The 109,441-nt window shown below is 44.4% G+C and overlaps 1 long non-coding RNA gene across 5 annotated transcripts; it reads right to left on the bottom strand.

Annotated features, from left to right (window-relative positions):
- Positions 1-35,248: 35,248 nt before the first annotated feature.
- On the bottom strand, positions 35,249-92,955 carry LOC119704593. Of its 5 annotated transcripts, none has more exons than XR_005258009.1 (9): positions 92,767-92,955; positions 87,706-87,930; positions 76,984-77,146; positions 76,767-76,822; positions 48,187-48,342; positions 42,791-42,849; positions 42,374-42,578; positions 41,193-41,351; positions 35,249-35,304 (listed from the first exon to the last, which is right to left on the bottom strand). It is a non-coding gene; the product is annotated as an uncharacterized LOC119704593 (long non-coding RNA). The 5 variants fall into 5 exon arrangements; XR_005258008.1 differs by having other exon boundaries at positions 42,791-43,423; XR_005258011.1 differs by lacking the exon at positions 42,791-42,849.
- Positions 92,956-109,441: the final 16,486 nt, after the last annotated feature.

Here is a 109,441-nt window from a genome sequence, read left to right on the forward strand (position 1 = left end):
AGAGGAGCTGGCTCTGCAACATGCTTCTTTGGTAATAATATCTTCCACATTCTGTAACTTCTGAAATATAGGTATGACATAAACCCTATGGGGGCTCATATCACGGAGATCCCGCTAACCCGAGCCCTGCAGCCCTTCTCATTGGGTGCAGGGGGCAGACACTGCAGCCAACCACCCTCCCAGGGTAAGCAAAGATGCTTGGATACTGTGCTCTGCAGTCGTGCCCTGCCTTCAGTGGTAACCTTAGAAAGACTATCTTTTCATTTTGGTCATTAGATAATTTACAAAAATATCCCATGCTGTGATCTCAGCACAAAGGGCACACAAGAGCACAGGTGGAGGGAGATCTGCCTTGCCTCAGGAAGATGCTAAATGGAAACCAAAGTGAAAGTTGATGATGCCAATGACCCTTCAACAGTTTTTCTGAATTTGTCCTGCTCCTTGGAGAATGTTTTTTGCCACTCTGGGAGTTCTGAGCTCAGCTGCCTGCTTGGAGACATGCTTCTTTTCAACCAGGAGTATGTACACTGGTTTTGGGCTGGAGTGAAATTTTGAGTAAAAATACCTTCAAGATAGATTTGCAGCTACCATGATGACACAACCACGCAAGGATGTCAGGAAATTGGATGGTCTACTTCCCGTCCTCCTCCCACACTGGTCAGGATGTGAGGATCTGATGTGTGATGAAGTTGCTATTGCCTAATGAGCTATTGCACATCCTCTGACATGGTGCAAGAGATCATTATGTCCTGGGCTTTGCCTGCAGCAAATGAAGCTCGGCTCTCTTTCCTCACGTTAAATGCAATTCACTGCAAAGTAGGTGTCTGTGCGTGTGCACTGTTATCATATGACAATGGATATTGTTGGGCTGCTGTAAAGGGAACAGTGCTTGTGTCCTTTCCTAGGGAGCTGCATTTGACACAGCAGGCAGGAACTCAACCTCTTAAATGAAAGCTCTGTAAAATGGCATGGCTTGTAAAAACAGGATTAATTTGGGCAAAAAGAAGTTAGGAAAGGAAAGATCCTGAAAATCTGAACACCAATCAGAGAGAGATCTCCTGTCAACTGCTTCTATATTGACACTCTTTTTGAGTAAGAAACCTCTGTCTCTCTGCAACTCCAGCAGGGAGTTGTGTGCCTAAAACTCAGCAATGGGAGCTAGACTCATGGATCCTTCTTAATTCCAGCTGAGCCAATCCTTCATGATTTTGGTCAAAGAAATGCAATCCTGCAAAGCATTGGTAAGAAAACCGGATGCATAAAGCAAGACAGAAGTTGAGCTGCAATTCCCCAGAGGCATTAAACTCCCAAATTCTTAGCTTTCTTTTTGTAAGAAACTTTACCTACAGAGAAAAATATGGACTAAGCAGTGTCTCAGTATTGGGCTGTCTTCCAGACTCTCTCTCACCTCTCCTGAGAGTGTCTGAAAAAATCCTGGCATTGCAGAACAAGGGATGTTTGAAAGTTGGCGCCTCTGGGTGCTTCTACGAAGCCTCAGGTGCTTAATACCTGCATCTATGATCTTGAATAAATACTAGATTTCATGGAACACTTTTGATCCAAGTGCATTCACTTCATGTACAATGGAGAGCATTTTTCCTTAAAAAAGAAAAAGGAGGGTCCTTTCCTTCGGCAAGGTCCTTGGAGAAAGACAAGGAAGGTTCACAAACACTCTTCACTGAGGCACATTCACCCTGAAAGTGCTTGTGTGGGCACCATGAAAATATTGTGGGCTTCAGCTCACTGAGGAGTGAGAGCTGTGCTCATGGAGCAGGTGACTGATGAGACACCCCAGGGAGCAGGGGAGCAGCTGCTGACTGGTGCACCATCAGAACAATCCCTGCACTGGAGAACATCTCAATAACCAGCAAGGTGGATACACAGCCAGCAGACTTGGGGTGAATAACTCTGCACAAAAAACATTGTAAATCTGTCTGTTTGCACAACATGAGCTCAGACTTCAGGAGAAAATTTGGTAATAAGATTAAATTTTTACTCTTGTTAGGTGAGAAATGATGGTTGCACTGGATTTTGGAGACAAAAGTAGACATTTTGTAAGAGTCAGTTTTCTATTTGAGGGCCCCCTTTTCCTCTGCCAGGTCCTGACATACCTCAACCTCAGCTATGCTCTGACACTTGTTGGGATAGGAAAGGCCATGGTCTGCCAAGTAAGAGCCATATTCCAGGATCACATCCAGGAGGCAGAACACTAAGAAAAAAACAAGAAAGATTCTGCCACTCAATGGCAGCGAGATGTGCAGCATTGGGCACTGCGGACCGGGGTCATCAGCTCAAGGAAAGGGCAGGTCACTAAAAGCTAAAACGAGTGGAAGAGGTGACCAAACACATCCATGGAATTTGCAGCTATTAAGTATCATGAAAGTATCAGGATGGTCTGGGAAAGCACCTGGTTGCAAGCACCAGGACGTGTCCTGTTTTCAGACTTATTCCGAGCCATAAATGGGTACAGCCAGAGGCAGCGCTTGGGTTACTCCAGTCCTTAGCCTGTAGCAGATCTCTGGGCTCCTGGAGTTATCCTCTTGGAACTAATTCCCTTCCATATAAATGCTTAGATCTCCATCATATTACAGTACACGCAGTGTACTTCACTGGCCAGTGCTGGCAGATGGTATGGAAAGCTCAAACACAAGTTCCCTAATTCTCTCCTGGGTTTCAGCATGTGAAAGCTCCAGCTGTCATTGCAGCGAGAGACAAAATGACACCATCTTGAGACTCCCCAAAAGCTGACTCCCCTTTCAGCAGCTACAATTCTATGAAATGCTGAATTAGCAAAAGGTGCTACAATATTATAAGCTAATGAAAACACCCAAGACACTGGTAAATGGCTCAAAGGTCCCAAGCCCTATTTGCTGGTAACCATGGCACTGCAAATTCTGTTTGCTAAATACTGGCCCTGAAGGGAAGGCAAAGGTGAGAGGCTTGCAGAAGGCAGGGTACAGTGCATGTTGCTAAGCCACTGAGCAATAACATGTTATGTGTTCCATGGGTGTGATGGCATCAGTCAGAGCAGGCATGTGACTCAGCCCCACCAACACTGAATAGACCCTTGTAAAGCACATGGCTAAATTCTTTTCTTTTCTCCAGGGGATACCAGAGGAAGAAAATAAAAACCGGTCAAGAAAATCCTTTCAATTTACTTAACATTCATAGAAGTATCAAAAGATTAAACTGCTAAGCAGGGTAATTTTTCAAATGCTTGATACTTCCTTGATGTAGGATAACCAGGCCTTTTTGAGTTCATCCATCAATATTCAGCCAGTAGGAGCAAAATTAAATTCCCAGTCACCAGAAATAATCACTTTCAGCCATCCCAAGCTTTCAAGATGAGGCTGGTTTTGGACAGGAGAGCAAGTAGTAAACTGATCCCTGAACCCTTGGGGCCTTAGGAGCCCAGCTTCCATTAATGTCCCACTGACAAGCAAAGAACTTTGATGCTATGTGATAAAACTAAGCACAGAGATCTTGGCATTCATGAAATAACCAGTAGGAATTGGCTGGCCAGAATCTGGCAGTGCTGCAACCAGAGCCCAACAACATGGTAATGAGTTCAGCCTCCCTAAAACTCTGCGCTGCTTCATGAGCAATGATCTCTGGCCAAAACCCCCTTACATCCCCATTGGGACAGTGTGACTTTGAAAATACTACCTTGCCTGTCCTACAGCCTAAATGTCAGCCAGGAAAAGAGAAGGAAGGAAAGTAAGGAGCCACCAAGTGTTGCAGAGTATGTGCTCTCAGCTGCCACTCTGCTGAGCCATTCCTGCTCTCTCCAGCACTCTTGGGTTTTTGGGCAGGATAAGGCTCTTTCCACTCATCTTTCCTAGTCACCCCACATAGGTGTTTCTTGCAAGTATGAGTGTTGAAGAGCCTCAAGTGCTTCTACAGACACTAAACTGCATGTGGTTAGTCAAAATCATAATTTACTGATACCAGCTGACTCCTGGGATGAGCAGAAACATGCTGGGGTCAAGCTTTGCAAATTAACCCTATTAAATTATTCTTCAGTGGCTGCCTGTGCTCGTGAATGCAGTGTGCACATAACTCATGAAAGGAGCTGTGGTGAGAGCAGGTGAAGGAGAGGATGAAGCTCCTGCTCCCCGTGACTACAGTGTGGTAAGTCTGGGAGGCACCATGGCAAGACCTTTGTTGAGGAGCAGCTCCCTCACTGATGCTCAGAGTGCAGGAGAAAACTCACATCAGGAGTTTCACTTCTGCCTTACAGCCACTCAGAAACACGAGGTCAGCAATCAGTGAGTGGATTGGGATGGAATAAAAGAAAATTGTTTTGATCCCTTCTCCCAGTTTCCTGCAGCACATGAAACTGTCCTTTGGAAAAGCCTAAATTCACACTCTCTAAATTTCTTGATTCCTACATGCATCAACTCTTCATTCTCAGCGCTGCAGCGTAACCTCCAGAGACCTAGCTGCGTTTTTGGTTTTGGGTTGTTCTGTGTTTTGGTTTTTTTCAGAAACTCTATCCAAACAGCATTTTCAACTCAATTTAGGGCACCAACACAACTGGCTCCTCATCTTGCACCCAAAACGATTAACCAACAACCTTCTACCCCAACTTTGTGACAGTTTCTGGGACAGGTCAGCACCAAACCTCTCATTTGGAAATTGGCCTATTTTCATAACATACCGCTCAGACTCAAATGCCTGCATACAGGATCAAAGTGAAATTTGGCCCCATGATGTCAGTGGCAGTATTCTCATGCTTTGTAAAGGTTCCCTGAGACCTGAGCCTTCAAATGCACATGTACCACCCTCGGCAGAAAACCTGTCCCAAAGCTCAATACCCTGTTACACATCCTGTGTCCAAGGTGCACTCACTGCATCTTCCATTGGGAAATGCAAGTTATGTATGACATGTACTGCTGCTCATATGGGTGCTACCCAAAGCTTCCTAACTCCACTTCTTCATTTCTGTCTCGGGAGAGGTCTTTAGCATCAATGAGTAATGCCCACAGATCTCTGTTCCTTATAGATAATGCAAGTACTAAGCACTACCTGGATGCCTTAAAGTAATGATGAACTAGAAATGCATTTTTAGAAGATGCTGCATTAAAATTTAGATAGAGCAAGAGCATGCCATGGACATTAAAAAGATGACAGGTAATTCTTCAAAATGTCTGAGAGAGAGACCCTTGGATGTTTCACCTTGTCATCACACCAGCAGCATTTTCTGTGACCACTGCTTGGTCACCTTCTTGCAAAGATCCACCTGGTGAATTGAGCGTATACAGAGGTAAAGGTGGTGCAAAAGGAAAGTCCATACTCTTCCCTCCTCATTTTTTTTAAGGATCCAGTTCAACCATAATGCATATTACTTTAGACTTTAGGGAGGGAATTGTACTTGGCACAAATTCAGCATATTTTTCAGTCTTCAGATCTTCTCCACTCTTCATCAGATTGCACCCAGCATCTGGATCTGTGCACTCTTTGGAGCAGGGACTCATTGTTCACGTACAGATGAGAACTAGCAGACACCACCTCTGTAGTACTGCACTATCAGTGACAAAATCTGGCAATGATTTTAAAAGAAGACCCATTACAAACCTGCTTAGTTTTCCTGCGAGGTTTTCACCTGATTGGGACTGCAGGATCCAGTGTATCTTTCATTAACCACATTAAGCTCTTTAAAAGACCAGTTTCTATGTGACAAAAAGCCCTAAGTGGGCACGCAGCAGCCGAGGCGAGCTCGTTGTGTTACCTTGGAGGGACACTCAGTTAATCCTTGCGGAAAGTCCCCTCAGTCCCCTGAAGTCATTGTAACATACACACGAGCGTGCGTGCATGGGTATAAATAAAAAAATGCATCATGGACCTTGGTCCCCAAATCTGGCCTTATTTGTAAGTGCTCCCTTTGCCACAGCCTTTTCTAGCCTTGACAGGATGGGGAGGAGGAAGGTGTCACCTGTTGGTGTCCTTGACAGATGTAAGTGTGGGCATGCAAGGGGAGACATTTTAGAAAGAGGCAAGGAGGGAAAACCACTCTCAGCAGCAACCAAGGGTCCAGCAGAGCCCCTGATGAACAGTTCAGCCCTGAACAGAAACAAAAGGTACTCAGAGTGAAGGGGAATGAGGGACTGGAGGAAACACAGAGCTCTGGGAGCAATGGAGGGTGGTGCTAAGGGCAAAGCATGTTCACCCTCAAGCCCACCTCCATATAACCTGCTCTGTCTAGTGATGATCAGAGTTTGTTAAAAGGTTTCTAAGAAAGCATAAGGGAAATAGGGTTTTTGGACCACATTCATCACACAGTCACCCTTGTGATTGTGAAATCAATTCCATGTACCTTCCATGTAAGTGGCAAGATATGAGTTATCTTCTGGTGAAATTTGAAGATTTTATGGCAGTTTTGTACTTTGTTTATAATTGTTTGTGCTTTCCAAAAACAAAACAAAAAACCAACCAAAAATCAAAATGCCAACAGTTTGGATGTCACACTTTCTCTGAAAATTTGAAAACAGACAGAAGAATTTTTTTCCTTGCTATGCATCTTTACATGAAATTATTGAGGAGAACTTTTTCACATCATTTCACAGATTCTGGTCTCATCCTTCACCCATTTCATCATCTTATGTTCTCAGGCTTACATGCATGTGTAAACTTCACTGTGCACAGGGGTGAGCACAGAGCATCCGGGGCTCTGGACACTGCTGTAATGCAGCCACTAACAGGACTAGGCACAGTTCAGCATCTGGTGTTATGACATTAGAGCAAAGGAGTGGTTCCATGAGTTAATTCCATGAGATATTAGTTGCTTATCTTTGGCTTTGGCTGCTTTAACCAGAAGTAATTGTACCCTGGAAGCATGGTACAAGCACATTGATTTAAAGAGTGCCTTTTTGCAGTCACACGAGTGCCTGCGTACAGAGCCTTAAACAGACCAGCACTGAGGGTGCACACAAAACCCACTCTCCCATGTGTTAGCAGTGCCAGAAAGCCACAGGGAATGAAAAGCATCCCCTCCTTAGCTGAGCACTGGGAACCTGTATTTCAAGTAATTTCTGTTTGCAGAACTAAACTGAACTCCTCTGCAGCCCAGGTGGGAGGCAGAGCAGCCCTGGCTCCTGGCAGGAGCATGAGCTGCAGAGCTCCCAGAGCCCCAGACCCAAAAGGAAAACCTCCACAGCAGGAGAGGGCAGAGCAAGTGCCACTTCCCCAAAGACCTGACCCTCAAAACATCAGAGACAGCCGCTCTGCTAACCCTCCATGAGCTGAAGGTCAGGGAAACAGGAGTTTGGGAAGCTGCCTCCTAGGTTCTGGGGAGCAGGGGCGGGTCCTTCACCCTCTAATGCCCAGAGGGCAAAAAGTGCCAAATACCTCGTTATTTGAGCAGTATTTGGGCAGCCCAGGATGTTCCAGCGTGGTGCAAGTTTTGACACAAGATTGCAAGTGCTCCCAACATGAGGGATGCCCCATTTTCTACACAAGCACACAGCTGCCCTACCAGAACTAGAAAATTATACCATATATTAATGTGGCATGTGAGAGGGTTATGGTTTACCTTTTGTTCTTATTTAATGAGAGAGTGGGAGAGGAGGGGGTTAAGGGAGGGGTGAGATTATGATAGATGAAGAGAACTGGCTTGGCTAACTCTCCATAGCCTGTAGCTACTGCAATATTTATGAAAGGGAAGGTGCACCTTGGCAAGCTAACCTGCCTGAAATTGGAAGGTTTCAGATGAAAGGGAAACCCTGTAAAGTAAAACTGAGTGGTGCTTGAGAGGAGCACGATGGCAGGGAAAGAAAATATATCCCATCCCTTCACCAGGGTTTCCATTTGCTTTGCTTTGCCCAAAAAAAAAAAAAAAAACCAAAAAAAACCCAAAACCAAACCAAAACCAAGCCAAAAAAAAAAAAAAAAAGAACCAAAAGAAAAACCCAACCACAAAGGAAAGCAACTTGGCCAGGCCTGCCCGCTCCCAGAGCACAGGAACTGAAGTGCCAACAAACATAAACTCCCTTTTCTCAACTGGCAGAAGTCCTCTGGTATGTGCTAACACTGCACATTGCCCTGCCTGTGAGGCTGGAAGGGTCCCATCTCCAGAGTGGCTGATTTCTACTGCATTTTCCTGAGTTTTGAGGTTATTTGCACAGACAGGGCAGGGCCCTTGGGTGTCCATTACAGGTCTGCTTTTTCAAGAGGAAAACCTTGAAGATGCTATCATGAATGGCATTTCCTGCTTCTCCTGCAGTTTTTATTGACATAGAAAAAAAGAAGAATTTTCTGTCAATGTTACCAAGATCTCTTATTTACCAAACTCTGTATCAGCACAGGGCTTGGACTATTTTAGGACAAAAAAAGGATGTTGATATAAATATGAATGTCAGGATCCTGCAAAATATTCCCTCAATTACTTTTTAGCACAAGAAATGGAAACAACTTTGAAAAATTTCAGGAAAATATTTGATATAATACAGATAATTTTTAATTAAGATCTTGCCTGTGGGCAGACCCACAGCCCTGGCATCTCTTATCTGCCAGCACAAGGCACTCCCAGTATCCTGTATTCCTATGGAAGGAGCAAGCTCTGTGCATGCAGGGGTGGGTTTCTTTTAGTTGCTTAACTGTTTCCTCCACAAAGAAAATATAGATCTCATTCTCTCCTCCCACCAAAAAGAAAGGTTTCAACCAGACTGGATGAGTGGCTGTGCTTTCTATTGCTTTCATTTTGTAAATGATAATTTCCCTAATTTTGATCTCAATCTATCACTAAATACAAAAGAGCGGTCTGAAAGCTTCAAAAGAGAATGGTGTGATTTTTCCACCAGTTTTTCTTATTGTCCCTGCCTTCCCACGCCAGCCCTGGCGCACAGGGGCAGGGGAGGAGAGTGCTTGGCACTCTGGAGGTTCTCACACCCCTCTCCTGTCTAGACCAGGGCTATGTCTGATTTTCTATCACCCCAAGGCTACAATTTCCAGTGAAGAAAGTATTAAATTCAAAACCATCTGCCCATCTCGGCTCCTTCCGAAAAGTCAAAACCCATCAGAGGCCAAATTCCCACGACTGGCATCAGAAAGGCTCCTCTCCCATTTGCAGCTCTAACATCATCATCGCCCAACCCATGACGTTAAAGGCTCTCACAGCGTGTTTGGGGCAGGGACAGGCACTCATGGAAAGCCAGGATTTCACAGGGGCACAGAGAAAAGAATGGGTACCGCACGGAGCATAGGTGCTGGGAGCTGGGCAGGATTTGACCCATTTAAATGTACTCCTTGTCAGACTCGTTCTGTTGTCCTTTTCCCTGCAGAGACCTTTGGCTGAAGCTTGCCTGCTGCTGACTGGGGCAGAATCTCATTTGCAGCATTAATCATGGGCAGCTCTCCCCGGGGCTCGGTGGCAAGCCGGGGTCAGCGCTGGGGTGCTGGGAGGGGAGGAGGAACAAGGCGAGTCACTCAATCTGCTGCCTGGTGTCACAAGTGATTTATGGCCCGCTTCAAACACAGCCATTGATCTGTTCTGCTTTCCCCAGCACGCTTGTCAGTGTGTAATAAAGCCAATGGGAATTCCTGGGTGTTGAGTCAAAGTTAAGTATGCTCAGGTTTACTTATTTAAAAAAACACACCTGAAGTCTCCCCATTTGGGAAACAGCTCAAGATTTACAATCCTGGAGAAATTTGCAAGGGTAAGAACAAGAAATACAACCCCAACCAGCCCTTCGGGCAGCTGGCCAATTAATCTTCCCTTTGCTGTCTGCTGCTTGTTCTCCTTTCTGCCTTCAGCAGTTTTGGAAGATCTAAGCCAGGCAGCAGTGACTTCCTCGCGCCTGGCCCGCAGTGAACCCCCGAGATCCGTCCCGGAGGTGAACCCAGCCATCCCTGGGCTGCATCTCCCAGAAAGGCTGCTCTGGAAATCACCTGCTGCTCTCAGTGCAGGTGAGCCCCAAGGCCAGGCCAAGAACCGTGTGAGCCCAGCAAGGCAAGGGCTCTGTAGCCACATGAGCTTAAATATCTGCTCAGCTCCGTGTTGGCTCGAGCTCAGAGGAGCACTGAGCTCAGCAGCTCTGGGTCTTGGAGGCCTTTCTAAGAATGGTTCTCTCCTCACCTGGGATTGCTGCAAGGAGGGAGGAGGTGCAGGGGCAGGCCAGGTCAGGCAAAACGTGACTGTGCCATTGGCACTGCAGGATGGTGCATGGAGAGGGACAGCGCAAGGCACTGAGCTCTCCCCCCACTGCTCCCAGGTCACCTGAGCCACAGCCCACGTGTGGGTTTGCATCCGCGCCATGCAGGATGAAGGAGAGCGTGGACTGAATGACAAGAGAGGCACCTTGCCCAGAAGGCAGCCCAGATGCCATCAGGCAGTTCATACTGTTCTGCCCTTGCAGGATCTGTCCTTGATTATAACATCTGTGGCTTCTCACTTCCATCAAGAAGGAAACATTGCTCTACGGCATAACATGGGTTACACATTTAAAATACTGAAAGAATAACACTTTTGCCCAGTAAAATGATGTAAGGCATCATTATTCTCTTGTTTTGCTCTTGATTAAAAAGCAAGTAATAAAAATCCCCAATAAAACAAATCCACATTTTCTCATGCAACCTTTTAAAACAAAAAATTTGCATCTTGCATCAGAAATATGTCAGCAAACTCAAAATTCTATTTCTCAGGAGTAGTTTTCCTAAAAGCAGCATTTCCAATACATTCCTCTTTTTCTAATCAGAAAACATTGACTGAGGAACCTAATAAGAAAGTAGTTGATAAGCTCCAGCAGTTTTTATCCTTACGATATATTCACTTTCTGGGCAAAGAGAATTCTCATTAACAATTACTAGGCAGTAGAGTAATGGGATTGCAGGAGCTGCTCCACAGATCTCATTAAAACTGCCAACCTGGGAGCATGTCATGCTCTATTTCAGAGCACTCACAAATGCTCAGCTCCTCTGGAAAGGCAGGGGTGAACCATGGTATCTGAAGGTATCTAAACCACAGGTATCTAAAAACAAAATAAAAATCACAGAATTCCCAATCAGTGGCCATTGAGAAGATGTTGGCTCCAGTTTAATGGATTTTCAATTTCAGCTACTGTACATGTCATAACAATCAAACTGTGTGAAATAGAGAGCAGCAGGTTCCTAAGAAATATTAACACTAAGTCTGATTGAGTAATGAAGGAAAATGCTCACCTATGGGACTTTCCACAATTCTTATCTGTTCTCAAAAAACCCCAAGGGACACATATCTTCCAGTCACTTTCTTTTTCTGGGATGAACTTCCAAGCACTCTGGGGAGGAGGGAGAGAAGTTGGAGGAATAAAAAAAAAATCCCTTTTGAATGAAACATTGAATTAAATGCCAATGAAATGTTGCTATTTAAAACTCCCACTAATATATGGGCAGTCTGGGAAGGTCAGCCCACAGTGGTGCTAGATTCCCAGCTTAGTGCATAGAACAGCTTCAAATTTTCCCTATCTGAGCATTATTTTCAAAAAACTCGGTCCTTGTTATTGCATCTTCCCATTTGAAGATTGTCTGAAGGGAGAATTTGGAAGAGGTGATCTCCTAGGAAAGGAGGCCATTTTGTGGCCAAAACCAAAACCCCTAGGACAGAAAGAGGGAATTCTTGCTTTCTGTACTTCAGTTTTTATTTGCCTCCCAAGTGACAGCAAGGCTGTCCCTACAAGTGCAGCAGAGACATCAAATGCCCCTGCACTGGCAGTGTCAGCATCTTTTGTATGGATTAACACCACTACCTCCCTTGCCTTTCTAAAGCACATTTGGGGGCTTTTCTTGTCCAGAAGGCAGGTCCCAAGGTGATAAAAGCAGCCAGCTTGTCCTGCTAGCAACACAGACACTGCCTCATCTCTGTAGCAGAGGGAAGCTTTCTCCCAACAGCCCCTGCCTGGCTAAATCCTACTGTAGCAACCAGCTGGAGTCTGCATGTAAATAGCACACACATCCAAAAGCAGCTGGGCAGCTTGAGAAAATGCTGGCATTCACAGCCGAGCCCTTGGAGCCCTGCTCAAGCACAAAAATTGTCTGCACAACAGTCCTTGCAGTATGGAGCTCTCAGCTTTGTGAATGAGCCCAGGAGTGGTTCCCCTGAAGAATGCCAGGTTAAACTGGTTGCCAAGAAAATATTCTGCTGGGACACATCAACCCCTGACTTCAGTGTCAGCATTCTCCCAGCTGAGCAGAATTAGGTCTAGAAGTGTATGGCATCACCTCAGCAGGAAAACGATTTGTGGGGATCTGAGGACGTTGTTTTATACTGGCTGAGAATCTGGCCCTAAATGCTTTACAAAATTTGGTAGCAAACTGCACAGACTTCTGCCTAGAGGGTCATTTTGGGGCTTTAGAGGAAAGATAGAGGCAGATTTGACCCTGTGACTTCCCCAGAGTCACACAGCGGAGACCCAGCGAGAGAAGTGCTGCATTTGAAACAGGCTCGTACAGTGCCAAACACTCCCTCACACTCTCCCAGATAAAGTGAGAGGAGTTGCTCTTCCACCTCCCAGATCAAGCCTTGAACAAGGCAATTAATTTGAAAAGGGCAATTTGATTAGACTCAATTTTGCCTGGAGTAAAAAAACATCCATTAAATAACACCAGCAAGTGAAAAGGTGCTCAGTTTCCCCTGGGCTTTCTGGCTGTGTCAGTTGGGAGTGTACATGGTAATGGATTCATCAGAGCTAAAGGCGACAAGCTGGGGTTTAACACAAGATGCTGTAAACCTGGTATTTTGTATTTTTCAAACTTCACATAGGAAAAAACCCCAAGATGCTCAGGTCTTGACAAGATTGACAGTAAGAAGGGGTACATGGAGAAGTGACAGACACCTGCCTGGGTTCCTGCCACCCTGAACACTGTCTTCGTGCAGGAGCTGCCACACCAACAAAACCAGTGTTAAATTCATCTCCAACAAACTGGGATAAAGCCATTAGTGGAAGCTGGGAGATACTGTCCTTGTGGGAGACACTCCCATGATCAGGCCACAACCAGATGGTCTCACCGCTTCAAATATCTAGAAATCTCACATCTCTACACTCAGGAATGACCTTGCAGCCACAACTTCCTTTTACCAGTTAAATGTGGTTTGTTAAATTTATCTGAGCAGCAGATGAGAGCCCTTCCTGGAGGACCACAGAGGCAGAGCTACAGAAACGGTGGGTGAGGTGCAGGGCCATCACTGCTCTGTGCTGTGTGTTCTCTCCATTCAGGGTGCTGGAAAGTGCTCTCTACATTCTCACTCAGTGCATATGGCTGTGCATATCCACCCATCACACAGGCTCATTCACTGCTCTGCAGTATTTTCTAGGCACAATCTGGTGATGAGCAGCCTACATTGACACAGCCCGAGGTACACTGCCACCAGGAACACGCTTGCACATTTGATCTGGCAGCAGAAGCAGCAGTGCCTCTTTGGACACCCAATTCAGACCACGGAGGGGAAAACCAGTACCCCAGTCACACGGATGCCTTTGGGAGCATCTGTCAGTATTGCCATAACATGGTATCTGCTGGACTCATTTAGCACTAAATGGGTAACATTTTGACTAACTCTAGCTGTTTGAGCCAAGGTTGCAGAGGACACCATTAGCCACGGTACACAGCACTACTGCATGCCCCTATGGGGCTCGAGTTCATGGCAACACCCTTGAAAAAACTTGGAATATCTGCTTATTGTGCAAATTGTAACAATAGCCTTTGTGCCCTGACTGTATGGTAATGGAGCATGTTTAAGCCACTGACAATGCTGAGTTCCTTGAAGTTGCTAATGGGTTAAAGCTGGGACATCTGGTGAAACACTAGCCTCAGCTGTTCCTCAAGTGACATCTTCTTGGGTCAAATTTATCTCTTCTTGCCAGTCCATCTGCTCACAGCCTGTCAGTGATAAACACTTGAGAGCCACAGAGCAAGCGAGGGAGCAGACAGCAGTGAAGGACAGCATCTTGGAGTCTAACTAGATAGTGATATGGGAGCAAAAATAGCCCCAGTTCTCTCCCCCTCCCAGTCATCTTCCTCCCGTTGCTCTCCAGGGTCAGGGTCAGGCCAGGGGAGCAGTGTGTGCCATGCTGAGTACAGAGCCCAGACCAGGCCACCCGAGGGCTAAGGAGAGATTTGTTTGTTGCCTAAGGTAACAAGGAAAAAGCCAACACACAGAGCTCAACACACTACTGTACTTGCTCGTCCTTCCAATGTCCCAGGGGAAAGGCTCACACCTGTGCTTCCAGCTGGTGAATGTTCATTTCCTTCTGCAAGGCACTTCAGAGCTTCCCAGACTTTGCTGGCCACCCCTGGGCAGCCCTGCCCACATACCAGCCCCGAGAATGCAGCAAGAGGCATAGGGGAGCTGGAGGCTACCAGGGAAGGCACAGGGGAAATGTGCTGCTCAGTTTCCGAGGAGCTGGTACATCCAAGGTCCATTGCCTCCTTGCCCATGTCTCTAGGAAAGACACCTTTCTTCCAGAAGGCAATGACCCTCACTGTAGACATGACTGTAACACACACACACACACAGTGTGCTCTCCAAAGCACAAACTCAAGAGCCCCAGGCCACCCCGCAGCCTGTAAAACAACAAGGTGGGGGTTGAACATGACTTCCCCCACTGCTCCAAGGGCATTATGTATCTGAGACCAGAATGGTATAAACCCATCCAAAAGGAGAAATACTGCAAGGATTCTTGCAGGTTAACTGGTGTGTGTGTCTGTGTGAGTGGGCAAGGATGCACTTCTTATTAAGGGTACTCTGGGAAAAACATTAAATTTTCCTTGGTGTCAGTTGACCAGCAATGACCTCTGAAGATGCATTAACCTGATGGGTCTCAATCTGGTAAATAAATATTTTGGTTTAAAATGGGCAGACCCAGCACAAATACCACAGTTTTGCCCCAGGAGTTACAAGAGTATATTCACAGTTAAACAAGCACTCTGTGCTCTTATGTCTTGCTACCATAGTGGTGATGTCCTGCAGCTAGTGAGGATCAGTTTCAAATTGGCCCTTTTCTACGCAATGAGAAACTTCTACCTTGAGTCACTGGGATTCTTTCACAGCAGTGTCATAACTCTGCACTGTGCTATTGCAATGCACCTGCTCGTGGCCTGATGCTGCCCCAAAGACTGCGAGGAAATATCATCATGACCCCCATGAAGCAACAAGGCTTCTTGACATGCTACGAATACCCTTGAAGAGAAAAAGCTCTTCCACACTGCCAGTGCTATGCAATTGCTCTAATGAGCCACACGACTATAAGGAAAGCATTTGCCTTCTCCATCCCCCAATTAACTCCATTACCACCGTAACTGCCCCCCTGCGCCTGGCGCGTGCTGGCAGCTGGCAGAGCCCACCGTTCAAGACATGCTTGATGCATTGCTACACAGCAGATCAGGGCACAGACATTTTAGTGTGCGTCAGACACCACATTTCTCCATCCTTGAAACTGATCCTGCCAGAGTGTGCTCTCTGCAGAGCCAGGACTTTAACCCGAGAGCGCAGCTGCATTTTTAAGTATCATGTTAATGCAGTGTTGTGGTGGGGATTTTGTTCAAGGGAGGATGGCTCCACTCCGACCTTTGGATCCACAGGCACGCTTTAAAATTAAAACCTTTCTTCTTCTGTGACCCACCACCAATTTATCTCCATTCATACAATAGTGCAATTCTAAAAACTGTTTGCATTTTTATCAGGTAGTGTGCGTGGCACTTTGTACATGCCAGCAAAGGCCAAGAGAAGAACAATACGTACTCTTTATTTTTAACCCAAGAAATCTTTTATAGATATGTTAACTCACAAAAGGGAGAAAGACCTTGGTATTGGCCATCTGGCATGGTGGTATCCCAGCTCTGAGCTTGGAGTCAGAGCCACAGACCAAGAAATTACATTAAGCCAACAGTGGAGCCAAGCCAAAAGGCTCCTTTGGGAGCCTGGACTCTGGTGAAGAGGGAGCAATGAATATGGTGGCCAGGAAGAGGAGCAGCAGCACTGGGTGCCCTGCTCTGCTTCTGCTGCCATGTGCTCCTGATCCATTGTGGCAAGTCCTCTCCTCGCCATGAGTTTGCTTCTGGTCCTGCACTGCCCCATGCAGCGGGCAGCCTGGAGGCACTGTGTGCCCACGGGGCGTGCAGAGCTCTGACCATCCCTGCTCTGCATCCTCGGCACAGCCCGATCCACTCCGAGAAGGAGACTTCCTTATGCTTTTAATTGTGCTACCCTCTAGTGGCCAATGCCCTCCCCTTGGAGCTCGGATCTCCACTCCTGGCAGAGGAGACCTTGGACTGCAAGCCCTCAAGACCAGAAGTGAGCTTGGAGCAGTGCAGAAATGACTTGCACATTTGAAAGGAAACAGAGCCCTGGCAAGGTCAAATGCCATCCCAGGCTCCACCACCCCAGCTCTGCTTTGGTCTTAGAAGGGCAAGATCTCCCTGCCCAGGCTGAGAGGTCTTGGCTAGAGCAGGGTGAAGCCAGCTCAATATCAGGTGCTTGCAGCACGAAAAGCATCACCAAATTACCACTCTTGCAGGCTCTCCCAGAGAACACGCTTAGTTCCTTCTCTGCTGTCTCACACCAGGCGCTCCAGCAGCTTGGATGGCAGCAGAAACACTCAACACGTCAATAAAAACGGGTTAGAATTCAAGGAACATCCTTGCAATTACCAAGATAATTGCTACATTTCAGAACCAAACATTACTTAATGGCGCTCAATTATCTTGTGGCAGGGCCTGCAATGGCAGCAACTAATTGCTTAACTAAAGACTTTCTTCTTTCCACCCTGTGTCAACACTCATGCATTCAATTAGGCCATTGGTGCAGGGAGGAGAGGAGATACCTGAAAAGAGGGGTTAAGTGGCAGCTTTAGCCACGTTCCAAAGCTCAGAGGACAAGTGTCTTGCCTCAGACTTTATAAGGATGTGAAGCAGAACCTCAAAAGCCCAGGAGGGAGCAAGGATACAGGCTTTTTCTTCCTGTCTCTGAACAAAGACCTCAAATGATTACACAATGCGACTAGTGACCCTCTTACAAGCCTATAGGCTCCTGAGGCTCAGATGCATGTCAGTAGCCTTTTCATAGTTTATCAGTCTGCAGAGCTCGTAGATACTAACAAAAAGAAAAAAAAGATCAATTTCCTAAAAGCTAACAGAAGACTTTGATTACTTTCAAGCTGTTGAAAACCTGCTTGTTGTTAACCTCTTCACTGAGCATCTCTCTCATGTGAAAGAGAAGCAATGGGAAAATAGGTGCACTTTCCTTGTTATTTGCCATTTCATCACTTCTTCACAATTCTCTACTATCTCAAGAACTCTCAAGCAGAGCCTTTCACTTTGCTTTGACACAGAACTACTCCTTGTCTCTCGAGTTCCTGTTCCTTCTCCCTGGCTTTTTCAGCCTCTCCTCTACTTGAGGTGGAAACACAAGACCCCAGATCAGGCCACGACCCCTGAAAGCATCAGGTCCTGGTTTCTACTCCTCACTGGTCATGTTTGGTTTGTTCCTCTGACCAGACAGGGTTCACCACAGAGCCAGCCCCAGGCCTTGTGTGCTGAACATTAGCTACCCTGCCAAGGTCTGTTCCTGTTCTGCTCTGCTCATCCTTTCCAGACTCACATTTCTCAGACAGGAGCTCCCTAGGCCGTTTTGCTGGTCAGTTACCAGCTCAGCTCCCTGCCTTTGAAGCCCCTCCTTGCTACTCCTAAGGACAGTTTTTTTCTACCATTCATTAGTTTCCACAGAAGCAGTAAACAAGCCAGGGTTGACTGTCCTGCTCAGAGCCCCTCCTTGGGAGCCTTCAGTTTGATGTTAAACTGTCTGTTCTCACCCTGGTTTTGTATGTTTGTCTGTTTAACCTATAGTTACAGTATACTCTCATCCTCTAAGTTACTGAACAGTCTTGTGAAAATTTGAGACAAAGGCTTCAGGGTCCCAAATTTTATCTTTCAAATCTCCATTTTCCTCTTTGCTACATTAAGAGCTTTCACAAGCCAAAGGACATGGTCTCCTCTCCAGAACATCACACCAGTTTGTCCTCATTTCTCCCCATCGTTTATGTCCTGTGCATGCTCTTTGCACTTGTATTCCAGTTACAAGCTGAGAAAAGGGACAGGAGCCAGTTGGGTACTAAGACCTTATGGATTCAAACTGGTCACTTAAAAGAATCATAACCCAGCAAGGGAATAGTTAACCCTCCCTAAAACTGAGGCAGTTTCATAGCACACAGTTCATCTTGCTAGCAACGCGCCCTCTCCATTTTCACACGCATGCACATGGGCTAATTGTTTCACAGGAATAACCTCACCTGCAATTAGACACTGTTTTAAGTCTTTGATGTCTATAACTCTCCAGAGGACAGCAAGATTCCCACATGAAAGTGTTTTATTATTTTATTCCACATTTGGGAGTGACCCTATGTTCCTGGATTTATTAAAAAAAAACTCCTTACCTGATCTCAGCGATTCCCATTGAGTTGAGCAAGGCTGGAGCAAGTGGAAAAGCTCCCTTTGGAGGATGGTTCTTCCAGGTGTTAAGGATAAGTGAGTACAGCCCCCACCTGATGGCCTTCACCTGCTCTCTGAGCAGACTGCTGCTCTGCCAGCATCAAACCCATCCAGAGATGGACTTCTTGGGGGCATGTCTTGTCTTGCTGATTCACTTCCTAGGGTAAATTTATTTCTTTGAGCTATTGTCCAATTCACAGTTAAGGATCAGCACATGTTGTTCCTTTCCAGGGAGCTTACCTTAGCCATAGGATAGGAGACATCTGCATCTGATCCTGTAGCACCAGCTCAGGCCAGAGGGTGCACGCAGCTCCTGAAGAGCAGGTTGCCAGATTTTGCCCGGCTGTTTTTCTAAGAAAAGGGATGGGGCAGAGCAGGTAGCTCAGAGGCTCAAGCCATAGGTCTGGTCCCAAAGAAAACAAAACGTCAGGGCCTCAAGGCTCTTAATTAACTCTATTAGAGTGATAATCATGGCCTGCCCAACCCCACGGGAATGGAAAAAACCCAGTGTGAAATGCACATAAAGGTATTGGACTGAAACATGAATATTTTCACTCACTGTCAGCGGTTAGAAAGCAGTGGGGGGTGGGAGGACGGTGAAAAGATCCTCAGCTGAAGGAGTTTCTGGTTTAGCACCAACACGTAGGAAACAACCTAGAAGTCAAAGAGATTTCTGTGAAGTGTATTTGCTTTTTGCAGAGCTGCTTTCGAAACATCTGAAAATTTTAGACTATATCCTTTACAGTTCATTAGTGCAGTAAAATATGCCCCTAACCACTTCCTTTTTCTTTTTAATTAAATATGGCTTAAAAATAAATCTCTCACATTTCCTTGCAAAAGAACAGATAGGACAGTGCTTTAAGAGAGCCAGCATTTCTTCCATGCCCATGTACAAGAGCTGGGCTCCAGTGATAAGGCTCTTTTCATCTCACAGGGATGTGCTTCCAGAAACTGGTTCAAGGGAGATGGAGAGGTGCCTGGCTCCCACAGCTACCAGAGTCCATTCAGTGGCTGGTACTGCACTCATAGAATCATTACATACTCATATACATGTATACTCATGTTCATACTCATAGAATCATTGAGTATCCTGATGTGGAAAGAGCTCAGAAGGATCATGAAAGTCCATTTTTTGGCCCTGCACAGGATGGCCCCAAGTTCTGGCACTTGGGAGCTTCCTTCTCTCTCTTTGGACATAAGGAGATGTTACAGAAGTCAGGGCAAAGCCACCCCTCCTGAGTACCACTCCAGGGCTGGTGTGAAAGGACACAACATCTGGCAGGTAGCAAGAGGCAGGAGCTACTCTTGTCACTCAAACTGTGTGGGTTTGGAGTTTCAGACATAGCACCAGAAAGATGCATAATTAGAGCACCCCAGAAGCTGCTTTAAATTATGAAATCAGCTTAATTTGCCTGCTGCCTTTGGAAGGAAAACTTCACATCAGATTTCTTCCTCATAGCCTGCAAGCAGGAGATTCTGGCCCCAGCCAGTCAGTGAGATCAGCACAGCTTTTTCCCCTGCCTTATGCAGTTGTGGACCCACAGCACATGCTGATGAAGGAGGTTTTAGAAGACAGCCCAAAAATGCAGTGCTGTCAGGGTGGAGACCTAGCAGGCTCCCCAGCTCTGCTTTTGGTTGCAGCTTCTCCTGCCAGCTGCCCAGCAGTGCAGTGTTCTTGTGTTTAAGCACATGGCACATGAGTGGCACCAAATTCAAAAATCCTTCCCTCACTAGGCACCAGCTCAACCCACGGTCTCAGCTCTGAAATGTCTCTTTCATCTTCTTTGCTTGTCAAACCTACAGTGTCAGCTCATCACTTACAAAAGCCTCATGTCACAAAGTCTCTCTGAAGTGTGGTTTGCCCCAGTCACAAAAAACCCCCCACAATCACAAATAATGTGTACTCAAAACGATCACTTAAAGGGTGGCTTTGCTTTCTTGCTTCTTCACTTTCAGGCAATACACATTTCACCCTTTCAAACTTTTCTTTGCTAATCTGGGAACTGAAATTTCACTTTGATGTTAGCGAGTACTGAGATGAGGGCAGAGAAGTGCAAGTGGGTGACTGGCCCTGGCTTAACGCACAGCCATTCCCCAGCTGAACCCCAGGCTCATCACCCTCCCACCCTGACCCGACAGCTCAGCTCAGCTGATGCTGCAGCCACTCTGCACCAGGAAAAGCATGTTACTGTCACAGCCTGGACCCTCTGTCACAGCTCCAGAGCTGGCATGTTAAAGGGGAAAGGAAGGAGAGCGTAAGTAACATGAATTTCCCCATTAAAAATCATTGAGTTGTGACTCTCAAATTCAGACTTTATTTTCATCTTTAAGCCCAAAAAGCCTCTGGGATATGAGGCCTTCTGCATTGGTGTTACTGCATCTCACTGAGGGCAGACCTTGTCAGCTGTTTCATTATCTCCTTTCGTCTCAAAGGTCCCTGACCCCCCCACGTGACTGGAAGAAGTCAGAAAATCACCGTCTGTGCTGCCCTGGTACCTGCAGGTAGCATTCAATAACAGGTGCTGCAAGCACAGGGCTGCTCCTGCCCTGACCCTCCTGCCAGAAGACTGTCAGGCAGCCACCCTGTCTAAACTGTACCCTACTTAACAGAGGACAGTGCTTGTCTTTCCTCCCCCTGCCCCCTCCTCCTCCACTTGAAGCTCTTATTTCTCACCTCCCACTGCAACACTTATCAGAGAGTATATCCTTCACCTCCAGCTCAGCGTCCCTTCCCTCAGACTGGAAAGTCACTGATGATGGGGGTGGAGGTGGCATCTTGTTCTCAGCTCATTAATCTATCACAAACCTCTGCAGCAGGCTAGCTGCCTCCAGCCCTGATTCATTTTCAAGCACAAAGGATGTTTGTGTTTGATTGGGTATGCTGGATAAATTATTCCAAGCTGTGAATTTCATTTCATCACTAATCACAGACTCGGGTTGAAATCCTGGGCATGAAGTTGACAAGTGAACTTCCATTGACCTCCAAGGCAAGGTGGGACACTGGTCACCCTGAAATAAGTAATAATGTAAATTAGATCAAAGGGGTCCACAGGAAGGGGATATACAAAAAGAGATCATTCATATCATCCTTATCTTTACTCCTGGTCTGTGGAATACATATGAAGGGGATACTTGCTTTCCTGTATCTCTAGTAGCTGTGAAACAGAAACACATCATTAAGGTTCCTCACAGTCCCAGCTCAGATAAACCCCAGAGGTTTTTAACCCAGCCCCAAGATGCTCTCATAACACCAGTCAGACCTTTCAGCTTTGCTGGTAGCTCTGCTATCCCTATGGATAAGGGATGCTTCTCCTCTGGGCTCAGAGAAATCTCTGCCTACCTCCAGCAGAAAGCTTTCCCATGGGCCTCCCACCATCCCTGGAAGTGTCACTGCTGGGCTTATGGCTGGTTGCACAGCTTCAGCACTGCTCACTTTCCAGCAGAGGAGATGACTCAGACTCCCTTTCCAAGGACATTTACCCCCCAAACTGGTAAATCTGTCAAGTGCTCAACATGGAGCTCCTCCCAGGAATCAGGAGAAGGAAAAAAAACTGTTTAATTTCTTATTCTTTTTTTCTTAAATGCCAGTGGTTGTGCAGTAGGGTCTAGATATGCGTGCCTGGTTCTTTTTTCACAGACTCCAAACTCCAAAGTCAGACCAGGGAAATCAGTCACAGATTTCAGAAAGTTTCTCTCAGCACCTCTACTGTGCCCAGGCAGACTGCGGTGAGAGTTGTTCAGTCCTGCATGAAATCAGCTGTCAGTTCTCAGCCCAGCCCTGTAGTGCAGCATCCTCTTTGAACAAAGCCCCTGTATCACATATATCATCACACAGGAGAGACAGGGGGAGAAACAAAAGGGGGGTAAACAGGTGACAGGAGGAATAAAGAAGAGAGCAGCACACACAATCATGACCTGTGCTTGTTACTAGTGCAGCAATGCACATCTGCACTTCGCAGCTTGTGGCCTGTGCTCTGGAGCTGCTGAAGGTCTAATGGCTTCTTCCACTGCTGTGCCATGATGTGCCATGTCCTTGTCTGGGCATTACGGGCCCAGGAGGAAACTTTTAGGGAAGAGCTGCTCAGCATTAACTGTGCTCGGCAGGGCAGCATGGGCACCCCCTCCCTGGCAGAATGATGGATGGCCTCAGCACTGCACCCTCCACAAAAATGCACTTGCCTGAATCTCTCCATGGCACCTCACTGGCCTCCAGAGCCTAATTCCTGAAATTAGGTACTAGGGCAGAGGTTTTTGGTTTCCAAACCAGACAATGTGCTGGAGAGTGGCCAGAGGCTGTGGGTACACTGAGCGAGGGTGGGGTAATTTGGGGGGAAGCTTTCTGCCTACAGGGAGAGCAGGATGCGTGAGAGCAGGTCTACAGCTCTCAGCTGGAGCAAAAATTACCAGCAGATTATCATCTTGATAGCAAGATTTAGTGCAAGGAGGGCCAGGCCAGGTGAGTCACCCTGCTGCTGCTGCCAGTTGTTGGGGCTGCTGATGGCTGTGATAACCCAATGAGCACCCAGTGGGGACCAGCAGGGAGATTGCCAGGTTAGTCATGGAGCTGGGCGCTCTGGAATGTCAGCAGCTGCTGCCTGTGCCCCTTTGCAGCACCACATACTGGAGAGGACAGAGCCCAGGGCCTGAGACATGCCAGCTTTTGCCACTTGTTCCTTGGGTGGACTGCACCCTGAGCACAGTGCAGCCAATCCTATCCAGGAATTGGGTGTGGAGGCAGATTTTGCTCCACCACAAGCTCCTCCTCTGGAGTGCACATGAGGAGCTGAACAGCTCCCAACCCCAACATGGCAACAGCTGAACCTGGCTCACTGAGCCATGGTCGAGCACCAGGCACTAAAACCTCTGGCAAGCTCAGACCAAAGATCTTAAAGAACTAAAGCAGAAGGGAATAAATTCCTCAAAACAAGAAACAGCCTCTCTGGTTGTTTTCAAGAACACCAGGCCCTGGTGAGACAGGAAAGTCTGGGCTCTGCTGTCCTCAGTTCAGTCATTTGCCACAGCAGATGGATGAGCTCAGACACCTGTGCTTTGCTTCAGAGTTTGCATACCCAGCACCTCACCCATCCCAGCAGATAGTGTCACATCAGGTATAGTTTTGACACCGTGGTCTCTTACCCTCAGTGTGGGTCTAAATAGAACTGGGATGGGCTCCCAAACAGTCCTGCTCAGTCTGTGAGCCAGGGATCACATCGCACCAGAGGGTGTGGAGAGGCCCTTGACACCAAAATGTTTTGACAATCAAACATCCCCAAGCAACTCTAGGCATTGAGCACAGCTGATGCATGGGTGGCCAAAGCAGCTTTGAGCTGTCCAGAGCTACACAGACACATAACAGAGAGCTCAGCAAATCCTCCCTGAGAAGTGGTGTGAACTCTTGGGTTACTGCTGCACACAGACCAGTCGTCCTCTCTGCACGCCCCGTGCCACCTATGCTGGTGAGTGTGATGGGAGCCCCAGGCTGTGCAAGCTGAGATTCTGGTGCACTCTGGTGCTGCTGACTGCTTGGTTTTCAGGGGCCACACACACCCTACAGAGCACAGGAAAGCCATCACCCTCCACAAGCCCTTCCACATGGCCAGCACTGCAGCCACCAGCCCATCTCACAGCAGAAAGAAACAGAGATTGCAGGTGCTGCTGAACAGTCCCTGCAGGCATGAGGCTGCACAGACTCACCACTGTAACCAGCAAAGGATGGAGAGCTCACACTCCCTGGCTGACACCATTGCAACTCCTGCTAAAGAGCAGAGGTAGTGGCTGGCCCTGCTTTGCACTGGGGGTCTCTCTCCCAAGGATGCACTCTAAGCCCAAACACATCATCCTCTTGCTGGGGCTCCCACATTCCCTTTGCTCCAGGTGGAAGCAGTGGCTGGATGTGATGAGGTGCTACTTGGCTTGAAAAATCTTTAGATGTTGCAATTTGTTGCTCAGGGGCTGCAGCTGGACTAGATTAGATTACGCTGAGCTAACCAGAGAGATTTTTCTCTGGGTTTCTCCAGCTAGAAACTAACCACAAGTCATGAAGCAGCAAGAAGACCTAAAAAAATGTTCACATCTGAAATGCTTTCTCACAGAGCAAGTCAAATTAACAAAAGGTCAAAAGAGAAATTAAAAGTAATTATTGGGGTCAGAGGTTGTACAGTGCACTGAGTATTGAAATTACTCACCCTGCTTCAGTCCAGCTACAAGATTTCCTGTTTGCTTTGCCCTAATTTTGGGGTGTTTTACAGTGATTGGAATGATAAATTAAACTCCTACACTAGAAAATAGCTGGTGGCAATGGAGGTGGGGTAATTTAATGAGTTAAATGTGACAGAACAATGTGAGAGGCATTATGGTCTTATTTTGGTTTAAATTTGGAGGCAAAAGTGCATCTCAGTCCTTATTTTATTGAAGTGGATTATTCAGCTCAAGAACATATTTTGCATCCCTATTTCCCCTTCTGCACAGTGGAATATGATGCCGTGCACTCTGCTTGTCATAGCTCAGATCCTGTCTTACATTTCTGTGATGCCTTGCATGCTGGACAGTCTTGGCATGCTTGACAAACTGCCGTGTACATGGCCAGAATCAGACATGCAGCCACTTCTGGGGCGGAAGGCAGCGAGAGCTGAGTGCACTGCACTGGGGGAACAAGATTCTGTCCTGGAAGAGATGCTTTTGCATAGCAGGTCATTAACATCAATCTCTGAACAGCCAGCAGGCTCCTGGCTACGAGTTTAGCTGCATCTCAAGGACTGGAAATTTTACTGCTGGGATGTGAACCTGTAGTTCCAGGCAATCTATTTCTGCCTAACCTGCTAGGCTGTCAGTAGCTGTTCTCATCACTTACCGACACCATAGAACAATAATAGGTAAATATCAATGTAGATCTCAGCCTCCTGCACCTTTTGGAAGGGGTTATGTCTTCTCAAAGGATGCTTTTGAGAAAGGAACCAACACCACGTGGAAAAGGACTGAATTTGTCAGAAAAGAGTCATCTTCTCTCTCCCACCTCTCATCATCTGCATGTCTCTCTCCTCACTGCCCCACAATTCAAGAAGGAGGCACATCCTGGTTGTCAGGAGGGAAGAGGTGGGGAAGGAAGAAAGACACGCCTTGGGCTGTGGTTCTCAATGAGCTGCATTAGCTGCAGATATTGAAGAGTGCATGGCAGTAAAGTTGTGACACAGGTTCTGTTCTCCCAGTGCCTTCTGCAGTCCTCAGGGTCCTGCTCATCCCTCCCTGGTAGAAGAGAGAGCAGTGTGACAACACAATTGACTATCACAGTGAGAGTTTGATGCCTGGAGCTGGCATATCCCCAGTGAACACACCCCTTAATACAGGCTCCCAATCCTACTCCCATATTCCGAGATTCCCAACATCCTGCAGCTTCTGTGATACCTACCTTGTGTCATTTGCCATTGCCCATCTCTGTCCCCTTTCCCAAAAACCTGAATGCCAAAAGTGTGTCCTGGTGGGCAGAGAGAGGTTCCAGCAAGGTTCTTGTTGGAGTACCTGCTCGTTGCCTTTCAGAACTTGGTAAGGTACCAGTGAAAAGGCAGGTGATGCTTAGCAGGTTGGAAGCTGACCAAGGGCACCTGTGACCTGGCCACAGTGCTGCTACCAGCTTCTTCCTTAGCTGGGCATTAGTTTACTCCTTTTGATTTTAAACAGGCCTAAAAACCAGCTATTCTTATCGAAGGAGAAAGACAGGAAGATAATTCCTTTTTCCATGCCAGCCTTTTTTAACATCATCCTGATGCTACATGGGGAGAATGATGCCTCCTCTTCCTGCACACTGAGGAGGTGCAGAGGAAAGTGCAGTGCCTGTGGCCCTGAGCACTGCCTGAGGCACTGGCTGGCAGCTGAAGAAGACCTGGTTTGCAGCCACACACCCAAGTGCTGTGGTGTGTGTCCTACCTCAGCCTGAATCACAGCTGCCAGCGGGAGAGAACACCTGGGTTTGCAGGGAATGCTGCCTTTGGCTGCACCCAGCTCCTCACGCTCAGGAAACCACAGCCCTGGGTATGGTGTAGCTGGAACTCAGGTGAGTGTCTTTAAGCAGTGGGCAGACTACAGTTATTCTTTAGAAGGCATTTCCATTTTGCTGGGGTAGAGGTTGCAAAGTGGTTGGCTATACAACGGTATCTAACATCCTGAAAAAATCCATTGCTGCTGTTACACAATAACCCTGAGCCAGTTGATCCATCCCTGGTTCCCAGCAGCCATGAGGACCCAACAGCCTCCCAAAGCAACCAGCTGAATATTCTGCATGCAGGGCTGCAGGGTTGTTGGGTACCCTGCTAGCTGGAATTTGCTGGAATGTTAACTTGCTTTCCTAAGCCCTTGTGTAGGAGTGAGAGGCCGCTGACGAGCCCATGTACCAGCCTGTCTTTATAAGGTGCTGTGGCTGAACAGGGCTGAGGCTTCACCTCCAAAGCCAGTGTCTGAGTAACGAGCTTTAAATCAGCAAACAGAAGAAAATCAAACTCATCCCAGGCTCTGCCTTTCCTTGCCACCATGCACCATCCCAGATGCTTCCTGTTCCTCAACCACATCTTCCACCTTGAGACATTTGAGAGACTGTTTCCCTGCTTCTCAAAAAGCAGCATATGGGGCAGAGAGAAAACAAAGCACTGATATCTCAGAGCCACATCTCTGCCTTGTGCATTTCTGTACGGTGCCCAAAACCATTGGGGTGGGCAGCCCTGGGATAGCCACTATCTCCAGCCCAGGCTCTTCCCCCTGACCACAGGCAAATGCAGCTCTGGGTTGGGCCAGGATCTTGTACCAGCCTCCAACGTCATTTGTTCCGTCACCTGGACCTGTTGTTTTCAAATGTGCAGGGGGCCAAGGGATACATTTGTTGATAGTATGTATGTTGGTTACTACCAGGACTGCTGTTTTAAGGATTTTCCACATATCATGTGTCCTGTGTCCGTCCACATTGCAGTGCAGTGATCCAGACACAACACTGACAGCTGCAGGGTAAATAAATAAAAACAGAGTATTTTGATCTTGGAAGGGGAGGTGGTTTGGAGGGAAAGGGGGGGCCAGGGTGTCAGCAGCCAGAACAGGGTGGCCACAGCTGTGATGGGAACAGATGCGGCACAGGGAGCGGGAGCAGGGAATAAAGTTCTGCCAATGCAAGCAATGCTGGAGAGTCTTGGAGAATGGCATGCATATTTGGGACAGGTGGGAAGTGTTTACATTGAAATAAGAAGGATGATGGCCTGACAGAATGCTGGTCATGTTACCTGTGACCCAAACTGACCAGCCACAGCTCTCATGGGCCCAGAACATCTGAGACCACCATTTCTTTGTCACAGCAGAAGCCACTGAATTCATGTAGGGTCCTATGCAGTGGTAGGACTGCTGCTGCTTGGAAGTGTTTTGTCCCTTTCACAAGCAAGCTGATGTTGCCTCTAAGCCAGCCTTTATCCCAGTCTAGCTTGTGGTGGTCTCCGTAAGATTCCTGTGCAAGCCTTGAACCAGGCAGCTACAAGGCAGTATCAAGACCTGAGCCAGAAAACCTGCCAGTGGGGTCTCCAGCACAGCTGGAGCACAGCTGGCAGTGCCCAAGGACACTGACTCACCCCAAACAGCAGCTCTAAGCTGATTACATTGGTTTATTGGCTTTGGTGCTTGGTTTTTGTTTTGGTTGTTTTGTTTGTGGTTTTGTTTTGGTTGGTTGTTTTTTTTGGTTTTTTTTTTTGTAAGTCTAGCAGAAGTTTCTCAACCGATGTTTAAATGGTGAAACAACTAGAGTTGTACACCTTTCAGATTCTCAGAAGCAGCCCAGCTGCCAGGAGGAGCTCAGTGAGGCTCTTGCAAAGCAGGTAAGCTGCTGCCTGTCTGAAGTGGTGTTTGGGTGCAAAGCAGTTGTGCTGTGTGCTCTCTGCTCATGGTCATTAAAGACTGGAGGTTGTGTCCCTTGTTGCAGAGGATCTTTGCAATGCTTCACTGAATTTTCTCAATCCAAAGGACTCATCACAACTAATGATGGGAACAAAATCCTGCTTCTGGCCCTTTATACCCTTTTCATAAAACATTAAGAGCTGGGTTTTTCAAGAACCCTAGAGGCACATGTGTCCCCACTTGAAATTAGTGGAGGGCTGGGAATCCATCTCCCTGAGGTTCTCTTGAAACCCCAGCAAAAGGGGTTTAGCTGAGCCCAGCAAAGGCAGACAGCATGGCTCTGTCACACCTGCATTACCCAAGGGTGGCAAGGAGACATGTCCAAGGTCATTTTATGTAGTGCACTGAAGAGTAGAGACCAGAGGATCCAGGTCCTAAGCCTCCAGTCTGCCTCCAAGCTTCCCTTTTGCTCCTGGCTGCTTGCTGTCTTGCATGACCCATGGCAGAAGAAATCCTTCTGACTGCAGCTGTGTCACAGGAGGATGCTTAAATGCAGCTTGCAAGAAAGTTTGAGCATTTCTAATCAAGTTGGAGAAAGGTTCACTAACACAAAGTCATGTTGAGAGACATTCCCTGCATTTATTCACACCCTAGCCCCTAGATAAAAATGGCTTTGTATGTTAAGTTTAGGACCACAGAAAGCCCAGTGGATAGCAAGGGATTATCACAAAAGGGCAGCAAAGCAGTCAAAAAGAGCCTGAGGGACATTTTGTACGAATTCCATGAAGAGAATAATTAATTCAAACTGTACACAGACAGCTCTGGGAGTGTCCACTCTGGAGATGTTCAAAGAGTCCTTTCCTGCCTTGGGCTCACTTTAAATCGAGTGTCCTAAAAACCCACTTCAGCCATGCACTTCTTTTCAGTTATACAGAATGCCTGAATGCCAAGGGATCAGGGAAAACTTTGTTATTAAAGAGCTGCAAGACTTTAACAAGGTACATAGTCATTAGAAAGTTGTTGAGTCATGAAAATACTCTCAATAATTTGAAATTAATGTTTAGTGTGTGCTGTACCATAAAAATGCTTAGATGTCGTGGCCATGGATACTAAAGCAAAGCCTTAAGGCCATGACTACACGAGCAAGTTACCGCAAGGTGAGCGAGGGTGGAATTTTAGAGCACACCACTTAGAATAAGGTAACTTCCCTTTTTCCAGCTCTTGTCCTGGGACCAGGGAAGGAGGTTAAGTCCTTGCTGAACATGGCACAGGCTGTCTTTTGAAGGCTGCTGGCTGAGGACATGCATGTGGCTGGGTGCAGCAGAACAGATAAGGTGCAGTAAATCTGTGCAATAACTGATCTCATCTGTTAGTAACTTTGCTCTCCAGCACAGATGGAAGGATGGATGGACTATGTGCAACAGCCAATGCCATAGAAATGGACACAATCAGATAATTAAGAGGGTGAATAGAAAGAGCTGGATCTTAATGTGAAGATTTTGTTTCATAAGAACAAATATATATATATATATATATATATATATATATATATATATATATATATGCTTGCAAATAACAAACAGGAGTCTAGTTTCCCTATACCAGTGGCTCTATTGACAAGGCAATGCTTCACTTCACAATGACAAACTAACAAGTGTTTCCTTCTCTCCTTTCTTTTCCAGAAAAACACAATTATCTGAATTCATACTGCTTCTGGCAATCTGTCCTTTCTTTTCCATCTTTGGATTGTGCCAGACAAAGTTCATCGAGTTTCATTTATGATTTGTGAAACTTATTTGTGGAGTTTGTTCCTGGTAAAACAGGGCTTCTATCCCAAATGAAGGATTCATCCTAGAGCCTGGCCTGAGCCTGTCTAATGCTAGGTGAAGAAACACTGTCTTTCTAACTCAGGTCCAGGATATCCTGGAGATTTTTATTTTCAACACAGTAATGATCATTGTGCTTCCTTTCCTTTCCTTTCCTTTCCTTTCCTTTCCTTTCCTTTCCTTTCCTTTCCTTTCCTTTCCTTTCCTTTCCTTTCCTTTCCTTTCCTTTCCTTTCCTTTTCCTTTTCCTTTTCCTTTTCCTTTTCCTTTCCCTTTTATTCCACTAGTTATTTTAAAGAAGGGAGAGCTGTAAGTGTATTTTCTATCCAGATTTTGGAAACTGCTTATACCTCCTCTTGTAAAAACAGGAATGTAGCTTCACCAAGAGAGCCCTGCTACTGCTTAGGTGAGCAGGAGGAAGATCAGTTCTTCAGGGCAGGTGAGTAATTCTGATATTCAGACTATCCCTACAGTCTCTCCTTCCATCCAGATTGATGTTATCAACATTTGGGGAGTGAAAGAGACTCCAAAGGAAGCCACGAGCCTGATGAGTACAGCAATCAGCTTTCATTGCCTCTCACAATGTAAAGACTTCATTAGACAAGAGTGCAGCTTCCTTAGGAAGGGTGTATTATACTCAGCAATAACACCCCTGCACAGCCCTCCTCCTGCAGGTTAAGAACTCCCAATCCCATATTCCAGCTTGCCTCCTTCCCTTGTGGGCTGGCCTGTAGGTCAGGGCTGTAGGATCTCACTGGTAATGCCACCTTACCCAAAGCAAAGTTATAAACATAAGATTATTTCCCTAAATCCCTGTTTATATCCCCCAAACCAAGACAGAACTAAAGTACTTTTTCAAGGCCTGGCCTATACTATGTAAGCTTTGCAGGCATTGCACAACACTTTGTGTTTCCTGGGTGTGAAAAGGGGGAGATGATGAATGGGAAGAGTGGGAGGACTGTGAATGCCCTTTCTGACCAAGGGCACAGGGTGTATTTTGGGGCTGTCATCCCTTATGTTGAAGAGAAACAAGCTGTGGTGGTGCTGCTCAGTGTTCCTCATACTCCTTGTGGAAGCAGGGACAGAATGCAGATCCCAGCCACAGCACAGTGCCTGAAATTACACAGGAACTGGGCAGAAATGATGGTTCCCCTGCTAGGAAAGGGCAACTCACATTTCTACTCTTGCCCAGCTCTACACTAAAGAAATATTGTTCTGATGGTGGGTGTCTGTTGGCATCTGTTTTCCTCAGGTGCTCATTATATCAGTGTCTCAAGAGTTAACCTACCTGGAAGAAGGGGATTTTAGTAGAAGATCCGGAGTGGTGAACATTATCAGCAGTGTTAATCTGTCACATCTTTCCTGGACTGTACATACCACACTCCACCACTCTGGCATGTCATGGCCTGCCTGGTTACAAGATGTGCTGGAGCTGTAGCCAGCCACAGTTTGGCATCTCAGTGAACCTTCTGATCCAAGAAAATACGGGAAGGAGACAATAATAGTGCCATTTTCAAAAAGAAAAAACCCTACACAGACCAACCCACCTCATAAAAATCAACCAAAACTAACTCCTAGACTTCTAAGCAAGCACTAAAATACAATTTTTCAAATACAACTTTAGAACAAACCTGTTTGAACTAAGGGTGAGCTAGACCCTTGATTGCACATCACTAAGGGATGCCAGATGGCAAAAAATCTAGAGTTTTTCTCAGTCATTTTTCTCTCATATCCAGACACATACAAACTAAAATAAAAAGTATTTGTTTCCTGGTTCCCACTTCCCAATTCTGGCAAGAACCCAGCCAGCAGCCAGGCTAGCCTGGAAACATCCCATGTTATCTGAGCTTGGAAAGGCAGCAGACTCAAGCTGAAGTAGTCCTTGGAGTTGACTTGGAGAGCCCACACCCCAGTGCAGACACTGGACTGCAGACACCAGAGGAGAGGGAAGGCCCTTGGCCCTATTGTTGTTGTTGAGCTCCTGGAAAGGAGCTAGTGAGAGGAAAAATATTCTGGATAGGTTAAAAAAAACTCTCACAGGAATGGATGATCTCACTTGTCCATACACACACACCCAGATGCACAAATATATATAATTAACTGGAAAATACTGTGTGGTACAAAGGTTTCTTCAGCTTGGGATCATCACAGTTGGGCTAGTTAAGGTTGGTACAGCCATAACAAAGATTACTTCCCACACATCTCCTGCTAAGAGCCCTTCTACCACATCACAGCCTTTTAGTAGGCATTTATATCTGCTGATAGGTACCTCTGTGCTTTTCACACAGAGAAAACTAGGCATGTGATACAATTATTAAATGTACATGTAATAGCCCATCTAGTCATCAGTGCATGGGCTCTATGTGCACGCATGCTTTTATATGGACAGTCTGTGGACCCCTTTAAATGGTCACTAGGGTGTATAAGGGACAGGAGACAAAAAGACTGTGCTGTTTGAATACCATAGAGAATAAAAACAAAAGGAAGAATAAAACCAAAAGCCACAGAAGGCAGATCCTGGCTTTGCCTCTGTGCAGGACATCTGTGGTGGAACAAAGGGAGGATCACTGGGGGTACTGTGGGATTTTGGGGTTTCTTAAGCAGCCCCAGGACAACCTGGACACAGTTCCAAAAAGCAGCTCAACTTACAGACAAAATTTATCAGTTTCAAAGGTACAATAAAACATCTTCTGCACCTCTTTCCCTGTTTCCTAAACAGTGCTTGCTAAGGGACTCAGCAGAGTGCTCCTCAGAGCATGGCTGAGAATTGACCAGCTCACCAAAGCAGCAAAGTCACTGCCAGGCACTGATGGGCTGCCATATCACATGACAAACAAGTCCTTGCTCTATCCTGGCCCAAAAATTATATATATACATATATATGTATGTATATATACATATGCTTCTATTTGTTTTGTTGTTTGGTTGGTTTTTTTTTTTTTTTTTTGCTGGATTGTTGCTTGAGATTTTGTTTTGTTTTGTTTTTTTTTTAAGGGGGGCAATTTGTTTAGGTTATTGTTTTGTTCTAGGAAAAGCTATTAAGCATTCCCACATACTTTCCACTCGTGCTGAAAATGAAGTTGCGCCCTTGAATAGAGCTAGTGGTACCCATTGTTTCCACCTCAGAGGTGCACATGGGCATCCAGCCTTTTCCTTGCAAAAGGCCCACAGAACATCTCTTGGAATTTTGCAAGAGCCAAAGCTATCTTAATAAAACCAAGGAGAGTAAGAAAGGAGGCGTGTTACCTCTGCTTTGATAACTCTAGAAGCCACTCCATGCTCGTAGCATTAACTGGAAACAGTTTACTGCTTCCACTGTCCTGCTAGAGCAGGAGCTGTTCTGTTGTTTGTCTTGCACTGGAGAAGTAGGACAGTGTTTCTCAACAGGAAGGCTTGTCTGGATCCCAGACAAAGAGGGCTCAGGAACACCAGCCCTCAAATAACCCAACCACTCACTCATCCCGACCCTGTACACATTGAAGAAAACTCACCACCACAGCTGCAGATTTCCATCCAGCTTCCCCACAAAACAGTTAACGTAATCCCTAAGCAGAGATATTAATGTGAGAAGCCAAGAATGGTTATTTTTTAGGTAACAAGAATGCCCCAAATTTTACTGGTGTTACATAACTTTTAGATTCTTGTTCCAAGCCTCAAGCTACTGAAAAGCTTCTCTGTTTTTTAGGACTACAGGTCATTCCTTTCTCTGTGTCCAAGCTGCTTTTCCAATATATTTTTAAACTGTATGCTTGTTTCCAGAGAGTGGACTCCAAGTGACAGGAAAAACTCTGTAAGAGAGATTGTCTTCTTGCATATAAATCTTACTTTGAAAGGAGACAGTATTTTTGGAATTCAAGAGCTAGGGTTTTTTATTTTCCTCTGCAATATTTTTCTTCTGCCACTTAAAGAAATACTTTCTCTGTAGAAGGAAGTTGCTTGATCAACTCTAAACTGAAGCAGGAAGCACAGGGCAAAAGTCTCCGTTCTAACCCACATTTTTTGGATGGAGGAGGTATTTTGTTTTAGACTGTTCAGGACTTTGTTCATTTGTCTACATCCAGGTGTGCAGGATTTCTGTTAGGGAAAACTACATCCCTCTAAATACAATAGAGCACAAATTTTTGCTTGTTTGGTCTCACTCTAAAATGTCAGTGCTTCACCTAATTCTAAATCAGGAGGAATGGCTCTCATGGTACAGACAACTCAGAGACGCTTTGAGGTTCACTGACCCATTTTAAGAGTCTTGACCAAAACATTATTTATTACTGGTTACTCAACAACAACAACAACAACAACAACAAATATAAACTTGCAAGAATGAGTTGGGAGTGTCAAAGGCAGAAAAGTTCTACCCCAAAGGCTTGTTCTTTATGCAAACTCGATGGAAAGGAAGAACACAACACAATGATGTGAGGCTCAGAAAATGGCTTGACATCTCAGACAGTGGACAGGTTTCAGATGGGTGCAAACATGCTCCTAAAGCCAGCTCCTCACCCTTGATGACTCCTTGCATCCATCTCCTGATTTATACACTGCTGCTCTAATGGATTGGCTGCTAGAGCTCCTGCTGAATGCCGTGCCTATCACCAGGATCTGGAAGCAGCCCAGAACTGGAGAACAGCTAGCAGAACCCCAGCCACACACTTGAAAGTCACTTAGAATCTCTGCTCTTTTTTGAAGCCTGGTGCTGTGGGCTTTTCTTCACTAAAGGACCCAACTTACTCCCACACAACAGGTAATGATCTCATGCTTGGGCAAAGGAGACACCAAGAATCTGGGGACTTTGTGTGTAACTGGTGGTAGCTCTCGGTAGAGTCTGATTTCCTAGAGAAAGGAGATACAATCTTTGCTCAGCACTTTGCCCAGCTGATTGCACTGACCACACTGAGGCACACCTCCAGGTGTACAGTTCATTAGAAGATGAAGAGGGATATATAAAAATTCAAGATGGGGCACTGACTTGATAGCCGGATGTTCCTTTTGCAACCCCAGAAACAGCAGAAGACCTGCAAGACACAGAGACCAGTACAGAACAAAATCAGCTTTCTCATCTGTTGATGCTTTACATGGCCACAGCCAACACAAAACCAGGGAGAGGGATTCAGCTTGCCTTACAGTGCAGGATCTCCATCCAACCTGAGCACTCTGGGCTTGTGTTGCAGCTGCTGGAAAAAAACAGGCATCTTTTTAGGGCAGATTAGCCAAGCTTGTTTGGGCTGTCAAGTTAAAATGACTCAGCCCCTAGCCACACCTCTTGCTTTTTGCTTGTTAGAAGGGGTGTCTAGACAGCTCAGGTGTAGGTGTTGCACGTCCACATTCAGTGGGATTCATCCCTGTTGGGGGACCACATGCTGTGCCAAGGCAGCTCTCTGACACCACCCTGGTAAGCAGGGCAGAGGGCTGCAAACAGGCAGAAGAGGCTTAGACCCCTGTGAGGATTTAGTGGCCTCACTCCTGGATGACTTGGATGACTTGCACAGCCACACGTGGCTGCAAGCAAACAAACAGTGCCCAAAGGCCAGCTCTCCTCTGCTCCCAGGGTGTTTTGGTAACTGTGTTGGTCCCCTCTAGGAGCTCTGCAAGGGCAGCAAGAAGCCACATGGCAAGGAGGGCCAGTGCTGATGAAGCCTCCTGAATTAACCTCCCTGATGGATGAGCTTCTCCAAGCAACTCCCAGCATCTGGATGAAAACAGGAACACTGCCCTTGCTGCCGCATGGTCTCCAGGGCAACATCCTTGGTGTGTACACAACAGGACCATCAGGTAGCTGTTTCTGTGTCACTGATCATCACAACCTTTTATTCCTGGCATAGGATGCAGAGAGATGAATGAGGCTGATATGAGAAATGGCACCACCCTGCTGCAATGGAGATAATTCTTCAGTGTCATTCTCCAAAGCTGACTATGTGTCTACATACACACAAACACTCCTCACTGCCCTTGTCTCAGTATCTCTCAGTTGTACCAGCACTGCTTACCATAAAAGGTATCTTTTACTTTTAAAAATTCATTTTCACTACTCGAGGTCTAATATTAGTGATGTCCACTTGCAGCAGAGGACAATAGTCATCATGTTTATGTTTAGGAGTGGACTCAAATGGTTTGACTGGATAGTAGTAAGTGAATAGTTTTCATAAAAAATGTCTAAATGCAAACAAAATTTGGAGTTCAGCCCTGCTTCCATTTGCAATCAATTCCTTCAACAGCCAGATCCCAAGAGTAACTCAAGATATTTCAGTGAGAGGATAAGCAAGGTATGGAAGATCCTGCAGACACATTGCCTTTCCTAAACACAAAAAGGACTCCAAAGAGAGGATTTAACAAATGAGAATTAGTGCCTTACACAGTCAGCATTCATGTGAAGAACTTTACACACTATGAACCAGGTACAGAGATTTCAGTGAGCACCCTGGTGCTCTTGCCTGATGCCCAGTAGGTTTCCAGTTGTTCAGACCTTGGGAAGCACTGTTAAACAGCTCATTTTATGTCTTGCCACATGTATCAAAGTTCAACTATCTGGACCTCTGTTGGTACCTGAGCCTCTGATGATGACCATGACCTTAATCAATCAAAGGACTTTTCAACCACTTCCCATATGCATGAAGAAAGAGCAGCCCTGGAAGCCAAGGAACAAGGAATGCACTGACACGTAGGTATAGAGGGACTTTTGCAGAAATATCTGCATGTGCATGTGTGAGGGGAAAAGACAAGATGAACTAATCCCTTTCCTCAGGGCTATGTCTTTACTCTTTCAGACTGGCACGTGTCTCCTTTGTTTTCGATAATAAGAGGTAATTATATCTGAAATGTTAAACTGTAAATCCATCACATAATTAAGGGAATTCAAACTGCACAGAACTATGGGAACATTTAAGGATGGATTAGGGACAGGGAGTCTGATAATCACGCTCTGTGTTTTCCATTCCTTGACTCAAAGACTCAGGCAGTTTACTGCTTTCCCCAGGGACTGTCTATCTCCCCACCACAAGATAAGGGAACCACATGCTGATTCCAGGGACAATCACTAGTGTACTGTGGTGGAACCAAACAGCCTTCAGAGAGGGGTTTATAGCTTGTGTTTCCTTTAATTTTTTTTGACCCTTCTTATCACTAAACAAAAGCTTGTGGTCTTCCCTAGATAATCACATTTAAGCTCTAATAAAACCACATGCCTGGATAAAGCAAGTCTTATGCAACTCAGCTGAAGCTGTTTTTCCCCAGTGTAATTATTATTGAAGAAATCTATAATATTTTACAGCAAAGCCTAAAATGCAAAGCGCTTAATTAAAAATACAGACGAAGCAATGTATTTCCAAATCCTCCCACCCTTCTACCACTTGTATTTGCAAACACAAGAAGGAAGAAAGGAGGAGCACGAATAAAGGAGACATTCTTTCCTCGTAGGATCACCAGTGACACTCACCTCCCGTGGGCAGTGAAGGAGGGAGCATCTGGGCTTATCCCACAGTGCTGCGTGAAAGCCTCTCCAGGACAATGCTGGAGTGATGGCACTGGTGAAAGCAGGGATTCAAGCCATGGAGGCCTTAAATGTGTGGTCTGATGTCCTTCATATCTCTCCCTATTGGTGGCTGCTGGCCAAGCTCAGGCCCAAGGCATCAGTCCTGGCTTGGCCTTGGTGCTGCTGGGAAGGTGCACATCTGTGCACAGCTGGCCTGGGCTGCCATGCCCATAGAGAGGAAGGCACCATGTACTTCCTTATAGAAAAGGGAGGAGAGGGTGGTTTGAGCACAGCCCCAGACATGGGCTTCACTGGAAAAACAGGGGCAGACATGAGGAACTAGAGATTGCTTGGGTCCTGCTGCGTCTGTCTTGTTCTTGGTGTCCAGGTGATCTGTATCTGACATTACGAGCAGAGGCAAGAGTCATTTGCACCTTCCTCCACAACAGTTCTTTCCAAACATGAACAGAGAGTGATTTTTGGGGGCTGATCTTTGGGCAAGGAATGCCATTACTTACACCACAGTCACTTGGGATAATATTTATTACCGATAGGCTTTTGTGGGGCAAGCTCAGGCAAGGGAGATCAAATCACTGCTTCAGGGCAGCCCTTGACTTATAACAGCAGAAATGCCAACACCACAAAAAGTTAAATGTAAAATGGAATATGAGTGTACAGGGCTTGACTCAGAAACTGTAAGATTTGCTGAGGTGTTTTTATTTTACTTTGGGGTGTACATGGGTCATATTCTGCATAAGTGTAAGGGCTACAAACACATTATGGAATGGTTGGGGGGGTGTTTGGTTGGTTGCTTTTTATGATAACTCAACTTCTTAGATATTTAAAAAATAATTAAAAAAAATACTATCACAGTGAAAAATTCAGAATAAAATAATGAGAACTGGCTACATAGTAACTACTGCTCCCACTTCTGCATCCAATATTGCAAAAATGTTGATTAAAAGCTAGACAACTTTCTTCCACTCACCACATTTGGATCATTAAACAACCCAAATAGCTTCATATATCAAGTATCATCCAATATTAGTTGAAACCTTTTGACTGGCCTGGATTTGTTTCTTTGCTGGAAGAAGAGGGACAAGTACTCCACCCTTTATTTTAAATAGACTTTAGATGTATCATTGAAGTTACTTGGAACAGGGGTCAGGGACAATCAGGAAAGAATTAACTGTAACAAAATCTTTGTGAGGTTAAAAACTGGGCAAGCTGGTAACTTAAACTCTGTGATGGGTCATTTGCCAGTAGCAAACCAACCTTTCCAAAAACCAGCCTAATAGGTGTGTCTACCCTAAAGGTGTTGCCTGAGGGTTTCTGCTGTTACTGGAAGATGCCCCACTGGAAATGCCTCCATTAAGCTTTTAAGGAGCCACCAACTCGGACAGGGCGGGCGGGTGGACTGCAGACTGGGATTTATTTAGTGAGAGGCGTGAAAATCCAGCAATCCAGCCCAGCATTCCCTGGATTTCGTCTCTGGCACAGGAAGGGTTTGCATGTTTCCCGCTTGTGGCTTCTATTTTAGCCTGTGTTCATTGCTGGGATGCTTGGACACAGCTGTGCTGGTTCATTAACTGCCCAGCATGTCACTCAGCCCAAGCAAATGGCTTCGGGGTAGTGTTTTCCAATGACTCAAGGGGAGGGTAGACCATTCTGTGAGGAAAGGAAGGTGTTGGTCTAGGAGATATTTGATAATCTCCTGAGATACATTCAAAATGAGGAATAAAGAAGAAGACTCAAGCAGGACCAACAAGGCTGGGACTCAAATGGACATTTCAGGAATAATCCTCAGCCATTGAGAAACTCTAATGAGACATGACCCAAGACCATGAGGTGATCAATGAACCAATATCTCACTTTGTGTTACAGCCAATAGCTGTAATAGAGAGCTCACTGCTCCAGTGGCTTTCCCTGTAGGCTCAGAAGTTAACTGTTTTAGGGTACTAACTGCACACCAAGAATGAGGGAAATGGATCTACAATATCCCCACCCTTTTCTGGTCATTACATCCTGCTCTCGGGTGAGAGCCATTCACAAAATTAGAGCATGCTCAAGCCTTGCCCGCCAGTGCTTTGGTTTGAAAGGTGCCCTGCCCTGTTCCAGAAGCTGTGTCAGGGACGTGCTGAGCTGTGCAGCTGCTTCCAAAGAAACAGGGTCCACATCCTGCTGCAAGTGACTCATGCTGAGATCATCCCACTCAGGAAGACACAGAAGGAGCTGTCCCTCTTCCTCCTTCTTCCTCCAGGGAGAACTTGTGGCATGGAGGAGCAAAGCAGGTGCTGTGAGCAGGGAGGTTTGGGGCTTTTTTGTGCAGAAGAAAAGAGACAGCCCGTAAGGAAGATGTTGTCTGCCAGCCCATGCCATGGCATCTGCCACAGTGACAGCCCTTGGCCAGGAGCAGTCTGGGAGAAGCATCCCTGGCACGCTGGCACGCCTCTGCTCCTTTCCTGAGCCTGACTGTAACCCCTGCACTGCCCTGCCACAGTGCAGCCTCCCTGCTCGGGTAGAGTTAGAGGCTGTGGAGACTTGGCTTTAAAGGCAGGAAATCCACATGACACCATGACAAGCACAAAGTCCCCAGGACTATTCCGTGCTGGTACCAGCCCTATCTCAGTAAACGAATGTGGAACCCACCCATCCTAAATATTTCCCAAGGCATCTAAAACTAGTTCTAGTTTAAAAATCAGATTCAGGCTTAGACACACCAGCAAGAAGTGAGCCCAGCAGTCCTAAAGCTGTCAGTCCAGCCCCCTGCTGTGGTACAGCATTGCTCAGCATGAGCCATTGAGAGGTCTATCATTTATACACTCATGTCTACATCTCTAGAAACATGTATGCTTTAGAAAATAAGGACTCTGGAGGGTTACTTCCCAACCCATCCTGATCTGCTTGTCACTGGGTTGTTCCAGCCTTTGCTCTGCACCGTTGCAGTTCTTCCTAAATGGGATCCTCTGTAGTCACTTCCAGGCACAGGCACTCACACATGCCTGCACCACACAGGTTGCTGACTCCTGCTCCTCCAGGCAGTCAGTGCTGTTCCAATTGCCCACTGGAAACCCAGCTTGGCCCCAAAACTAAAGAGATCGACAAAAACACATTTCGCTGCTCTTCCTGCAAAACTCTTGAACTCGTGAAAGTTGAACACATGAAAGCAATCTGAGGTTAGTGTGTAATACAAAAACCACATGAAAGAGATAATTTAGCACTAGACACATGTTACTAGGAGCAGGTTGAAACTAATACAGGTTTTGCATTCAGGTCATAAAATACAGCCCTTACATTGCCTTGTGAGGTGTCCCTACTTAGCGTGCCTTGATGGGAGAACAGCCACAAGTGCTTCAGTGCTGATACGAGTTGAACACACAAAACACCCCTTTCCTTCACTCTTTTCACCCAGTCTGTGAAAGGGATACTCACACCTGCAGGACAGACTCTGAATGGTGACAGACAATCCAGGAGGAACATGGGTCAAAACCATTTTCTCTTCCCGTTCCAGATCTACTGAAAGGCCAGACCAACAAGCTGAATCCAAGCACCCCAGCAATCTTAAAACTGTTGTTTATCTTTGCCATAACATACCTTTAAAACCTGGTGCCAGTGATCCAGTTGGAGCATCAGAAGGGAGAGTAAGTGGTCCCCAGCACTGCCCACTGACTGTGGCTCTGGAATGGAGGGATGAGGGCAGGGATCAGCCTCCAAGCAGCAGTAAGGAGCCTTTGTGGGATCTCTGTTCTGATCCTGGAGGAAATCACACACAACCTGGTGTTAGAAATGCCTGTCCATGGTTGACTTCTGCAGGATTCCACCATGTTACCACTATTTTTACCCAAACCCAAAAAGAACCCAAAGCACTCACTCTCCCTTTAGGCCAGAAAAACCCAACAAATTCAACAAATTTCAAACAAGATGAAGTTCTGAAAATAGAGCTGTGTTACCCCTTTAAAGAGAGTGTTGGCAGAGGAACTGGATTTACTTTGAAAGTTAGTTTGGTATGAAAGAGCTACACAGCAAAATTCTAAATCCCTTCAGAGAACAGAATGAAATAAAAGCAGATATTTCATCTCTTAACACCTTGTCAGCAAAATTCTCCTTCTTGGGGAAGACTTCTTTTCTTTTGCAAAATTATTGTGCTTGTTTGCCAATGAAGCTTTTCTAAGAACAACATAGCTGCTTTCTCACCCTGCCTCTCCCAACACCTCACCACTCCCTTCTGTAGGCCAAGCAGAAAATTCTTTCCCTTGGGGCCTGCAATGAAGCTCATACAAGTTTGTGGGAGAAAATCCTGCACTGATGTAGAACCCACATCCCTCTTTCCTCTCTCCCCTCCCTTTTAAGCTCCTGACCCTGACTTTCAACTACTGTTCTAGCTGGAGTCCCAGAAATGGATTTAATTTGAGATATTTCTATTGATGTGCTTTAAAGAAAAATAAACCTATCAAAGGGCACTAAAATATTAAGATCAATCAACTCAGAGTTAGGTTGAAAAAAGCTCCTGTGTGACCGATGGCCTGACTTGCCAGCGATGTACTGGCAAACACAATTTAATTGATCTTGTGGTCTGCATTCAACTTGGGCTTTTAAAGAAAAATCTGGATGGAAATGTGAATATTAATCAAAACACACTATCACTGAGAAAGGTTCTATAAACATGCTGGGCTAGCAGTAAAGACCACAGAAGAGGACAGTCTGTGTCCTATTTTTAACTCTTTATTCACCAGCTGAGAATAGCCAGAAGAATAGCAGAGGCATCACATACTGACCTTAATTAAGACAGTGATTCACTCTTTCTTTCTGCACACAAATGGAGCAGCTTGGAGCTGGAAGGCTGACATGCCATTAGAGTTTTCTGGGTGAAGAGGTAATATTTACCATGCAGGGCATATTTGAAGGGAGAATATAGGGTTCCTGATAGACACATCATCCCAGAGAACACACACAGTCATTCATCATCTGTTTTTCTGGAAACTTAGAGAAATATAAATGTGAAAGGTATTGATTTTTGAAAAACTGGAAATCACAAGTTAATTTATCACTTTATTCTGATCACATTAATTTATCACTTTATCCTCACACAAACAGGGCTTTCATCAATCTAATAATACAATATATTTACTTTTTTTTACAAAAAGCCCAGAACTCGTGACATCCAAAAAATTATTTTTTTTATTCTTCCTCACCTGACTTTCTTGTTCCAGGTGAAATGTCCTTCCAGAATAGCTCCAGAAAGAATGTTTGTCTGGTAAGAATCAACACAATGTATTTCAATGTTATTTTTGCTTTGACTGGATCTCCACAAAGTTAATTTCAAAAGCAATCCTTTTTTGACCATGGAGACCCAATATTGACTGTATATTGAAAAAAGGAAAATTTCTTTCCAGTTTTATTAATGTTGTTCCAGAAGTTTCCAACTAATCCAAACCAAACTCACTTTTTTATAAAACAGAATATATTTTAAAAGATATTTTTCATGATACATCTACCATTGCTCTGCAAAGGCATCAAATGTAATCATCCCACAACCTATCTTGAATGCCTATCAACTGCTGATAACTGAAATATTTATATCACTTTGCAGTCATGATACCAAATCCCTTCAGATGAAACAGGGAACTACATCTCTATCTACCATATTGATATAGAGCTCCTGGGGGATGGGATTTCAAAAGCCCAGCATTACACAAGCAATTGAATAACCACACCTGTCCTGATGCCCAAAGGAAGCCAAGGGCCCTGGGTAGGTGTCAGCATGGAGAGCCTGGTGCAGGAGCACAACCAGCTGTGGGTCGTTGTGCTGGGCTCTCTTCCACAGTCTGGGTAGGGACAGAAAAGGAGATGTTTCTCCAATAAAAATGGGGAAAACTAGGAGTATAGAATCAACTTCAATCATAGCAGAGTCTGGGTTTTGCAAAAGTGCTCCTGGAGGAAGCTATATATAGACATGAAAGTAAGCAAAAAAACCTCCCTTGAAAAAAACATTTCAAATCAAGGCTTCAGCAAAATTTCCTTGCTTCACATCATCCTGGTGACAATACTTTTCTGTAGGAGGAAGCAAAGTGCCCTCTATTTGTTAAACTCAGAGCTCAGAAATCAAAGCAGCCCAGTAGGGAAGTGGAGAAAACCACAGAAGAGCTTTGAATGGTCCTAGAGAAACAGACCAGAAAGTAGTATTTCTAAAATGTCAATAACCCAAATTCAAGGCTCATACTTCCTCCAAACTTGAGGTTTGATCAAAGAATATTAGAATTCAATCCCAATTCAATGAACACTGAGATGTGCCATGCCCATTTCTGTTTTTAAGGACTGGGGAATATTTCAGGCAGACTTCTTTCTCACAGTGTGGGCAGCAGAAAGGCAGAATTTCTCACTGTGCCATAGCCAGTGTGCTTTTTTCTTTGCTGCCCAAGAAAAATTCTCCCCTCAGAGAGGAAGGCAGAGTAACACCAAGGCCACAGGGCACCACACAGACTGACTGGTAGTCAAAACTGCAAGGTGAGGCTCTGTTACAGGGAACATCAGGGGTAGGGCCTGGCACCAGAGAGATGATTGTTCTCTTCCTTGCTCTCCTGTGTCCATTTCACAAATATTGGTGGATCCTTTTGCCAGACCATGACTTCAAGCCTTTGAGGAAAGGAGACTGAGTCTGACTGTTCATTCAAAACCTCCTGCCCTGCCCAAGGCTGTATGCTGATATGGGAATTGTAAAGATGGAAAAATGGTTTTAAAATTAACATTAGTCCCAAAGCTTTTCACATGGTCAAACAAAATCTCACATACAAATTCTTGCACAAATTCTTGCTTTTTCTGTCCAATCCTACAGTGAAACTGAAGAACAGGGTTTAGCATCAGACAGCAGAATTAGTATGTTGAAGGATTTTGTGTCTCTAGATCACAGTTTGGAGTGAGAACTCTGATCTGTAAATTAACAGAGCCAGAGGGCAGCCATGGTCTGCCTTCTGAAAGGATGCCAGCAACAAGACTGCTCTGAATGAATATCTGCATGAACCTGGGTGAAGCTGATGGGAAAAGCAGCCAATCTCTACTGCAAATGATGGAATAAATCATAGCCCTGACTTTTGCTCCAAGAATGGTTTCCCCTGTTAAATGTTGAAGACTTATACACAGTATGAACTTGTCCAACTCCTAACTACTAATTCTTATTACACTATTGCCCAAAGGAGCTTCTGTTTCTGAATTTCTCTTCCTTATATAGCATACTTGAGAACCAGACTTCTCTTGAGTTCTCATTTGGTAAGCTAAGGGGATGGACTGCACTGAAAGGTGTTTGCCAATCCTGCAGTCATTCTTGTGGCTCCTCTCTGAAAGATCGCCAGGTTTTCAACATCCTTCTTTAATTGTGGGTACCACAGCTGGATGGAGTGCTCCCAAAGCAGCTGCACCAGTGCCAAACACAGCAGTAAAGCAATCTCTGAGTAGAGAGACAGGGAATATCAAGCAGGCATTAGGAAGGCTCCAAGGGTTGCTTTAGACCCTTTGGCCACAGCACTGAAGTGAGAGATGACACTCAGCCAATTATGCACTCAAGTCCTCAGTCATTTTCCAGATTGCTGTTTCTCAGCCCAGTCTATTCCATCTGGTACATAGATCTCAGATTTTTCATTTCCTTTACCTGTAGGATCCTGAAAAGAGAAATTATTTGCTGTTTCCATTCTACCAAAGGATCCAAACCATGTTAAACTGCTCCTTCTGTCCTCTGCTAACACCAGCAGAGTGGAATTCACCCCTTCTTGCAGTCACTGCCACACTCTTAAGCAACACTTATTGCAACAAATAGGTCCCACTAGGAACACAACTATTTTATATATTTATACTTTAAACCTCTTTATAAATCCCACTCTGAAGTTTATAACTGAAACAGTTGGAATCCATCTGTTACTTCTTATTTGGTACTGTACCATTTGAGTTTATGAAAGAATATGCATGGGAACAAGTTTAAGTCATACAGGAAGTTCTTTCATCAACATTAGTGTAATAATCAACCAGATAGATTTCTTTTTTTTAAATCCAACTGAAGCTGACCATAATTAATTTCCAAAAAACAGTACTAGATGTCCCTTCATGTGATACACTGCTTCAGTATGTTATTCCTTATGTATTCCTTGCATATCCTTGAATATCCTTGAATTAATATTAATGTTAATTATTAATGATCATAGCAATCTATTTAGAATATTGATCTAAATTTAGATTTCTTTAGCCTCTAGAACTTCCCCAGTGTTTCTTTTCAGAAATCAAAATAAAGACCTAGGGAGCTCTTTGGCTTTGTACCTCTAGGATTTGGAGTTAGAAAACCCCAGTGAGATTTGCATATGTAACTTTAAAACCTGATTAATATACTCCCAAGTACCAATGAAGTGAAAATTGTTCCATTATCCAGAGAAAACATTCATCTTCTGTTTATTCATAAGATACAAAGAAGGTTCTTTTTGTGCCACTATTACCAATTTTATCACAACCAGTCAGCCAATTGAACTCCTGTGGATTATTTAGTTTTAAACTGTATTATCATCTTTATTTATCTGATTCTCCAAGTAAGAATGTCCTAATCAGACCTTCCTTGAGGCACCAGCATTGAAGTCTAATTGGGCATTGGTGTGCAAAGTAGCAGAAGCAGTTTTCATACTTACGAAAACAAGGAATCCAAGTGTCCTAAAAAGATGTGGTGCACAGCATTTTTCAGGCCACAAATTTACTATGATAGATACTTACTCTTGAAAAAGCTCTAGGTTGCCTTCTGCCTCCCTGGTGGCAGCCCTGCTCTGCACTGGTTTGGCTGCTGCCTCCCTGAAAACATAGACTTCATATTCCCAGCAGTCAGCTGCTGAGGGAGATGCTGATCCAGAGTTAAGTTTGTGATTCTACTGAAGGTCATTTTCTCCCGTGTGCAGGCGAGAACAGCCCAACTGGTGCATTAGAATAAACAGATGCTATCAGCACCAGCAACAAATTATCTTCCTAGGCTTTGTAATTTCTGGAGAGTGGCAGGTTGCAGCAAGTCAATTTACATTGAGGATGGAGAGGGAGGGAAGCAGAGGTTATATTGGCATTAGCAAGGAATTCAGCGCAAGGGAAAAAGAACAGTGAATTGGAGCTGGACAACTACTTTGTGAAAGAAGCCATTATCTGTGCCCCCATATTGCTCCTGGTGAGGTTCACAGCAAACCAGAGGTGGGGATGTGGAGGTTTCACACCTGAAGGGGATTTGTGTTTTATGCTCAAGTGCAAAAAACACAGAGAGAGCACGTGCATATGCACATAGATGTTTGCGGAGATGTAGCTCCTTGCACCAGGACTTGGGGATACGCTGCAGCAGGAGGGGACAACCCACTCTTTGTTTGCTGTTTCCAGGAGAGCACTTTTCTGTAGCTGAGATTCCAGTCCCAGAACAAGAGTGGTGACATAACTGCACTCAGGGGTCTTTTCACTGCTTCTCTGCAACAGTGGGAGAACACATCCCTCTATGTATTTTTAGATGCACAAATATTTTAGCTTACAGTACTGTGCATAAGTACCTGCCCATAAATTGGTAGAACTGGAAGGAAGACATGGGAAAACTTTATAACAAAATGAGAAATGGATCTCCACACTCCTAAAATCCCAATGTGGGGTGCCAGAGAACAAAACTTGTTCTATTTTTGTGACCTAGGCTGGTCTCTGCTATGTTCAGACAGAGCACACACACCTATTTGTGCACAGACCTGCAAGATAAGCCCAGAAGTTTATGTAATTTCTCCAGATAAGGTACCCATTAAAGGCAAGGCTTACACCTCTGCTTTTAGCCATGATATCTCTACACCCATTTCACACTGGCACACAAAGCCTGCACTGCTTTTTCATAGTATTTTCCTCAGTGTTTTAAGCAGAATTCATATGTCTGATTGGGACTGGGGAGCAATGAAACCATCTGCTGCAATCTTATTTGCAGAAGACAGCAGACACTCATTTCAAAACTAGTCTGGCTTTATCAAGAAAGACAGACACTATATTTCAGCATTCCTCTGCTGGGATGGAAAGAAAAAGCTGCCACACATCTCTGTGCAGGTGACTCTTTCTACCTCTAGACTCAAGGAAATTGTACTTCCTATACGTGCTAGCAAAAATTATTTATTCCAGCACCCTGCAGCTCCAGCCCTGCAGTTTTCTACTGCTGTCAAGAAAATATCTGCAGAAATTGATGAGTTTTGGTGATTCATTCATATCAATCCACAGCTGCCTACACAATCTAGTATTAGTTTGCATTTGGCCAGCCAAAAAAAGGAGACTAATCTTACCAGTCCTGAAAGACTTCAGTACAAATGTGAGGAGGTAAGCTGCTCAAAAACTCAGAGATATAGAAATTCCTTTCATTTTTCTATAAGAACACATTTATATTTTTAGTCTAGAAGAACACATAAAATTAAATCATTAGTAACCTTTGTGGGCTGTATTCAGACAAAAAAAAAATTAAATCCCCAGCCGCTCACAAAGCATTACAAATCTTACTCTATGTTCCCTACATCATCCTTTAGGTACTTATGGGTTTCCACCTGTTGTCCTGATCCCTCATTTTGCTTACCTGACAGAGTGCAATGGAAATTCTAATGCCATTCTTTGTCTGATGTTCACTAAAGGTCTCCTAGGGGACATCTGTAGGCCAAGGGTTTCAGTGGAGTGGGACCAATCTTTTCTTCAAATGATTCAAGGGATTCCTCATGCCTTCTCCTTTCCCCTACTAAATAATCGATTCAGAACAAAGAAATACATTCAATTAAATAACTCAAAAGTAAGAGCTCTCAACAATTTCAAGTCAGTAGCATTCTAGATTCTAGGACAGCTATTCTCACAGAGCTGAAAGCAGTTGGTATAAATCTAGATTATTTTATGAAGAGTCTGATGTCTCCATTTCAAACTGCAGGGTAACTGTAATACAAACAAAATCAGGCTGCTGATTCTCTGATTTAGGAGCTTGCAACATTAGAAATTAAAGAATCCAGTCTCCTGACTCATTTCCATGCCTTTGGACTGCTATCAAACCTGGGTGGGTGCAGCATCTCATCCTTCTAGCATAATATTTACAATATTCTGCTATTTCTCTCTCAAGCACTGTTGAGGTTTCTTTTTCAATTCAGTTCAAAATAGGAGCAGTACTTTTTCTCTCCTAGTATCTGTTCACATTTTAGGCAAATCCAGTTGAAATGGCTCGTGATTATCTTTCAAGGGCCAGATTGTTATGTTATGTTATGCTATGGACAAATCCCTACATTGCTCAACATTTTAAATGATGCTGAAAAATAAATCTTAGCACACGGAGAAGTCCAAATATTCTCCTAAGAAAATTGGGCTAGCATATTTAAAGCACAAAAGTTTCCATAGCCAAAACATTCACATCTGGATGCTTTTAACTTAGTCAGCTCGGCCAGACACCCACTTGTATCTGGGTGTTGTGCAATTCCAGCATGAAACTCAAACTCATACCATGAATCCAGAAGCAGCAGCCTAACACTCTGCCCTCACACCCCTTCTTGTAAATCTTCGGTCCTAGAGAACTTCTTCCAGCTCTAGGGTTTGGAATAACTTGTTTTCAGACCAAAGCTGTCTTCTCCAAACCAAGTCCTGTATCCTGGCTGAGTTAGCTGGAGATAAATCAGCATAAAACTAAAATAGCACAATGGAAAGTCAGGCTTACTGTTAAATCATGCTTCTATTTTTACCTGGCAAAGCACTTAAGCATGTGGCTGAGATGCACAGAACTTAAGCATATGCTTAAAGTTAGTCCTCTGTTTACATGTATTTTTAACTCAGGGCTTATAAATCAACTGAAGTTGTGAATCTGGCTGAAATATTGTGATTTTTAAAAGAAAACACACAGTGCTGATCTCCAAAAATAAAAAGGGATCCATAGGGTGAGGATGCAGAAACTTGTACATCAAGCAGGATAAGCTGAGTATTGGCAGCCGGGCCAAAAGCTCACACAAACCTACAGAAAGGAAAAGGAATATTTCCAAGTGAACTGTGAGACAACACAAAGCAGGAAACAAATTTTGGGGTTAAGCATGTTCAACCATGGTAGAATAGGGATACAAACATGGTGGTGCAGGTCAAGCCAAGCCTTACCTGGCCCAGCAGTTTACCTGCAGCTCTGTCCAAAAGCAGATGCTTAACAGACACACAACACAGGCCGTGCACAGAATGGTCACAGTCCTCCAGCTTCTGGCCACTGGCAATTTAGGCACTTGAAGCAACCTCCAAGCCCACACAGGCCCTTGTGCTTAGGAGTCCCTGGTGAATGGATCCTACAGAATTTTGATTTATCCTCTCCTAAATTCATTTCATTTTGCAATTTCCAGTATCTGTCATCACTTGCACAATAAAATAATGAAAAAGTACTCCTTTTATTCAATGCCACTGCCCATCTAGTTTCTTTAGCAGCCTTAGTTCTTATGTTGCAGGGAGAAAGGAAAGGAAAGGTTAGTTCCCATTCACCTCCTCCATATCACTCACGATTTTACAAGCCTCTGTCAAATGCTTCTTCAGTTTTTAAGGCTGAGAAGCATCACTTTATTTAGACTGCTCCATTAAAAAAAAAAAAAGAGACATTTCATACTACTAGGTACTCTTACTGCTTTTTTCTATGCTTTCTACTTCTAATACATATTTTTTGAAATTGAGTGACTAGTCCTTCATGCAGCACCCAAGGTGTAGGAACACTACAGGAAGATCCACATCTGCCTCTCTCCTCTATGTACTGCAGTGGCATAAGTTGTTATATATTGCAGTGGCACAAGTTTTTTATTTTGCTGTCAATTATTCAAAAAAAACTCAAAAAAAACATTTATAGGACTTCTAGTACTTGTCTGACATTTCAGGAAAATGAGCAACTATGACTTTATTAATCATTTTCCTGAGTACAGAAACTGCAGAAAACATAGCAACCTAGAGGCAAGAATGGTAAGGATTATTTTCTCCAGTGTTATTTATGTATACTAACATTGACTTTTGTCTGCCATAGTATTGCTCAGTCTTTCAAGATTCTTGAGAAAAGGACCAAAAAGGTTTAGTTATTGCTGTGATAATGATTTTTTTGGCCTGAATAACTTTCCTGCTCTCCCTACTAATTCTTTTTTCAAGTAGGGCTGATGAAAGACATGGTTTCCCCTGCCCCAGAAACTCTACAAGGACTGCCCTCCCCTCCTCACCCCCAAAGGATCACTAAAAAGAACATGAACATTTTCTAGTGTGAAAATTGGCTGGTTACAGCTATCTTTTTCTTCATACGTTGCTGAGACTTTTTCAAAATCCATTCAAAACCCCAAGCACACTATATTAAGTGTCACATGCTTTTCCAGATGCTTATTGATTCCTTTGAAGTTCTCCAGGGTTTGCAATGCATGCCTTTAATTTCCAAAGGTTGTGTTAGCACATCCACAATATATTGTATTTAGGTATGCTGCCACTAAATCTCTTGTAATTTCCTTTCAATTTTCCTGGTAGGCAAGCCAGACTGGAGTCACCTGCAGGCTTCTTTGTCCCTGCTGGAACACTTTTTAGGATTGGTGTCCCATTAGTTACCTCTGCTGGGTAAGGTAACTGAGGCTGACTGAACCCAAGAGTTTCACACCAGAGCAATTAGAACATTTGAGTGAATATCATTTGTTCTGGTGATTTGTCCTACTGCTCATTTCATTCCTGGCTGTTTTAAAAGCTTTTCTGGTAACAATTAAATTCAGGACCATCCCTTGGGCTCAACCCTTGGAGGAGGTTCCTGTTTGCTGTCCAGGCAGTGCCTCTGCTCTCAGTGGGTTTGCTGATCTCCACTGCTCCTTTCACAGCTGGAGCATTTGCTGGACCCACCAGACTGTCAGTTCCTGTCGTATTTGAGGAAATATTTTATGATTTTCTATGGGTTTTATGAGTCACCCCTCAAGCCATTTTAGTTTGTGATGCAATGGGTTTACATTTAACTTGTAAGAAATTATATTCCTCTCTGATTTCTTTGTTTCGGCATAATTTCCGCTTTTTAGAGGACACCATTGTATTGTCCCCTTCCTGCACTGTTTTACTGTAGTAAATTTTTGGGGGTTAGGTGAATTTTGGGAACTGGTATGTTTTCTCCACTATACAGGCATGGTACTTGAATTCTTAATTAATTTAAGTATTCATTAATGTTATTAAAATTAAATTTCTTAATGTTAAAATGCTTTTGAAATAAGAACAGTCTTGGTCTTTGGCTTTTTCCTTATGTTATTATTCCTACTAAAGTAATGAAATTGACCATGAATGGTCACTATTGCCAAGCCATTCTTATAATTTAAACAAAGTCTTAGTCAAAAATTACTTTTCTCTTTTATTTGTCTGTTCAGAAATGTAAATTAAAATTTGCCCTTTATATCCTAAGTAGGATAAATATTCTCCAGTCTATTTTCTTGCATACTCTCCATTGCCTCTGATCTTTTTTAAGTATTTCATAGATATTTTCACTGCCATGGCCAGCTGTTTAAAAGGATAGCTTTATTATAATGTTTTTCTTGATTTGGTGTGGCAACATCCAATTCATAGAGAGTGTGTGGCTAATGGTGATACAGATAATTGATTTATCTTATTGGATTCTGGTTTCCAACCGACTGTGAGTCACTTCTCCAACAGCAAAATCTATTCCTGTTATTTCCACATCATGAGCATCCTGGCAGTGCAGTGTTGGTACTGACCAGCTTCATTCAGCATGATTTCTTTGAGGCCAGTACAGTGAAATTCACCCACCCTCACCTTATATGCATTTAATATTTCTAGGAAAGCACAGACACTCTTAGTCTTGTTCTGTGTGTGCCTGGTTTAACTGGGCATTTGCTTAGACTGCTGGATTATCTGAACATTATTGGTGGCTATTCTGTCCTGCCATGAAGGCACAGAAGGAAATTTGCCATCAGGATGAATGCTTTCTTCTCCAGGACCTCCTCTCAAATAATTTGGAAGACTCGCCCAGTGTTTGTTTTCATCCATAGTGCCACCAACCTGGGTGGCCCCATTTCAGAAGACATCATCCATTTTTGAGCATCTCTCCTGTTTCTAAGATGTCTCTCCTCTTTCTCCCCACACCACTTCCTTAGACACACAATGGGTCTCTCAATTGCCTGGGGTGTTTTTGAATGCTGTAACAGAGCTGCTGTTCTTTACCATCCTCTCCTATCAAAATGTTTTGTTTTGCCTTCATTCTGGACCTCTCCCTTGTACATCTTGGTGCTCACACAGCCAGGACCAGACATGATGCACAAGGATGGTCACCAGCTCCTCTCCAGTACCCTCTCAAAGGCTGCTCAGACACCACAAGATACAAAGGCCCCAGAGCTCAGGCAAACCACTGTGTGTTCCCTCCTGGCCTTGTATTCCCAGTTATCCATCCCACACAGCACCACAGCCTGCCTGCTCCTCCTCAGCAGGGCTGTGGTTCTTCCAGCGTGCGTCTGGCTTAAGTGGATACACGAAGCTGCTTTCTGGCAAGAGAGAGAGGGGGTCACATGGACAGTATCTTTTGCACACATGTTTACTCATTCAGCCTGAAACACGATTTTATGATTTGCCTCATTGTCTCCTAATTCAAGCACAAAGCAAGTCAAGCCAATTGTCCCAACCAAATCCCTTCTAAATGTTCACTGTACATTCAGCACCCAAAAAACAAAGGTTTTTTTACCACACACCTAAAACTAGCACAAAAACAGGTGAACATGTGTTTTACAGAGAGAAACCTTGGTGCTTATACTTCCTATCACCACAGTCCTCACTTTCCTGTGCTTAGGGAAGTTTTCTTCTATTTAGAAGCCAACCTTCTGGAAAACACTATTGTGGTTTTTGCAATATTTTTATTTTCTAAAGACTGACCCTGTGTTTAATTTGCAGAAAGCACATGGTACAGAACAAATCAGGGAGTTTGGCACAGAGGTAGAAGGTACCTTCAACCCTTGGTCAATTAAACAAGAAATGTAAAACCTGGCAAGCATTGCATTTAATCCTCTTTGCACCCCTTAGCCTCCTGCCAAGGATGAAAAGTACTTCTCTTCTTAAAAAGAATAAAAGATTTCAGAACACATCATCAACTCCTCCCTTCAGCCCTCAATACTGACAGTGTTATCTCCATACACAAAGCTTCTCCCCCTTCCTCCAGCTTGGCAACAAAACCCAAGCTCAATGAATATTTTATATGTGTGTGGTTAATGGAGCATTCTGGCTCCAGTCCATTAGGAACTTTACACAACGGTGTATTAACTGCTTCTCAATGTAACATTTTGAGTCTGTCCAAAGGGGATGTGTGTTTGCCAGTTGAGCCAACACACTATTATTGTCCTGTCAGCCTAGTTCCTGTCTTTGGTTGAAGAGCAGGGTCCCCCTGCCACAGCAATTTGCCACCATTGTGCTCCCACAGCAACCTGAGAAGATTAGCTTGGCTCCAAGCTCTATTTTCCCCTCTATATTTTAAGGTCTGTGTCTCATGTAGGGTGGGGTGGGGAATGCCTGCAGTCTTTCCCCTACAAAGATATACACAGGGATAAGCAATCACATCACAGGTTAGCATAAGGGTAAATATAAAGCAGTTGAGATCTTTAGTTTTAATGGAAACCAGACCCCCATAATTTTTAATCAGCTCTGAAATTGGTAGCCTTAAAATCCACCTGATTGATTGCAAAAAATTGATAGCAGAATGACAATATTTGACCAAGTAGTTGTTACCTTCTCACTTTAAAAACCTCCTCTCTTCCTCTGGGCCACCACAGACAGAGCACCATCTCCATTGCAAACTAAAATCAGCACAAAGACATCTCAACAAATCACTCCCCTTAAAACAAGTCACTGAAATTATACCCTGCACATAGACAATATTCATGGTAAATGGTAAAAAGAAGCAGGTGCTGGATTTCTCAGACGAAGAGCCCTGTGAGAGTTAGGAGTCCAGATCTGAATGTTCCCCTAAGCCTCCCAGAGAGTTGATGAAGCACATGGGAGCTTCCAAAGTGTGAATCATCCCAACCTAAGGCAGATGTTCTAGAGGGAATGGTAAGGTGAATGGCATGGGCTGTTTATCACTCCTCACTGAGCAAAGAGGGAGTCTAGATGACAATCTTAAACTTTATGTCTAAGTTTTAGATAACTAAAATCAGGTGAGATGATTCCCAGCCCCCAGGTCTGCAGACTCATTACCAGGTGAGCCACAGACCCTGACAGACTTAGGGCAGAAAACAACAAGATAAAGAAAAGTGCTGATGCAGAAGGGTTGATCTCATTCCTTCCTGCCTAAAAGCAGAAAGAGTTGTTGTTTCAGAAGGCAAAGCCCATTCTTTGCTCTCACATCATTGCTGAAACACAGTGGAAGAAAGGGAACACCATTGCTGGACTTGCCAGGATGCTGCAGTGCCTTCTATAACATCTGGATGAGGCACTCACCAGCCATGAGGGGCTTGGGAATTGCAGGCCAGGAAGGAAGGCTCAGAGGAGCCAGGGATGGACAGCTGGCCAAAATATAGATGAGGGGAAGGCTTTCAATAGGTAGGGATCACCTCTAGATAAATGGTTCCTCCTCACCCAGCAGTGCCTGCACACACATGACTTACCCAAAATGGGTACTGGTGGAAGAGTCTGGAGCTGAAAGTTGTGGGGAGGTGTCACCAAGACACACAGTTAAGGGAAGCTCCATGCAAACTTGGAAGGAATTTCTCACTGCAGGGATTTGGAAGAAAAAGCAAGAGTTTCCCTGAGCACACTGAGAGGATCACCATGTCTCATGTCACTCTTGAGAAAGGACAGGCACTGCAAAAATACAATCAAAAGCCATAAATCTGACTGACCAGAAGCTCAGTTGCTCTGAACACAGCTCTGAAGTCAGGTTGTTTCTCTCTCCCAGAGGCACAGGCAGCAAATCAGTCATCCTACCAGTAGATAATCCAGTTACCAGCCCTCCCTCTTCTCCCTCCCAGATCCCTCAGCTCCCCCCACGCCCCTTAGCGCTATCATCAATGGAAAGTTTTAGAGAATTAGCTGAAAACAACCAAAGTGCCTAATTGACTGAAGAAGGGAAATGGCAACTTCCATCATCTCAAAAAGCTGCACCTTTCTCCTACTCATCTCAAAGCTGAATAAAGGAATTAAAAACACAGCCTGGGGCAGCCAGCAGAGATTTACAAGAAGCAGACATTAGTTCTACCTCTAAAGGCTGGGCGTGTGCATGAGCCAGGAGGAGCAAACAGAGAAAGGGAGCTGAAACATACAGCCTTTGCATTTAAAGAGGAGGAAGGAGAAGAAAAAAAAAAAAAAAAGAAAAAAAATCAACAACCTTTAAGCCCTTCCTAATAAAACAAAGATGATCCTGGCAACATGAAATGCTACCCTACTTTGTTTATTTATCGACACAAAGAAAGAAGCAAGTTGGCACCTCGGAGGGTATTAAATCCTGTTTTTTTGCTGACTGAATGACCTCAGCTGAAATATTTTCCATGACAAGAGCCCAGAAGACGCTGGCAGAGTGTCAGACAATAAGATTTTCAGAGTGTATTTACATTCTATCCATGGCCCCAGGCTGTTCCAAACCCATAGGCAGGTGCTGCCTTTATCTGTTCTTTGCTCACCTGGCTCCCTAGCAAAATGTTCTGAGACCTGTGGCTCAGCTGCCTTAACTGTTTGTTGCCTGGTGTTCAGAAAGCTTCAGAGACATCTGGAATCCTGGCAAATAGAGATGGAGACACTGTTTGCCCCTCAAAGCTGACCACTGAGTGGTGCGTAAGGCACTCTTGCCAAAAAGCAGAGGGAAAACAGTGGTGATGCAGTGGTAAAAGACAGCTGAAAAACAGATGAATTCATCTGAGAAAAGTGATGCTTTTTGAAAAAGGAAGGGAGAAGGTGGGTCTTTCAAGAATGCATTGCATTTTCCATGACTTGGGATCTTTAAACTAGGTCTGGGTAGCTCTCTAAGAAGCAACAGTCAAGATCCTGAAAAGGATCAGAGGCGAGGATCAGAATTTTACGGCTTCTTGCCTTGAAGTCTGTGCAGGACAGTATTCCACTGTCAAGCAGAGGACAGTCAGCAAGCCACATCTGTAAAGCAGTGGACAAAAGGGAGAGAGGCAGGCTAAGCCACAAAAACCCAGTGTTCTGCCTTTCAACTCTGTGGCACCAGCTCATCACACTGCAGGCTTCCAGCTACATTCTCCCCTAGACCAGCTCCTGACCTGGTCTTCAGCAAAACAATCTGTTCCATCCCTGCATTGGAAACAGCCTCCTCTTTGCTCAGTTTAATTTGGCTTCTCGTGCACAGCTCCTCTCTCTTGAGTAATAAGCCTCCAGGAGATGCTGAGAGAGGCTACGCCCTTCATACCGCCCAACCAGGAAGAATGATAATTGCACTTCTAACAGCACCATGTAAAAGGCAGCCACCAAAGCAGAGGAAACATGAATTAAAGCAGTATAAAAAGGAGGGGCTTTACCCTCTACCTAATAAGGTGTTATTCATGCTTTTGGGAAAGCTTCCTTGAAGGGAGATAAAAACAGACATAATGGGTATTCATAAGCAACTGCCTCTGGAAAAGGAAAGGCCTGCCTGCCATCTCACCCCATTGTCATGCTGGACTCACCTTCTACATTCTCAGCCTTCAGCTCCCTCTCCCTTTCCTACCTCCTTGCCATATGTCCTTGTTTAACCTGTTCTGTACCCAAGTCAGCTCCCCCTTGCCCTCATGCATGGCTCAGGCCTAACCCACTCACACACATCTTCACAGCAGTTCCTCCTCCAACAGTCTCATCACCTTCACCCAACCAAGGTAATTTCTTTTTCCCTTTCTTCTTCCCTTTCTCTCATTCCTGTCCTCCCTGCAAAGTTCTTCAGCTCAAATTCACTCCAGGCCTACTGTGTAAATCATTTCCCTTTTCATACCCCTCCTCCAGCCCACACCCACCAGGTCACTCACGCCACCCCATACCTGAAAGGATCCAGACATCTGCAAACTGTGCTTGTAACTCTATTTCTGTATTTGTCCGGCCTCACTTGTCACCCAGGAAACAAAAATGTGACCTTACCCTCCAACAAATTTATCATAATAAACTTCCAAATGAGCCCAAAACAATGGTGAGTTTTAAACATCTTCACAACATAAATTACCCACTGCTCACTTGCAAAACTTGTCACTGTCCTTTTCAATCCTGTCCAACTGGTCATCACAGTGTTTGAGCACCTTGCAGCCTTTGCCATTTCTGAAGCTGTTCTATGCAAGCTGGGCAGGGCTTGCAGTGGTGTGAAGTGCAGCTCCAGGCACAAAACCTGTCAAACAAAAAATGAACCCTGATCGTCTTCGCAAGGATTTTGGGTGCATGGCAAATGGACTCCTAGAGGAATTTTCAAAGGATCCTAATAAAGTTAGATATATCAATCCCATCAAAGCCATAGCAATTTGGGTATCCAATGAGCTAAGGCCCTTTGGAAGCTCTGTAGGCATCTTCAGGCACTAAGATGCCTTTGGAAACTGCACAGAAGGCATGGAAACTGCAGCTGGGTGTTAAATGTTTAACCAGGTCTGTGGGCAGCCCTTTGGTGCCTAGCCGGGGGTAAGATCATACACACACACATGTACTAAGACCACCACACAGGTAGATGTACAGAGAACTTTTCAAAGCTGTCCCTTCCCTGTCTCTACACTCCCAACCATCATTACAGGCTGGTTTAAAAAAACAAACCACAACAATCAAACAAATGAACAAAAATCTCCCACATCCAATGAACCTGCAGACCTCCTGGGATGAAATAAATAAGCTATGAAGAGCTTCTCTCAGCTGGAACAAGAAGGATAAAAATGAAGGAACACAGAAGACTAACCAGGTACTGCATGTGTAGGTACCTGCCACCTTCCATTCTCAGCAGAAGCTCTGAGTAACGCTTGTATTCAGTGTTGCTGCCACTGTCCAACCCAAGGACATCTTTTAAACAATGCCTCACTGATAATCCTGTAAGGATTTTCAGCTCTGTCCTGCACAGCATTTTAATTACTCACACTGTTTCATGAGCTCAATCATTTACAGAAGGTATTTTCATTCCACTAATTGTAGGTTTCCCAGAGGACTCAACACAGTATTCCATGGCCTCAGTACTATTAAATTTATTAGGAAAGTATCCAGACTTCCAGAAGTCAAATTTTTTCAAGCATGCCTATGTTTCAGGAGAGAAAGAGGGAAAACCAGGTAAATGAAAACTTTCAGGCATTAAACAAAAAAGAAGTTTCAGCTGACAACTTTCAAGGAAAAAATCCAACAGACAATATTTCAAATAATGTTACAATAGACTAATTGAAGTCAGCAGCAGGTCTGGAACCTGAAATCTCTAATGCTAATAGCATGCAGGCATACCCCTGCACTGGGAAAAGCAATTTCACTAGTTACTAGGTAAAGGTTATATCTGTATCTGTCACCCTGAACAGACAAACCATGAGAGTCAGAGACCCACAGCTTCCAAATGCAGCAACTAGAGACATGTATTTTTAAGGACATGTACTTTAAGGAAGGAAAGAATGGAGGTTTCCAAGCATATCTATATAGCAAATCTGAAAGGTAATAATTGTGTGCTCCTGCATTCCCTGGAGTGATGGTAGCGTCAGCCCTTACCTCCATGCCAAGGAAATTTAGACACAGCTTAAGGTGGAAACTGCAATTCTAGTGGAAAAAGAGCTGAGATCTGCCAAGTGCCTGGAGCTCACCACACTGGGAGGGGTATGGAGATACAGCAGGTGGGGGATCTATAGCCCAAAGGAGAATCCCTTTTCCAGCCCCTTCTTATCCACTTTGGTACAAAGTGCTCTAAAGTGAAGATAACATTCAGCTTTGTGTTCCATGATCCTGTAATGGTGGAAAAGGCTCATGAGTGCTGCCCCAGAGATGAAGGCACTTGTACATGAGCTGGGTAGTGGCAACCCTTAGTGTAGGTGCTCTTAGTTATGTGAAAGGCAGGTTTGGCACTGTGGCTCATAACAGGAGCTGTGAGCTGATCAGCTATAAATTATTGGACTGTTGTATTTCAACTGTAACCTTGAGTCTTCATCAAAAGAAGTCTCCACAATGGTGATCTCTGGACTGTTGTGGTGTGCAGATCCTGGGAGGCAAGTCTGGTTTACCCTGGCTCTCAGCAAACGAGAATCTGTGTCACAAAACACATTATCACAGTTGGTATTAACCAGTAAGCATCTTACCAGCTATCTCTGCAAAAATACCCAGGTGAAATAGTCCAAACAAGCCAGAAGACCCCTACCTGCATAAGAAGTGTCCATGCTGATGAGAATTGGCTGCTCATGACATGAGAACATGCAGCAGTTCTTCCAGTGCTGAAGAAGAGACATCCTCCAGCAGCTCCTTTTGTTGCTCCTTATAAGTGTTTTTTGATGACAATTAAAGGTGATGGATCTTAGCATTAGGTGGGAATTAAACTCAATGGAGTTCCACCAACCAGAAACAAAAATAAGGATGAGGCAATGCATTGGGAATTTCTTTTGACTTCAAGTGTGTTTCCACTCAAAAAGGTGACATGGATTGCAAGGACAGGACCACCTCAGCCAATTACCTCAAGTACTGACCTGTGGGTCCTGTCCTGACAGCAACTGTATCCTGAGAGAATTCACTTTCACTACCCACAATCCTGCATCTTGGAACTCTCACCTGGCACATGTGACTGGGGTGGACCTCGGAATATTCCAAAAATGGAGCTTTTCCATCCCCCGCAGGGGTACAAAGCACAGTGCAAACGGTGTGACTCAGATACTGCCTGGAACATGTAATGAGGATATTAAACTAGATCATCGTTTTATAGGTTACCTTATTTTTAATTGAAAAAAAAAATAAAACACAGAAGCCAACCAACCTACATATTTGGCCTTCAGATGAATTTTTTTCTTTTACGTGACAGTTTTTTCCTCTATTTAAAAATTTGCATAAATACTGTCAAGACAGGACACGCATGATAAAGAATATGCAAAATCCTGAGCTAAGCCCAGCTGCCTCTCCCACTGTGCTGTGCCAGGACAGAGCAGTGGGGCTAATACTGGGAGCACCCCTCCTTCTGCATGTCACTAGGTCAGGGACATGGTCCTGCTGGCACACAGCCCTTCAAGGGAGTCTTTCTTGACAGACCTCACACAGAGAGCCTAGTTTTGGTTCACTCTGCCCTTTTCCTGGTGGTGAAGGGGGATTTGCTTATTTTCCTGTGGAAATTGAGCATGAGATGCTTCAATGTGACCTCCCCTGCCAAGAGGGGAGAGCAGGCAGGGAAAGCACGGCAGGGAAAGCCAAGGATGCTGGAAGGAACATGAGGTTGTGTTTACCCACACAAGGGCACCCCTGCATGATTTCATGCAGAATTAATTCAGCTCGTGCAAACTCCCGTGCAGACACTCACTTGTGGTTCAGGGAGATTTATCTCTGCTAACAGGATTAGGAAAGGTTTAAGCTAAACCAAAAGAGAAGAATGCACACAAGCACATTCACAGCTTAGAAAACAAACAAATACTGAGCAAATCTGCCTTTAGACATGGCCAAAGTAACCAGAACTCCCTTCCCAGCAGCCCTCAGCACACAGAGCATGTTATCTAATGCCATCCTCTTTAGTGCTTTTCCTGCTGCAACCCTACCTTACCACCCACTCAGAACAGAAAATTGCAGCACTTTACACCTACATGCTGCTAAATAACTTACCTCACTCTAGAATTTGGCCCAAGTAGCCACACTGGAATATTAAGAGGTGTGCAAAATAGCTAAGAATTTTTTTTTTCCCTTTAAGAGGGCAGTGGGCAGCAGAGTGTGCCTGTGCTGTGAGAGCCTGGCACTGTGCTGCAGTAGGAAGAGACAAAGGCAAAATAGAGAGAGGCACCAGCTGCTGCATTCAGCACAAGGAGGCCATTGCTCAAGCCAGGTATCCCCAAGGCTTCCAAAATCCCTACTGGTGGGAAAACACTTCCCATTTAAACAGTCCCTTCACAGTGAGGACACTTACACAGGTTAATTGAGGGGGCATTTGCTGCCTGCCCTAGAAGTACTGCTGCCATCTCTCCCAAGCTCTGCAGCAGTTCAGCTGGAGGTACCATGCAACCCAGCAGGGAAAGCAAAGTTTACTGCATCCTCCTGGAACGGCAGGGTGGATCTCCATCTGCAGGGTGTGGTTGCTTTGAGATGGAATTTGTTTGGGACTTTGGGGTTAGAGCAGGAGTCCTATGATGTTCATTCTGGAAAGGTGAGGATGTTGGGTTTACATTTTTTCCAGAAGGTTAGGAGTTGTGGTGAGCCTAATCATTCTGGCATGTCAGCCTGAGCTACCTAGGGGGAAGAGCACCACCTTCTGAATTACCAAGTCAAATTGACTGTAGCAATCAACTTCTCCTTCTAAGTCCCCATCCAAAAACAAACAGGCCCAACCCTGCTTAACTTATGAGATCATAGCCCAAGGCAGTGTAGCTCCCTGAGACATCTCTGCCTCACCCATCATCTACAAACATCAGTTGTGCAGGGATGGTATGGGTCTCTCCCTGATTTTACATACACAGAGATCTCTGACCAATGACATAAGCCCACTAGAAAGTGCCTGCAGCACCTCTCCGAGGTGGTAGGCAACCAGCAGAGCCATGGAATTAAGGACAGAGCAGTGGAGTCATCAGGAACGTGTCCTGTGTGGATCTCTAATCTCTCCTGGCTGACTCAAATTGGAAACCTCTTGCCCAAACTAATGTTTGCCATTCAAAGCTGCCTTTTGTGAACCTTGCCACACCAATACTTTGCTGCTGCTTAGTTCTACTCTGGCTAACATATTTATCTCCTCATCATCACCTTTGAACCTATTTGCATTGTTAAATTGCTAGGAGAAATTGGTTTTCCCGTGATACCTCCAAATCAAAGCTGCTGGAGCTGGAGATCTTTCTTCTGTTAAGGCATGTTACTAACCCTTAATGGGTTTCTCAAATGCATAATCCATACCTTTCACTTCATAAATCATATTTGTGCCTGGCCCATCACTGAAGCAAAAAGTTCTTGTTGACATTTTTTGAATCTGGCCTTTTCATAGCATTGGTTTTTCGCCATCAGTGCAGGAACTTCACCACTGCTAACAGAACTAACTTTATTGATCCACACCTTACCTGTGACAAAACAGAGGTGTGACAAGCTGCAGAGGGTTGTGACAGGTCAGGCTGGGACCCTGCCTGTACAGGATATCAGAAGGTCTGAGCTGATGTCAGATGGTCTGAACTCTGGACCCAAGACAGCTCTTTAACCACTTGCTACCAGCTTTTTTTCTTTCCCCATGAGATGTTTTTGTGAAACAGAAAGAATAGGAAAAAAATAACTATTAATCTCCTAAACAGAGCAAAAATGTTGTAGCTGGTACACCTGATAAGCATTTCATAAATTGCACCATCTTGGGTGTTCTGCTTGACAGCCTTAAACCCGGAAATTATTCCCTTATTCAATGGTTTCATAAAGAAAATCACATTAATTAATTGACAATATGTATGCCACTTCTGCAGGCACCAAAAAAAAAAAAAAAAAAAGGTAAGATGAGCTAACAGAAGAGCAGATCAAAAGTCAAAATCATTTGATAATTTGTGAAAATTGGTGGTGGGGAGGTTTAATTTAGTAAAAATCAGTGAAAGATGCCATGCTTGTAAAGGCATCCTTCCTGCCTGCTCAGTACAGGTAAGCTCTCAACTGGTGGATTGCCTGTAGTCCCAATCACCCTTCAAAAAAATGTGGACAGATTACAGAGTCCAGGGAAAAGAAATTTGAGAAACACCATTTCCAGCAAACATATGAGCTGGGGTGTTTAGGCAAGGAGAGAACTGGTTACAGGGAGCAAGAGGGAATTCTTCAACTGTGTGAAAGGCCATGCAAAAAAGGGCTTCCAATCAGCCCTCCTTCAGTGGCTGTGTGAAAAATTCACTTTTGATCTCTGGACCCATGTCTGTCATAATCTCATGCTTTATGGTTGAGAAAGAAGCTTGAAATATAATTTAAGAGTAATCTAAAGGTTAAAAAAACAAAACAAAACACCAAACTGGAAAAAGTTTGTCTTATGTCATGATTTGGCTCGTACTGGATGGGAAGATGCAGAATTTTTGATCACCATTTGGCAATGCTTACTTGCTTCCCTAAAGGGTTTTAAAATGGCACCAACATTTTATCAACCATGTTACCTCCTCCCATTGTCTGTATTTCCATTGACATGGCTTTCTCGAGCCTTCAGCAGCTTTCCAAAGCACCCAGGCTGCACAGGGGCATGGAGCCCCTCTCCCTATTTTATTGCAACTCAGCATCAAATTCCTCTTTATCTCCTTGCAGCACTTTCTAAAACTCAATCTTATTTGCTCTGCAGTGACCTATGTAGGTCTTGCAGTAAGTGCTCTTCACCTCCCAGATTGCACTCTCTGTGCCCCAAGCATCAGCATCCAGAGTAAATTTTCCCTCCAGCTAGGAGCTTGGCTTTCTCTCTGAGCAGTCTCATTTTCCTACCTTCATGCACACTTGCATTTCCTTAATCAAGAGCATGAACTTCCATTAAACAGGAGAGTTTAAATGACAAGTGTTAAAGTAATTTTTTTAACCTCTTCTCATTCTGTAGGTGCCCCATTTCCCTGCAGACCAGGCACTGCCTCCAGCCTACTCACAAAGCTGTGCCCTTACTGACACCAGCATCTCATTTTTATCCTGATTTTCAGCTCCTTGTAGACAAAAGAAAAAAAAAACCAACTTGTGTAAATCACATCTAAAACCACGTGCATAAGTTCAAAGATAATTAGCCTTTTAGTTGCTTAATGCTGTGCAAAGCACACATTTAACAGCTAAAACTGATTTTAATCTTTGCTTAATTCTTTTGCCAGAGAGTCCCATTCACAGTGAGGCAGCTGTCTAAATATCTCAGCCCCTTGGGGTGAGGAGACAGGGGAGCCTCTTGCAGTGCTCGTGGGTGACCTCAGCTGGCTTCTCCCACTGAGAGCTGCTTCCAACTCATTTGGGGCAGAGGATGCCAGTGGGGCTAGGCCCCCAAGGAAATGGTTTATCAGTGAAGGGCAAAACTTCTCTCTTTCCTAGGCTTGGGTAGCCTGTAATAAAGTTGTAACAGAAATCTGGGTAGTGAGAGTGGCCAGATTAATGCAAAGTGATGCTATATTAGTAAGGAAGTATTCGGATTTACACCCCATTGCCTTCACACTGGCCAGGCACAAAACCATCAGTCACTGCATCCTTCACCCTCTATGACAGTAAAAAGAGTCTCCTCTTGAGTCAGAAAGTCTCTGAACAGCCAGAGAACAATGGCAAAACAGCCACATGACTACTCCCAAAATTCTGGGGTTTGACTGAAATTTTTTCTTTCATAACACCCTGTCTAAGCTTTGCCATGCTAGAAGGGCCTGCTTGCAAGTACACTCCTTAAAAATTAGTAAATAGAACACTTTCTAAAATCATCTCAAATTGCCTTCTGTGAAATGTGATGAAACATCAGCATTTTCTACGTCCAGGAGTGCACACACATACACACAAAGGGATGACACCAGGACCCAACAACAAAAAATTAACAAATCTTCCCTCTGCAACAGGCAGTACCCTACCCCAAGGCTCCTTTACCTCAGTGTCTTAATATTCTCCAATATTTAGGGAAGCAAAGCATTACTGTGTAATCAGAGGATACTCCTGCGTATGGGATATATAAGGCACTGAGATGGGGAGGAGCAAAAAAAAAAGAATACGTCTGTGTCTGTGGTGTGATGAGAAAATGGGCTTTGCTCCAGCTCAAGAAAGCTGGTGCACTCCTCAGCTCCAAAGCTTATTATCATTTAAGGATTAAAATGCTCAGTATGTTTTGTTCTTTTTATTTTTGCTTGACCAATTTCTCTCTTACTGGCCCTGGGGTTCTAAAATATAGGAAGTGGCATAAAAATTGCATTATTTTCAATAAGTTCCTGACATTTAATCAGGCAAGGGTTTCCATTACAATTGCTGGCTAGTTCTTTTCTCCCCCAGAGCCCGGGAAACCATGGTCTTGTGCAAGGAAAGGAGATGAGAACCATGAAACTGAGCTGGGAGAGGACAGAAACTGCAAGAGACGTTTGGAAAGCAAACAGTCACAACAGAAGATTTTCCTTTCAGGCCTGTGTTCAGACAGTCTAAATTGTCAGTCAGTCCCTCTGCCAAATATTTCCCAATGAGTGTCCCTCCATGGCTCCCTGCTCAACACCACACTCAGAGACTTACAAAAAATTCAAAAGTCATACCAATGGCAGGGAGTTTTATTTACCTCCCTGTGCAGTTAGCTGATAGACTGCACAGCACTTTGAAGTGAGAAAGCTCTAGACAGAGGCGTATTAGAGCTAGTAATGACAATTAACATGAAGAAAAGGCTTTTTAAATTTTCTGTCAGGTTCCCTATAAACGCAGTATCTCCAGGTATAAAAGAATGTTAGCTCACACAAGAATTATAAAAGACAGATCTTGAATAAACAGCTAACAGGACTCAGAAATCACACCTATGAAATAATATAAAGGCTTGTATAGAAACAGAGATATAAAAAATAACAAATCCATTTGGGATGCTTCAGGCCTGCCTGCAAGCCTTACAGTCACCCTCCTAAGAGCTCACACCCACAATTCAATTAGATAAGCCCTCTGCTCTTGCAAAATCAAACAAAACCCACTGTCTATCACAAGACTGCATGACAGGTTTGTCCTCAACCTTGTTACTTTTCCCAATTTGATATACATTCTTAGAATTTCCTGGATGAGCAAATTGGACCTTTTCCTTCTGGAGTAAAGCTGGTGGTTGCTGAAGGCCTCCTACAGCTCACCAATGGTCTCAGCATTTCACGATACAGTTTCAGATCAATGTTCTCAGCTGGAAGGATAAAAATACAAATAAATCAAACCACAACCAAAAAAAACCCCACCAACTCCTGGCACCACAGAAGAAAGCTTATAGTCATATTCATCAGCAGGATGTGAACTTTCCATGTGCTTACTGATTTCTCTTATTAAGCAATCATCAAACACTGATAGGATTTTTTTTTGCAGGAAATGGAAGTACAATGTGTTCATTAAAAAAAAAAACCAAAACAACACCAATAGAGGAGGCAGCCAGTTTAAACCACTTGACATTTCAGGAAATTAAGTTATACTGTGGTCCTAGCTTATAAATTCAGTAAGACCCATGAGAGAACTCCTTGGAGACCTGCTGTGCTTTCATTTCAACAGTGATGGCCACACAGGCTAATTGAGGGCAGGAGCCACGTGCTCTGTCACAGCCCTCCTGCTGCCCTTCCTCTCTCCCAGCAGCTCCCACACTGCTCACAGTCTGCATGCTCCAGCCAGCTTTCTCCTTTAGCTGCTGAGTATACTCTTCTGGGGGAGAGGAGAAAAAAAATAGCATTTGGAAGGTCAAAAAAATCCAGTGAAAATAATAATAAAGTTTCAGATAAAACCTCAAACCACTGTCAAACAGCTGAATGTATTTTGGGGGTGCAAAGTTCAAAGCCCAAAGCATCTCATCCCTGGATGGCAGATCACGTTGGAGTTGCAGGTATTACAAGTACAGACTGGAGATCCAGGGTCAGGCACTGAAGCTCACAATCTGAACAGATTTATAGGCTGGTTTTGTCCACATCATTGCCAAAAGAGCAGAAAGGAGGAGGTTGAGCAACAGCAGTAATGGGCCAGCTGTGTGGGAGATGAAGAGACACCCATCATGGGATGGTGGGAACAGCTACCAAGGCTGGTGTGGTTCAGCCTATTCCTGGTGGAATTTCTGCTGACAGAAAGGGAAAGACAGTGAGCCACCTCATAGGGAATTACCCTTTTCTTCACCTGAGACTAGGTTGAAGCTGGGTGCAGAAGCTGTGACCTGCCACCTGTGGGCCTGCTATCATGGCAAGAGAAACACAGCTATAGCAGGGACAACCCACCCCTCCTTAGTGAGAGGGACAGAGAGGAGGGATGTCTGGTAGTTCCTGGGCACTGTGTCCAGGCAGCCTCTCTCACAGGGGAGTGACACATGCACTCTGATGGTTGAAATTTGTTTTAAGTGACCAAGGGCTGCAGAGGTACAAAGACAACCCAGGTTGCCGACACTCCTGGAGCTCTCCACATTTTCTCATCCAGAAGGCTTGGATGATCTTTGAAAGCTTGCAGGATTGCAGCCCATTGCTACCATTCCCAGTTAAAGGTACCTCTAACATATCACATAGGGTACCACTTTCTCCTGTCCATTTGGTGTGTGTTGAGGGTGCCTTTCAGCCCACTCAAGTGATCAGGACTTGCAGGATGTGACTTCAGACTGATTTGGGAAGGGAGCTTCCTCAATACTACTACACTGTGTAGACAGCTGGCTAAGGGCAGTTTCCATACCCAGCTCAGCCTTCAATCTGCGTGTGACCTCAGGCATGCAGAAAAAACAGAGTCCTGAGGAGCAAACGACCTGTTTGAGATCACCCATTTGGTCAAGAGATGATCAGGAAGCCATCAGTGCCTCCCTGTCCCCATCATTCTGGCAGAGCCCTGTTCCTGAAAGAGGAACAGTCAGGGATGAGTCAAACCCAGCACACGCTGCCCAGTGAAGAATTACGAGACTATAAAAAAGCCAGCTACAGACCAGCCTAACCAAGGAGTAGCCAAAACCTTTTTGTGGAAGGGCCACTGAGAATCCCATCATATTCCATCCCCAGTAACATCTGCTCCATCATTTGCAATGTGTCCATACAGAAAAGTCATGCAAAGGTAAAATGCTTACTGAAAACACTAATGCTGCAAGCATTCACCTCCATGTAGGCGTGGAAACCTTCAAGTTTCCTTTATTATTATATGGATGGGATCCTTCTTTTCATTGGCACAATAGAAAATAGCCACAAAAATTCCACACACACAGCATCAGACCCCACGACCAGCCTCGACACGCAGAGCGTCAGTAATAAAACACACCCCTACAGGGATTTAGCACTTTGGCTTGTGCTCAGCTGGGGACTTGGGCAGGACTTTCACTCTTCAGACATTAAAAAAATATTAATTAGAATCAGCTCTGTCATTATTCCAACCCCCGCATCCCCCCTTCCCTGTTAGTAAAAGGAAGAGGAGCCATGTGCTGATGGGATTGTGGGTTTGCATGAACAAGACAGGGCTCTGTGTGTGTGCACTGCATTTGCCCTGGAAATCAAACAGCAACTGCAGCAAGGGCATCCTGGGAAGGGCCCTCAGGTGCCAAAAGAGAAATTCAGGGAAATGTTCTTTTATTAAAACAATTGCAACAGCTGCTGCAAGTACTTCCTTATGCACACATGCAGGCACGCCTCCTTCCTGCCCATCACACACATCCCCTCTGCCTCAGACACTCTTGCACAACCAGATGACAAAGTTTTCAACTTCAATCTATGCAGGACCCACAGCCCTTCTCTTACCAACCTACCACTCCTGGTGCATTTGTCCTCCTCAACCCTACCCTTCCCAATATACATCCTGCCCTGTGCTGTCCTACCACAGGAGTCCACAAAGTGTAAACACCAGTGGTCTTGCAGTGGTACCACAACAGGCACTGTAGCCAAAAAAGCAGGCCAGAGAGTGGCACAAGGTCTGAAAAGGCCAGCCAAGGCAAGGACGTCTCAGGTATTCCTGAAATTATCTTCTTTCCTACAGACTACCTTTTAGTCCCTTTCTAACTGTCTCTTCCCATGAACGGCAGTGGTGGTGTCCTGCAGCACTCACTTATCAGTGGTTAAGTGAGAGGTCATGCACCAGAGTTTGAGAATTAGCTCTTTGCCAAACACCTCCCCATCCTTCTTTGGCCTTTTATATGATTTCTAGTCCTAAAGATAGGGATGGTCTCTTTCTTAGCTGTCTGTATAGTGTCTACCAACACAGGCCTGTGATCCACATCTTAAAGTTTCAAGAGGGAAACCTTAAATCCATAACACCAAGGACCAACTGTTTTGTCTTTCATTGAAAAGCCCACAAAGAGGCTGGAAAATGCAGACACACTGGTGTACCTCTCTTGTCTCACACATGCTCCCCTCCTTTACAGTTTACCTGCATGGCAAATAGAGTTTGGGAAGAGCCTGGGACTCCAGTCAGGACCACTGAGCAGGCCAGGCCATCCCTGGACATGTTGCGTGGTTGCATACATCTGTGCTTCCCACAGCTGCCTGCAGAGCTTAAATTGTAATTGATCCAGGTGGCAAATTATGAGAAAGATTGAGCTCCCCCCATCTCTAACACGGGATGGGGGAAGAAAAAAAACAGGGCTGGAGCTGAGTAGAAAACCTTGACAACATCATTTTCACCTTCAGTGCTGCTTCTGCTCACACCTTCACCTGGCCATGCACCCTGCCATGCTCAAACAGGTACCCAATGCTGCTCTTCAGGTCTGCTCTGCCTTTGCTTTGTGCCGGTGTTGGCAACCACACTTACACACAAAGCCAGGCAAAACCCAGCCTATCCTGGAGAGAACTGCCCAGAGGTGATACCTGGAGGCAACACTTCACCTTGCAGGCACACCCTGCAACAGAGCACTGAGATGCTACAGCACATATGACAGGAGTCATCTTGCTCAAGGAAGACATTGACTTTTGTTATTCTCCGTAGCTGGTTCATCCATGACAATGGTTTGTTCCTGCTCCAACCAGCTCTTTGTTCATTTTGGACACAGTAGGAAAAGGAAGACTGCATGCTCCTGGTAATTCCCATTTAGGAAAGAAGCCCTCATTCTTCACACAGATGCCAGCAGGCACTACTACCAGAAACAGAAGGACATTCTTATCAAGAATCTGACTGATTAAGAAGAAATTTGAATTTCAAGCGCTTTTCTAGTTAGACTTGTTTGGGACAAACCGCTGCAACTCATTATGCCTCAACTTCTTCATATGGAACTTGAAGGGATATAAGACTTCTCAAGCTCATAAAAATCTAAAAGGGACAAGGGTTAAATGGTTGCTAATAAAGTCCCCTCTTGTATCTGTCCAAATGTAACCGATATCCATCTAGCCTTGGTAAAAAAGAGGTCAATAAGCTGACAGAAAACTCTTTGACCTGCAAGATAGCCATCCTTCTGTCAGTGGAGGCTTGCAAAATGCTCAAGCACCTTTAACCACCGCCCTTCAGCTCTGAGATTTGAAGAAGGGCAAAAGTACATGCACTGGGCTCATACTGGGAAGCACAGAGGTCTCTCTGAAACATGACACCTAGATGGGCAAAGAGTTAATGTCTGAGAAATGTTTCTGTGGGGGGAGAACATTGGATGAAGCTCTGAAAGATCCAGCTCAGCAGCTCAGTCCCTTGCCCAAAATAACCAGGTAGTGGCATGTGGGCTCCTCCCCCACCAAGCCCACCAGCAAACGCCCCAGCAATCCCAGCGCACGCTCACCCCATCATCACGCTTTGCTGGCCATTGGTGGTGGACAGCACCCCACCCTGAGAAAACATGGGGCATTCTTGGCACTCTGCGCTGCAGGCAAGGTCATCAGACACGATGACAGATGCTTTGCCTGCCATATCCACGGAGGAATGCAGGGGAACATGATCCTGCCCTGAGCAAGTGCCAAGTTTGATTAGGGCTAATCACTCCAAGATCATTCCTGTGAGGATCTTGCAAAGAGGGAGTTGCTTGCTCCCCATAACAAACCCAAAGACAAGACATGAAGGTTTGAGAGGATTTTGTCTCCCAAATATATCAAGGGGAGTGGCAGAGCCCACGAGAACAGACAACCTTTCAGTTAGGAAGTACAGTGGAAAGTGACACCTCTCCCAATGCCCTACAACCCAGCATGCATAACCCACCACAGATGGACATGGCAGAGCCTTACAAGCATCCCTTGCAACTTGGCACTGATTTGGCCCTTGGAACAGAGAAACTCTGGCCTGTTCCAAAATGGTCCGCCTGACACAAGGCTCAAATAGTTGGCTGAGCAGAGCTGGGATCCACCCTCATTCTCCTTCCGGCCACTGAGGACAACTGTCCTTTCTCACTTCAGCAGAGAGCTGCACCTAAATGCATTAACTGAAAGGACACCCCAGTGTCATGGGGATGGCCTCACCCCACCCTAGCCAGTTCTGGACCACACATCCCATGAAGATTTCTCACCTTTTGTTCTGCAGCAGCACAGCAATGTCTCAGAGGTCTGCTGAGGCCCATGGGGCTCCAGAGAGCAGAGACAAGTCAATGTACAAGGCTCCCATGGTGCTTCTGTACCTCCACATCTCTATAAACTGTGAGTTCCACCTTGGCAAAGATGCCTTAAAAAATGACAGCTCACATGCAAATTATATTTATTTCTCCCTATGTGCAAAATGAATATCAGTTCTTATGTGTCGTCTTTCTTCTCCCTGTGATGGAAAATCATCCTGCTTCAGCCAGAAAACAACAAAGAAAACTACAGAGGCAGCAAACATTAACCAAATCCTGTCCTAAAGCCTCCCCACACATACATTTTCCCCTCCACCATCTGTTTTGCAAATGCAACAAACTAAACTAAACAAGCTCCCAGTAGCTAAATTCCTTGCATCTCTGAAAGCACATGGATCTCTGTGCCAAAGTAAACAATCTCATGGAGAGTTTACATAAAACAAGTGAACTAATTTCATCATAAACAAAGGAACTACAAATTGGTTCAAAGCCTGCCATAGTATGTTCTGTGGAAACGTCCCCCAGCAAGGAAAGGAGTAAAATAATCCTAGTGGGACCTTCAGTGCATACCCAGCCTGGCACCCTTACCTTCAAACCAGTGTAGGAAGTACAAACCTACTCTTTCTACAGGTCTTATGTAGAATAATGCTAACCATCTTCCTGCTATTGCTGCAGGTTTAGTAGCAGTGCAATGGAAAAGGTAACAAAGATGATCCATGTCAAAAATCAACAGAGGGAGAAGGGATGCTGTGACTGTGTCACCCTGGTGCATGAGAGAACTGGTTCTGGGCTGGTTGAGAGCTGCATCTGGTGCAGGAAGCCATTGCAGTACAATGCCCACGCACCCATTCACACCAACATGGTGATACAGTGATGGGAGGGAAAAAAGAAGGGAAAAAAGTATGTTTCCCTCACATGGAGATTTCTTTTTCCTTGGGTTCATGTGCATGCACCAAATTCTGGGATATTTACAAGTGTCCAACAACCCAGTACAAAACAAATCAACAGCCTGAGAGTAGAAAAGGTTGGGGAGAGGAAAGATGAGCTCACACTTCCATACTGGAAGGACTGGAGCTGGCTTGGCCTTGACTCTGATTTTTCCCAAGTCTCCTTTGGGAAAAGTCCTAGAGCCACAGCTCCATCTGGAGTCTCGGATTTGGCTAAATGCAGGCTAAGGACCTTTCCCACATAGACTGGTCTAGAAATCTTACCTGGAGTTTGACTTTAGGGGCTCAGGATTGGACATTCACTCTTTCAATACATTCGCCACCAAATTCAGCTCTTTATAAAGATACACTCTGATGTGTCCTAGGTGAATTCAGATGAAACCCCAAGCTTACACCAAAAGAAGAGCATCCAGATAGACTTTTCCATCACTTGGGAAACAGATTCTAATTAAACCTGTGCAATTTTCCCAAAGAGGCAGCACTGTGCAGCTAGAACTGAACAGCTTCTGTCAGAATCCAAAGCTAGGAGATTTATCCAAGTCACCCATTAACTTGTCCTATGATCAATTTTTTTTCAAGTCATCCATGCTCATGGCATGTTTCCATTACCAGGATTCATAAAAAGATGTGTTTTGATCCAGACTTTAAAGAGCTGGACCCTAAATGCATGTCTCAGAGCATTCACTCACCCATGTCACCCAGGAGTGCAAAAAGTGCCTCCCTTGGAGCAAAGGAGCTGCGTGGTGGCACTTCTCCCATGGACCAGTACAGTGATTTTCAAAAGCTGCTACCAAAAAAAACCCAAAAAGCAAATGAAAAATCCCTCCCTATAATCACTTCAAAGCACATTGATTTGGAGTCAAAATGCAGCAAACAGATTATTCTCGCATGCCCCAACTCCTGCAGAGACCCATGGAAACCCTTGTGGCACTCAAAGCACAGAGACTTGAGAAAGAGTCTGAATCCCAGGGGCCTTGCTAAGCATTACAGACAATTCTTACCAGTTACAGCAAGGAATCAGGAAAGATAACGTATTAAAGAAGGGCAATAGAAAAAAAGTGGTTTTTTCTCCTTATTACACACTTCCGGAGGTGACATACTGTAGACAGTAACTGAAACAATAAAATGCATTTCAATATTCTATATTGAATTGATAATTTGATGGTCTCCTTTTAAATCAGTAGCTTGAAACACTCTTATTTAAACAAAATGCTGAAATAGATAGAGGTTGAGTTTGTATACAGTCTGTGCTGGCATAAATAAAAAACAAGTCCATGGATAAGAAGGGAATTAGAGTAGATATGAGTACACAAAAATTACTCAAATCAGCTTACAGATTTAATGCATTCTGCTGACAGTGGTGGTGGGGGAGGTTGTTTACTTAATCCAGAGTTTTTAGGCATACTGAAAAACAGAAGTAGGTAAGGCTAACCCACTGTTGCTAGATCCCACTGCAATTTGAGGTTTGCCTCTCCATTTCCATGGCTTGGAACATTTGCTTCTGAATGCAAAATTCAAATGAATATTGCCCAGGTGACACTGTACAGTCCCCACTCTGCTAATGTTCATACTGGAGCAGACAATAAATGGGCAAAACTGGTTTGGAGGGCAGTCGGGGTGGGATGGAAGCAGCACTCGGTTGCCTTGGAGTTATCCAGGTTTATCTACACATCACACTGTATGCTCCCTGGTTCTCATAATTAGAGTGTCTAGACAGGAGATGATGCCAGCAAAGTAGCAAGTAAAAAAGGCTTTGCAGAGTTTTTCAGAGGAGCCCATCTAAAGCAGTGACTACAGAATAATGGCAGACATCGGAGTTGCAGAACCTAGCTAAGATTAGAGCAAATTTTGACCCAAGTAAAGGTCTTTTCATAGCCATTCACATCCCAAAAGAGCTGCTAAATCAGAGCACCGATGGCTCAAGCACTCAGGAGGGATCAGAGCTTTTGAACCAGCATCAGACTAGAGTTTTCTGCAAAAGTAATTCCAGCTGCCTCAGCTTCATCCAAATACTGGCATTTAGCAGCCTCAGCTTGTGTAAACCAGCTTCACTCCACTGAAGTCAATAACAATTGACACCAGCTGAGAATCTGGCTCTCGATGTGGTTTAAATATAGTCTAAAGAAAGAACTTACAGAAGGATTGCCCAATCCCTCATGTCCATTTCCCCCTTGGGCTAGGACAGAATAAGATTGATTTTTTTTTTATTTTTATAATTTAGCTCCAGTTATTTTTAACAACATTAGGAGCTCACATTTATTATAGCACCTTCCATCCTCCAGCAGCCAGGCTGCCTTTCAGCCTTCACCAAGGATCACAGAGGGGGATGGAAACAGCACCAGGATGGAACAACAGGATGCAACATATCAGATGCTCAGTATGCACAGAAGACTGGCCAGAAACACAATAAATCAGCAAGGGTACTAAGAAAATTCAGCTTCAGCATGGCAAGAGTAAGACTCAGCCATTTTCACAAAGAGGAAATTTAAGGAGTGGTTTCAAATCCTCCCTTGAGCTGTCCATGAGATGCACAGGATGGTGTACAGCAATGCAGGATGTCATGGTCACACACTGTGGCCCTACACACACAACATGAAGGCAAATTACAGAGTGCTGGGAAAAGGCAAGCATTAGTGACCTTTGAGAAAGAAAAAGTGGCTGGGTCACTCCTACTGTGAGAAACCAGGGCTCTTTGGTATTGCCCCATCTCTTTGGCTCAAAGGTCCCTGCAAAGCCAAAGGACGAGGGTCTAAAGACATGGCAATCCCCATGCACAGAACAATCAGGCCATGAGCCTCCACAGCTTTAGCCACCACACAGTGACACATGCACTGTTGCCAACTAAGGCAGGCAGTTGATTGGTTTTGGAAAGCTCAAGGGTCTAGCATCCCTCACCAACCCTTTTTCAACATGAGCGAGAGAAGCTAAAAAACCAGGAAAAATAGGTTGCCTTGTGGGCTTAAATCTGTGCAGTTATGCTAGAGTGACACCAAGTTTTATCAACAGTGGTATAGTCCATTTTATCTGGGATCAGAGTAGGAAACCAGTGCCCACTCAAATCCTACCATATGGAAATGGCTTGGAAACGTCTTCCAGATGGTCCCCCTCAAGCCACCACAGAGCAATAGAAATGCAGCAAATAAGAGCTGTGGCTACCACCCAAATGCTCCATCAAAGACATGAACTCTGGCCTCTTAAAAAAAAAAAAAAAAAAAAAGAGAAAAAGAAAACCAATACAAACAAAAAAACCCCCCAGATCCATTAATGAAAACTAAAGCACAAGGCAAGGGGTGATGAAAACAAATAAAACTAAGGCTGTAAAATGCCTGGTATGTAAGATGTGTTGAAACTTGCTGCTGACAGCAGCTTGAGCAGACATTCACATGCAGCCATTCATAAGATGCACAGTAATTACCTTCTCCGGGAGGCTGCATTATGATGATTTCTTTAAGCAGAGTACAATATCTCTAACAACAGGATATAATTACAGCAAAGGATATGCCTCTTAACCTCTTTCTACCCCCCCCAGCCAGTTCAGGGAGCAGATCTGGGAGCCAGGGGCTCTGTGGCCAGGGTGAAAGTAGTTTACCCTGCGCTGCTGCGCTCATTACCTAGAGCCAAGCACGCTTCTGATGGGAGCTCACAGTGGCATTGCTCTCACAGGAACATGATTGTCTCCCCCTTGCCTCTGGGTGGAACACTCCCAGCACTGCAGGACTCTGACAGAGCTGGCAGCAGCCACCAGGCCACCGAAGGAGTTCAGCACAGTCATCCTGCTCTGGGCCGACACCTCGGGGTAAATAAATAAATACCAAAAGCAAACAGGAGAGGGAATGACTTGGGTCTGGAACACACTGGAAGCACTGTGAGGCAGCAGGACTTCCCACCTCCAGACTGGGACCTGCCTGGCCCCAAATACCTCACACTGCAGAATCCCTTTGGAGAGCTGATGGGCTCTGAAGAAAAGCCCCAGGCTCCCATGTAAGGACTGGTACCATGACTAGCATGGGCTGTGCTGTCTCCATGGGATGGATGCCACTTCCTGGTGATTCCCTGGCTCACCTGCAGCAGCCAAAATGCCAGAGCTGGTCCTGTTCTGCCCCACTTCCACAGCCCTCCTGCAGAGAAGCATAGAAAATCTTACTGTTTCAGCTGTTGCATTGATTTATGTAAAAACAGAAACAGAGAGAGATGCAGGCAATGACAGAGCCCTAAAAGCTGTGTGCTCAGCTGAAGGACTCAGTCTTCCACACTGCCTCCATCCATTCCCAGTACTCACTTCATTGTTCCAGAGGAATCCGGAGAAGTGTCCAGCACAGTCAGAAGTGGTCAGTGAGTTTTGCTGCCCTGAGAAGCATCTTATTGTGAGGTCCCACTTGCAGACCAACAGGTACAAAGCTGTAGGAACCACAAATTGCTTTTATTTATTTCAGTCTTCAATCCTGGAGGGAAAAAGTAAAGAGTTATTCCTTGTCCCCAAACCTGTCCACTCCAAACCAAAAATGCAGTGCATCTGACCCTAGACTCTGTTGTTAATAGCCCACACACTGATTATCTGAAAATCAACATCAGAGCTCAACCTTTTTTCCAAAACCAGGAAACCAAAACATGGGCTCTCCATGCCAGATACTGAAAGCAGAGAATCTGGGAAGCTTTCAGAGCCCTTTTTCAAGATCCAGACAGGTTTCCATTACAAGATAGAGATTTTTTTTTTGGTAGATGAGAGACTGGAAATCATCTTTTTCTAATATGAAACAACTAAAATTAAAGAATAACCAACATTTTCCTCACTGGTCTGGAAATTGTGTTACAAGTGAGAATCAGCTTGGTCCAAGTTTGCAAGCTGTGATATCAGTAGGAGAATTTCCCTTCACATTTGCAAAAGGAAATGAATTTTGCATCCGCCGGATGGCAGTGTAGGGAGAGCAATCATATTAGTCATAGTATTATTGTTTTCCTTTTAAGCCTCTCAAAAGTGATTGCAGACACAGCAATTCATTGCTTATTAAGATCTCCCTGCATTACAACCAGGGAAAAAAATCTAGGTCTCATTAATAAACCATCTTCTAGGATCTCTGTAAGAAGACAGACTTTGATTAGCCAAAATCGTTCAATAAATGATTTGGCTTGTCTGACAAAGTGAAATGATTGATTGGAAAGAGTGTGCTTTAAATAGTTCACTCTTTTTAATAAAAGCAAAGACTTCAGATAGAAATACAAATAGTAAAAAGGCAGTATTTCTGCTTCCAGAGAAAATCACTCCTTGAACCAGTCTGGTGGGTTCTGGCAGCATACACAAAGTTCACTTCACAATTCTGACTCTGCACGACTGAATTATTCTAAGCCTGAAACAAAAACATCTTCTGCAGTTTCCCTTGTAAAGCACATTGATGAGCAGGGAAGTCTGTTCTAATCCCAGACACGGCACCACATTAGTTTTCAATTGCAGAGACCAGATATTCGTTTCCTGCATAGAATAAAACTGAATGGCAAAGCTATATGTTAAAATCCATGTAAACAATATTGCAACATCACAAAACCAAGAAGATGGCCCCAGAGCAATAAGACATGGGAGAAAACAGCGCTTGGGGAGCCAAGCCACCGGCCATCCTATTTCCACTAGAGGGCAATAGCAAATAAGCGACAGAAAACTGGAAGCCTTGAGTCGATTGCGATAAAGTGGTAAGAAATGGTCAAGCTGCGTTTCCCGGGGCAGGAGCCGCGGCTGCCCGGTGCGCCCCGGTGCCGGCGGCGCCGCAGCTGCCCCGCAGCCCCAGCTGCCGGCAGGTACCGCCTGCCCTCGGCTCCGGGCTTTGGTTCGTCGGGTTAGGCAGTGGAAAATATTCACAGATGGTTTTGGTCTAGAAAACAGCCACAAGTAAAAGAAGTACTTTCCGCGGGATGCATTTAAGCATCATCAAATAGGTGGTCAGATGCTGCTCCGAACAGATGATTGATTCAACCTCACACATCATTCAGTTCCAGATGTTACAGTGAGAAAGATCAGGCTGCTGAAGCCTTTCCATCTCCCTGTTTGGTTTACTGAAGGGAAGGTTTGGAGGTGATTTGAGCTAACTCTATTAACATTTCTCAGCAGGGGACTGTGGGAGATGTTAAAGGACTTCAAAAATCTAATAAACCAAACTATAACCAGATCCAGAAGCTCAAAGTAAAACCTGGAAAAAATCAAACCGGAAATAATATGAGTATTTAAAAATTAAAACTTGTAATAATGCCAGTAGTTAATCACTTGAACAAATGATGTAGAGTTTTATTCTACACCCTTAGAGCTCTTAAAACAAGATTTGCTGTCACCCTAAAACATGTGCTGTAGCTTAACAGTGAATTATTAGCCTTGATGCAGACATTACAGGTACAGGTCTCGTCTGAATGAGGCAGAAGGTGAGATTAGATTAGCAGCTTGGTCTCTTTGTGTAATAACAGTCCACAAATATCAAGGCTCTTGCCACAAAGAATTGTCTTTCAGCTGTAGAGACTGACTCCCACCTTGGCAAACTCACTTCATAGGCTGTGTGGACACAACATTGACAGCAGTTCCAAGGACTGTCACATGGCCTCCAGCTAACAGGCCAGCTTCTCTTGCCCAGTCATTACCTGTCTCTACAAAGAAAAAGCCTTGAGCCTAAAGAAACTCTTCTCTATAGCAAGCTGTCCAGGATTAACAGACAGGCCATTCTGTGCCCAAGCTGAGTACTGGCTCCTGGGCTGTGGTACCAGCTGAGGAGAGACTTGGACAAGAACTGATATGTGAGAGTGATGGAGAAGAGGCATGGGCCAATTTCAACATTTTGAAGGCTTCAGAGAGGCTTCCAAAAGCATCACAGAACTGAAGCATCACCAGTCTCTGCCCAGCCCTTGTGAGCTGCAGGGCAGACAACACCAACATAAACAACAGCTCAGCCTTTCTCACCAGAGACATGGAGCAGTGCTATTCCAACTGTGATCTGCTTCCAGCCTAACCAAATGCCAGTGCTTTACGAGACTGGACAGTTATGAAACAAGCCAAATGTGATGACAGTGCATTGGCCTTTGCAGTTACTCTGAAGCATGTCTCTGTGGAAACAGCATGGGAAGGTGTGGGACTGAGGCAGGCAGAGAGCAGAAGCTCACAGCAGTCAGTGTTCATGCTGTTCTGTGGAGGAAAGGCTTGCAGATGCTTCTGAGTGTTTTGTCAAGGCTGAAAGGTGTTGTCAGTGATCTGAGGGAGCACTTTGGGAGACGGCACAGACACAGCACACTGCACCAGCCAGGGCAGAGTTGCCCTCTGTGCTGAAATGGGAATGCTGGCCCAGGGGACTACACCTTCCAGGCCCCCAAATGTCCCCTCCCAAGGAGACTACACCTGCCTTCAATAGCTCCACATGCTGGGCTGATGGCTCAGTTTTCTAAACTGGAAAAAAACCCACCACCAAATTGAAGCAAAAGGATTTGAGGTGTAAAAGAGTGTAATGAGAATGTGTTTGGACATTGGACTATTTTGTAGGATGGGATATGCCCTAGTCCAATTTCTCCAAGCACTGCCTCCATGACTCATCCGCAGCAAGTCTCCCCTCTCCTTCTTCCCACTAGCCTCAGTCATCTGTAGGAACCCACAGATGTCACCCCCCGCTTTCTCCAGGCTTCAGCTCTCACATGTGATCTGTCTAATATCTGCAGCCTACCCTTCATAAGGAAACCCCATCTGAGGGGCACTACTATTTACCCAAAGTGATCAGTAATTAAACCCCATCTCTTAGAATGAGCTTGCAGCAAGTCCTACAAATCAACAGTTTGAACAGCTTTTCTGGGCAGGTCATCTCCAAAGCAGAAGGTCTGGAGTGACTGTGGCTGTTCCCCTGCTCAGGGCCACAGGCATGTGAGATGTCCCTTTATCCACACTGGTACAGAGAAAGCAAACACCATGATCCTGACAGTAAATGCTGGAACCAAGACCAGGCTCCTGCACTCCCCTAGCCAATTTGCAGAACAGAAGAGAGGAGGTTATGGGGCAGCAGATCTGATACAGGCAGGTGTCAGACTAACACAGTGCTGGTAGAGGCAGGAAAGTGAAAGCATCTAGGTGGGAGTGGAAAGCCAAATTACAGGTCGAAGGGTTAAGAGAAGAGAGCCCATTATTCATCACTACTACTGTGTTCCAGGCATAAGAAACATTTGGAGATAATTAGTGGGAGAACAGAACAATGCACTAGAGAAAGCAACAATGCCCTAGTTCAACCCAGCAGATGAGCTCCGTGCTCAGAGCAAATTGGTCTAAAATAAGTATTGCTCCATGTCAAAACCAGAAAGGTGTGACCTACTTCTCTGACCCTAGCATCAGCTGGCAGAAAGGGAATTGACAGAATGATTCTTCATTCCCATCACTGGAGATCGAGCATATTCAGTTCCATTTCAGAAATAAAAGCCAGTAGCTTTTCCAGCTGATTTTGGGTAACTAATAACACAAAACTGCACTCATTAACTGAGCTGGCTTGTATTATAAAGAGTTCCAAGGCAACAACTAAATGGACTCAATATTAACAATTGTGATAGCATCAATGTTACTTAGAAGCCTTAACTAATAGTCTTAACATTTTCAAATGTAAAGTATATTCAGTTTGTTAATTATTTCTAGGGCTTTAGTGAAATTTTGCCCCCAGATAGTAGCACTTTTCAAAGCTGCGTGCTCTATGCAAGACCTGGGAAGCACTTTGGTGCTTCTCAGATGAACATTCCCAGAGAATCATGGTTACACAACTGTAGTTCTGAAAGTTATTTTCCAAAGATACTTAGAAGTTGCAATGTCAAACTAGCTTGATTTTATTGCTAAATGATTATTTGGGTATTGTCTTTTAGTGAAGATACTCTTGGACACTGAGCTTGTGGATCACAGGGTTCATGCTCTAAAGAAATGAATACTCCAAGTTTCAATTTTTGAGGAAGGAGGGAATATTTTGAGGTCTCAAAATAAATTAATTTGTCAGTGAATTTGTGGGCTACAAGCACGTATTTTTATGTATCCTGATTCCCCACTATTTGCCAACACAGAAAATCTCAAAAACTCCTGGGTCCCAAAGTGTCTCAGTGAAAGTTGCATGGGCACTACCTGTATTTCATAGGCACAAAAATTTCTGTCTATGGGCAGAAATTAAGGCATCAACATCTAATGAACAACATCTACCCTTTATAAGCGTACATTTCCCAAACCTTACACAAATCACAACTTCAGCTGAACTGGCTTGATAGCCACTCTTGTCGCATGTTGTGAAGATGTGCCAAAGTGCAGGACCAGCCTGGAAGGTGGCAGCAGCCTGTCCCAATGGGAAAATGGTCAGAGAAGTGAGCCTGACATCCTTAGCAACTTCACATAAGGAAGAGCAGGTCCCATTGCATCTGCCCTGTGCCATCCTCCTTTGCTACATGGGCTATTTGAAAATTTGAGCAAATATACATAAATATGCAATTGCAAGGACAGACAAATGCTGACAGGAGTATTGCTGCTAAAAGGAGCTATTACCTGCAGTCCAGGAAGAACGAAGAGGAGTTGACAGCAAAGAAGGGCAAGAAAGTTGACAGCAAGAAGGGCAAAGAAGGCAGGAGGCAAAACTCAGTGGCAGGGAACAAATTCCAAGCATGAGAGCAGAAAACTAGTCCTTGTCTTGGAGGACTCTACAGATGTGGATTCCTATTTTCTGTCAGAAACTCCCTGCATCTCAGAGCATATCTGGTACAACTTTATAGATCCTGGGGAGCTGATATTTGAAGAGATGACTGAACATAGGATACCGTGTTGCCAAAACACAGTGAAAGTGGAAGAAGCCTATTGATAGTATATCTCTCTGTTGCCAAATGGTCACATCAGCTGTTGCAGAAACTTGGATATATTCCCTGTGCTGTCCACATCAACTGGATAAGAGTAATATTTTTGAGAGCAGCCTCCTCTGTTCCCATACCAGCTAAAAACTGCCCTTGTGAAAAGACCTTCTTCATCCCCACTTTGTCTGATTGTTCCAGTCACAGATTTTTTGGAGAAGGGACTGACTAAGGCTCAGGGCTTGTGTGAACACCCAGCACTTGGAAATGCAGCATCAGTTTTGGTCTCTTGCAGCCAACACCAGATAAAAGGCAAATTTAGCACCTTCAGCCTGGGATTTAGCAACAAGGTGTTTCAGTGACATCTGGAAAGAAAGCTCTCTGATCATGTAGTAAGGCTAGGTTGAAAGATTTTAATACTATTTTAGCAAGACCGGCCTCTCCGAGTGGGAAAGCCATTTACTCAATCTCTTCTACTCTTTTCTGCCTTTACCTGCTCCAACAAGATCAGGTGATGCTTCTTATGTGAAGTGTCCCTTCCTACAAAAGCAGAAGACGAGTTTTGGTTATGGACTTGGCCTGAGCAGCAAATCAGCTGCAAAATGGGTTGGTCCTGAGGCCAGATCCAATCTTAGGTAACAGTGGGAAGCATTCACTGCCCTAACTTCATGACGGAAATTGATACCTTAAGTCAGAATTACTGCAAGGTATCTCCTCCTTTCAACAGTCTCCAGGCACCTTGAATAACCTGTGATCTTTTCAATGCCATTTCTCTATCAGTGGTGTTGGCTCCACCAGCAACTCTCCATTCTATTACTGGTATAAATGGTCACCTTCCTTCCAGCCACATTAACTTTCACTAACTCAAGATAAGGCAGGGGACTTCTTTTCAGCTCCTCTTTAGGATGATAAATAGGAACATGACACATTTTTTCAGAAAGTATCAAGAAGGGAAGCAGCATGTAAGAAAAAAGAAAAATTTAAAAAGGCCTTTCGTCAATAGGTGACATTTGGCAGATGACACCTCAGGCTGATATTCAGCTATTTTGTACACAATGGGTTTCCAAAGCACCCAAATGTGATCCTCCACTATCTAATTCTACATTTTCAAATGGCTTTGTGGGATGTAAGAATTGTCAGGAATGGCAGTAGATGTTATTCTTGTCTTTGCTAAATCGAGGGTGCCACCTGCAAAGATTCTTAAGTTCAGAACATTTATGCTCCCAGACAAGAGTGCTGTGCCACCTATTAGACTGAAGAGTTGTCATTTGCCAAATGCTAGGATTCTCTTAACTAGAAATAGGCACTGCAGAGAAGCACCAAGTTGCAGCAAAAATAAGAGCTCTGGCATCAACTTTTATTGTTTCCTTTAAAGAAATAGCAGAGAACTTTAAAGTGAAAGAAATAATGATTCAAGTTCCCATCTCTCCCCTTGCCTACTCTGAACAAATCAGACTCACTGGTGTTGGATGTTATTACCTAAATGAAGAAAATGGTATTAGCTTCAAAAACGCATCCAGCATTTGTAATCAATAAATGTCTGAGCACCTTTCAGAAAGGACGGTATAATTATCTCAGTTTTATGAGTGATTAACTGCATTTTAGTAGTGGGATAACTAAGGCACGCAAAGAGGAATTAACTTGCTCAGTTGGCCAATGAAACACAAAGAAACAGGGTGAGATATCCTGAATCCCCATCAAGTGCCTTCCAGATAACACTCTTGCTAATATAATCAATTAGAAACATTACATATCGCCCATCTTCAAAGAATTTCAGAAACAGAGAACAGGCATCATCAGTGTTAAGCTGCCCTGTGGATCTCGGTATCCCATTGCATCATCTGCTTTGATCATCTTTGCTCTGTGCCTATAACTCAAGTAATTAATAGTTACCATTCTAAGAGGAGTGAGATAATTGACTTATCTAGCAATCACTTCAGAAAGATTATTATTAGAAATAGGTCTGCTTTCTAAATATACACGTGCCTCTAGACGAGCTAGGCCAAATGCCAGCTACATGTGAAGCAAAGCTGGCACTGAGGCCAGCACAGTCCAGGTGTTTGGGCTCCTGTCTTGTGTTCACAAAGCTCATGTGCACCTCTCCCAGCCTGGCCAAGGCTTCTTGCCAGCAACACATCACCCACACCATCACCACAGCCTGATCCTAACAAGAACCTTCATGATCTCTCAGTCAAATCCTAGGAGCTGGAGTAGTTTTCTCTTGACAACATGGACCTTCCATGCCTTGGTCAAACACTCCTGGCTAAAGTCAGGGAACGTTGCAGAAGAATAGTAAAGTAAACCTGGCAATAAAAGAATACAGCTAAATTATAACTGCTTCAGCTTGATTTCCAGGTCATCAGTTCAATGACAAATGTGTAGGTGGTGCCTTCATAGAAAGTCATTACCAGTAGTTTCCTTCACATCCTGTACTCCATAGCAGCCAAAAAAAATCACTCAGCTATCCTTCACCTATCTTCTATCTGGCTAAAAAAAATAAAACCAATTTTTTTTTAAATTATCTGTGTCTCTACACATCTCATGCAGATAGCAACAAGGCAGCCATGACATCCTCACTGACATTCTGTCATAGAATTCATAACAGAGAAAGATCAATTAGCTCTGAGCAAGCAATATTTCAGTCACCAAAAATAAAGCATTAAAAATTACCAAAGCAATCTCAAAGTTCTTGAGTTATTAGAAGAGAAACTGAGGTGGAAGCCCAGAGAGCCTCACAGGTTATTACAGTTATCTGTTGTATATTTCTACCTTACTTGGTTTTCTTGTAGCATGTGTGTTATTTCAGTAGGTTTCCTGCAACTACATTTAATTTAGAGCAATGTTAAATGAGGGAAAAATAAACAAAGAAAAAAAAAATCTGGCTAATTCTGCACGAAGCAGGACTATTGACAGCTGACACAGAAGGCAGAGCTGGAGGGGGGAAAAGCATGGAGCTACTGCTTGTCTCTCCTGAGATATAAAAGGTGTGTGAAGGCCTCAAACCTCACGTGTTCCTCTACACAGAAACTGAACAAGCATCAAGATTAGTGTCTCTTCATGTCAGTAGCAAAACACAAGAATGAGCGGCATTTATTCCACCCTCCCTAACATTCCTCCTGCACAGCTCTAATTTGACTGTATTGATGTCTTCCTCAGAGGAGATAAAGTTGCCTTCCACATAGAAATGCAAAGCAAAGGAACAAGACAGAAAGGACTATAATTAACATCAGATATTTTTTCTACTCAGCAAGTAGGACTCAGTTCTGCAAGTTACTGTCTATACCTTTTCACCAAAGCACCTCTGATCTGCTTCCCACCGTTGGATTCAAAGCCAGTAAATAATGACTTTCCCACATAATCATTACACTTGGGGTTTAACCAACTGAATACTAACCTCTAAAATGAAAGCTCAGTTATGATTGTGTGTATATGTCTGATTTCATACATTCCTGTTGTTTGACTCATATAGGCAGAGAATTATGTGGCTGAAAGCTCCAGACTAATTTTTTTGGGAGTATGTGGCAAGCCTGAATTGGTAAGATCCAAACCTAGGCACATGGAACTTGCCTGTTAGAGTGTGTGCTCACAGCACAGTACAGGCTATGGCACAGCAACAAAGAGACATTAATTAGGTAGCACTGATCCCATGGGTTTAGCTGCATTCCTCTGTACATCTCATGTTCTGAACTGTCAAATTCAGGGATAATTATTTCTGCTCTCCTTTGTCTTATGGGTACAATTGCTCATGGACAGCCACTGATGGCAGCTTATGAATGTGGATGTGATAGCTTGGTTAGAGAGTGAGAAAACTAGATAAGTTTTCCTAGAATTGGCTTGAGAGACTTTAGGGAGTTGAAGATAAACAATAATAGTTTATTATCATAAACAACCTGTAGGTAGGGTTTCCTTACTCTTTGTTTTTTTTTTTTTTCAAAAATTGTTTATAAGAAGGGTGTCTTGTTAATTAACTAATTAGGTGAAATGTATTAACTAAATGACTAATTAAATCTACCTAGATTAGAAGAGTTTATTAAAAAAAAACAGTTCTAAATATAGGGCACATTATTATACCAATCAACCTTTTAATAAGTCTATATAATTTCTTACTCCATAACAACATATTAATATCTCTGTTGATGAGTATGGCCCTCCTGAGGTGGTGTTTTGGAAGAGCAGTGTCCAAGACAGAACTAAAGATCACATTCACACTGTGTCACAGATTAGTGGCTTCCAATGTAACACTTTTCCTTTCTGAAAGCCTCTCTGCCCATCCCTTAGCCTGGCATGGAAACTAAGGACACCATCACACAAGGTGCTCAGCAGCTTCTGTCTCAGTGAAGGTAGAAAGAGTTTAAAGCACTTAGAATTGAGTCCTTAAAATGATTGTTTGACACAATAAACGTAGTGATTGACCGAGCACATCCTAATGCCATCCATGTACATTCCCGTATTACAATCACCACCACCAAAGAAGCTGCTTCAGCTGGTAATTGCAAGGTAATTTTAGTCTCCTGTACTGTACTCTGCTTCCAAAACATTAGGGAATAAGCCACCACCAATATTACAAATTAGATGGCAGCATACGTTAGGAATTTGCTGTAACTCCAGCCCTCAGTGACTAGCACAGCTTCAAGTGTAAACAAACAAAAGCTGCAATTTGTGCCAAATGTTTACTCTGATTTCAAATCAGGGTTAGCTTTGCCAGTACAAATTACGCCTCCCTTTGTCTTCAAGAAATCTGGCCATGGACTAGAGGAAGTTAGACAAATGTTTTGTGTTAAATGAGCTGTCTGATTAGATACATTTTTTACCAGCTTTTACTTCTCCATCTACAACCAGGGGTTTTACAGCATTTATCATATCTCCCATCATCCAACATTACTCAAACACAGATTTAGTCTGTATCCTCACTAGAAGTTAGGAAGACAGAGATCAATCTGCTGGTGCAAATGACAGCATGAATGCCAGTGAATGAGATCAAACTACTGGGCATTTATTCACCCTATTAATGTAAGTCATGAAACTCCAATTAAAATTTGGGATCATTAAAGCAGAGTGCTTATGATTTTCTTGGCTATATAAAAGCTGAGTATTCCAGATGAGATTACAGCTCCCAAACAATTCCCAGCATGGATGGACTAATGAACAGTGAAAAAAAACCCCAAACCAAACTGTTACTGGCTTTGCTTACCATAATAAGGAAGAACTTCCTCATGGGATGCTGCTTTGCACAAGGGTTTGCACAGAGAGTGGGTTTGGAAGCCACAGGTGGGACTGTGCATGTCCGAATCCCAAGCATGGGACTCCCAATCAAGTGTGAATCTGAAGCTTTCCCATTACCATCTCTATCATGTTTCTCTTCCAGTTGCTCCATCTGGAGCTCTTTCTTGTTTTTGCCATCTGACATTTCAACAGCCTGAAAACAAGCAAAACAACTCCTCTAAACAACCAAAATGTTTGATCAGATCCTTTATATAAATGAAATGCTAGTGCATGCCAGGCATCTGAACTTGGTAAAAATAAATGAGTGCTTCAAACCCACTATTGTTCTCAAGGTCCCTGACCTTCAAAACATCATTCTATTCTATTTGTAAACAACACAGACATGACAGAACATGTGAATACCACTTCACCCTTTGGTAACAGTATCTATCCCAAGACCTCAAAGTGTTCTGCAAATATTAGCTAAGCCTCTCATGCCTCTAAAGAACTCCTACTCTTCAACAAATATTAGCTGAATCTCAACCTGCACCACTCAGCTCGTAGGAGACCAGTGCTGTTCTCCAAGTTCAGAAAGGTTGAATACTCTGGCGAAGGTTATTCAAGAGTTTGTAAAAGACTTAGGCAACAGAAATACAAATTTATAAGTCTTCTAAGTATGCCTGGACCTCTGGAAGTTTGTCCAGAGCATCATCCAAACCTGTATGCTACTTTTGGCAACTCTAATATTAAACTTCAGACCCAAATCTAGATCAATCCAGATTTCATTTAAACAAGAGAAAGCAACCAGGAAAACCAGAACACTAGTTTAACCATTCATCTTCCCACTACCTTTGCAGGTCTCATAATCATTTATGCTTTTGTGCGTACCCAGATAAACCAAGGCATAGGAGGCCTCAGCTTGCATTTAGCAAGGGACCAAAGGAGGCACAGTGGCCAGGAGGAGCACACACCGCCCAGTTCAGCACCCCGGGGATGAACGCAAGCTGAACTCACCCAGGTTTCAGGCAAAGAGCAACTCAGCACAGCTCCACTGGTACAGCTGGACTGGTTCCTGACCACAGATGTAGGAACACAAAGATAAGGCCATAGTAACTTCCATATGGTAAACAGCCTGAACTTCCTAGGAGGGCTCCCTGGAGGCAATTCATTTCCAAGGCACAGAAAACGTGCTTGGCTTTGACTCATGTCTCTCCTTTGCATCTTTTGAAAAACTGGTTATGGACATTTATGTAATGGAAGTTTTCAACACATCTTGTTAAAAGGCATCACTCCAAGCTCGGGCCAAAACTGCAGCTTACATTGATTTTGATTCCCTCTGGACTATGCTTCCATCAGAGGGTAGGAACACCTTCCCACTGTGTTGTTTTGGATCATCCAGACTTCCCAAGCAGCTCATCTACTTCAGTATTAACAAAAGAAATAGGTAACAACAAAGCTAGAAGTTCAGACCCTGCACACTTCAGAGTCGAAATACATTTTAAAAAAATCCAACTATGCTTTTATTGTCTGGACATGACAATTTATTCCGTTAGATTCCATTTAATCAGTTACCTTTCTAAACAAGGGATACTATTCTCTATTAACATAGAATTGTACTCAGTCTAATACAACGCCCAGTCTATAATTATAGATAAGTGTAAAGTTGGGGTTTTTCCTCCAGAATTTTCTCTTCTACATCTTATGCTGTCTTCAATTGCATTTCAACCTAAGTTGAAAGCTGATTGATGATGGCACGGGAGAAAGCAATGGTAATAGCAGTCAGTATGAGGTTAAAATTCTCCAGAGGTTACTTTTTTGTTGGTCAGAAGGGGCCAGTCCACATGGGTGTTGGTTTTTGGCCTTTTTACAACATATTGTTGATTCTTGGAGTGCACTGTGACCATTACATAACACTAATAATGACTGCTTCCAGAGCCTTCTAAGCACTCCAGGAGCAAAAAGGGAAGATTGATGAACAGTTTCACGACAGCCTAAAAGTACTGTCTGGTTCCTTCAGTAAGGTAAAGTATTTTTACTGCAGTGCACCTAAAGCCACGGGTAAAATGCAGAGCAAAAAGTGAGGGCTAGGAGCCTGAACCAGCCAGACAAATTCAGAGGAAAACAAAACCTGCATCATTACCTTGGGGCTGGGTGGGAAGGCTCAACACAAGTGAAGTGATAGATTGTTTCCCACAATGTTTGCAGCCCATGACTGGGTACATTTCTGCGGGTAGAACAGAGGTCCCCACTTCTGGCAGGAGAGGAACCATGCAGGTTTTGGTGGCGTGAATTACAGAGTTGATCAAACTAGAACAGCTCATTTCTGCCTTTGAAACAGGGAAGAAACAAAAACCCAAGAGAGGCCTGACACCCACTTTCTTATTCTGGGATTAAACTCCTGAAAGGAACTATCCTTAATCTGTGATTGAACTGCCAGAGTTCTTCAATCAATAGAAGTGATTTTTCAATCAGCAAAACTGGCACACAGGCTAAAAGGGTTGAGAAACACTTCTGCTCTTTGTAAGATTCCTGAGGGATTATTTCTTCCAAGAGGTCTGCTGGAGGTCCTGATCAGGCTGGTGGTGTGCTCACTTCCCCGGCGCTGTTTCCTATTTTGGGGCCTTCCTTCAATCACTGCACCACCAATGTCTTGAATCTGGGTATGTGGTTAAACACTGCGCCCTGAACATGGTCACCATTCTTCATGCTCTCCAAGGCTTGAAATGCATCTGAGGCAGTACAGTGGGGAAGAGCCTCACAATCCTGGAGAATTTCCTCTTCTTCAAAAGTAGGTTAGGAAAGTGAATCTGCCTCCTGTCTGAATAAGCTCTTCCAAGTCATCCCTGGCTAAAGTGCTGCTCTCAAACTTCTTAGCCAGTATGACAGCAAGTCTCCATCTACTTGTGCTGCCCTTCTGCAGATGGCATAGCAGAGTGCCCAGCTGGAATTACACTGGCACAAGGCACAGGGAAAAGGACAGATAAGGTGGTTGCTCTATTGCCCCCCCCCATCACTGCATGGAGCCAGAGTGTGCCCCTGTGTGACTCCCTGAGCTGAACTGGCTCTGCAGGCTCCAGACTTGCTGGGTGAGTCCCCCCACCCTCCCATGCCCACAGGTTACAAGCAACAGTGCCAAGAGTCCCCAGTACCATGGGCAGGTTCCCATTCTGCAGAATACTCCAAAAAAGTAAGCTAAGACACTCCCCGCCCTGAAACACCTTATGTTTAAGCAAAAAATGAAAACAAAAGATAACAAAAAAGGAGTGGCCTTAACAAGAGCATACAGTTAATCCAAAAACCTGGCCTTTTACTGCAGAGCAATGCACATCTTACCACCAATGCTGCCAGTGGTGTTTGTGACAGACCACTGGAGTCACAACACACCTGATGTGTATGGTGCTTCCCATAGGCCATGTGTGCATTTGGAGAGAGCTTGGAGCTAGGAAATCTCATCTTTGATGCTGGGTATCAGGATGAACAGAGGATCTGCTTTCGAAAAGATGTCTTCATACCTATCCGCTTATGTCACACCACAGACTGCTCTTGAAGCAAGAGCAATTGCATAACATTCTCATCTTCATTTTCCTGCTGTCCAGCCAGCCAGGAGGAGGTCACATTCCCTCTAACAACTTCTTTGCTTTGCAGCTCACTCCTACATATTTCAAAGGAGCTGCCAGCATTGCATTCTTTTCATAGAACCCCAGGGAAGTTCTAACCTCAAAATTAAGCAAAACAAAGTCCTTTGAATATTTTCCAATTAACCTAAGATTGACACTAACACTTTTCTCTTCATGTTTCCACTATTTGAACAACTGGGTTTCTCCTGCATGCCCCAGTTGTCAGGCCTTTTGGACCATCAAAGATCTAAGTTATTCCTTTCCCAAAGATTACTCTGGTTTTGAAACTCAGAGACCCTTTTCTGCTAAGTTCGCTCTAGATTGTGTCATTTAGTGGAAGAGATCAGAGAAGCCTCTCAGCAGCACAAATCCAGGGAAGATATCAAAGAAGAGACAGTGTGGCAGGTTTCTCATACACTAGCAATGAGGGCAAGTTAACACTGCTGAAAGCCTTCAGGGTTGCATTCTGCTCCCAGTCTTACAGCATAAATATCCAGAGAAACAGATATGACAGAGAGTGAGTTCTGAGTGCCTAGAGCCAGCAGAGAGCATAATGGCAATGCCATAAAAAATGTCAGCATTCAGGCAAGAGGCTGGAGGTAGCAGGCACGGTCCCATTCTGGGGCTTGTAGAAGCATGTTGGCCTTCAGGGGCCTGCAGGCACCATGGCTCATTAGCCAAACTTCCTCTGAGTTCATGGTGATGCTGAAACACAGGAATCCTCTCATTTGGCTAAAAAAGCAGTTCTGCCAGCAGAATTGCAGGCAGCTTCTGTGCAACCTGAAACAAGAGGGAGGAGAAGGCTCCCAACACAAGAGCAGCACTGCCCACAGACACACAGCATGCAGGGAGCAGCCAGCACTTTAGAGACAAAGTGTTTATGCCCTTTGTCGCTCATTGTTGCTTAGGTAAGGTACTTCTAAAAGCTGTTGGGCAGGTTGCCAAGGTGTCCCAACTGCCCATGTGGGGAGTTCCTGAGCACTTTCTGTCCATTAGCTTGCAAATGTCCCTCTGAAGAAGGTAAAATATTGTCACCCACACTTTATAGATAGGAGTAGCAAGGCACAGAAGGCCAGAAGTATCCCAGTTCTCTCTCCCTGCTTTCTAAACCATAAACAACAGTAATTCTTCCCTCAGTTACTGGAAACAACAGGCTCTTTCAGAACCAGGAAAGCTGCCCCTTGCCTGGAACCAAGGAGCCAAAAGCACTTGGAGGTAGAAGCCTGCAGCCTATGCAGGGCCTGACATCGTTTTAAGCCTGAGAACGCTTCCTCCAGCACATCTCTGGGGTCTTTTTTTGTACTCACAAAAACATTCCATGCTCTGTATGCTCAAGGAGTTCACCTTCAATAAATAATTTGAACAAAGGGAGTTAGTGCTGGCACAGTTGCATGGGTTGCTTTAGGGACAGTTTGCAGCAATGTCAAACTCACCTTTGCTGGTGGCTGCTACCACTTGCTGGGAAGGAATCCAGCCCCCAAAGGGAACACTCAGTAACATCAAGAGCCAAGAGTAATTTCATCCCCATTAGTTAATATCAAATATAAAGGACACATTCCAGTACACAGCAAGTAGTCTTTGCCTCCTTGAAAGACAGTTGTGGAAGATCTGGGGTTTAGGATCCTTAAATGACAAAACAGAAATACATGAAAAGAACATTTTTTCAGACTAATTGCAGGATAGCATTGCTCAGACAGCATCAGTAGCTCTCAGATTACTACCTGGAAAAATTCTGGGTCAGAGGCACGTTGCTGACCCAATCCAGAGAGCAAGCAGAGAGCCTCATGGGCAGTATTGATGAGGATGTTGAGCAAATGGCCAACAGCCTTCTTTCTGGTTTTAATAAAATGAAGTGACACTTATTCTTCCCGTGTTGAAAACCAGAGAAAACAGCAGGTCATTCTGAAGGAAAAGCAGACTTCTTCGTGTTGGGTCAATGGACCAGCCTGAAGTTGTGCAGAGACTGCTGTTTAGTCTGCAAGTGTACTACAACAGGCTTCAGCAGCAAAGCTGCTCCTTCCCAACACTGCAGTTTAGAGGATGAAGGAAAAGTTGCATTGACCTCACGGCCCTTGAGAAAAACGCATCCCTATGGAGATGTGGAAAAAGGAATATGAAACCCAAAAACCAAAGGAGATGTGGCAAAATGAATATGAAACTTAGTAGAGGGCCATGAAATTATACTAGGACAGTAGTCAGCTTGTCTACAAGTGCAAGTTTCCAGTCGAGCTAGCCCAAAGCTAATGGCAAAGGCCAGGCTCATCCACTAAATCCAGAGTTTCAGCAGCACACAGCTGTGCAGCACCCCTGGAACCAACCCTGGGACAGCGCAGAGCCCACCTTCACTTGGGCCAGGTCAGAAAAGAGAGGCAGCTGGAGGGTATGTGTAAATATGGTGGATGTTCACAGAGCAGTGGTAAGGGATCCAGGAAATTCCTGTCTAACTTTGGCTCTCCCATAGATGATCTGCATGACCTTTTGACAAACATCTCCCTCACCTTCCTTCTCCCTCCTCTTCTCTGCAAAGTCCTTTGTTTCTCCATGTGGAAAAAACTCAGGAATAAAAGAACTTTCCCCTCTACCATGAGCCAAATACACCTGTGATAGCAAAGCATATAATGGAAGCTATGCTGCCTAGAAGAGGCAGTAGTTCTCCCTTAAGATCCCCACAATCACCATGTTCCTGCAACAGTTTCTAGTTCCTGGCAAAACCTGAACCAGAAAAAAAACTTCACTGCTGAATAAGTGCTAGTAGAAGTAAGTAAACAGCCTTGCACTCTGTCATATTCCCTGAATGACTGAGAATGCCAGCAAAGACAGCACAGACTCTCAGAGCAGTAAACAACCAAGCAGGCAGAGCAAAGAAACATTTTAAACCCCATATGTCAGAAAACCTCTCTTTGGAATAAAGAGGTGAAAACAATTTTGTCAGAATGGAGGAAGTTTTCTTCCCTTCCTTTCTCCCCACTTCCCCAGCCCTTCCTTCCCTTGTTTACTTTGTTTCCCTGTTTCAAACCAAGTCAGAGAACCTTTGGTATTTGTGGAACTGGGCTCTTTCTGTTTAACTCCAGCTGTGCCCACAGCCCACATAGGGGTTTGGTAAAACTTGCCCAGTCTGACAAAGTGGTTACTCAAGCTTGAAATAAAACCATAGTGATTTTTACACTACTAAAATGAATGGCCCTTGACAGGACTAGCAATTATCTATGAATTCCAAAGAAAAGGCTTGTTGCATGGCACAGCAACGTGCTCCACACAGCACTGTGGCAGGGGGATGCAGGAGCTTTCTGTGCTTTTGCTCTGGCATTTCAGCCTCTTTTGAAATATGACATCACTAAGAGCTCCAAGATAAAAAACCAAAAAACCTGAAGAAGGTACCCCTAAGACTCCAAAACTCCAAAGACTGCACAGGAAAACAGTTCAGAGGATTTTTACCTGTCACAGACATGGAGTTGGAAGGAGATCTTTGCCAGACACCGGTCAAGGAAGAAGCAGCATCCAAATTTAGAGGAAAAGCCCTTGCCAGGAACACCAACCATGAGGCTCCTTGTGGGAAAGGGGATCCTGTGGTGGTCCCCACCACAGGGTACCTGTAACTCTTTTTTTATGGTGAATACCTGCATACATGGACCCAGAGATGAAGAACAAGGCAATTAGTTTCCATATGTTTGACTTGGGAGTGGCTGCTTGGGATCTAACACCCTTGCTGTTATCAGAGAGGGTCTGTGGCCTGCAACTGTGTTATCAGGTATCAGAGAGCCCCCTTGGGCAGGGACTGTGGGAACAGATGCTGACCTCAGCCAGGCAGCAGGAAAACAAACCTCAGCACAAAAGGACGGGATGCCACGAAATAAGACTCCTTGAGAAAGGAAACAGGGAGAAACCAAAGCTGAAATCTCGATGCTTCTAGGAGCCATTGAGAGGGATAACTGAACAGGATGAGACCTGGCCAGCACAGGGTTGCACAAGGACAGGCTGAGGGTCTGAGCAGCGCCAGCAGGCTGGGCCAGCTGAGGAAGGAGAAGCAACACCTCTGCTGCAAGCAAGGGCTGCTTCCAGGGCGGCAAGCAAAACCTGTGAGCGCCAGCCACGCCGCTGCTTTTTGTTTGTCTGTTCACTGAGGTCTGGCAGACAGACTCTCCCTTCCATGTGTGCCTGGTCAGTGCCCAGCACAGCACCAAGAGCCTCTCAGTCCTGCTAGAAGGGAGAGAACATACCTTTGCCCAGGATGAGACTGACACAGGGAAGGTAGGTGGCCAGCCCATCCTGCTTTCATGTCTTTTCAGACTGAACATTTTGGAAGAAAAGTTTGCCTCAGATTGAGCCTCTGTCTGGGATTAATTCAGCACAAATTTGTAGTCACTGCAGGCAGCTGGGAGGCTGCAATAGCTATTAGAGAATAAGCCAAAGAAGTAAAAGCAAGCAGGGACAAAGAATAGTCCTTGCCCTCCCCTCAAAACAGAGAGTAGGCACAAGGATCCAAATTAAAAAGCAACTGCTAGTGGCCAGTGCTAGCGAGTCGCTGTGGGCTGGCCAGCAGCAGGACAGCCGCCTGGCCAGAGCCGGGCTGCCAGCAAGCAGCTCTGGCACAGGAGTGTGGCACACCCTGCTCGGGTGTCCAGGCCCAGCAGAGCAGTCCAGAGCTGACTGGGAAGGCCAGTGGAGCTGGGAGCTGCTGTGAACTGCAACGAGGGGGAAAAAGGAGAGGAGTCCTCCCCACTGCTGCTCTGCCAGAGGGAAGCAGCCAGCGCACCTCCTGATATTGCTGCCAGCCGGGTGCCTCCAAGCTGTTGGTATTGGTCATTCTTTGGTTGGGGGATCTGAGAGGCCGAGATCAGAAAGAGCAAACTGCAGAAAGAAATGAGGCCATTGCACGGTGGAGACAGGAAAAAAAATGCAGGGAGACAGGTCAGCAGCCAGCAGCAGCACCCAGGACGGCTGAGATGCTGGCTGCCCTCGCAGGCATAGGCAGCACTACCAGAACCTCAAGGAGATGGCAATGCCATGCCTGAAGGCTGGAGATGGTTTTCCATCTGCTCCCCCAGGCACCGCACAGCAGCGCCGGGGCCCGCGGTCCCTCCCCGCACGGCATCGCCCTTCGGACGGGAGGTGGCAGCAGATGGCCACCGACAGCCCCGGCCGGGACCGCCAGCATCTCCGGTACCCGCGGGACAAGCCCTCCTGGCTCCCAGGGACTGGGCAGGGCCGGCAGGAGGTGCTCCCCGAGAGCATCCGTCCTCCCGGGATGCGCCGTCTCCCATCCTGCCCGCTGGCTCCGAGCCCCCATCCGATTCCACACGCGCCACACCCTGGAAGTGCTTTGCCACAAGTTGAATTGTTTTAAAAACAGCCTTTATCGAGAAAACAGATGGCAGCAACTAGGAAGCTCTGATTATCATTGATTAATGCAGGATTGCAGTTGGCAGTAGGAGATACTGGGAGCAGCAGGAATTAACGTGGATGTTAACCAGTGGAAGGGGGGAAAAATCATGGAGTAAAAGGAATCATAGAATCATTCAGATTGGAAAGGACCTCTGAGATCACCAAGTCCAATCTTGGATCTAATACTGCCAAGTCCACCACTAAACCATGGCCCTAAGCACCACATCTACAGTTTTCTTAAGAACAGTTCCAGGGAAAGAGGAAGACATGCTATCCAAGTCTCAACAGGCTCTCAACAGTCAAGAATCATGCTCAGATAACATAAGGATCCACAAATGTTTGGCCCCTGCATCATTCATCATCTTTCACCAGAATAAAACTCTTTCTGAAGTTTAAAAAAAAATAACTAGTAACTGGAATTATTTTCTGGCAATCTGTAATTTCCATTTTCATCTACCATTTTAAGAAATACAAATGACCAACCCAGCAGAAACGTGTCCCCTCTGTATCCCTAGATATGTATACACACATATACATACATATATATATATATATATATATGTACACACATACCTTCCTCAGACTAATAAAACCTGAAAACCAGCTGGATTTTAGAGCTCCTACAAGTCATGTCTCCAGATCCACACAGGAAATTTGAGGATTTGGTCATAGTGCACTGAAACAAAGACACAAAAGAGTACAGATACCAGTACAAGGAACAGATTGGGACATCCTGTAGAGCAAGCCCTACCTTTCATCCCTTTTCCAGAGCCTGGTGCCTAAGTCTCTCCAGTCTCCATCCACACTCAGATGCCAGTGCCACACAGCCAACCTCCAGGCAGTGCATCACTGGTTTAACTGGCTCTTCTACCTCAAGAGAAAGCTGAACTTGAAAGCAGTGATGTTTGAAGTCATTCCTTCAACCATTCTTTTTTATTTTTATGCGCCAAACCTCACTTCTGTCACCTGGTAACTGCCCTTCCAACAGGAGAGGTTCACACACAGGTGTCTGCCAGAAGCAGTAACAGACAAAACCAGCAGGCAGCTTTCATTTCCTCTGCCCAGAAAAAAAACATACCTGCTTGCTAGGAGAGGCTCCTAGGAAATGCAATGGATTGCAGAGTGCAGTAGTGAATGGGATCTCAAAAGGTCACTGATACCATATGCCCAGTGTCTCAAGGCATGGTTATCTCCACTTAAAGAATTGCTGGTGTGGTTTTTGGGGAGTTGGGTTTTGGGTTTTTTAGCAGGTGAAGTGTGTGTATTTGTTTTGTTTATTCTTTTTCAGCTCTCAAGCAAGGAAATTATATAGCCTTGCCAGAAATCCATTAACTCCTCTTACCCTCAGAAAATACCATCGCATATCTAGGCTTGATCACATTTTCTGTCTCAAGGTAAGCTAAAGACTTTTAGCCCTATCCACAGTCAGAAGAAATGTTTTCTCTTCACAGTATGTTTACACATTTAAAGGCTATTCACAATGCCCTGTCTCTCCACCTGCAGAAGAACCCTTCAGGTAGAGACCCCTTGATGGAACAGCAACTCACATCTGTTAAAAGTTATTGGCTTTCATGGATCAGTTTAAATGTAACAAAGAGGGGGAAGCAGAGGGACAGATCTTGAACCCAGAAGCTATTCAGTACTAATGGAAGTCACATAATCCAAAAGTGTGGCTTCTTCTGTTTGCTTTTTTAAAAAACCAGATGTAAAATCTGTTTACTGAAGACTGAATTGAAGTGGAAGAAGTAGACTTGCCTGTTTTACAGGTTACTATGGAGACATTTTTCCCTTCATTACTCTATAAACAGACCATGCTGCACAGAAGTGAGAAGTTCTTATTTTTGGCCATTCAAAAATTGCCTGTGATTAGAGCATTTCACGTGCTATGAACGAGTAAATCTCTCTGGGTAACTTATTTTCTTAATCCTAAGTTTGGCCAAGGGAAACTGAACTGTCTAAGTGATGAATGTCAAAGATTAATATTTTACAGTATTACAATTCTAATTTTGAAGTCCTATCAGGGAATCAATGGCTTAACTTGCTACTAAGTTCCCAAAACTTTTGATATTTGTCCCCAGAATAACAAAAGCAAATCCCATTAAGCATAAATAATCACAATCCTTTTTCCTCAAGCGTGTTTCTAAGAAATTATAGTGAATTACTGTGCACAGCATCAGGGTATGAGAATGAAGGATATTAAAAATTGGCTCTCAATTCCCAATGGACCTCAGGTCACAAGTACTGTATTTTCTTTTAACATTTTTTTTCTTTTAAATCATTACAGGTAAACTAACAACTAAACTAAACAGGTAAACTAAGGTGTTCCTTAATCAACACTGTGGCAACTTTGTTACCTATAGTCCATGGATCCCCAAAATTGTGCCTTCAACTTCATCCTTTTTATTTTACCAGCACTCTCAAAATTCCCAAGATGCAGCACCTGTCCATCTTGGCCCTTCATATAGGTTCCTCTGTACCTACTTCTTGACTCTTCACTACAGTTTGCAGAAACTAAAGAATTGTTATCTATTTCTATAGCTGAAACTGCAGTTTTCTTCTTTCTGTAAATCTTCCCCAGAAATCAGAACTAGAAATAGGACAGGCAAAGCTGCTGCAATGGGTGAGGACTGAAACCAAATGAGAAAAGATAGCAAAAGATCAACAAGGTAGAAGCAGACAACCACTGTGAAGGTGGCTCTGGTGGGAAACTTACTTGAGCCTATCAAACCTGAGTCACAAGTCACGTACAGCCACGTATGTATCATTCCTGCTGCACACATGGACAAAAGGAGAACTTCCTTTTGGAGAGACAGCCACAAACAGTGCTCCCACGTAACCTGAGGACACTCATGGCAAAGGAACACAAAGCCCAGGCACTCTTGGTCATCAGAAGTTCTCAGATGACCAAGCAGGGTCAGGACAGAGGAGGTCTCTGTCGGACTCCATGAGGACATTACACATACAAACCAGACCTCTTGCTTTTCAAGACAGGGATAGCATCTGGGCAGACCTAAGTCATCCGAAGTGAATCCTGCCAGGCTGAATCCACAAGCATTTGAGGTCTGAGTGCTGCAGGTACTTCCCCAGCATACAGTGGCATCAGTGCCAACAGAGCCATGTGCAGAACCTCTCAGATCTTGTCTGTCCTTGTCACAGGGCACCAAAGCACAAGGAGCAGAGAGGAGTGTAGCACAGCTTAAGGTCTCTGGTGAGGGAACCAGAGGATATAGGTTAAACCCAAAGAAAAGAATCTCCCCCAAAAATAATCTTCCCTTCTTTTCCTTTCCAGATGCATAGTGTGTCTGCTCAGTTATTTGCTTTGCAAAACCAAAGTTATTCCAATGCTATTTTTTTAACATGGAAATATGGATGATTACCAGAAAAACAAATAATTGGGATGGAGCCCAGTTGGATATCATTAAGGCAACTGAGTGTGCCATGTGGAGGAGGAGAGGAGAGAGTTACACAGTTAGGGATTGTCTGTTGTCACATTTAGGATAAACATGACAAGCAATAGCTGCTTGTCCTCCTGCTACTGAGGACAAACTAGCCACTCACAGTCAGGAAAAAATTGACATCCAGGTTTTCTCAGAAAGAGGTTTAAGAATCTGAAATAGGAAGTTAATTGGAAATAAATACTCCCTTTTCTACCCATATTCATGTAAGCACATAAACACATAAGTTTATTTTTTAATTCCATCATGTTTTTCAGATTTTAAACTTAGGCTAAGATTCTTCCTTAAAACGCATTTTTATCTTCCTGGATTAAGTTTGGATTAGTCACCTCCTGGGGGAGATGAGATGTCTCTTGGTCTATTCAGCTCTCACGATGGAGATTATCCTCATTTTCACTAGCCACACGAAGCAAAAACTGCAGCAGCCTAAAGCTCAAAAATGAGACCCTGCCAGGTGAATCCTTACATTTTTAATTGAAGTAAAGATAACAGAGAGATGAGGCCTGGGTCAAGGCTGGGATGAGCACACCTATTTTTTATCTCCATGTAAACTACAGGGTTTCTATGTGGGAGAACACATGAAATATTCTAGCCATCTGGAACTGAGAAAGGTCAAAGTCTACCTCATCTGCTTTCTGGTCCAGGTCTTTCCCCTGTCTAAAAGCATTCTCTAAGAAAAAAACAAAACAAAACAAAACAACTTAGTTAGCCAACAGCCTGTTTCTATTTTTCTCACAAATTTGCCCATATCTGTCCCCATCTCAGATCATCACAGCATTATGGGTCAGGACACTGAAGTATTCATAAAGCAATACTGCAGATGTGAGAACCAATGAAACACAAGAGTTCAAGCCAGGTAATACACAGTGTCCTATGCCTTAGCTCTACCAAGAAATACAGAGAAGTGTAATAAAGAAAGAAGCAGCAATGTCCAACAGGCATATTATTCTTATCTAAACATAATACTGTCGGGAAGCACTTTGGGATGCTGCAGTCATTTATAGAGTCAAGCATCCAGGGTTGGAGATTCCAGGATGGAAGAGTAGCCTTTGATCTACTGCCATTTTTCCCTCCCACATCTCAGGATTCAAGGCTTTTGTAAACCTACTTCTGGAGCTACTGATACTGTTTCTGTCTCCAGTTCTCAACAGCCAAATACAGGTCTACACTGAAAGAACTTCCACTCATAAGAAATTTTCACAGACGTGTCTAAGAAGAACAGGTGTTAAGATCAAATGCACTCACTCAATAACTTTTACTTCTGGCCACAGCCCACAGCTGAGATTCTTCACACATCAGAAGATCAGGGCACCAAACAAATTGGCGGTTTTGCAAGTAACAAATAACATGGGTGTACATAGTAGAACAGATGCTTGTGGTCTTCAGGGTGGGACTGACCAAAGAGAGCGATGAATAAGCAGCACTGTGAGCTCATGACTCAGATGCCATGTCCCTGCTGGCCCACAACAACAGATTACTCGCCTCAAACCCAATTCCCTTCAGATGCAGCTTGTATATTTTTCACTAAGGGAAGTACCCTGAGCACCTCAGGGAAGAAGAGACGAGGACATGCAGAGCTAACAGTGAGAAAACACTCTGAATTATTCATATCACTCAAATAGCAAAATTAAAATTAAACTACCTTTCATGACAATGGAGGATATGCTAACACTGAAGAAATTCCACAGCTACTTTTATGTGCTACACAGTGAACTAAAGCTGGAATGAAACACTCAATGGTTAAAAGGCTCACCTGTTCGTTCCCTCTGTGAATAGATGTATTTCTTGGTTTGCCTACATTTATATCAAGTCTTTACATAACTGCTGGCTCCATACCTGAGGCTATCTTCCTGAATCAAAATCTCTCCCATACTGGTAGCAGAAGAATAGACTGCTTCTAGCTTTTTAACTTGTTAATAATGAACTTGCTCTTGTCTGATTCTCCTTGTCCCCTTCTCCCTGTGCGATACATACCTTGGTAAGTACATGGCTTTTGCATCAGTGTTCAAGTCAGTTTTCTGTACTTGCTTGGAAGGCTGTCAGGGCCAGTTTTTGAGGTACGGTCTCCTTTTGATAGCTCCTGACAAGCTGTGCTACAGGAGAGCTGGTTCCAGAAATACATTTCTCTCACACTTGTTTTTCAAGGTTCTCCACTCAACAGTGTGGTGACGAGAGGCACTCCAGACTGGGTTTAATGCTACCATATGCTAGACAGCATGAGAATCCATACTGCAGGAGAGCAGCCGGTACATTTCCATGTTAACAGAAGCCTGACTGCAAATTGCATTTAGTCTCAACAGCTCAGTTCACTGCACACAGATGTCATGGGGGACTGTAAAGTTAGCAAGATGTGGGGGAGTATGGCTAAATTTTTCAAAGAGAGCCTTGGTTGATCTGATGCCACTGACATTTGGAGCTGATGCCATGGAAGAGAGTTGCTGCTGCATTTCTTTTGCCATAAACGAATAAGAATAATAATGTCATGAGCTGTTAGTCAAATTACACTCTTTCAAAGCTGGTGATTGGATGCCGTGGAAGAGAGTTGCTGCTGCATTTCTTTTGCCATAAACGAATAAGAATAATAATGTCATGAGCTGTTAGTCAAATTACACTCTTTCAAAGCTGGTGATTGTCTGCTGATACAAACAGCAGGATCGGCACTGTCAAATGCTGCTCTTGTAAGTTGACAGCCAGCACGTAAATGAAGTCAGAGAAGAGGAATTTACTCTTTCAAAATAGGCCAGCATGAGAGGAAATGGGTTTCCAGTTGGAGTGTGCAGTGCCTCCCTGGGCTGGCTGCAAAGGATACCCCAGATCTTACAGCAGACTTCACATATCTGAAGGTACATCAAGACTAAATGAATGAACTGAGGGGAAAAACTTGCCCCATTGGATTCACTCAGAATGGGTACAGGAGAAGAGCTCTCCTCCCCTTGTCTATGACCAAACAAATCAACTTGACAGCCACTGTCCAAAGCCTTTGCCACAAAAACACCCAGCTCAGCTCACCCTAATGGATCTTCTAACAAGCAGACCAAGCAGAGTGGCCAAAGACTTCTCACTGCCTGGCCTGAGCCACAGGGCACAGACTCAGGGCAAGGTAAAGATGCCTGGCAATGTTTGTAGGGATGGTACAGAGGGGTGGTTTCACTATGCAAAGCTCCTAGGCCAGTACTAATGCACAGATAACTTGAGTGCTTTTAAACATGACTAAGAACCCATGTACACCAGTGCACAAGCACTGTGTGTACACACAGCCCTTATGCCATGGCATAAATGCTTTGTTTCACGTGAATCAGGTGAGGTCTTCTACTCCCTCCTCTTTCTCTCACCAGAAAGCATCACACATTTCTGCTGCTTAGATCAGTGTTGGTAAATGAAGTAGACAGGCTCTCAAGGTCTCTTTTCCAGTCTAGCATGTCTACAAAGCATTCCTACATTCGTCAAGAAAAAGGAAAAGCTTTCCTCACCCCTACTGTATAGCCAGTCCATAAAATTTATTGTTAGTGAAGGTCACCAAGTCAAATACTGTAGCTGGGTCGTTTTATAGACATTAAAAATTCCTGTAGCTATGAGAATAAAGATAAAAGTGATCGAAATGCTGCTCTTTAGGACACAAGCCAAATGTACACCATGGTCAGGAAGGAATTGCTCCCACACATGTATCACATAAGGGATTGCGCTGCCTATCAGGTTCATAGTGGGATTAATTTCTTCCCTGCTTCTCCCACCATGTGTTACCAGAAGCCACAGGAGCAGACAGGAGAGTGCTGTATACCCACTCTTCTGTGGTTTCACAGAGGAGTGACCACCAGCCAGAAGATGCAGGGCTCCAGGTTGCTCAGGCATGAAAACAATTGCATGATTCCCCAAAGTTCTGTACCATCAGGAGTGGCAGCAGCTTCCATGCTCTGTGAGCTGCCTCAAGCAGTTCCAGGAATCAAGTGCTGTAGCTCACTGGAATTGGCTTTACATTTCTGGGCAACAACGCCACTGCCAGGCAAAAGGCATTTCTCAGACTCTCCCTCTAAATGCATTCCCAGGAATCAAGCATCCAAATGGAGAGAAAGAGAAGAGCCATTTCCCCAGGAGGTCTCCTAATAAACCCGAAACAACAACAAAAAATGTCACAGAGGAGCTCAGGATTTGAGACAGCAACAAAAACAGAAGTTCTCTCCAGGTCTGCTCACACCACAGGATGGGGAGTACAAACCTCATTGGCAGGGGGCACCATGCCTAGGGAGACAGGAGGTTTTCATGAGGAGTTACAATATTCCATATAGGGCTACCAAATATCAAGCTTCCACAAAGAAGACTTCTTCCTACCCCAAAAGCCCCTAAAAGTGCATTAGTCACTTGCCTAGGCATGCTCAAGAGACCCAATAAATCTTTCAATCCTAGACCAATAGGAATTGCTGGGAGAAGATAGCCAAGTGCCCCAAGTTGTTGGAACCATCAGCAAGAAGCTTTGTATGAGAAGCAATCCTACTCAAGCAGGCCAGCTGCTGAACTGGCTGGGAGTAAGCCATGGAGCTGGCTGCTTCTTGGGTGTCCATGAAGCATAACAAATCTACTTAAGACCTGTAATGTATACATGAAAGCTGGGACCAGTTGGAATCAGCTGAAGCTGATTTCTCCCATGAAACTTGTTCCTTGGTTCCAGGCAACCATGCTTCCTAACATGAAGGTAGAAAATCCCCATCCTTTTATGCAGTTCTTGGCTTTCATTTTTCACTTCTTTTGTTATATGAATGGATGGTCTAGTGTTTCTTTCCACTGCTTGGACTACTTTGTGAGGCTGCTGACTCCTTTTTGCCCTCCAGCATGGATGGTCATGTTGTGTGCTGAGCAAGCCAAGGCATACACTGATACAAATGCTGAGAGTGAGCAATACTGAGCTTAGTGGCCAACTCTCATAGTCAGCTCCTTCACTGAGTCACACCTCATTACTCAGTGTTAATCACAGCTATCAGAGCTCTTACAAGGCACCCAGAAATATCAGTCATAGAATGGTTAGGTTAAAGCATAGTTAATGACCATCTCATTCCAGCCCCTCTGCTGTGGGCAGGCAACGTCCCAGCAGATCAGGCTGCTCAGAGCCCCATCCAGACTGGTCTTGAACACCTCTAGGGATGGCAAGTCCACAGCCTTCCCGGGCCAGTGCCTCACCACCCATATAGCAAAGAATTTCTTCCTAATATCTAAACCTAATCCAAATATACCCTCCTTCATCCTACAGCTATTCCCCCTTGTCCTATTATTACATGCCCCGGAGTATATGCTCTCCAGGGATTTTCACCCTAAGGAATAACAGCATTTCCAGGAAAAGTCCCTGTCCTGAATTCCAAAGGCATGAGGGGAAATCAAGTGGATTCCTGAAGCTCACCAAAGAATTATTGCTCCAAGCAAAGTTGTGAAGCTGCAATGAACTCTCAGAGCATGCAAGATCAATTGTTTTCTTATGACTGTGAGCAGTGGAAATAGTCTCCATTAGTGCTGTCTGTAGTATGGAGATCTACTTTAGTTAAGGCACATTATCAGTAAATAAAAAAAACAACCCTAAGAAGTCTAGTCCTAGCTTCCACTGTGGAGATTCTCCTAGTTATGGGATCCATCGTTATTTCCTGCCCTGAGCCATGCTTCCTCTCCTTTCTCCCATTCACCAGTCTCAGCTGTGTTTTTATCAGTCTCCCTCAGGCTCCTGCACAGGACTTTCCCTGATACCTTCAATTGTTGCTGTAGGTTTTACAGGTTTGGTCTGAGCAGCTAAACCAGGGAGAGGAACCAATGACCCTGGAGACTTCCATGTTCACACCAACCATAACTCTCGTTCCTGCCAGAACACAAGCCTACAGAAGAGCTTTCCTTAGACTTAGGGAAGATGCATCTAACACGATCTAAAGGGGTGGGGTTTTGGTAACACATATACTAGAAAAGAGAGAATTGTGTAGCCCATATTATTTGTTTTTGAAGCAAGATGTTAAGATATGTACTTTCCACACTTTGGAAAAAGACCCTGAAATCCAGTATTGTGGTAAAGAATATCTGCCAAGCCCTGGTCATGTCAATCTGATTGATATTTCCATTTCATAGAGCCTGGACCCACAATAACCACCTTCATCTGAGAGCAACAACACCAAAGACAAACCTGTTCAGCCTCACCCATATTGTTATCCCAGAAGAGGAAATATCAGGAGGATTAGCTGGCAGACAATGAACGCAATTTGGCAACACACAGCCTCCATAGACATGTCATGCAAGGCATCTCCTTAAAACTATTGGGACCCCATGAACTTTGTCCTCTAAAGCCCAAGGTCCTGCTCTAAAATATGGGACTTGAGGAGGACAATTAAGCTTATTTTTGTTATTAACAAACAATTTCCAATCTCCTTCTCCAAAACAGCTGAACCACTCTAACTGGAACTTTCCGAAACACAAAGAAGGGAAAAACCAAATCAAGACCAAAATGAGAGAGAAGAATGACCTTTTGCACAGTAGACATCAGCTGAAGCAGTTACAGTCTGCAAATACTGGCTTCTTGTGGAAAAGCCTCAACCTTGTTGGTGATCCTGACATCTCTACCTGTAATGCTACGCTGTAAAGACAATCTGCTGAATGGCCTGCACCACAGAGGAGAATTACATACTCCTGCTGCATAAAGGAAACATCCCAGGCCTGAGTTCAGCTGTTGACTTAACTGCAGATGCAGGCTTAACTCAAATGAGAGCAATTCCGCCCTGGACAAGGTATTGCAGCTTGTCTACTGCACCATCACATCACCTCCTTTCACACTGCACAGAGAAAGTCACTCTAAAGATTAGAGTAGGACTAATCTGGGTGCCAGCCAAGCTTCCTCAGCAGGAGACAACTTTTTTCAGAATTAAACAAACAAACAAAAAACCCAAATCAACCAAGCAAGCAAGCAAAAAAAACCTCACCAAAAAAGTGTGCCTGCCACTCTAGAATTGATGTTCTTTTAGCTCATTTACTGACCAGGCATCATGTTAAAAGCTGTAACTCAATTAGTACTTCAGGGCTTTCACTTGGCCTCTACACCTAGTCTTTAAAACTTCCTTGAATTTCTTGCATATCCAAATTTTCCCTCTGAGTTGTACTCATACTCCAAAGGAAAATAAAACCAAAAATTGAAAAAATAACAAACATTACACACCACCTACAAAAGCTCCTATATTGCCCAGGAAACAAAGGCTGTCTGCTTTGGGCTCTTGCTGTTTGGTACCTACAGAGAGCAGCTGTTTTTCCCTTTGCCTCCTTCTGCCCACACTCAGACAGCTACAAAATATAGAGTGCAAATAAAGAGAAGTTGTACCTGGATATCCAGCAGAGAGCAACTCAAAATGCATCTTTTCTATGGCTTAAGGGTGATGTACCTGCCATGCTTCAACACAACAACTGCTTGACATCCATTCTGGGAGCTTTTTCAAGACCAAGGATGCTGGAGGAGGAAAACAAACAGAAAACCCACAATGCAGAACTCATTTTGTATTGTCCTGATTTAGGGATGGAACAGCTCTGTCCATGAGACATTTTACTTCAGGTTTCATCTACACCACTAGTTCAACTCTCCTTGGTGAGTCCTCTGGCTTGAGACTTCACTCTTAGCTTTCTGCTGTCTGAGCAGGCTACCAGATACCACCTCCACTATTAAACTGCTCTTACCTCAACTCATCAGGTTTACATTGGTTTTTCTTCTATTCTCCTCTCCACCAGTGCCAAGGGAGTGAGTGGCTGTATGGTACATGACTAGCAGGTGAGGTTAAATCACAACACCCTTACAAACACAGGCTTTCCTCGGGCAAGCTGTCTGATTATGCTCCATCTCCAGAGCACCCTACACCTCTGCTCAGAAAGTCACAGACCATCCAAACCAAAAGCATGGAGCTCATCTCTCCTAAGTGGGCTAAGCATACCTGGGGGTGGCAGAGGACATTCTTCCTGGGACAGCCTCTGGCAATGCTCCAAGTCAACAGATGGATATTGGGTTTTGCTGCACTGTGAACACATCACAAGCTCTAGACATAAAAGCAGCTAGCTGGAAATTCAATGGACATCTAAGGGTTAATCTGCACTTGTTTGATTGTCAAGCACCTGAGATATGACGACAACACATTGGCACACTGTAATTGCAACATATTATTAAGTACCTTCAGTCCCCAAAGGCTAAGACACTTTTGAAAAAATAATAAAGCTAATGCACATAATAGCCTGTGTCTTGTTATTTAAGAAACCTCTTCCCGGCATTGGACGTCGACAGAACGTGTAAATGCACTTTCTCCAATAACTATGCACAAGGAGCAGTCTGATGGAGTGCCAGAAAGCACAATGACTGTTCTACCTTAGCAGTGTACTGAAGATGACATGTTCCCTTTAGAACTAATTGCTTTTTTCAAAGGAAAAAAAAAAAAAAAGTCATTTACTAAATCCTAGCCTGGTCTCTCCCCTTGATGAGCAATTTTAGACTGCACATTGGAGCTTTTGTTTGTTGATAAAAGACAGGGAGAAAAGGCATGTTTTGTTAAGTAATTTTAATTTTTATTTTTAATGAAAAATAGAATAGTTCAGAAGGGTATTTTTCATTATACTACATGAACATTTGCATTATATATTCTGCTGGGCCTTCCCTTATGTGACTCAAGGCTGACAAGTTCAGGCTGTCAAACACAACCCATTGCATCTAATAAATTACCCTACACCAAGATAGTTATAACTATTGACACAGACCAATCTATACCTCTGAAAGTCAGAAAGTACTCTTTACTTTATTATCCTTGTTCTGCATTCTCACATTTCCTCACATAATAGGAAAGTGCTTCAAGAGCTGCTTCCAAAATTCACTGCATTCTTACTGTCAAACTGCTTCCCATCTCCCTATATTTATAAAAAAATAAATCAGGAATTCCTCTTCTTGTGCCTTCAAGAGAGAAACAGCTGTAATGACTTAATAGACAAATCAATGCTGTTTCCAACAGAACTATTTCATTTTTTTTCTCCCTACTTCGAAAAATTAGAATAATTTCACAAGGAGCCCTAGGGAACAAGCTCATGAAAATTCACAGAGCAGACAGCATGAGGAAAAGTGTTTGGTTATATATTTCAGGAGGCAGGAAATGGGCCTATCTGCTGTTCTGTGAGCAGTGAGAATAATTATGCATGCATTTGCTGCATCCCATAATCATCATCACCACAAAGATGACATTTCATAGCTGAGTTGAGAATGCGTGTTTCCCAAAAATATTTTTTGTTTGGAAGG

Source organism: Motacilla alba, chromosome 9 (genome assembly GCF_015832195.1).
Source record: "Motacilla alba alba isolate MOTALB_02 chromosome 9, Motacilla_alba_V1.0_pri, whole genome shotgun sequence".
Taxonomy (NCBI): domain Eukaryota; kingdom Metazoa; phylum Chordata; class Aves; order Passeriformes; family Motacillidae; genus Motacilla; species Motacilla alba.